The sequence below is a fragment of the Cupressus sempervirens genome, chromosome 7 (genome assembly GCF_028749045.1).
Source record: "Cupressus sempervirens isolate cs-2001-9-10 chromosome 7, ASM2874904v1, whole genome shotgun sequence".
Lineage (NCBI taxonomy): Eukaryota > Viridiplantae > Streptophyta > Pinopsida > Cupressales > Cupressaceae > Cupressus > Cupressus sempervirens.
In genome coordinates this window covers 807,202,860-807,347,038 of record NC_143124.1, presented here as the reverse complement: position 1 = coordinate 807,347,038, position 144,179 = coordinate 807,202,860, and the positions used below count along the sequence as shown (strand labels likewise).

At 33.7% G+C, this 144,179-nt stretch overlaps 1 protein-coding gene and 1 pseudogene across 1 annotated transcript; both read right to left on the bottom strand.

The window, feature by feature from the left end:
• Positions 1 to 25,543: 25,543 nt before the first annotated feature.
• Positions 25,544 to 113,839, bottom strand: LOC149549845 (uncharacterized; annotated as a pseudogene).
• Positions 113,840 to 131,973: 18,134 nt separating this feature from the next.
• LOC149549844 (adenylate-forming reductase 06235-like) lies at positions 131,974 to 133,644 on the bottom strand. The gene has a single exon (XM_089794385.1). The coding sequence runs from the start codon at positions 133,642 to 133,644 to the stop codon at positions 131,974 to 131,976; it is 1,671 nt and encodes a 556-aa protein (XP_089650511.1).
• Between the last annotated feature and the right edge of the window lie 10,535 nt (positions 133,645 to 144,179).

The window sequence follows — 144,179 nt, the reverse complement described above, 5'->3', positions numbered from 1 at the left end:
CTAAATATAATAACGTAATTTATATATATATATATATATATATATAAAATACATATTATATATTATTATATTAATATGTATGTTATTAATATATACAATAACGTAATATTTTCATTAAATGTAATATGTATTATATATTATTATATTAATATGTATAATAATATAATATTTATATAACAACGTAATATTTTTATTAAATATAATATATATTATAAATATTATTATATTAATATGTATGTTATTAATATATTTATATAATAACGTAATATTTTCATTAAATATAATAATGTAATATGTATATGTATATATATATATATATTATTATATTGATATGTATATTATTAATATATATGTATATTATTAATATGTATATTATTAATATATAAGAGTCAAAGGGGGTCATAGGGTGACCTATAACCCTCTTTGACCCATTAAACGATGATATATGTATCTAGGGGTCCTAGGACCCCTAGGGACATATGTCGTCCTTTAATGGGTCAAAGGGGGTCCCTTTGACCCATTAAATGATGACATATGTCCCTAGGACCCCCAGGGACATAGCCAAATCATTCATATCGGTCAAAGGGGGTCATAGGGTGACCTATGACCCCCTTTGACCCATTAAACGATGACATATGTCCCTAGGGGTCCTAGGAACCCTAGGGACATATTCGAATGGGTATTATGGCTCAAAGGGGGTCATAGGGTGACCTATGACCCTCTTTGACCCATTCAACGATGACATATGTCCCTAGGGGTCCTAGGACCCCTAGGGACAGTCGAATCGTTCATATGGGTCAAAGGGGGTCATAGGGTCACCTATGACCCCATTTGACCCATTAAATGACGACATATGTCCCTCGGAGTCCTAGGACCCCTAGGGACATAGTCAAATCATTCATATGAGTCAAAGGGGGTCGTAGGGTGACCTATGACCCCCTTTGACCCATTAAACGACAACATATGTCCCTAAGAACATATTCGAATGGGTAATATGGGTCAAAGGGGGTCATAGGGTGACCTATTTAACCTCTTTGACCCATTAAACGATGACATATGTCCCTAGGGGTCCTAGGACCCCTAGGGACATATTCCAATCATTCATATGGGTTAAAGGGGGTCATAGGGTGACCTATGACCCTCTTTGACCCATTAAACGACGATATATGTCTCTAGGGGTCCTAGGACCCCTAGGGACATATTCGAATGGGTAATATGGGTCAAAGGGGGTCATAGGGTGACCTATGACCCTCTCCGACTCATTAAACGACGACATATTTCTCTAGGGGTCCTTGGACCCCTAGGGACATATTCGAATTGTTCATATGGGTCAAAGGGGGTCATAGGGTGACCTATGAGCCACTTTGATCCATTAAACGACGACATATGTCCCTAGGGGTCCTAGGACCCCTAGGGACATATTCGAATGGGTAATATGGGTCAAATGGGGTCATAGGGTAACCTATGACCCTCTTTGACCCATTAAATGATGACATATGTCCCTAGGGGTCATCAGACCCCTAGGGACATATTCGAATTGTTCATATGGGTCAAAGAGGGTCATAGGGTGACCTATGACCCTCTTTGACCCATTAAATGACGACATATGTCCCTAAGGGTCCTCGGACCGCTAGGGACATATTCGAATCGTTCATATGGGTCAAAGGGGGTCATAGGGTGACCTATGACCATCTTTGACCCATTAAACGACGACATATGTCCCTAAGGGTCCTAGGACCCCTAGGGACATATTCGAATCGTACATATGGGTCAAAGGGGGTCATAGGGTGACCTATGACCCCCTTTGACCCATTAAACGATGACATATGTCTCTAGGGGTCCTAGGACCCCTAGGGACATATTCGAATAGGTATTATGGGTCAAAGGGGGTCATAGGTCACCTTGACCCTTTAAACGATGACATATGTCCCTAAGGGTCCTTGGACCCTAAGAGACATATTCGAATGGGTAATATGGGTCAAAGGGGGTCATAAGGTGACCTATGACCCTCTTTGACCCATTAAACGACTACATATGTCCCTAGGGGTCCTAGGACCCTAGGGACATATTCGAATTATTCATATGGATCAAAGGGGGTCATAGGGTGACCTATGACCCCTTTTGACCCATTAAACGACGACATATGTCCCTAGGGGTAGGGACATATTCGAATGGCTAATATGGGTCAAAGGGGGTCATAGGCCTTTGACCCATTAAATGACGACATATGTCCCTAGGGGTCCTCGGACCCCAAGGGACATATTCGAATGGGTAATATGGGTCAAAGGGGGTCATAGGTCACCCTATGACCCTCTTTGACCCATTAAACGATGACATATGTCCCTAGGGGTCCTTTCCCTAGGGGTCCTAGGACCCTAGGGACATATTCGAATCGTTCATATGGGTCAAAGGGGGTCATAGGTCACCCTTTGACTCATTAAATGACAACATATGTCCCTAGGGGTCCTAGGACCCCTATGGACATTTTGAATCGTTCATATGAGTCAAAGGGGGTCGTAGGGTGACCTATGACCCCCTTTGACCCATTAAACGACGACATATGTCCCTAGGGGTCCTAGGACCTCTAGGGACATATTCGAATGGGTAATATGGGTCAAAGGGGGTCATAGGGTGACCTATGACCCTCTTTGACCCATTAAACGACGATATATGTCTCTAGGGGTCCTAAGACCCCTAGGGACATATTCGAATGGGTAATATGGGTCAAAGGGGGTCATAGGGTGACCTATGACCCTCTGTGACTCATTAAACGATGACATATTTCTCTAGGGGTCCTTGGACCCCTAAGGACATATTCAAATTGTTCATATGGGTCAAAGGGGGTCATAGGGTGACCTATGACCCTCTTTGACCCATTAAACGAAGACATATGTTCCTAGGGGTCCTAGGACCCTAGGGACATATTCGAATGGTTCATATGGGTCAAAGAGGGTCATAGGGTGACCTATGACCCCCTTTGACCCATTAAATGACGACATATGTCCCTAGGGGTCCTAGGACCCCTAGGGACATATTTGAATCGTTCATATGAGTCAAAGGGGGTCATAGGGTGACCTATGACCCCCTTTGACCCATTAAACGATGACATATGTTCCTAGGGGTCTTAGGACCCTAGGGACATATTTGAATGGTTCATATGGGTCAAAGGGGGTCATAGGGCCCTTTGACCCATTAAACGACGACATATGTCCCTAGGGGTCCTAAGACCCCTAGGGACATATTTGAATCGTTCATATGACTCAAAGGGGGTCGTAGGGTGACCTATGACCCCCTTTGACCCATTAAACAACGACATATGTCCCTAGGGGTCCTAGGACCCCTAGGGACATATTCGAATAGGTAATATGGGTCAAATGGGGTCATAGGGTAACCTATGACCCCCTTTGACCCATTAAATGACGACATATGTCCCTCAGAGTCCTAGGACCCCCAGGGACATAGTCAAATCATTCATATGAGTCAAAGGGGGTCATAGGGTGACCTATGACCCCCTTTGACCCATTAAACGATGACATATGTCCCTAAGAACATATTCGAATGGGTAATATGGGTCAAAGGGGGTCATAGGGTGACCTATTTAACCTCTTTGACCCATTAAACGATGACATATGTCCCTAGGGGTCCTAAGACCCCTAGGGACATATTCGAATCGTTCATATGGGTCAAAGGGGGTCATAGGGTGACCTATGACCCTCCTGACCCATTAAACGATGATATATGTCTCTAGGGGTCCTAGGACCCCTAAGGACATATTCGAATGGGTAATATGGGTCAAAGGGGGTCATAGGGTGACCTATGACCCTCTTTGACCCATTAAACAACGACATATGTCCCTAGGGGTCCTAGGACCCCTAGGGACATATTCGAATGGGTAATATGGGTCAAAGGGGGTCATAGGGTGACCTATGACCCTCTTTGACCTATTAAACAAAGACATATGTCCCTAGGGGTCCTAGGACCCTAGGGACATATTTGAATGGTTCATATGGGTCAAAGGGGGTCATAGGGTGACCTATGACCCCCTTTGACCCATTAAACGACGACATATGTCCCTAGGGGTCTTAGGACCCCTAGGGACATATTTGAATCGTTCATATGAGTCAAAGGGGGTCATAGGGTGACCTATGACCCCCTTTGACCCTTTAAACGATGACATATGTCCCTAGGGGTCCTAGGACCCTAGGGACATATTCGAATGGTTCATATGGGTCAAAGGGGGTCATAGGGTGACCTATGACCCCCTTTGACCCATTAAACGACAACATATGTCCCTAGGGGTCCTAGGACCCCTAGGGACATATTTGAATCGTTCATATGAGTCAAAGGGGGTCATAGGGTGACCTATGACCCCCTTTGACCCATTAAACGACGACATATGTCCCTAGGGGTCCTAGGACCCCTAGGGACATATTCGAATGGGTAATATGGGTCAAATGGAGTCATAGGGTAACCTATGACCCTCTTTGACCCATTAAACGACGACATATGTCTCTAGGGGTCCTAGGACCCCTAGGGACATATTCGAATCGTTCATATGGTTCAAAGGGGGTCATAGGGTGACCTATGACCCCCTTTGACCTATTAAACGACGACATGTCTCTAGGGGTCCTAGGACCCCTAGGGACATATTCGAATGGGTATTATGGGTCAAAGGGGGTCATAGGGTGACCTATGACCCTCTTTGACCCATTAAATGACCACATATGTCCCTAGGGGTCCTTGGACCCCAAGGGACATATTCGAATGGGTAATATGAGTCAAAGGGGGTCATAGGGTGACCTATGACCCTCTTTGACCCATTAAATGACGACATATGTCCCTAGGGGTCCTAGGACCCCTAGGAACATATTTGAATCGTTCATATGAGTCAAAGGGGGTCATAGGGTGACTTATGACCCCCTTTGATCCATTAAACGACGACGTATGTCCCTAGGGGTCCTAGGACCCCTAGGGACATAGTCGAGTCGTTCATATGGGTCAAAGGGGGTCATAGGGTGACCTATGACCCCCTTTGACCCGTTAAATGACGACCCTCTTTGTATTATATATTATTATATTAATATGTATAATAATATAATATATATATAACAACGTAATATTTTTATTAAATATAATATATATTATAAATATTATTATATTAATATATATGTTATTAATATATCTATATAATAACATAATATTAGTATATATAACGTAATATTTTAGGATATACTATTTATACTATTTTAGGATAATAATTATAATATAAATAAACACTAAATATTAATATTATTATATGTATAGTAATAATAATAATACTATTATAGCTATAATAATAATATATATTAATACTATATATTGTAGCTTAATATAAATAAACACTATATATTTACACTATTATATCTATATTAATAATATTAATACTATTATAGGTATAATAATAATATTGATACTATAGGTATATTAATACTATTTTATATTAATATTATTGATATTTTATACTAATACTAATATACTATTAACTTAGTTATAAATTAAAGTTGTTTGCCTCCAAATATTTTCATAATATTAATATTATTGTGGCAAAGGAGGGAAACCTTAGCAAGTTTTCCCCCCAAAAGTCCTTTTCCTATATCGGATATCCGATCTATTATCAGATATCCGATTATACTGGCATCAATTTCAAATATTTGACTGTCCCTACAGACCCGACAACATTACTTTTTTACCTCTTTTTTCATGAGATTTGTAAAAAGTCGTGTTTTGGGGCCCAACCAATCGAAAAGAATTCGAAAATATAACCTTAGGTGTTTGAATTTGTCATCTGAATGGGGAGCAGCAGTCGTCGAAAGAATAAACGTAAAAGGAAGATATCCAATGAAGACATTGCAGCATATAGGGAAAAGGACAAAATGAAACACCGAAAAAAAAGACAAGGTATGCTAAATATCAATCAAGTTGACGATGAATTAATAGAAGGTGAAATCATAGAGTCAGATAATGAAAATGTACAGTTGGGGAATGAAAATGTACCTATTGAAAATGATAATGCGGAAATTGAAAATGTAGAGATTGAAAATTTTGAAGAAGAAATGCCACCAAGTCATAATCCAAATTGCATAAGTGACCATGTCGAAGATGACAATGCACAAGAACTTAATGCACAAGAACCTTACATATCTCCTAATTATAATCGACATGAAGGTTCTAAAACACCAAAATGGATAATTGAAATTGATGAAACAATTATGACTAGTTTGGAAGGAAAAAAATCAAAAAGAACCATTCGTTTATGGGCTTCAAGACTATATCAGATGTTTTTCGGCAACAAGACAGTGGTAGAGCAATGTCAGCTTTTCATGCACTTATTAAAGATGCAAAAGATGAGACCTATGCTTTCCAAATTGAAAATTCGTGTCAATAAAAAGTTGGAAAGAAATGCCATTATTGTGAAGAATCTTTTCAGTGCTCTCAATAGCGTTGGGAAAAATAGCAGAGAGAAGGATAATAGAGCTGCTCGAAGGGTTATTACAACCTCTTTGGTAAGTCATCATTTGAGAAAGGGTAGATATATGAGACAAACTTGTATTGATTTGAATCTAAATCGTACTGCTTTGAGAAGAGCACTTAGTCGACGAGAGAAAATTAATGATCCTCTTCAAAATGAAACATGGGCATTTGGTGGGAGACTTCCACGTTTTGATAAGAAGCTATCCGACGATGTGAAGGAAGAAATTATACAATTTTGGCACTCTAACTCACGAGTATCACCCAATGCTAAAGATGTCTTAAAGTTGAGAATTGGCATCAGAGACTGCACGCCACATCCTAAACACTATTTGGAGGTAAGTCAAACTATGTTGTTCAAACAATTTAGAGAGAGTCATCCAAGTGTTCATATATCACAAAGGGCTTTTGAATCTATGAAGCCATTTTATTGTGTGCCACTCAAAATTCGAAATACATGTTGTTGCAAATATCATGTTGAGTTTTCTATGCACCATGAACTATTATGCTCCATCCGTTCTACTTTGCATAGTAAAGAAATGTTGGAGGATTGTGGGGCTAGTGGGCTTCCAAAATCATCAAGAGACTTGTTAGATCAACTCTTATGTCGTAGAGTTGATGGTTGTTCCTTTTATAAAAATGCTTGCTTAAATGAGAAGTGTTCAGAATGTGGTGGCTTATCCAAGTTTGACACATGTTTCCATGAGGGGTGTGAACAAGATCTTGGAAAGACAATAGTGAAAAAAAGGGTCTATGAAATGGTGAAATACACATTGAAGAGTGGGAGTGAGAGCTCTAGATGTGAATTGGTTGGAAAAGATATCAATGTGGCTAATTTTATTTCAAATTTCAAGGAAAATCTTTTTTACAAGTATGCAAGACATAGTCACAGGTCTTAGTGGTTGGATCAACAATTTAGAACATGTAAGGAGACTTTTCCCATTGGCACTATTATATCAGTTGTTGATTTTGCTGAGAACTACACATTGCAACCTCAAAATGAGACACAATCTCAGTATTACAACTCTATTCAGATTGCAATTTTTGTTCACATAACATATAGACATGCCCCTGATAGTGCGGAAGATAATTGATAGATTATTAGAGAGTATCATTTTTATATGAGTGATGATAGATCTCACTCTCATGAGTTTGTGCAACATTGTTTCGAGAATTTTTTTTATTTCTTACGTGAGCATGCAGTTGCTATGGATAGACATATCATTTGGTCAGATAACTGTACAGGTCAATTCAAGAATGCTCGCATGTTTTATTGGTTGTGTAGGATGCATGTAGAGAGAGAGGTGCCTCATATTTGGAGTTTTTTTGAGTCCAGCCATGGAAAAGGGGAACATGATGGAGCAGGGGCATGTGTGAAGAGAGCTCTAGTTAAGGAGCAACTGAAGATTTCAACAACAGAGCTTCTTGATGCTCGTAGCATTGTTGATTGGTGTAGTTTAGCATTATCACAGGGGGGGACTCTTAATTCAGTGGTACGCAGGTTCTTTTGGTTGGTTGAGGAAGGGTCCATAGGTGATAGATCAGATTGTGCTACAGTGACAGACTCATCAAAAATGCATTCATTTCGGAGCTTTAATTCTAGTACATGGACCATTTGGACACGACAAGTAGCTTGTTTTTGTCGTACTTGTTTTCAGTGTGATTGGGATCACTGTGAGTCAAGTGAGTGGGTGGACACATGGGCTCCACATTATCTTACTCCATTGTCTATCATATCCTCTATCAAAAATGATGACATGGAAAGTTCACTTGAGCATAATCATCTATCAGATCTACTTCAGCCAGGACATGTCTTTGCATTGGTTGCACCATAGGGGAATGATGAGAAATCCGATTATTGGTTAGCACGTTGTGTAAGAGGAAAACAAAAACTTGCACAACCGATCACAGATGATGATGGATTCACGTATCCTACTGGTTTAGTGGTTGTTGTTGGAACATGGCTGCAGACATACATGCTTAGAAGGAACGGAATTCCTGCATTCGAAGACTATCAGAAGCAAAAAGTAATTCTCATATATTCGCATCTTATTATAGCAACAAATGTAAAGTTATTGAAGCATCAAGGAAGACAGAAAGTAAAAGAACTTTTTACTATTGCTAATGCTGATCATGAAGCCTTGTTGGAGACCCTAAAACAGAGAGAGGACCCTATTGGAATACTTGACTAGGTATATATACTTCTTATGTTATTTTCTTCATAATGATTTAATGAATTGATGATTATCTTGTTTAATACAATAAGTTACTAATTTTTGTATGATATTGGAATGTAGGTACATCATGAAGAGTTGGAGGGGGGTGGTATTGGGGAGAATTTCTAAAATTTATGATGTATTATGATGTAAAATGTGTAGTTTTTTGTATATTTTTTGTATTTTGGTAGGTTCTTTGTAAGGAATTATAAGAGGAATATATTGAACAAGTTCTTCCAAATCATATTTACATGTGATACAAGGCTATAACGACAATTTTAAGAGCATTTATAACTATATGAAAGATAATTGCATGCGGATATCTAATTACAAATTTGGTTTTTTCCTTATTTGACATAAAGCTGACATTATGATTATTAAAACTATTTTTATCAAACTAATCAAATAAGAAAAATCCATAAAGTACGGATGAACAATTAGAATACTTGATTTCTTCCATTTTACAACCAATCATAGCATTTGAAAGCATAAAGAGTCATAATATTGTATAATGTTTTAAAAGACTTTCATATTGAAAAGTTGTATGAAGCACATTTGGGATAAGCCATAAAATCCATGAAAGAAGATAGCATGTAGGATAAGCAATTAAAGCCAATAAGCAAGATAGCACATGCATACTGACATGATATGAAGTTGGATATGAAGGCTATGAGTGGATGAGTCATTAGAGGTATCAACAATCCCATCATAAATGAGATCTTGGATTTTATGTTTCAACACTATGGAATCTTTAGTTTTATGAAATTTTCTTCCATGGAGATTAATTTAAGAATGCCCCGTGTGTATGTAAAGGTCTTAAGGGAGATTAATTTAAGAATGCAATATTCTCCTCTAACCTTTTCTCAAGTTTAGAATTGATTTCTATCATGTGCTTAGAGAGATGAAGGTAAGAAAGATTATTTGTCTCTTCTAGCTCTTTGTATTGAACATATAGAAAGAGAGATGACAAGTGAACAAATTTAAGTGTAGTCAATAGATCAAGGAAACCATTTAGTGAAAGAAATTCTTAGTATGCATATCATAGACCATGAAGTTAGAAAATACCAATAGCTCTAAGACCAAAGAGCCATTTTAAGTATGTTCAAGCATTAGAGACATAGAAAATCAAAGTCAATTTATGAAACTCCCCTTAGCAAAAAATGCAAACAAATATTTGCATTTGACATTTTGACTTGGTTGAAAAAGTTTGACAATAATTGATAATATTTCAAGCTTGATGTTCAAAAGCAATTTTTTTTCCAAGAAAGATAGTGACACATGGAGTAGTCTTCAAACAATCATCCATCATTTGCAGCCACCCCGTACCGAGGAGTCTCCAAGGTGCTCTAAGTGCATTTGGAGGTCGATCTTTCGAGGGTCATAACTCAGAGCTTGTGAGGGCTATTGATGAACTGTCAAATGCTACAAGATGATGATCTTGAGGCCTAAAATAACCTATCTCATTTTCGAGAGATCACATTCCATTTGGATTCAGCACAGCGATCTCGCTCGATGCCAAAACTCGCAGTGTGCCTCAGTTCATAGGTGTACCACAGCGTAACTTTGAAACCGCTGATCTTGGCATCAAATCGTCAGTGCCATTAGCTCCGGATGGGCGGTTGAACCCTAGTCACACCCTTGTTCTATCCACGAAGACCATCCATCATTTTCGGCCACCTCGTACCGAGGAGTCTCCAAGGTGCTCTAAGTGCATTTTGAGGTCGATCTTTTGAGGGTCATAACTCAGAGCTCGTGAGGGCTATCGATGAACTGTCAAATGCTACAGGACGGTGATCCTGAGGCCTAAAATAACCTATCTCATTTTCGAGAGATCACATTCCGTTTGGATTCAGCACAGCGATCTCGCTTGATGGAAAAACTCGCAGTGTGCCTCAGTTCATAGGTGCACCACAGCGTAACTTTGAAACCGCTGATCTTGGCATCGAATCGTCAGTGCCATTAGCTCCAGATGAGCGGTTGAACCCTAGTTACACTCTTGTTTTGGCCATGAAGACCATCCATCATTTGCGGCCACCCCGTACCAGGAGTCTTCAAGGTGCTGTAAGTGCATTTTGAGGTCGATCCTTTGAGGGTCATAACTCAGAGCTCGTGAGGGCTATCGATGAACTGTCAAATGCTATAGGATGGTGATCCTGAGGTCTAAAATAACCTATCTCATTTTTGAGAGATCACATTCCGTTTGGATTCAGCACAACGATCTCACTCGATGACAAAACTCGCAATGTGCCTCAGTTCATAGGTGCACCACAGCGTAACTTTGAAACCGCTGATCTTGGCATTGAATCGTCAGTCCCATTAGCTCCAGATGAGTGGGTGAACCCTAGTCACACCTTTGTTCTAGCCACGAAGACCATCCATCATTTGCGACCACCCCGTACCGAGGAGTCTTCAAGGTGCTCTAAGTGCATTTTGAGGTCGATCCTTCGAGGGTCATAACTCAGAGCTCATGAGGGCTATCGATGAACCGTTAGAGGAGACAAATTCATAAGGATGGAGTGGCTTAGTTTTTTTGCTAAAATAAGTTAGTGGGAAGGCTTTATTAGAGGGTCTTGGCCAAACTAGTGGGGTGTTTGCCAAAATTTCTTGTTTTATTTCTACTTGGTTTTGTTTTCTTGTTTTGTGCTTGAGTATTGTTATGGGATTGGGGCTTACACTCACCCTTGTGGGAAGGGAAGAGAAGTCTAGGGTGAAGGGCTTAAGTTGGGTTCGAAAAATGTATTGAGAACCTTGGAGTATGGGCTCCATTGTATGCCATAACATTTCATATCTTGCTGGGGGTGATAAGGAAAGTATGGTGTAGAAAGGAAGTTTGAGGAGTTATAGCTGATGGTAGTGGGTTTGGAGGAGGAAATGTAGAGGCCCCGAGAGGGCATTAAATGGTTCATTTATGATAGCCCCGAGAGGGCATGAAATTTGGTGAATTATGATAGCCCTAAGAGGGCATGAAAATTGTTTATTGCAAATATGGTTTGGTATGGCAAGTCTCCATTTTAGAACACACCTTCACCCTATGTTTATGGTTCCATCTGTGAAGCCATTGTGAAATAGTCTTGGGGGGAAATTGTTCAAGTTTGAAATGTAATGTTTATGCATTGAAAGATTGTATGTGTATCCCAGTTTGAGCCTTGTTCCCTAGCACGGGGATGGTCTCTTTGAGGCCTATGGTTGGGTGGAAAGCACCCATGGTCCTTGTTATTTTGTTGTGTTGCATATGCAGATTTGTGTCCAAGGGAGCAATGGAAATGGCTTGGAATGATCATCTTGCAGATTGATGTTGGATGAGAAAACTTGACATTGTGCCCTCATTTGTGAAGGAGGATTCACCAGCTTGTTCATGTTCTCAACGATCATGCTGGACAATGTTCATGCTACTCATTGTCCATATCTTTCAATGTCCATGTTCCTTATGATTTTGAAAAGTCCCTTATGTTGCCCCATTGTGATGGAAGGAGATTGTATCATTGTTACCTAATGTACGTGTAGAAGAAAATATTGATAAGGTTGTATATGCATGTTTCATTTGGAGTTTATATTGTTATGAAAGCATTGGTATGAGTCACAGATTTGCTTTGACATCATTGTTATCATTTGAAAATGTGAAAGAAAGTTTTCTCCTTGTGGTATTGTAAATGACTAGTTGATAATAACAATCCATAGATGTTATGTGATACCATTGATTGTATAAATTTAAAACTTAGTAGATTGCTTACAATCTTGTTGTGCACTCAATAATTTGGTGAGGAAGCAATGTTGATAGATAATGAGGATATAGTAATATACTAATTGTCACATTAATATATATTGTAATGATTAATGAATGTGTGTACATTGGTAATGAGGATAATAAGTAATTCTGATCCCCTTCCCTTACATGCTAGAATCACGACCTAGTCCATATGAAACAACTGACAGACCCTAATAGAATATTAGTATCAGAGGCTTGTTAGGATATGAATTACCTCACTAATTTATGAGTGTTGTATCTTGAACTTGCTCGTTTGACTCGTGACGCTAACTTGAACTAGACTGTCATTCAATCTATTTGAAAACCACCTGTGACTAAAATGTTAACAACTTCACACTATTCACATGAGTCTTGAACTCCTATTCAATGATAACCTTGTTTTACAATATGTAATTTCTTATGCGACTTCATAAGCTTTAAAAAAAAAAAAATTGTTGTGTTTTTACTAGTAAAATTTAGGGCATGACACATGATCCACGATAAATTGAACAATACTAGATACTAAATTAATATGTATATCATTGTGCATGTAAATGATAAAAATATATATCAAAATACATGTATCCATAGACAAAATTTTACACAAATATATATCAAAGATCATGTATCCATAGACAAAGTACTCAAATATATATATATCAAAATACATAGATCCATATATAAAATGTGGTTGATCCTGCCATCAGAATGTGTATAATATCAATGTTTTTATATACAATGTGGCATATGCCATCTCAAAATGTCTCATGATGCATCCTACAAAAACTATACTATCCTAGGGTGTTGGTGGATGATCAAAATGCAGCCTCTTCGCTGCACTAGGTGGATCGGATGCCTCCTACATAAACAAAAAAGGAAAACCCAAAGTTAGACTACTAAATTTATATGATTCTACGTATCTAACATTGAATTACTCAAATGCCCTCAGCAATGCTGGTACCTCTGTGATTGTGGGCTGTATATGTTCAAATACCTTTGTCAGATGAATCTACAATTTAAACTATAACATTATAATTCATAGCATGCTAAATTTATAACATATTTAATCATGAATTCAAACTATAACTTACTATTGTAGGCTCCTCCTCAGGAGTGAGTGGCCGCGTCATCAAATCTACATAACTGTCCTGTCGAACCTCATGTACACTAGGAGGCTCCTATGAGATACAAAATAGTAGTTGTTAATATCACGGAAATTAGTTTTGAATTTATTTATGAAGATAAGTGATGCAAGAGCATCCCATGCTCATTAGGGGAACATTGAAGATCCAAGGCATTACAGAGGTCATGGAACATCTCTTGAAGTCAATTGGGCAATCCTTGCACCAATTATGGCTCATGGAAGCATACAAAGTTATAATGTTGGACTCATATGTGGAAGAAAGTTGTAATTGGGCATGAGATAGGATTTTAGGATTTCATATGGTAGATGTGTCATTTGATAGGTTCATGTAGGTTGTCATGATCATATCTTGTCATTAGACAAGTCAAAACGTTCTAGAATTGAGTTTTGGGGTTTGAACAAGCAGGCCCTGGTTTTTAAGCCATTTTAAGGAGGGTTTTAAAGTTTTGGTGTTTAGGAGTGTGACCAAGACCTATAATCTTGAAAATCCTTAGTGTGTTGGTCCCTTTGTTGAAGCCTTGGTGTGTCTAATTCCTCCTTGTGTGTCCCAGAGTTGAAAGGTACATAAGTGGTGTCCAGAGATTTCTTGGTGAGGAAAGAAAGAGAATCAGTGAGTTGGCCCTTGGGAAGGAAGAAAACTTGTTGTGAAAATGCCTCCTAAAAATCAAATGGCTAGAGAACTTGAAGAATTGAGAGAAGAGTTGGCAAAAGAGAAAAGAGAGAGGAGAGAACTTGAAGCATCTAGAGTGAGGGAAGAAAGACAGATGAGAAGAGAGAGGTTGAAGCTTATTGCAAGGATAGAATCCTTAGAAAAGGAAAGGCAAGAACCTAGAGGAGAAGAGGTTAGAGGAAGAAATCATGGAGAGAACCATGAAGAAGAAGAGGTTGGTAATGCAAGGCAAGAGCATGAGACAACAGATGATCCTGAAGAAAGGAGATTTATGAGAATCATTAAGGCAGTACAAGGTAATGGTGGGAAGAACCATATTGATTTTCCAATATACCAGGGTAAAATGGATAGTGAAGAAGTGCTAGGGTGGATAGAGGCCCTTGAGAACTACTTTGATCTTGAAGACATAGAGGCAGATAAGAAGGTAAAAGTAGCAACAACAAGACTGAGAGGAACATCACTCACTTGGTGGACTAGTGTTCAGAATGAGAGAGAGGAAAGGTGGTGCAGGGCACCTAACCTATGTGGCAGGGGGGAACAAGTATCTCTGTTGCTGGACACCTCACCACTCCATGAAAGCGAGGATTCAAGTAGATTAGGAAGTTGGAATAAAGGTTTGGTCCATATTTTACAAGTTGGTCTATGTTTTGTAATAAAGGCACATGTAAGGCCCACAAGCATTTTGGTGTGGTTATAAACCAAGTGACTCCATGGGACCAAAAGGCCTTAGAATAGGGTATTTAGAGTCTAAACAGTATTAGCAAAAAGTGGTTGTTTGTTTGTTTTATGGTTGGGAATGCCTATATGGTTGTTCCAACGGTCATGTAGACCTTTATATATGTCATATGTGATCTCAGTTGAAAGGGGGAGATCAGAGTGTACGGTGGTTTGGAGAAAAAATAATAAAAACTTCAATTTTCCGAAAATTTACTTAGTTGCATTTAATAAATCCATATGACCAATTTTGAGTCAATGGAATAGTTTAGAAAGTTATGGAATGCATAAAAACTATAGTTTGAAATTTGAATTTCAAATTCAAACGGTCATATTAGTTTTGGAGGGAAAGTAGTAATTTGGTATTTGTTTGATTAAATAAACCTTTGTAACCAACTTGGTCAGTTGGACAGGTGCATATAAGCCTATTTAAGTTGTAATGAACATATGCAAGACATGAATCATTATTGGTATGGAAAAAATCATAGAAATTGTATAGAACAACAATCATACTTTCCTCTGCATCAATTAAAAAATAAAAAATAAATGATACTTATACATACAATGGGGCTCTCTGTGCGAATGAAAATCCCTGATGATCTAGGACGCCGAATCTGTACAGGCTCATCGCCAGTAGCCACACCCTATATACAATAAATAATGTAATTAAATGAGATTAACACAAACATTTTACAAGAATGCATCAATATTTAATCAATTAGAAAACATCTAATTACCTTTCCTTTGTCAATGCATGCTGGCTCACCCCCCGCACTTTGTCCCCTCGGGGCAGGTGGTATCTGCAAGATAAAAGAAAGATTAGCAACCATATATGCTACAATATGAAATAGAAAAAAGAAATGCGAACACAACATAATGTACCATAGATGTCTCAAGGCCAAATGAAATGGCTGAGAGTGTAGCATCATCTATCTGTCTGAGCTCCTCCTCGGTCATCAACTAAACATGAATGAAGATCACATACATGTAAAAGTCAGTATGGCTTAAAAATTAAAATTACTCTATTATAAAAATTAACTTTAAATCGCATATGTCATAACAAAAAAATGTATACACGTACCGACACCGAAGGAGTCCATGCCTCTACATTCCCCTCCTCTCTCGCATCAGGGTCTGTAGCCTCTCCACGTGCGTCTGGTGTATCCTCATCTAATACAAAATGATACTCAAGAAGATCACCTATGGGACCCAGGCAAATATTCTTGCATGTAATGCAAGTGTGAGGCACACAAACGTGTGATGAGCTAGCCGATGATGAACTGGCACCAACATCATCAACACGAGGAGGCAAGACTGACCTAGCCTAAGATATCATTAGGCTACTCAGCCTATGAATGGCTCTGATGGTCTGAGAGCTAGCCTCTGCCATAATATCTAGATGCTGCACTTGAGGAGGGGGGGAGATATCAGGGGGGGGACAAAAGTGCCAAGTTTCTTCCGCTGGGAAGAGGGTCTATCCTGAGGAGCTCCTAGTCCTAAGCCCATGTTGGGCTTCATGCTCCAATAGTTCACTTTAAGTTTCAACACAAATTCTGCATATAATTTTTTAAGAAAATAAAATGGTATGTCTAAATTGCCATGTCGAGGGATATCAAAGACCATCCACCAACGGTCCCAAAAATTTGCACGTATGGCGTCTTTTGTGCACCATTTAATCGATAGTTTGGTTTTTTTTGGGTCAATTGGTATACCCATTTTTGGGTTAGCAAAAAGGCTTGCCAAATCGTCTTTGGTTATGTTGAGGGTCGCGCCCTCATCATAATCCAAACCATCATCAAACATCTGGTGCATTTCATCACGCCAATGAAGAGCAGCATTTTGTTGGTTTGTAAGAGTTTCAATGTTATCCACTATGGCGTTTAACGTGGATAACATAGGAGCCAGTGCAGGTACATTATTGTATGTTCTATGCAAACCTCTCAACTCAGTGAGATTTTCATTTATCAAATCCTCGATTCAAGGAGGGTTTTGAGGAGGTAGAGGATCATTTGGTGGACGGTTTTGTGGGGATACTGGATCGTTTGGTGGTGGGTTGCGAGGAATATTATTCCCTGCCTCAGTGTCATCATTTTGATCAGCCATTCCTATTGAATTGCAAAACGTAATATATATTAAAAAAAAATCTAAATTTTAACCATTTTTGTCAAAAAAACCCTAGATTCAACTAAAACAAACAAAATCTTGTTAAAATCTATTAAATTTAGGTTAAAAATGAGTCAGGGGGGGGGGGGGGGGGGGGGAACATACCTGATATCTGATATCCGATTTGCTATCTGATATCCGATTTATTATCTGATATCCGATCTGACTGGCCCAAATTCACGTGAAAATAAGGGCCGCGGGTCTATGATTTTGTGTTTAATCCATGCACAGGTATCGGATATCCGATATTATAATATATATAATATAACATATATATTACATTTTATATATTTTTATATTATATTTTATATTTATTATATTAATTTACTATATATTATAATATAAAATATTATTATTATACTATATTATTATAGTTTATAATATATTATACTTTTTTATTATATATTATATTATAAGATATTACTTTTTATTATTATATTATATTATATATATATATATTACATTACTATATATTATAATATATGAAATATTATATTATACTATTATAATATACTATGTTATTATAATATTATTATTATAGTATAATATTATACGATTATAATATAATAATAATATTATTATTATATTATAGTATAATAATTATTATAATAATATTATTATTATATTATAGTATAATAATAATTATAATAATATTATTATATTATAGTATAATAATTATTATAATAATACTATTATTATATTATAGTATAATAATAATTATAATAATATTATTATATTATAGTATAATAATTATTATAATAATAATATTAAATAATATATCATACTATTATATGATTTTAATTATTAGTCGGATATTGGATTTAAAATCGGATATCCGATATCAAATCGGATATCCGATATGATATGGGATATCTGATAAGGCTCGGCTTAACCTTCCAGGTTTGGTTCCTGGATAGGTAAAAAAAAGTCAGAGCAGATTTTGAAGCGCTTTTAGGCGTCTTCAAACTCTTTTTTTTTCACATCACCACTTTTTGGCACACCATGATCCTGCACATACCCATAAGTCAGGCCTTGTTAGAGGCATTTAGGCCTCTAACATTCCAAGACAAGAGCCTCATTGAGAGCTCAAAGAACCATTTGTTCTCCTTTCCCTGTTGATCCACTTTGCTATTTGGGTGGTAGCCACTTCTTTCCATTTCCTAGGGGTCTTCTCAAAATTCAAAGTGAGGTAGACACTTGAAGCAATTTTTTTTTTTGTTTATTTGGAATTTTGGGTTTTAACCTTTTTTTTTTTAACCGAAGAGCAAACTCCAATTTTGGAAAAATTTTCATCTGACTAGGAGATCAAAAGAGGGATATTGACAGAAAGTGCATTATCCTTGTCCTTTGGTAGTATTAGATCATAATTGTAGTCCATGAGCTAATTACTCTCCAATGAGACCTTATAAGCTATCACATTAATTTCTACATCAGCAACTTCCAAAATACAATTGTCTATGAAACTTTCAAAGTATTTCTCTGAAAGCCCATGATTATGTTGTTCATGAGTTTATTTTCTTATAATCTTAGCAAGGTCCCATTATGTGGGTTGTGTGTACCATCAATGGGAGCTTGATCTATATTTGTTAGTGATCTTGAATTAGGCCCTTTACTCATGTAGGATATCATGATTGAAATGAGGAATGGGGCACACTTCTATCAATTGAATTTCTAACTGTTCCTATTGCCTGGCCAAATAATCTTAAAATTGTTTCTAAAAAATGGGGAAGGAGAAGCTTTGTATCCAATTCTGCCCTAACTGTGTTAGCAAATGTATCTTACCCAACGACTGATAATGTTATCTCTTCCTGCTCATCTTCAAGGACTTGTGCTTCTTTATGGCCTAAGGCCAAAGCTATAAAGCTTGGTAAAAATGGAGGTCCCTCAAGAGAAGATGTTGTATTGTGATCTAACTCTTCATCACTAAACTAGCTAGTTTCATTTGTATTTAATTGGAGGATTTCCAAATTATAGATAGATGTTATCAGATTATCTTGATGATGAATCAATGTCTGATTCCTCCCATGATCCAAAGTGTGTTACACAACCTCCAAACCCTTGCTTCCCAATTTGGAAATGTGATTTAATTATGTCTCTGTCATTGTTCCCTAGTGAAAGGTGTTGGGGGCATGGTCAACATGTAATGGCTAAGTTGAGAATGTTGTTACCTGAGTCCTGACCACACTAAGGTTGGGAATGAATTCCATTTCAGTTTGGAGTGCCTGAACACCATGGACTAAGACTGAATGAATTTTCACACAATTTATGCTATCCAAACATTTGTTTGGGACCTAAGGAATGATAATATTTTCTTGAGCTTCCTCCATCTGAAATATATTGTTGGTTGAAATGAAATCCACATCAATATCTTGTCCATCTAGAGTAAAAGATATTTTTTTATGACTCATTCCTCTTCTTGATATAATGAGCATTTGCAAGCAATAGAGGAAAAATCTAAACATAATATGTCTAATACATCAAAACCTACCCTACATTATGTAGAAAGGTGGCCTAGCTTGCATTGTTTGTCATTAACCATGTCCGAAGAGTCAATTTGTAAATTTTGCACCAAATCCCCAAACTTTGATCTAAAAGTAATCTTAGAGGGAATTTTCTTTCTGAGGTCTTTCAAGATACAAATTTTGACTAGGATGTTACAATCTTCAAAGCAGTAGTAATCAATCTTCATGAAAATGCCTAGAGAGTTGCCGATAATTTGGGGAATGTCCATATCCCAATACTCTAAAGGAAACAATGGAAAGTAAATCCATATTGGGGAAAATGAAAACACAATTTGGGAATGAATAAAATTTTGGACCCAGGTCAAGGTAACTATTATCACAAAATCTTGCACCCTTGCCCAAAGTCTTACCTAAGGACAACCTCATGAAACATGGAAACAACCTCCAAGCTATGGGACTTGAACTATGAGGTTGAATCTCCAGAGAAGGCCAGCTTCCTCTTCTATTAGGATGCACCTAAACTATTGTTTGAAGAGAAAAAGGAGAAGGAATACATAAAAACAAATTACCTAATCTATTCTAAAGAGGTGATGCACCAAAATAGGATGTCTAGATCAGTCTCTTCCCATACATGCACAATGCTATTATTATGACAGTCTAAAGATATATAGATTCAAACTCTACTTTAACCTATAAACTACACATAGATCAGATAACCATATGATCAACACAAGGAAGATACTTCACTTTTATCATTCATGGGCCAAAAAGATACAAAAAGTGCAGATTAAATATTTTTTTGGTACATCAAAGAGAGGCAAACAAATTTACACAGTACGATGATGGTTGAAAGAGATAAGGAAAGAAGTCATATAACTCAAAGGCAATAGGGAATTTATAGTAGCATGCCAAGGCAATACTAAAGAAATAGAGAAAATTTGATCTAAGAAAGAGTACAATGTTTGCCTTTATAGTGCAATTATAACTTGGATGACTTCCCTCATAAGACAAAACTCAACCACTACAATCAAATCTCTAGAGATAAAATCACTGCAAAAAATTGGAAAGATCTGACTTTTGCATAAATCTATGCATGAAAGGATCACTTCTTCACCAAAAAAATCTCTAAGAGGTCAAGAATGATGATTATTTAATCTTTGAATAAATGAATGGATTGAAAAATGGTGGTGGAGTATTTTTTTTCACTTATCAAGCCTAGGGATCAATGAAAGTGGTTGCAGAGAATCAAAAAGATTGTTCAAGGAACTACTCCCACTACTACTGACATCCAACTTGATCACTATCTTTGGTTAACTGAGATTCAGTCATTAAGTTCTACTATGTGGAACAAACATTTCTCATCATTATGCCAAACTATCAGCATTCAATCTTTATGTCTTGCATTCAATTATCAACGATCACATCCTCACCACCACCTTCCCTAAATAACTATTCCTGCTTGTGAAACTGCAATCTGCTAGTCATCACTGCTTCACCACCTTGAACTATCATTATTTGTCTTACCTTTTCAACCAAGAAAAACAAAGGGAATCACTTGATCACAACTCAAGGCTTAGCCATCTTTTAATCTGCGATGATCATGCACTAGTCATAGATCTAGATGATCTAATGGTATAGGATATAATTTGGATATCAGAACTCTTGCTTTGTCACGTCATCACAACTCAAACCATAGCATGTCAACATGGCCACGCGATTGGGAGAAATCAAAGTAGAGTGCACTTTCATAGCCTTAACCTTAGCCATTGCTCAACCGCTCATGACCATGTGAATCACATGGTCACGACTTAAAATATTAAGGTACAACATGAAATAGAGAGAATGACTTAGTGTTAGATCATTTCATGAGCATCCTAGGTAATCGTTAAAACTTATCATCATTTGAATTTGATTTTTTGGTGGCAGGCAATTTTGGATTAATAGTAACTAACCCCCTTCCAGACACAAACGAGTCCTTATTTTGTATATCTTATCCCTTGATGCTTTGTCCTCAAAAAGCACAATGTAGGAACCCTCCCCACCATCTAATATAAAATAATCAATCACCCCCTCCCAATTCAGACTAAACCATTTTGAAATGGACTCATGATGAGGGGCAAACTTAGAAATCTTACATATTAGGGCTCTTCCCTACAAGTCGTTGAGCTAAAGTTACAACTTGTGTTCTGGGATAATGATCATGTGTTCAACTTTGTTGCTATTAAGAGCCAAGGAAACTTTGGGTGGGCTGGAATCATCATCTGAGAACTTAGGATTAAGGTAGCCAGTAGCTGCAAGGGGTCAAGATTGACTAGAACTGACATTCCCCTTACCTGCACCTAAAGGATTTGGAGAAGATGGCTTAGAAAAACTTGAATGGGGACTTTTGTTTTGAGAAAAATGATGATTATTTTGTTTTATCTTGTCTGATCCAAAAGTCCTGTCTAAACTTTATGCACCTCCAATGTGGTCCAAACCACCGTTCACAATTCTGATTTGAATTAATTATTAAACATGTATATATTTTTTATTTCTGACCAAAACTCATGGGAGCCATATTGTATCCCTTCCTTAGTTCAAAGAAATGGAAGTGGTTTTTCTTGTGGTAAAAATCCTCTTATGCTGCTAGAATGTAATGATCAAGAAATTTGGTTTTGTGTATACAGTATTCAAGCAAAATAAACTGTTAATGTTTACTAGTATTTTCTTGACTTGTAGATCTATACCCTACCTGTATCATTCCAAAGATATGGATTGTAGATCAATACCCCATTTGGATCATTCTAAAGATGTGGGTCATACTTTTAAAGTTTACCTATATTTTCCAAGACATATTTCTTGAACCTAATGACTTGTAACACACATCCAGAGCATGCTAGCTATTAGATTTTATTTTTTATCTCATCTAGGTAGCCTAAAATTGTTAAACCTTATCTTACTTAAATATATCAAAAATAAGGTTTTCCAATAAGAATATTAAAAAATGAAAATTATAAGAACAATTAACTATTACCAAGAAATAAAGACATAAATTCTAAAAACACTTAGATGGTTCTTTGAAGGGAAACCAACATTTTAAAAAATTATATCTTACAAAGATTAAGTAGATAATCGAGAGACGAGCCTATGGATGAGGATTGTTGCAGAGTGCTTCAACCTTGGGCAATGGGCTTCTTTGAGATGATTGAAAGGACTAGCTAGTGGTTTCCCTTGCTTCATGTAGATATGATGTGTGTCTGTCTCTTAGGTTTCCTATAACTCATTTTAAAAGCCGAAATCAGTGGACAAATCAAAGGAATTAGAGGCAAAAATTGTTGATAAGCCAAAGAAATTATACTACAATGTTTCCCCTCACAGAGTAGGTGGAGTCAAAGATCTATTTAGAAAAAACACTATTTTCTTATAATGTCATAGCCACTAATTCTCTACTTCTCTTGTCTACAGTGTAGCTTTTGTAGAGTGGTTATTGAGGATAGATGAGCAAGGAACATATGCGGATTGAAATTCCTCTGTAAGGTTAGGGTTTTAATAATTTATATGGATGTAGATAGTACTATTATTTGATTCTTTTGTACTAATATTTAGTAGTGATCGTAATAGGGCATCACCTACCCATAATCCTCTTGTTTGTTTTAAAGTCCTCATATTTTGTAATAGAAATTGAATGGTCTTAATATCTACTTGCAGAGCCCAAACTCCTATTTATTTTTATTAATTTAGCTTAAAAATCTTTGTAACTTCAAAAACATTGAAATTTTTGTTTTAGAAACAAGGCTTTTTTTACTCAAGATGCCCTATAAAAAAGATTTTTTAGCATATTACTTTCACATTTTTTTTACTTGCTAAAGGCCTCTACACTCGTTGATTTAGGCACAAAGGACCTTCCACAATCTGCTCTTTTCAGCATGTCATTCTAAATGGTATGATTTTTTTCTAGAACACGTTCTCTCTCAGTTTATTCTACTAAGATAGTGAAGAGGAAATCTTGTTTTTGTGTCTTATAGAAAAAATAGAGTTGCAATCTGCTTGGAAAATGAATACTTGGTTTAGATAATAATGCATAGAGTCAGATTTAATGTGATGATGTGTTGATGTCTTCTCTCTTTCCAACTTCTATACCTAGTCCTTGTATAAATTCATTGATAGCATTAGTGTCAAGTGACGTCAAGGAAGAAATAATATAGGCATTATGGACCTAAATTTGATCAATTTGATGCAGTTGTAATTGAGCAAAAGATTATGTTGTTTTAATAGCAATTAACTTCCACTATTCTACCTTGTTCACCATAGCAAAATATTCATGAATTCCCTATGATAATAATGGCCATATGGATAAGACATACCAAAATTTTTCCTTCTCTTAAGATTTCCTTATTTATAATTTTATAATTATGTATGTGTGTATGTGAAAAACTAAAATTAATTTATATCTTACAGGAACCACTATGTAATTTTTATTTATTATAAAAAACACTCTTAGGTTTGACTACCATCACAAGTAGTACTAGCAAAAAGGCATGATATTTACTTTTTCATGAAAATGTGTCATAATAGTTCTGTAATAAAAGTTGAGATATACTAAAATGGAAATTTGAAAGAGAAAATTGTATCTTATATGTCGTCTCTTGGTTTTTATTGGCGCCTTAGAAAAAATTTTTCCCTCCTACAAGAATTTCCTATAAAGTACTTGATAGATTTCTTTTTGACCTCTTTTGCTCTCTTTCTGAAAGCAATGCATTTTGATTGAATAAATGATTCTAAGCAAAGAGGGTTGCAGTCTCAAAAAATGGAAGTGCCCTTTCCTGCCTTGATGGGAGTTAAGAGACTATAGCATCCTCCTTGTGATAAAGTTCAATTTTAGATGTGAACATTTGACTTTTTTCTTTCCCTTTGGATTTATGTAAACTTTTTGGCTTTGTTTGAGGTTTGTATGTGCAACTATTTGCAATGATTTTATGTGTCTCTTCTTGTCAATCATGTCATCTCATTTCACAGCATATCTATACTCAATGCTTTGGGACAATGTACCATAACATTGTAGTTGAAAATAAGATGGAGCCTCCAAGATGATTTAACATCTGATAAGTATCCTATCAAATCATATTGGAGTCATTCTTTGCATACAATGAGCATGGTAATGGAGCATATTGTAGTTTAGTGACATAGCTAGTGTTGTCACCATTCATAGTGAACTAAATAGATATTTTATGTCTACCAAAAGCCAAAAATTTACTATCTACACAATTTATGTCACATGTTTCAATTTGACATCTTGTAGGGTATTATTTCCCTCATTGAAATTTAACAACTGTAACAACTATGCATGTCGTACCTAGGAAATGGTAGAGTTCATTCTACAAAATATGGGATGTAATACACAATACAAGGATTCATAGATTTTATAGGTTGGCCTTAAAGATCACCTTGCAATTTCCAGCCATGAATTGATTATGTGGTCTCATTCTAGTGTCATTTAGGTCACTATTAATCTGCATGCAATAGACATACATACAAGAAATTCATGTCACTTTTGTGTCCATATAGCCCATGCAACTGATAAAGATAAGAAGTGACAATAAAATGATAAGTTATACAAAAATATACATGTTGCTAACATGCATTATTGATTTGACATACATACCATGCAAATCTAAAGTTTTTTTTCAAGAAACATGACTACAAATGCTACCAATTGCTAATAAAAATTAGGCTGAATTTGCATATTAAAAAAATGACATGTTGTTTTAGAGGACTTGATAGATTGTTCATTTTAATGTCATTTGAAGAGTTTTTGGTCAAAAATTGTACTATTTATGTGACTTATGTTTTAAAAAGAGCTACAATATTTTACAATATGCATGGAGTTAGGAAATCTACATCCTATGTCCCTTCTGTTCCTAATGGTAGAGGTTACTTATTTTTTCACCACCAATATAAAATTTTAATATTTTGGAAACAATATATGACATAATTTGGAGAACAGCCTGCATCTATCATCATTCTCAATATTTTATAACCCTTCTCTACCTTCCCTGCATTGCTATAAACTTCTATTAGAGTGTTATAAGTGACAGAATATGGAGTGAGCCCATTATCATTCATACCTCTAAAAAAAATTCTATGTCATCCAAGTCACCTTCTTTTCTTACTATATTTATTAATGCATTGTACATAACAATGTCCAATTATCCTCCCTTCCTTAACATTTCCTGAAGAACTACATGTGACATACCTTTTTCACCCTACTTTCCAAAGCTATCGATGATTATGTAGTATGTAGTTGCATCAACAAAACATGATTTCCTACCCATTTCAAGGAAAAGTCCTAGGCCTCCCCAAAATAGCCTTTCTTAACAAACACTGTTAGCAATGTATTATAAGTAAAGGTTTCAGGCTCACTTGCATTGTGAAACATATTTCTAAATAACCTAAAAGTTGTCTTTACCTTCCTTTATTCTACAAATATAGACATGAAAGTGTTGAACATATCAATATTAAAAGAATCTATCCCTCTACCTTGTACCCTTCTTCCTTTAAATTCCAAAGATCCTGGGTAAGCTTCAAAATCAAAATCTCATTTTGAAGTATCTTTCTCACCAACACCATTTGTATGATCCACTAAGACTTTAGAAGTAATAGAACATCCATTCCTCTTCTATAGATTTTCTTTTATCCTTGTGTCATTGACAAACATTTCTGAAGATGATAGACTAATAGTAAAGTTATTTGCATCTAATATCCCTTGAGAGACCTTGCCTATATTTGTTGGATCCCATATGAAATTTGAGGAATGATTCTCGCTAATACTATCTCCCATATTTTTTTGCAAATATTACTATGTTCCTATGTTACTATGTTCCTTTTTCTTTCATGGAATACCACTAGAAGAATTGTCATTGTTTACAAACATAAATCTTCAGTTAAGACTTATTAGTTACTACATCCATATTAGCACTCCACCTTATGATATTAGGGACAACACTGCTATATCCAATTCACTGCATAAGATGGCATACCTAGTCTTGTCTACCACAATGATGATGTGCAATCAACAGTGATGTTACTATTACCATGTTAGATGACAACCCTCTAGATTCCCTTTCTTCCAATAATTTAAGAGATTCCTCAATTATCCCTATCTTACAAAAATACAAAATAACTATGATATATGTGATTCCATATAAACATTGTCTTTTCATCTTCAAATCATCAAAGAACACATAGACAACTTCTACCTTACCTTTTTTGAATAATCTATCAATCAAGATATTGTAAGAGAAGCAATTTGGTACCATTCCCTGCTACACCATTGTTTGAAAGAGTTTGCATGCATTGTCTATAATTTTGACCTTGAATAGGCCATCAAGAAGAGCATTATACATAATCATATTAGAATTGCAAGTATCATGAACCATTTCACTGAAAAGTTTAAATGCAGCATTGATATTATTCACTTTTCATAGTCCACATATTAGAGTTCCATAACTAATGGCATCAAGGTCATGTCTTGGTCCTTCATCTCTACAATCATGTCCATAGCTTCATTCAATTTTCTTGCCTTACATCAAATAACAATCAAGCAATTGTATATTCATATATCCAAAGCACATCCGTGATTATAATTTTCTTCGAACACTTCTTTAGCCAAACCCACTTTCCCAACTACCCCAAAAGAATGAATGCATATACTATAAGTCTATTTATAAAAAAATGCAGCCATTGTTTTGTGTATTGCAGAATACTTTCTCGAACTCCATCATGCACACACCTTTCTCAAACCTAATACTTGAGCTGATTGAGAGCACTGGTATATGGTTTCATATTGGCTTTCAACATTGTAATAAATATAACAAAGTCTTTACTAACTTGGGATTTGAGTATAAGGACATTTTAGCATGTTTAGGTAGCAAAAATGTAAGTGCTTCTTATAGCTGAAGTGAATCTTAAGCATAGGAAATTATTAATGTACAAACACATCTGCATCTCCCAAATGAGAAAAAATTGTGCATTGGTGCATAGATCTCCATCAAAGGACTTGTGAGTGCAGGAAGGAATGTTGTAAAAGGCCAAAAAAGAGCAATATTGGCCAATTTCTTGAAGGCTTCTTTAGAGTAGCATAGAGAATTTCACAACCAGTGCTATGTGTTGGCCATGCTGAGAGCCTTCTTTGACAGTGTAGGACAACTAGTTACAAGTATATGGTCTCACCATAGTAGCTATGTAAAGGTTGGGAGTAATAACATGGTTCCAATTTGTTTTCCTACACAAATCCCACCAAATAAAAAATTCAATTCATGGCTTGCAAGTTCAATGGTTATAATTTGAAGTCCTCGTGTTACTTGATCAACTTTTATGAATTCTCCTATTTCAAACATTTTAAGATATCCTAGTTTTTTCCTTTTTTAATATAATTTGATGAATCCCCCATTTTCATTTAATGATTTATCAACTTCAAGTTTAATACTATATGATATCATTATGCTTAATGTTTTAGGATGCGTTAGTTTCCTCCAAGTATTACTCGATTGAGTAAAAGTCATCCATGATTTATCTCTTCAGCTTGGGGAACTCTTAAGATTTAAATAAACACATTTCAAGATATTCATACACACTGAAAACTATGTGCCATTGACTATGATTATTGGACTCATTCTATTTTATAATTTCTCCCATTCCTATATCTTGACGCATGATGGAGGTTTTCTCTTCTCCTTCCATGATAAGGTAAAGAAATGTTGAGTTGTTTATAGTGTTTTGAGTTATGGATTCTTATTGTTCATGTCTAATGTGAGCACTTTATGAATCTATTACTGCAACTATGGTTGATTTTCTATTCCTGATGTGGCTAGGTGAGATTTTATTTTATTTTTTTCAAAGAGGGGTAAATGCGTTTGACCTAGAGCTATGAACTAGTGAGGCCACAAATGCGGGACCTCATCCCTATGAGATTTGAACCTTGATGGCAAGGATAACAACTCAACAACTTAACCATCACAACATGCTACTATTGGTGTGGCTAGGTGAGATATTACTAATGAAGGTTTGTTTAAATTATATATATATATATATATATATATATATATATATATATCTATCTATCTTCATCCATCTATTCTCTAATTATGCAGATATATATATTTGTCACTATTGTAGACTCCATATTCTAGTTTAATTGTTTACTTCCTCAATTCTTTGTGGTTTCTATTCAATGGTCAAGGTTTATCCCATTGAGACTTCTTTTGTTGACTCCTTATCCTGCAGGCTTTGATATTGACTAGGTCTTCATATATGTCTCTTCCTTAATCTTAGCAAAGTCATGTGCTCCCCATGGGAATCATGGATTCTTCTATATATTGGAGGATTTTTTTATTATTTTGGACTATACTTATGAATTGTATTGATATTTTGTTTTCGTATTCTTGAACAATTAGTTGGTTGTCATTCTCAATTGCCTACCCATGGCTGTTGCTATTCGAAATATTATTTCTACACTGTCTATCACTCTCCATCTATGGTTATACCTTGTGTCTTATAGATTGGACAAGTATGATGAAATCTCATGCTCAATATTCTTAAATCTTCTTTTCCAACTATATATAGAAAAATGACTCCTAACATGATCCTTTTCATTGGTTGGGTTCTGCTATAATGTTTGCGCTAAGATGACTCTTTTCTTCTGTCCATAATCCTCCCCCTTTGTGTGTTTGTTTATCTTCATTTATACATGGTCTAAAGAGTTGATGCCCCCCCCCCCCCCAAAATATAGTGTCTCATTCACACTCTTTCATAACTTTTAATGAGTTGTAGGAAATTTACAAATGAGTAAATATCATCATCTACATATCGTAGTTGGGCAGCACTTTACATGGGTTTTTCTCTATTTTAAGACACTTGAAGGAAACTATTGGCATCTTATCCATCTGAACATGTACCAATTTTAGTTAGATTTCCCATACAAACCTAGGTGGAGATTATGAGTGATGAAGCTACTAAAAGTGTGCCCATGGTTAGTTCATAATGCTTTTGAAGCTGAGTCCATGTTACTATAGTGATTGACATCTTACCATGTTATTTGGTAGAGAATTACTTTGTTCTAACTATAAAATGGTGCACTTTGTTTAGGAGTATTTTTCTTCTCTCATGTTAGGCATAGTTCTATTAGGGTTTTATCATGTTTTTGACTAAATGAGAAAATTGAGTGAATATTCTTTGTTAATTGATGCATGCATTTCTTTGGTACAGATTTATCAGCTTCTAGCCATCTACTAGTGTGTTGATGTTTTGAATTATTGTAACTTCCAAGTGATATGCCCTAATGGATAAAACACTTGCTATCTTTCAGCTGTTAGGTGGATTTTTTCTCAATATTTGTGAAGTTTTTTTGACTTGAGGTGGAGTCTTTGTTGGACTTTTCAAAAATAAACACACCACTCTTAGGCCTTTTATCCTTTAAGGTTGTGTGGATCTTTGTGGTGTTTAAACCCATAGATGGTCATTCCTTATTTTTACTTCAACACTTGTTGTTCATCCTTTTATTGAGTGCACTTTGAGAAGAGTTCTACCATACTAAAACTATGCCTCATTAGCAATTAAATATTTTTTTGAGTTGGGTAGAGAATCACTAGCTTGTTGTCAACATCTATGTAGAAGTTTAATCTAAACTCTACATCTCTCCTTACTATTTAAATACCTTTTTATCAGTTGTAGAGATAATTTTAATATGAATTCTATATATAGGATTTCATTAATACCATTCAATATTACCCAGTCAATAACTATCTGTGCTTGTTCTTGTTGTTAAATTCTCAATGCTGTAATATGGAATAAGGAGTATTGACCTATATTTTTTGGAACAACCTACAGAATAAGAGGAAAAAAAATATTTAAATACTTAATTGCGAGAGGTTGGTTATGGAGATGAGGGTTATACTTTATGCATGCATTCTGAAGTGCAACATTTATTCATAAAAGATTACTATTGTAGCTGTAAAAGGGGCAGTTATGTCTTTCCTCTAATAGGGAGTTGCATCTTTATGAAAGGACCGATTGTTCTGGCACATGTGTTGTTGGGGTGAGGGGTTGAACAAGATAGAAGTCGTATTTCTTTACATCCACATTATCCCTAAATCTCTAAAATTTCCTTGAAATGTCATGTTTTTGTGGTGCTTCTCTTACAATGTGGATAATATCTACAACAACCCGATTCCCCCCAATATGATAAACTCCCTTCCCCCTGACTTTAGCTTTATTGACCATAGAACTCATGCATTCTCTAAAACTGCCAACAATGGTCTTTGTCTCATAAATGATCAATTTATATAGCTAAGAAAAACTAGCATTTACAACTTGATTTGTTAAAAAAAGTTAAGATCTTTTTTTCAAAAAAAGAAATGGTTGGTATTTTTTTCTCATACAAGGAATTTATACATATTATAGGCTTATTGGAAGGAAATAGAGGACTTACAGTCTTGCAATACTAATAATTTGAAATTTTGATGACTGTTCTTTTCGTAAACTAGTTTAGACATGCACATACTCAAATAGCTTCTTACTTAACATACAAAAGATTTGTTTTCTACTATTTTGGGTGAGTTTACTTTTTTGGTGATACATATTTTCCTATATTTTAACAACTTTTTATGTAATGATCCTAACTAACATCTAAAATTTCCTTTTGTAGCTTGCTATTTGGATATCTACTTAGTGTCTACACAAAATGGTAGACCAAGTATTTATGTTGATTTTTGTACTCCTAATATCATTTTATTTAAATAAAACATCAAGTATGACTTAATATTTAACACAGAGTAATGAATATGATTAAAATATTAAACTAGTTAGTTTTAATTTTATTTAGAGTAATTTACACTATCTATGAAATATCTTTGTGACTGAGAAAACCCTTGAAATTAGAAAACACCTTCAAAAATCTTACCATGCAATGATACTAGGGGTAATAAGTAAGACAAATATATTAATCTTACCCTTGGGATATTGAACCGAGAAAATCATAAGGTTTGCAAGAGAGATTTTTGAAGAGAATTATGTTTCTTAGATGGTGCTTAGGTGTGATTTTATGATGAGATGGTGCTTACCTACATGGTCACATCCTTTTTTGCTACAGAATTTTGTTAAACATCAATACAAATCATTTAAAGATATTATCTCGAGTTAGCTAAAGAAATACACATATTCAAATTATGTTTGTCAAATTTTGATTTTCTCCAATTGCAATCACAAGCTCTTGAAGAATATGTATTGTGCAAGTCAAAAAATTAGCACACTTATTGTTGATAGTACATGGTGGATTCAAGATAATAGGACATCATCATCATCTAAATATCCAGATGAATGAGCACCAAGACCTGCTCCAAGTAGAAATGCATACTTCAATGAAATGATATATTGCACATGCAAAAGGTGTGAAAATAGGAAACTAAACAAGCGACGACTCATTGGTATCCATAGATTGAAATACAAAGTTTACATAGAAGAGGTATATTGTAATTAACATATCTTATAATAAATAATTCATATCCTTATTAGTTAATATTTTAGTATTGATCATTTCAAAAAAAAAAAATTGATGAAAAATCACTTTCGATTCCCAATATTGTTGAAGTACCAGTTAATGATACTAATGATAGTCAATCCCAAGATGAAGAGAAGATACATATATGGATGAAACCACATCACATATATGGATGAATCTATCCAAGACTTCTACACATCTTCTGAAGAAGTTATTAATTCACCCATAGCTCAGCTGGCTAGGATGCCTCATTTTTTAAATGTAGGTACTTCTATACTAGCAACACTTATGTTAAGCCAAATAAACATTGATAGTCATTGATAAAAACAATAGTTATTCTGTGTTAAATGCAGAGCTAAATGATAAAAAAATATTTTCCCAACTTCTATTATGTGAGGATGAAATTTTAAAATTTATATTAATGGAGAGATTTTGTATAGGGGACTCTCAAATATAAAAAAATCTTGAGAAAGAAAATTGCACCTATCATTATGAAATTATTTGTTATATCTATAGCACAAGAGTTGCATAGGTGCACTTGGAGTAGTGCTTATTGCAAAAGATAGTAAAGATTGTGCTGGATGTGGAAATAAAGGCCTATGTTGAAATTTTATCAATTGTTTTTAAGTTTAGTCATAACAATTTAAGTGTAGTTCAAAAAAATTTGTCATTGTAAGTGAATTTAAAGTAGAAATAACTATACAAATTTTTTATAGATTTATATCTTCAAATAAAAAATTGATAGCTAAATTATAAATTTACTACTACATTATCATGCTATTGCTCTTCAAATAAAAAATTAATAATTAGATTGTAATTTAGCTAATAGGCTATTTGTGGGAACTTCCCAGAAATTGAAATTTTAATGAAAAAGTTGTCAGTTGACTGGAAAAGTTGAGTTGGCTAGAAAATTGTAAATCCTTCTCGTTAATTATTTACCAACCAGTTTGTGTCTCACTCCACTTTTAACTCTTGTTTTGATATTTATTAGTTGTCATCTCCACTTTTGACTATTATTTTTCTTTTTCTATTTATTTAAAAAAATAATTACCTGTGATCTCCACATTAGCTCATGTTGTGATCCCTATTTATTTAACTTTTGATTTTTAAAATTGATTTAGATTTTAGTTTTTAAATTATTTTAATTTATTTTTTTTATATTAGTTTATTTTTTCCTTAAATATTATTTTTTAGTTTCTATAATTTATTTAGTCAATAGAATATTTGTTAGAGACATCTATTTTTCTTCTTTTTTTGTATTTCTCTTATTAATTTTTCATAATAGATTTTTTTTTTTAGTTTTTTTAAATATTTGATAAATTGAATGTAAATATATATTATTTATTAATCTATTGAAATATTTTAGTAAATATTATGTTATTTAAATTGACAATTATTAATAATCTAATTTGTTCACATAAGATTATATTTTAAATCTTCTTTTTTAACTATTATTTTTCTTTTCCTATTTATTTAAAAATAATTATTTGTGATCTCCACATTATCATATTTTGATGTCTATTTATTTAACTTTTGATTTTTAAAATTGATTTAGGTTTTAGTTTTTAAATTATTTTAATTTATTTTTTATTAATAAAACAAGTTGAAATAAGTAAGACAAAGAGTTAAATAATGAAATGCATGTTCAAAAATTTAATAATACAAATGTGGAAGGTAAAAACACTTGTAATATTTACAACAACTTAAATTCACATTTGTGGAAAGTTACTTTGGGCTCTTTCCTTATTAAACTTATTAGACATGTCATGATCTACAATTAATTTTGAATCAATGTCAAAGCGTAACTAGCCCATGTACAGTATGCCTTGAGTTTCATATTTTAGCAAGAAATTTAAAGGCACAATATCTAGCATCATTTTTGTTATTTTTTAAAATAAGAGTTGTACATTCAATCCTTTAATAACTAATAAGAGTTCTTGTTTCATTGGCCTATTTAATCTCTCCATAGATGCATCATCCTTATACTCCCAATAGAGATAGAAACAAACACAAATAAGAAAGAAAATTAAGAAAATTATATATTTGTGATTTAATTGTCTTCCTTCTATTTAGCCATGAAATGGAGCATGGGTTATACCACTTGAGAGTATTATGAAATGAAGCATGAGTTATAAAAGATTATTTCATGTGATCTAAGGTTATGAATATTAATACACATCATATGCTCACAAAAATGTGATCATGTTATTAATTAATCACATTAGATCATCTTCTTTGACATATTTTGAGTCCTAAATTTTAATTTTCCTTGGGTTTCCTACCCAAAGCCTTAGATTCACTTTTTAATGATAAAGTATACATTTTTAATAAGTATTAAGAAGTTAATATAATTTAAACCATGTAGTCTATCCATCAAGTCTACATGTCTTCCACTACAAAATTGAAATGTAACTAACAACATCAAGAGCTCTCTCTTAGATTTCTAACTAAGTTTTTTTTTTACAGGATGATTATGTTAAATTTTTTTCATCATTAATTTCTTTTTTTAGTGTACATTAGATCAAACTAAAACTATTAGAACAAGAAGAAGTTGTGGAATAAAACAAGTTATTGTGGGAAAAAAAATTAAAGTTACTACTAGGTAAACAAAGATCTAGGTTAGGCTTGATAGGGCCCTCATCTATGCTGGTTGGGACATTTTTTAGCATACTACCCTAAAGGCTTATCCAAGGACCATTTCGGATCATTCCATGATACTCCTCTCATGGACACAAAAGCTAACCAAACAAAGGCCTTTTAGATATGAAATTATGTGGCACTCACATAATGAGTTCAAAGACTGCACTGCACATTGGTGGACAAACCTAGTGGAAGGTATGGAAATGTTTTGGATAGGCAATATTTTGGATAGCTAGAAAACTAGAGAGAATACGTAAGGAGGTGAAAGAATGGAGAAATTCTTCATTTGGAACTTTAGCCAAAGAAAATAAGGCTACGAAAAAGAAGCTAGAAGCACTCCAAAATAACATTGTGCAAAGTGGTGTGTAGGTTGAGCAACAATAGGAGGAGAGGGAGTGCAAAAACAAATGGAATTCCCTCCAGAGTAGGGAGGAAGTTTTTTGGAAATAAAAATCTAGGGTCCAATGGTTGGAGGCCAAGGGTGGAAAAAATACGACATTCTTTCATAGATCAACCTCAAGAAGAAAAAAGAGAAACACTATAAACATGTTACTAGATGATAATAACAAGGAGGTCATTGAAGTGGAACATTTAGAAGATATTATCAAATCCTATTTCCATGAGATGTATAACAACCCCCCTTACCTAGGTTAACAATAACTTACAGAGTGATATCTTGCAGACCTTTCAACTGGTGATTAATGACTGGATGAATGAGGGGATGATGTGCAAGGTCAAAGAGGAGGAAGTCAAAGTGGTTGTTTTCAGTATGAATCAATACAAAGCCCCTGGTCATGATGGGTTCTCCCCTGCCTTCTTCCAAGAATTCTAGGATATTGTTGAGTATGACGTTATTCATGTTGTTGGTTACTTTATTAGAATGGGGAAGCTACTAAAGGAACTCAACCAAACCTTTATTTTTCTCATCCCCAAGACTAAGGACCTCGGAGGATTGAAGACTTTAGACCCATTAGCCTTTGTAACACTATCTACAAGATCTTGGCTGAACTTGTGGTGAATTGATTCAAGCCCCTCCTGAAAAAATTCATTTTCCCTCATCAGAATGGCTTTGTGCCTAGGAGACAAATTTTGGATGCAGTTATAACTACCCATGAGGTGATTCACTCTATGGAAAAAATCTAAGAATCTAGGTATGGCCCTTAAACTGGATATTTCCAAAGCTTATCATAAGCTCAGGTGTCACTTCTTGTTTTTTATTCTTCCCAAACTTGGTTTTAATGAGAAGGTGATAAGAATTATAAAAAATGTTGTTACTTCTATTACTTTCTTAGTGCTTGTAAATGTTGCCCCAAGCAACTTCTTCTCTTCCTCTCAAGGTCTTCACCAAGGTGACCCCCCATCCCGCTATCTTTTTATTGTTGTGGTAGAAGTCTTGTCTCTTTAACTAACTCTAGCAAAATTAAGGGCATCAAACCTGCCTCATGGTGCCTCCCCCAAGTTATACAATATTTTTTGGATGATACTTTCTTATTCGACATCTCCTCCATCCACAAAGCTAGGGAATGGAAAGATACTCTAAATCTGTATGCACCAGTCTTTGTCCAATGCATAAATTACCAAAAAATTAAAGTTTATTTCTTTAACACCATTGCTAGTTTGAGAGAAAGGGTGACTAGCATCCTTGGTTTCTAGGAGGTAACCCTCCATGACATCTATCTTGGTCTACTACTTACTATAAAGGAAGTCCCTAACCATTTTTGGAATGGACTTATGGAACGCTTTCAATAGAAGTTGGCAAGCTAGAAGGGAAAAATACTGAGCAATGTTGGGAAACTTTAACTACTCTCCATCTCACTACAAGGTATCTCAATTTATTTTCTATCCTTATTCAAAATCTTGGGCAGATTTAGAGACATCCTTGAGAAAATCTAGTGTAATTTTCTATGGTCCAAAACTTAAGAAAAGGGTGGAATGAGTTTGGTCAGTTGGGAGAAAGTTTGTCAACCAAAAGCTCATGGAGGTTTAAATTTAAAAAGAATAGGACACCTAAATAAGGCCCTCTTAACCAAAATTGGCTAGAAGCTGGTGAACTCTTAGGGTAGCTGGAGTAACATCATAATGGAAAAATATCTTGGAGGATTGTCTCCCCACCAATTCCTGTTGCTAGTACATTAGCACTTGTTTTTCTACCTAAATTTTTGACCAATGTAAATATTGGCCTATGGAAGCTTCTTCTTTTTTTTTACTTGATTTGGTCAAAATTTCAACCAAATTAGGGTTTCCCAATTTGGTCAAAATTTCTACCAATTCAAGTTTAATCATATAGGATGGGTAAAACAAAGCAAGTTGGTTTTTAGTTTTGGTGTCACGTTCATTCATGTTTGTTCACTAAGCTGATCTCTGGAACCACCATCTTTCATCCCAACCAATGCAAATTGGCTCCCTACCTAGTTTCTTTCATCATGATCAATAGGGCCTTGAATTTGTATGTAATATGAAGGTAGGGCAAATCAAGGAGCGCAACCAACCCCCCTTTCTATAATTCAAGGTAGGGGCCCAATGGGGTGCATGTTATGCATTGATATAGTGAATCCTATAGTGATGTCATCCAAGTGCACCTGCCCATAATTTTTCCATACTCTCTATAGGTGACCCCTTTACCATTTGTTCATCCCCCTTTTCCTCCATTCACCCGTAGGGGCCCTTGTGACAAATCAAAGGCCACGTTGGGTGGTGCATACTCTTTAAAGAAAATCTAAACATTCTTGAAACAAGGTATGCATTTAATGGTATATTTTCAACATCTTGTATTGCTTTGAGTGATTATATATTGTTATTACCATACATGAAGCAAGCCCAATGCAATAGAGCTATTCTCAACTCTTAAAACTTTCAATAGAAGTCTTTCTTAGAGACACATATATTTATATATACACTCACTTGGTTGAGCCACTCTAGAAACTCACGATCTCACATTTTAGTAGCTTCATACTCAGTTCATAAATCTGAGTCTAGTCATTCTTTTTGCAAAGATGGAATCTGACAAGACCATGTTTTGGTCAATGATGGGTTTCATGTCCCTTCAAACTAGAACTCTACCTGACCTCCTCAGAGATCTTTACAAGCTATTGTAGAGATTCCCAAGTAGAATAGTTTGTTATTGATGTGGAACAATCTGTATAACTTCCAAAAATATTGAAAATCATATAATGCCTTGGACGATTTCAAAATATCTCCCATGTGAAGAAAAGACATCCACATAGAGAAGAAAACTAAAGATATATAGTATGCAAACTATTTGGTTGAGTGCATGATAATGCAAATATTAAAGAACTTACATGCAAAATGTTAATGCATAGAAGAGGATGGCTTACAAAAATTGCTTGATAGAATGCCTAATGATACAAATAAGCAAGATACGCATAAAATGGGCATTCATCAAACATAAGGAGTTTAAGCACTAATATAGTGGCCTGTAAATGTTAATGTATAGAAGAGGATGACATACAAAAATTGTTTAATACAATGACTAATGATGTGAATAAGAAAGATACACATAAAATAGACATTCATCATACATACAAAGTTTAAGCACTAGTATAGTGTCCTAAAAAATTTGAAGCACGAAAGGAGAACTTTGGTTACCGCAAAATGTTTGATAGAATGCCCAGTGATGCAAAAATGCAATGTAATGATTCCATGATATGTTGGCATGATAATTGTTAAATTAAATACAATGATTTCATGATATGCATGATTGGAAAGATGACAAATCTTACTCTCATCTTGATGGACAAAACAAACATAAAATGGTTTCCTACTAGCAACATTGATCGTAATCAATCTAAAAAAATTATAAGTGTGAGAAAGCTTGAAATGAAACATTAGATCACATCATATACACAGAAGTGAATCACTAGACTCTCCCTGTTGGACAAGTAGAAAATACTTCTAAACTTGATAATAAACTTAAAACATGGTACCATTTTTGTAGCTAATATATTTTTTATAGCTTATAGTCTTAACCCTAACATAATAAACTAGGGAATTAAAGTCCCATGAATCTAAGAATGGGATTAGATTCTTAAACACAAGTTGAAAGTTGTCTAAGTGCTAGAATCACTGGCAACTAAAGTTTAAAATATCTACTTGCAGCACATATCACCCTGTGGGTATTATTTATGTTTTAGAAATGGCCAATAATCACTATGACAAGATTGATGATTGTTGAACAATTTCCTTAATAATGAATGCCAAAGGTTACCCAACTCTTTGTCTTTGTAAGGCTAGATCTAAAGTACCTCAAATCCCATTGTAAACTAAACCAATATAAAAATGCACTAGACAAAAGCTGGTAATTTAACATAAAACTAACCTCCATTGTTCGTCTACTAAAGAAGTTACTATCCAGATCCTTAGTGGTCAAATAATATGTCATTAGTTCGTTATCAAGATAATAATTGCACCCTAATCTATATCGATCTAGAGTTGGACCATGTATATCAGTAATTCCACATTTTTTTATATGTACAAGTAAAGGATGGGATTGTGTTGTGTCTAGTTAGACAGAGTCATATTCATAATACAAGATGCAGATTACCTAGATAGACACAATTGTATGGAGATATTTTTTTCCCAAATACAAATGTATCTATATGACATTAATAGCTTAACATATTCTCAAGCCATTATAAAACTTAGTGTCTTAGAAACTTAGCAATTTTGTTGAATGAAAAAATTACTAGCATATTACATACCTTTGCTCCTTATACCTTACTTAAATTATTTTCTTTTGTTTTTTGAAAAAAGGCTCAAGAGCTCTATATTAGTCTATGTAGATTTAATAAAAATTGAGGCAAATCATGAAGAAAACAAGTTGGCAAGCTGTCCTTTAGGCAAAAAAAAGAGTATATCCCTGAAGAGCAATATCAACTTTGATTATAAAAGGAACTAAATCTCTAAGCATCTATCCTAAAATATGTGTAGCCAAGAGATTAATAATATTGAAAATATCAGCATTTTCAACAAATGTCATTAATGTGCATTAATGTAAGTGTTAAAGTGTGTGCTTTCATAAACATTCATGAGAATAGGAAGAGAAAATGAAATTGGACTGAAGATTCATCTTATATTGCAAGAAATTATGATTTTAAATAAATTTATGACAAGTTTAATAAAGGAAAGTGTATTAGACAATGGCCCTTCAAAAATTGAAACTTCATTAATTTTAAATCCTATTGCTTATGTTTCCATTGTAGATGTTTGACAAGTTTTAGCTTCCATTGCAGATGTTTGATAGGTTTCGAGTTGCCATTGCAGATGATTGAAAGGTTTCAAGTTGCCATTGCTAAGTGGTGAAAATCTACAACTTTTCTTATCACATAATGTATTTGGAAAGGTGATGCAAGTAAGAGTAGTACACAAACCCAAGAATAACCACATAGCCTTCCTAAGACTTACTCAAGCTTAGGGTAAATGTGAAATGGTCCACTAATCCCACTCACCAACTTCACACCCTCAACTCACCCTATCTTCCAAGTAGTCTAGAGCATCCACTCAACAACAATCACTCTTAAACCTCTCCTCACCTGCATCCTCCAGGATTTTGAGTCACCATACACCCTTTCAACTCATTCTCTAGCCTTTTTTAAGGTTTCTTTGCCAGCTAACTAGTTCAGGTCTTCTTAATATTCCAAATCCAGAAGTTGTAATAAGAGACCTAAAGGGGGCTCAATCATTATAGCTCTATTTTACCCAAAATACTACTAAACTCCATAAAATTATATACAACCACCAAAACCAATTGTATAATCTCTTAATACATAAAAATCCATTTCTAAATCTCAAATATGGGTTTAAGATCTCAACTTTCAAGCCTTCTCCTAACGAGCCCTAGTTTCTAGGCTTTTAGGCTAGAAGTTGTTGTTTGGCCTTCTAGATCTATAACCATGAACCCCATGACTATTTTCCTTTTGATAATTCATTGGAAACATTGATTCTTCCTTCCCACTAAATCTCCACCTTCCAGAATTCTCACAAAGGTCTCTAAGTCTGTTCTTTAGACTGTCAGCCTGTGACTAGCAGGGAATACAATGACAACAATTTTTGTTTGGTCTCTATACCATTAGAGATCATAAAACCAATCCAATAGGAGGATTCCATGCATCAATTTTCTTCACATTATCAAGCACCAAGAGTTATCCTTGTTAGAGAAGGAAGAAAAACAATTTTTACCTTCAAAACCCTATCACAATCTAGGGTAAACAGCAAGCATGGTAAAACTTTAAAAAACTTTAAAATATCCTCTCTTATTTGACCCACACCATATTTTCCATTAATAAAATGTAAAAGAAACTTTCTAAAATAGTAGCAAATACTTATATTTTTTATCTACCAAAATTAGAAATAAAAATGCTGACAATATATAGGTTGCTGTCAAAAACAACTTTTTATTCATTTTCAGATTTGTACATGGAGTTGTTAATCCTTTAAAAGTGGGAGATGAACATATATTTAAATGATCCCCATGACTTCAAATTAAACTTATAATTGTTGAGCTTCCCTAAAATTGCAAAAGTGTCATGACAACTTTTTTTTGCAATTTAGCAAATTTTTACATTTTTTTCAAAAACATGACATAAGAACATTAATAAGACCATGAAACTATACCATAATATGAATGAATTTTATGCAACATAAAATTGATGATTTTTTGCCAACTCCCATCTTTGACTACTCGTTGACCACACTTTGACTTTGGAAGAAACCTTAGAAAGTATACAATCCAGAAGTCACAAATGCACAAAAAGAAAGTCTAAACTAACTTGTGTCATCTTGGACACTTATTGATCTTCACACCCTTCTCCTTACTGTTTAACTACCTTCATCAAGATCTAGGGCCCCTGCACAACAAGGGTTTCATCAAATTGATAAGTATTTTTTTTTCAAAGTGTGTATTTGGTAGGGGTTTCATAAAATGGATATTATGCCATTTATAATTGGTTGTCTTGTTAATAATTGCACAAAATCCAACTAAGTGTAATGTATGAAGCCTCTGTTGGATACAATTGTGTATTGTGTATTGTCTTTGATGTTACACAAATGTCATATCAGTCATTAGATAGAGTCTACTGAGCTCAGATGATCAACAAAGCAATTTACAGTGTCTATCAAATGTTCCTAAAACATTACTCAGCAAAGTTAATAATTACCGAGCTCACTCGGGCATCAAAGGATTTTTTAAAAGAAAGTTAGTATTAACCGAGCTCCCAAGGTTAACAAAGAAAAGTTAATATTCATCGAGCTCACTCGGGCATCAAAGGATTTTGTAATAGAAAGTTAGTATTAACCGAACTCCCAAGGTTAACAAATAAAAGTTAATATTCATCGAGCTCACTCAGGCATCAAAGGATTTTGTAACAGAAAGTTAGTATTAACCGAGCTTCCAAGGTTAACAAAGAAAGGTTAATATTCACTGAGCTCACTTGGGCATCAAAGGATTTTGTAAAAAAAAGTTAGTGTTAACCGAGCTCCCAAGGTTAACAAAGAAAAGTTAATGTCTACCAAGCTCACTCGGTTATCAAAGGAAATGTGGCAGAGAGTTAGCTTCTACTGAGCTCACAAGATCAGCAAAGGAAGGTCAGTGCTAACTGAGTTCACTCAGTCTCCAAAGGATTTTTGTAGGGTTTGCAATGTTTACCGAGCCTCACTTGGTTAACACTAGAAAACCATTATGGAGCAGTGGTTATCGAGCTGGGTCGGCCAGCGAAGGATTTTATTGTTTTGGTATTAAGTTTAATTGTTTGATGCAGCCGACTGATGTAATGATTTTTTTAGTTGTTGTAACTTATATCTGAGCCGACTTGATAATCTAGAAGGTATATATTTAGATGTTCAAGTTGTGAATTAAAGTGTGAATGAAATATATGGATGAGGATAAGCGAATATTGAGCAAATTCTAATGAAGGATTAGATATCCTGGAGAAGCTGCAAAGTTGTATTCGATCAGTAAGGATCTAGTGAAGCTGAACAGAGATCTGTAATCAGCAAAAGATAAGTTGCATATCATTTAGGTCACCTCATTGTTGCTTTCTAATCATTGTAACAGTGAATCTAGAATCTCTTAATAGAGTTGGTTTAATAGCCATTTTGTAAATCCTCTAACAAGGTGACAGTTCAGTTGAATTGTTCTAAAGACCTCAAACCAGGCCACTCCTAACAGGGTGATTAAATCCTCTAACAAGGTCACACCTAACAATGTGCATTGTAACCTTTAACAGGGTTGGCTCCTAATAGGGCTCACTTCAAAAGAGTGAAAATTGGTGACTAGTTACTTAGTGGTTTTTCTCATATTGGGTTTCCACATTAAATCAGGTGTCTCTTCTATTCATTTATTTAACCTTTGCATGCACATTAATAACAATGAAAGATAGATGATCAGTAATTAGTTAACCTACCAAGCTACAGTATTCCTGCACTATTTATCGAGTATCAGTAGTAAGTAAGTATTATAGACATCTAAGGGATTTTTGGAATTATTTTTGTGGTAACTGATTCGCCCCTCCCCTCTTAGTTACTTTATATATATTTCTAACAATTGGTATCAGAGCTTTTGGTGCTTGTAGGACAAGATTTCAAGAATCTAAGTCAAAGATCAGGATGTCTTATAAGAGGGAAATTCCAAGACTTAACAGGGACAACTTCTCAGCATGGCAAGGGTTGATGAGACTTCATCTAGCTTCTATTGGAGATACAGGACTAAAATACCTTGATGAAAAATATGCAAAACTAGCTGGTACACTATCTGTCAATGATATTGCTGAAAAGAAGACCCATAATGTCATGATGATAGATATAGCATCTGCTCTGAGTTATGAAGAATTTGATGACATCAAGGACTACAAATCTACTTTTGAAATGTGGGAAAAGCTTAAAGAAATCTATGGAGGAGATGATAATGTAAGAAGAGCCAAAGTAGAAAGTCTGAGAGGACAATTTGATCAGATGAGGATGAGATAGGATGAAAACATTGCAAAATATGTTGAAAGAATCAAAGCATGTGTCAGTGCAATCAAAGCATCTGGAGGAGATATCAAGGAGGAGACAGTTATAAGTAAAGTTCTTAGAACTCTACTTCCCATTTATGCAATCAGAGTTTCTACAATTTAAGAAAGAAGATGTGAAGCAAATAATAAGATAAATCTAGAGGCCATAGTTGGAAGATTAACTACATTTGAACTAGACAACTTTGACAACTATGTTCCAGCTTCCAAAAACATTGAATCAGCATTTGAAGCCAAGCTTTCATTCAAGGAAAAAAGTAAAAAGAAAAAGGAATCTCAGTCAGGAAGTGAAGATGAATCAGACCAAAGTTTAGACAGTGATCTTGAGGTGATTGAAGCTCTACTAGCAAGAAAATATTCTAGAGGCAGAGGAAGATATAAAGTTAAAGTTTCTCTAATCTATTTTTCATGTGAAGAAATTGGTCATATTGCTGCTAGGTGCCCAAACAAGCAGAACAAAGATGAGAAAGGTTACAAGTACAATGGCAAGAAAGACTTCAAATCATTCAAAGATAAAGGTAAGAAAACATGTTTTATGGCTAAAAATTCTAATGATTCTAATGATGAAGAAGAAGATGAAATTGTCTACATTGTTGTGAAAGATGAGTCTAATAATGATAAGGAAATGGCACTCATTTCTCATATGAGCAAAAATGATACATGGATCATAGATAGTGGTTGTTCTCATCACATGACTGATGATAAGACTAAGTTTGAATACTTTGAAGACTATGATGGTGGCAGTATAAGATTTGGTAACAATGAACCTTGCTATATAAAAGGAAGAGGAAGAATCTCTCTAACCAAAGAATTTATATGTGAAGATGAATCAGACCAAAGTTCAGACAGTGATCTTGAGGTGATTGAAGCTCTACTAGCAAGAAAATATTCTAGAGGTAGAGGAAGATATAAAGGTAAAGTTTCTCTAATCTATTTTTCATGTGAAGAAATTGGTCATTTTGCTGCTAGGTGCCCAAACAAGCAGAACAAAGATGAGAAAGGTTACAAGTACAATGGCAAGAAAGACTTCAAATCATTCAAAGATAAAGGTAAGAAAACATGTTTTATGGCTAAAAATTCTAATGATTCTAATGATCAAGAAGAAGATGAAATTGTCTACATTGTTGTGAAAGATGAGTCTAATAATGATAAGGAAATGGCACTCATTTCTCATATGAGCAAAAATGATACATGGATCATAGATAGTGGTTTTTCTCATCACATGACTGATGATAAGACTAAGTTTGAATACTTTGAAGACTATGATGGTGGCAGTATAAGATTTGGTAACAATGAACCTTGCTATATAAAAGGAAGAGGAAGAATCTCTCTAACCAAAGAATTTATATGTGATAATGCCTATTGGGTAGAACGACTAAAGAATAATTTTTTAAGTGTAGCATAGCTACTCAATAATGGATTCAAAGTAGAATTCATCCATGGAAAAGAAAGACTGTTGGATGGCAAAGGAAAACTGATTGGATCAGGCACTCAAATAAAAGGTAACTTATTTTATCTTGAACTTGGTGAATGTTCATGTTTTATTGCTCAAGTTGAAGAAAGTTGGTTATGGCATAGAAGATTGTGTCATGTCAATTTTGATAACCTGGTGAAGATAAGAAAATTCAATAAAGTAAGAGGCATTCCTAATATAAACAAATTTGAGGTTGGTCTATGCAAGAATTGTCAGATTGATAAAATGGGAAAGACTAGTTTTAAAAGTAAAAACTATCAATCTGAAGATATATTAGAAATTGTGCATACTGATTTATGTGGACCCATTGGAATTGAAAGCTATACTAGAGAAAAGTTCTTCATTCTTTTTGTTAATGATTACTTAAGAATGATGATTGTCATGTATCTAAGGAACAAATTAGAATTATTCGAGAAATTCAAATGGTATTTGGCAAGAGTAGAAAAGAAAACGGGAAAAAGATTGAAATGCTTGAGGTCTGACAAAGGAGGAGAATTCATTTCACATGAGTTCAATAACTTTTGCATTGAAAGAGGAATCAAAAGACAGGTATTAGCCCCTGGAACTCTTGAACAAAATGGAATAGCTGAAAGGAGGAACAGATCTATCATAGATTGTGCAAGAACCTTAATGATTGAAAAGAACATTGTTATCAAATACTAGAAGGAAGCTATCAGCATTGCATTTCATACCTTGAACCGAGTACAACTTAAAAAGGACTCATTCAAAACTCCCTATGAACTATGGTATGGCTATAAACCTAATGTAAGTTATCTAAAAGTATTTGGAAGTAAATGTTATATTTTGAAAGAATCTAGAAAAGGCAAATTTGATGTAAAAAGTGATGAAGGAATATTTTTGGGATACTTTTGCAAAATTAAAGCATATAGATGTTTGAACCTATCTACTTACAAAGTCATAGAAAGTGCACATGTGAAAGTTGATGAGTTTGCAGAAAGGACTGAAGAAGAAAGCAAAAGGGAATCAGAAGATTATAGAAGGTTTTTTTTCACTGAACCTAATATAGTACCAGTCAATCAGGAATCTTCTACTCCCAAGTCATCAGTAACTGAGTTATAGGAAGTTCAAACCGAGCTACAGCGACCCAAGTTACATTCAGATGCTACTGAGCAAGTGTCTACCGAGTCTGAAAGACCCGAGCCAATATCTACCGAGCCAAAACAACCAAAAACTAAAGTTGAATTACAAAAAAATAACAATGAAATTCTTTTAAGAGGAAAGGAACCTATATTAGCAAAATATGTTAGGAGACATCATTCAGCAAATCAAATCATTGGAGACAAATCTGAAGGAACTATGACAAGAAGTAAGTTGAAAGTACTTGTTTACTTGCTGATTTTAAACCTAGAAATATCAAAGATGCATTGGAAAATGATAGTTGGATTGAGGCTATGAATGAAGAAATAGAGAAAATAGAGAAAAATAAGACATGGACTCTTGTACCCAAGCCTAAAGATAAAAATCTGATTGGAACTAAGTGGGTATTCAGAAACAAGTTGGATGAAGATGGTAAGGTATCAAGAAACAAAGCTAGACTAGTATGCAAAGGATGTTCTTAAGAAGAAGGAATAGACTATGGAGAAACTTTTGCTCCTGTTGTAAGATTGGAAGGAGATAGAACTTTACTAGCATATGCTACTCACAAAGGATTCAAAGTTTATCAGATGGATGTCAAGTCAACATTCCTCAATAGTATACTAGATGAAGAGGTTTACATTGAACAACCTGAAGGTTTTGTTGATCCAGATAAGAAGAACATGGTCTACAAATTATACAAGGCATTGTATGGTCTGAAACAAGCCCCTAGAGCATGGTATGAAAGATTGCATAACTATCTTATTCAGATTGGTTTTCAAAGAACTAATGATAACAATAGCTTGTATATAAAGGAAGGACCAGATAATAAGATTGTCTTGGTAGAAATATTTGTAGATGATACTATTTTCATAGGGAATGATGATCTTTGTGAAGAATTTTCAGAATAAATGAATAAGGAATTTGAAATGTCTATGTTTGGAGAGATTAAATTCTTTGTTGGTCTTCAAATTTAACAAAATAAAAATGGTATCTACATCACTCAAACAAAATACATCAAGGAGATATTGAAAAATTTTGGTATGGAAGATTGTAAACTAATTGGGACTCCTATGTGTACTGGATTAAAACTTACCAAGGAAGATGAATCCAAAGAAGTAGATCAAACATTGTATAGATCTATGATTGGAAAGTTGTAGTATGTGGTTCATACTAGGCCAGATATTGCCCTTGCAGTTGGTATTGTAGCAAGATTTTCAGAAAAACCAAGAGAAAATCACATGATGGCAATCAAAAGAATAATGAGATATTTGAAAGGAATTGAAGATTATGGTTTATGGTACAAATTTGGAGGTAATCTAGATTTGAAAGTGTTTACTGATGCTGATTGGGCAGGAAACCTTGATGATAGAAAAAGTACAAGTGGAGGAGCATTCTTTCTTGGAAAGAGATTGGTTTCTTGGACAAGCAAAAAGCAAAATTGTACATCTCAATCTACAACAAAGGCAGAGTATGTTGTTGCAGCAGTAAACTGTTCTAATATTGTTTGGTTTAAACAGTTGTTAGAAGGCATGAAGGTGGAAATCAAAGAACCCATTATTATGTTCTATGGTAATACAAGTGCAATAAACATATTTAAGAATCCAGTGATGCATTCTAAAACCAAACACATTGCAATAAAATATCATTTTGTTAGAGAATTGGTGCAAGATAAGGAGATAAGATTGGAATATGTTCATACAAAGGAACAAATTGGTGACATATTCACAAAGCCATTACCTAAGGATGCATTCTTGTATCTAAGAGGTAAGTTAGGGGTCACTCCCCTATCTAAAGTTCACTAAAATAAAGTTTTAGTGATGCATCAACACATACCAAGTTGAAGATCTATCAATTGATGCAGCACAATCAAAAAATATTGCATATGAATCTGTACTAAAGGTACATTAAAATTTATTTAAGTTGTGTTGTCTTTGGCATGTGTTGTCAAACAGGGAGAGTTTTACTATCATATCTTTCTGAAATTTTTCTGAAGTTTGCTATGAAATTCCTTCACAGAGGGAGATTACTAAAAGATGAAGAGTTTGCTATCTAATATAAAAGGTTGTTCTAATAGAAAAAGTCTTATTAAACTTATTTTCAAATTTCATTCTACTATGACATGTTGTGTTGCCATCAATGCCAAAGAGGGAGATTGTTGGATATAATTGTTAATTGTGTATTATCTTTGATGTTACACAAATGTCATATTAGTCATAAGATAGAGTCTACCCAGCTCAAATGATCAACAAAGCAATTTACAATGTCTACCAAACCTTCTTAAAACATTACTCAGTAAAGTTAATATTTATCGAGCTCACTCGAGCATCAAAAGATTTTGTAACAGAAAATTAGTATTAACTGAGCTCCCAAGGTTAACAAAGAAAAGTTAATATTCACCCAGCTCACTCAGGCATCAAAGGATTTTGTAACAGAAAGTTACTATTAACCAAGCTCCCAAGGTTAACAAAGAAAAGTTAATATTCACTGAGCTCACTCGGGCATCAAAGGATTTTGTAACAGAAAGTTAGTATTAACTAAGCTCCCAAGGTTAACAAAGAAAATTTAATATTCACCAAGCTCACTCGAGCATCAAAGGATTTTGTAACAAAAAGTTAGTGTTAACCGAGCTCCCAAGGTTAACAAAGAAAATTTAACGTCTACCGAGCTCACTCGATTATCAAAGGAAATGTGGCAGAGAGTTAGCTTCTACTGAGCTCACAAGGTCAGCAAAGGAAGGTTAGTGCTAACCGAGTTCACTCGCTCTCCAAAGGATTTTTGCAAGGTTTGCAAGGTTTACTGAGCCTCACTTGGTTAACACTAGAAGACCATTATGGAGTAGTGGTCACCGAGCTGGGTCGGCCAGTGAAAGATTTTATTGTTTTGGTATTAAGTTTAATTGTTTCATGCAACCGACTGATGTAATGATTTTTTTAGTTCTTGTAACTTATATTTGAGCCGACTTGATAATCTAGAAGGTATATATTTAGATGTTCAAGTTGTGAATTAAAGTGTGAATGAAATATATGGATGAGGATAAGCGAATATTGAGTAAATTCTGATGAAGGATTAGATATCCTAGAGAAGCTACAAAGTTGTATTCGATCAGTAAGGATCTAGTGAAGCAGAACAAATATTTTTAATCAGCAAAAGATAAGTTGCATATCATTCAGGTCACCTCATTGTTGCTTTCTAATCATTGTAACAGTGAATCTAGAATCTCTTAACAGAGTTGGTTTAATAGCCTTTCTGTAAATCCTCTAACAAGGTGACAGTTCAGTTGAATTATTCTAAAGACCTCTAACCAGGCCACTCCTAATAGGGTGATTAAATCCTCTAACAAGGTCACACCTAACAGTGTGCATTGTAACCTTTAACAAGGTTGGCTCCTAACAGGGCTCACTTCAAAAGAGTGAAAATTGGTGACTAGTTACTTGGTGGTTTTTCCCATATTGGGATTTCATGTTAAATCTGGTGTCTCTTGTGTTCATTTGTTTAACCTTTGCATGCACATTAATAACAATGAAATATAGATGATCAATAATTAGTTAATCTACCGAGTTACAGTATTCCTACACTATTTACCAAGTATCAGCAGTAAGTAAGTATTATAGACATCTAAGGAATTTTTGGAATTGTTTTTGTGGTAACTGATTCACCCCTCCCCTCTCAATTACTTCATCTATATTTCCAACAGCCTCTGTCATATCACTATCCACTCACTTCAAAGATATTCAAGTTATGCATTGTTGAATGTACACATTGTTGGATGTTCTTTCATCGATAGTAATATAGTCATGATCAGTTATATATTCTCTATATAGATAGAGAATACATTTTGGTAGTTATATAATGTTCTTTTTTTGGTATTTATTAAAATAATGGTCATGAAAGAGAATCAATTTTGGTAGTTATATTTAATTTTCTTTCATCAGTAGTAATATAAATGCATTCAGTTATTTTATTTTTTTTGGTGCATATCAGGACATGTGGCATATGTTGTCTAGGTGTTGTTAAAGATGAGTTTTTCTAGTTACCTAGAATAGAGTGTTAGCTCTTCCTGACCTTGATGAGAATCATCCACCAGTGCTAGTTTCAAAACATGGATCAACCTTCCATTGTGTCTATATATACTAACCATAGGGACTTAATAGAGATACATCCGTCTTGAGTGGGGTTAACGTTGCACCTACCTCAAACAACTAATTTATTCTAAGGTGATAGACTTAGATTTAATACTCAAGTTTGAAAAGAGCTCATTATGAGGCATTAAATCTTCATTTGTATCTTTATCTGATATCAAACTTATTCATTCCATGATGTTGGGCTTAGATTAAACACTCAATTTTGACAAGAGCTCATCACGAGGCATTAAATCTTCAATTCTATCTTTATCTAACATCTTTCTAAGTGTAGTAAATTCTTTTTCATCTTGATAGTGGACTTTTTCAATCAACTTAGCTTCCTCATGATCATCATGTGGTTTTCAATGTAGCAACTCATAATTATCGAGTCCTTACTGTCATCTTATATGGGTTTGACCTGTTTGTTAAGACAATTGTATAAACTATCATCATAGTCCTAGAAGTTTATATTAAAGTTTTCATTTTCTTAGATTATTGGTCACTTTCCTTGCTTCACTATCACATGTTATCAAGCATGTAACTGTCCTTCAACTAACCTATTGATAAAATATTGTCATTCTCATTAGTAATTACCTAAGCTTGTGAAACCCTTCTCTGCACAAGTTACCAATTTCAAATATCAGAGTCACTACCACTGGCTACACACTCTTTGGCTTGTTAATCCCTTCTTTTCTATTTGATTATCATCCTTTAGAATTGCAGCCAAGCTCTTTTGTAGCAACAAAAAAAATTATTTTCCTAAATATTCCTTTTGAAATTGCTACCCTACAATTGGTTCCTTCAATTATTTTTCATCCTTTAGACTGGCAGATAAGCTCTCTTGTAGCAGCCAAAATATGTATTTAGGAGCCCAGATGGATATGGTTGGTTGGGTGGATAAAACCAAAAACATTCTTATCTTTCTTGAAAGATGATAGGTGTGGGTTCTAGTATTTTCTCTTATTGTATTCTATATCCATCTAGGCTCCTAAAGTTGGTCTACACTATTCTTCCCATCTCTCAGTGTTCCTCCTATCCTGCTTCCATAAGTTCATCCAACTTCCTCATGTTCTCCTCAAGAAATTGTCTTATGCTTCTCAATTCCTCTTACCTCATTTTCTTATCTCTTTTCTCTTCTTGTTTCCTTCTATCTTCTTGCTTTCTTTTCTTCTTCCCATTACTCAAGAAGTCTAGCATTTCCCTCTCTAACCTTGTTAGACCCATCTTCACCTTTCAAGGATCTAATCCCTCGCTTTGGTACCACTATGATGTAGAAGATAATGGGCCCAATAAAAAGTCCTATTAATTTAGGACAAATTCTTTAGAGTCTTAGTTTGATACAACTTCTCACATCATTAGTCTTCATCAAAGACACTATCCCAATTCTTCGATCAATACAAGGATTCTCTCAACTGATCACACACTCTTAAGAACTAATAATGGCCAAAGCCTAATCATTGGCTATGTCTCCCCTCCACTATACTCCACATACTAATCACACTCAATCTCTAATCACACTCATTTTTTGATCACATCTCATTCACTGATTGTATCCTAAACACTTGTTGATTGCCCTCACAACACTTTATGACTCCATTCATTGTCTTCATGACTGTTGATTGCATAGAACTTCCCTTGTACCCTATGAGCACATCTCATCCTCTTCAAAAAAACCTAGGATCATATTGCATTCCCACTGATCCCTCAATTATATCCCACTCTTTTAAAGACTCTTTTCGTACCCAAACTCTACTAGCATAGCAATGCCACTATCCTATTCCATCAGCTACTACAAATAAGACTTAACCCTGAACCAAATCCCTTAATCCCTTGGGACTCTATCCCTTACAACACATTGGAATTTTCCCACTCTTTCCTCAATGCCTACTAACACAGTCAATCTCAAATCCAATCAATAACATTGTTTACATCTTTTATTGTTATTACAGGACAATTACCCATTCCACTAAACTATCATTGAATAGATCATTCCTTGGGAAAACAACCACTCTCAACCACTCAAAGATTAATTAGAGTCCCCAATATTCTTTTCCTAACTCTCATGGGTGATCCCACAATAATGGGTTCCACTTTTTGACCAATTTTGACATTGAAATCAATATTTTTGCAACAAACATCACGTTCAAGTGACTATATCTCCAAAACTATAAATAATTTCAAGATGACATAAACTAGTGATTTTGAGTACTTTGTTCCTACTTTATAACCATATTTTTTAATCTTTAAAAAAAAAAAAAAATTATTTATGTCAATTTTTTTTATCTCCTCCAAAAAGTGGTACATAATAAAATTCAATATTTTAAAAAGTGATAGTCTGTTTGACACACATAAATTTTATTTCTAAAAATGATAATGAAGTAATTCTTTCGATGTTAGATTTGTAACATCAATATCCAGAGGATGCATTTGGTTTGATTTATTTTGGTTGAATATTGTATAGTTTATGAAGTTTTGAAGTGACATGAACTGTAATTCAGGCATACGTTGCGTTTGACACGGATAATTTGAAGTCAATTTATCATAAACCATTTTTTATTTTTTTGAATAGAAAGGTATCTCAATAAGCCAGTTCCTCCATATTTTTCAAAAAAAATTTGACCTAGTTTACTAATTTTCCTGAGGTGTCAAAGTCGATTGATGTTCAATCAATAATGAACCTATAATGAGTTAAACTCATATTTGAAAGTCTTAGTGATTAAATTATGTATTAAAATTATAGTCATTGGAAAGCTTGCTCCAAGCAGCACATTTTGACTTTTTTTATTTTACAATAGGAGATCATTCTCCTGCAATTATGGAAGTCAAAAGAGAAAAAATATATATATCTAAAAAATATGTAAAAAATTTTGTGATTTTGTATGTTCGCGTGAACATGTTTACCATGTCCATGTGAACGTATGTTCGCGTGAACATGCGCCATAAAATTTTGCTGCCACCCAAAAAGTTTGGGCATATGTTTGCCTGAACATATGTAATTCAACGTGTTCATGTGAACACTCAAAAAAAATTTGAAAAAGTTACCATTTGTATAACTATTTGCCATCAACCTGACATACGTGCATTGTTTTTCTTTGCCATGAATTTCATTCACAAAATCAAAAGCATCAATTTGGTAAAAATATTGTACATTTAAATTATTTATTTCTTTCTTTCATTAGTGAAGTTGTTTGATGGATGCATTGAAGTTAAATTAAAAATTAGTAACATATTAATGGTGTTAAAAAATGTATATTCTTATTGTGTTACTAATGGTCTCCTTGCAGCATGTGGCAATCGTGGAATAAAGACATGATCATAACAAACAACTAATACTTGTTTTGCAGGACGTTGTCGAAGACCATTGTGTGTTTGTCAAAACCATGTGTGTGGATTTATTAGATTAAATAACACTTTTTTTGGTGCTTAAAATGAACTTTTTATTTTCTGTCTGGTGTGTCTACAGTGTTTAAATCCCTAAGAGTTGCATTGGATGTATCCTCTCCCCTCGCCATTTGTAGATCTTGGGTGTAAGAGAAATCCATGTAACTTTTATAGGAGGCCTACCTTAGACCAAAAAACTCAATATTGGGTATGCCAAGGGACGACCTTAGAGCGGTAATGGGCCAAAAGCTAGGTCAACATTCTAGCCACTATATAAAACTCGATTATGGTGAAAGTTGTGTTGGCAGTATTGCTGAGTGATAGCTCTCCTCCAGTACCCTTATGGTGCATCAAACCCTAGTTCTTAAGGTTGGGAGACCTTCTGAGGAAGCTTATCACTCACTTGTTGAATGGAATTCCCTTACTAAAAACCATGTTTTAGTGGCCAAAATCCTTTCTATCCACTAGCTCAAGGGGTCACCCATGCCCGTGAAAACATCCTACATTCTCACGGTCCTTAGTAGAGACAACAGTCCCTTGGGAAGTCATGCCCCTTGAGACGCGGATCTTGGTAGCCTCAAGAAGTGAGTGCACTGTAAGGGGGAGCCTATGGTACCACGGTCCTAATTTGTTCACTTTGGATAAGCGCTGTTGAAGCCTAGGTTGTGGTGTGATTGTTCACTTTTAACAATAGCTATTCTTGTCTTAATGTATCTTGCGTGTGTGTAAAACATAATCAAGATAAAAACTAACATTCAAATTTACACCTTGGAAACTTGCAAAACCTTATCAAAACATCAAACATTGTCAAAACCTTGTCAAGATTTCACCTAAGTTCAAAAAACCTTATGTATACCTCTATCATTAGCATAATCATATTCGTAAATGTCATTTTGGACTTACCCTAGTGGTATATCCCCCTCATATTGCATTGTGCAAACCCTAGCATCATTTTCACTATCAAACCCTATCAAATTGTCCATCAACCAACTTGTCTTATTGATCACCTATCCTCATTTTACATTGCCTAAACATCACTATCAACCCTAGGAAACCATCCCTTGCATAGTCCACTTTGTGTACACCTACCTTTATCATCTTTAACAAGTCCAAAACATAACCCTAACTTTCATTTTTCATATCATAATCTTCATCTTGCATACCTTCAAAATGACACCTTGCATTTGCACTTGCATAACATCCCTAGGACATTTTCACTTTGCATATCAAAACCTTATGTCATTTAGCATTTCCTCACATTTCATAACATCTCTAAACACTTAAAAATCTCAAAAACACTCATATCTTGCATACCCACATCTTAATTATCAAGTTTTGACCTCTTTTACCAACTGCAACCCTGTTTTACCAACTGCACACTTCATGGGCGAAGTTGGTAGTTTTAGGAACAGTTGGTAGTTTTAGGGCACACTTGGTAATTAGGTGTTTCATTCTAGATTCAAGAACCCTAATTTTCACTTCCACACCTTGCATTGCATCCCAAGACCTTAGGAAACACTCTAAATTATTCAAAACACTCAAAATTTGCATTTTAGGCACCCTGCAACCCTATTTTACCAACTGCAACCATTTTTTATCAACTGCACACTTCAAGTGCACAGTTGGTAGTCTAGGTATGTACTTGAGAGGCATAAAATTCATTTAAGTTTCCCTCCACTACATCTACATTCTGAGGTATCATGCCAGCACTCACTAGGACACAACCTTTGGAGTTATCAAATGCAATAATGGCACCTATAAGGTCTCATCAAGAATCAACCATCGAAATCATCTAAGGTACATTTGAACACATCAATGTTAATCCCTTGTTTGAAAAGATACCACCAATTCCTAAATATCCCAAAAGGACATTAAGACTTTATTTTAGGACTCACATCATTTGGAGTTACATCATTTGGAGAAGAAAGAAGGACATGAGAGCTACAAACGAAAGAGGGGATTTCTAACCTTATGTTTGCTTCTTTTGCTAGCCGATGCCATTGTGTTTTATGCAGCAATTTATTCTTGAAGAATATTTATTATAATGTTTATTCTTGAAGAATGTTTGTGACTCAGGGATTTTAGTCATATTATAATGAAGAATATTTATGCTTTGTTGTAGATGATTGCATTCTATTGATTTTTGTCAAACAATTTAAAAGTATCAACAACAACAAACAAATCTATACAGTGGTTTTTTTATCGGGTTATTGTGCAAAATTTATCTTGAGGCAAGGGATAAATTATTATTATTTTTTATTTTATAATGGGAAACAAGAAATGAAGGCAAAACAAATATGCAAGAAAAAGATCTAACGAAGCAAAACAAAGAAATATTTAGAAGACTATGGCATGTTATCATCAAATTAAACAAGGTGAAAGAAATGTTGAAGAAGGCTCAACAGAAGTAGAAGTAGTGCGTATGGGAGAGAGGTCAGGAACACTCCCTACGGAATCTCAAACAATGAATGTTGAAGAAGGTTCAAGATCAGTCCCTACAGAGGTTCAAATAACAGAAGCCGGAGAAGGGTCAGAATATTTCCTTGTTGAATCTCAAACAATGGATGTTGGAGAAGGCTCAAGATCGGTCCCTATAGAAATTCTAGTAACAGAAATCAGAGAAGGGTCGAGATTAGGTGCAGGAACTAGTATAGATGAACTCTTAAATATTGTCCAATCTGTAAAGTATGGTATTTCTCATAAGAATTTAGATCATTTACTTAAAATGGATGTAGATAAATTGAGAAAACTTGTAGCTAGTGTTCAACCATTAAGTTTGTCTAAGAGAAGGTCAATGAAGAAGAAGATAAGAGAAATTATGACTCAATTTGATAATAATGAAACACTTGAACAAGCTCAGTTACTTTCACTTTTTCTTACACAAAAAAAGTTGTAAGAGGCATTGAAATTGTTAGGTGTAAACACAACATCAAAGAAGAGAAGATTTTCTAGCATGCAAACTAATTTGATTGAAAATGTTAAACAAGGTTTGAGAAACATAGGAAAACACTCTCGAACTAAAGATAAGTCTCTGGCAAGAAAAGTGATGCTGGTGTCTGTTGTAAGTAAAAATATGTCTCAAAATAGACAAATATCTTCAATTTCATCTGAAATGGGTTTTAGTAGGAAAACAATGACACAATATGTTAAGAGAATATTAATTGGGATGATAGTACTATGGAGGGCAACTGGGAAATCATATGTAGAGCACCTCATTCTGATAGAATTGAAGAGTTATTGAAAATTTTAGTCATATCATTTTGGATTGATAACGCTCGTCCTTCATCAAATAGTAGAGATGTTATCAGGCATAAGATTGCACCTAGTCAATATGAACATTATACAAAACATTGGTTGGACACAACACAGCATGAGTTATATGTGTTATTTTTGTAATGAACATCCTAATGTAAAAGTTGGACAAACATTGTTTGAAAAATTGAAGCCATACTTTGTGAGGTCAAACAAAGTGTTTGAAACTTCTTGTTGTTGTCATCATATTGAGTTTGATCTCCACTATCAGGTATTTCAAAAGTTTATAGAAGATACATATGGTTTTCATGTTGCTCCTCCTAGTAGGAGAAGTGAGTTTATATCATCCATTTTGTGTGACAACATAGATGATCTAACTGGTAAAATAAATTGCATCAAAGGATTATGTGAAACATGTGGTGAATTGGCTCCATTTCCTTTGAAAACTAAAAATATTGATGTAACAAAAATATTGAATTGCAAAAGTTACAAGTATGTCAAGAATGAAACAAAGTTGGGGAAAGAAACAAAAAGGTTGGAATATGTTGAAGAGGAGTTGCCTATTCTAACATTTATGGATAGATTTAAGAAATTGATTCAACCTTATATTTGTCATGCATTTTTTGCAAAGTGGCAAGCACAACAGTTTCAAACTCTGAGAGATAATTTTCCACTTGGAACAATTGTATCAGTTGTTGATTTTGCAGAAAACTATTCATTTGTTCATCAAAAAGCAATTCAATCAGATTATTACTTTAATAAGCTAGTCACTATTATGGTACATGTTTTTTATAGACATGCACAGTTAGATTTGGATGGTGTTTAGAGTACAGTTCAAGCACGAGTAATTATAAAGGAATATCATTTTTATATAAGTGATGATAAAGAACATGGCATTCACTATGTAGAACATTGCTTCAATATGTTCTTTTCTTATTTGAAAGAAATAAACATAAATGTTGATAAACATTATGTTTGGTCTGATGGATGTGCTACGCAGTTTAAATCATCTAGACCATTTTATGCATTGTGTAGATATCATTGCAATGAGAATATAAAACACATATGGAATTTCTTTGAGAGTGGCCATGGAAAAGGTGAACATGATGGTGCTGAAGCTTGCATCAAACGTGCTTTGTGAAATTATCAAATAAATTATCAGGGAGTTCATTTAAATGATGCACATGATGTTGTTGAATGGTGTAAGACTCATTTTGCATTAGATGAGGTCAGGACATCATCAACAATGAGTCGACAGACACCATATAGAGTCTTCTGGGAGATAACAGGTATGGATGTGTACGTCTGTTTAACTTTTATACACAATTAAATTATAAAATTTTATTGTTAAGTTTTATTTTTGAATTCGTTGAAGTTTAAATTTAATTTTTCTATATTTTCAATTTAACAAACTTTCAGGTGTCAATAGAAAAAACATGCATGGTTGCAAGAGGATAGAAAAGACACATTCCTTACATGCAGTCATGAGTACAGATAATTGCAATTGGACATTGAAGACAAGAGAATACTCATGTTTTTGTGACAGTTGCATTGATGAAAACTATGAAGAATGCATCAATCAAACACATGGATATACAGGTGCATGGATTTCGGTACCACTTGATGTTACCAATACATTTGATAAAGAAGATGAAAATTTTGATGATATTCCACTGATTTCTGATGATTATAATCATATCTCTAGATTGGTAAAAGTGGGTGAGTATCATAAAGATTAATCTCAACTTTTTATTTAATTATCGATTTCAACTATCTTATATATATTATACACATGCATTCATGTATACTTGTTATGCAAGAGATGTCTTTGCAGTGATTGTTGAGCTTAGAAATCATGAATGTGTCAGTTATTATTTATTGTGATGTATTGCAGAGAGGAAAAAGTTATATGACCCCGAAGAAAGTGATGGAATGTTGTTCCCCATAGGTAAATTATACATAATTATACATATACATGTACATGCACATATATATTTAAATAAATATATATATCTAGGTAACTTCATATCTATCAAATTTTTAAACACTTAAATTTGTGGTACAGGTTCTGTTGTGATAGAGGGAACATATTTGAAGCAAGAGAAAATAGTCCAACATGGAATACACTTTGTTGATTATCAACCTGACAACAAAGTTTTACAATACAACCACCTGGCCATTGCTACATGGCTTTGTCTGCATCCAGTTAAACTTAAGCGTGTACATCGCAAGTGGAGACTAGACAGTGAAGATCATAAAAAAAATTGCATTTCATAAGTGTACATCATGGTTGATCAAACCTTTGAGATTTATTTTATAATAATCTGAATATCAACTTTGGTGAAATGTGTTTTCAATTGAACTATGGTGAAATTGTGAATATCAACTTTGGTGAAATTATGTTTTTAATCTGAATATCTGAGTTTTAGTTATCATTATTTTATTTTAAAACTATAATATTAATTGTACTATGGATGAATTTAATACTTTAACAACTCGGTATAAATAGGCCAGAAGTTAGTTCGAACTTACACAATTTCATTATCTATGTTACAATTCTTAAATATCAACTTCTTTTCAAACTATTGAATTTCATCTTGAATTAAATGTGTTTAGATTAATTGTACGATCATAAGTTCTTAATTTTTATTAATTTATTAAAAAATTATATAATTTAATAATTTAAATTAATTGTACCATGGATGAATTTAATAATACTCCACTTTAAAAAGTTCCAAGGAAATTCAAGTAGTTGCAAACAATAAATATGGTGATTTTGTATCATTGTAAAACAAAATGCATACTTTCTAAGCCCATGGAGGTCCTCCAAAAGTTATAATTAAAAACCATCTGTTAAAGAAGATTAGAAACATTATTATTACGATAAGCTTCCACGAAAAACCACTTTAGAGTAAGCTCAAAGAAATTCGTTGGACAACTGAAAATTGAACTCTCGTTAAAAAAAAAAGTATTTTCTGATTGTAGACCTTTATAAAATTAATTTGAAAATGAAAAAAATTACTACTCTTAGTTAGGGTATGTAATCCTTTGATTTGACAATTTAAAATCAGTAGAGAACATTCTATTCTGGTTAAAATCCTTTTCCATTTTTCAAGTAGTCTATTAACATTGAGTTATTTACAAAAAAAATGAGCCTACACATTGATCAAGAAAAATTATTAGCTGAGGTTTTTGAGTGCATTATTTCTCTCACTTCCATCACAATGCGAGGAAACTCATAATTTAAAATAGATACAACACAACTTAAATGTATTCCAAATCGATGAAGAGAAACTTCTGCTCCAGCAATACCAGAAAATAGAGAAAGTACTTTGATGCCATTAGGATATAATGCTTTCAAGACATAAATGATATGCAACTGTATCTATTTGGAATGAATTACCCAAACAACACAAGCGATCAATCGGACAAGAAGTTCCATGAGTGTGATCTCTATCAAATTTTAATATAAGCTCTATCTCATGGAGCTCTAGAGGGACGAGGTCACCTGGCCCCACCCATACCAAATTCCACTGTTCACACTTTTGAAGTATATATTTCTGTGCACTATCTTGCAATTGCCCTCGTGCATTCTGAATCATAACTCTCAGTTGATCAATAAGGATAGTGCCACATCGTCTTGAGTCTATGGAATTTTTTTTGTCATCTAATCCCATGAAGGCCAATACTTTTTTATTTGCAGAAGTGCTTCTTGAATAGTCATGGGGTGAAAGATTCTGCTTGAAATTGCTCTTCTATTGGAAGTTTATGCACATACCCTCTTGCTCTTCTGGAAGCTAAAAAGAACATTGAGTCCACCAACTCTGGTTCAACACTATTAAATTTTTTGAATATTGTCTTCCAAATATCCTTCTATGCAAAAGCATCATTCTCATAGTAGAAGAAAGGTGGCCCTTGAATGAACACATTGATTTCCTTTGAACGCTAGCCAATAGGTTTCCCAGGAACTCCAAAACCAATTAGTTCCTTGGGACACAAATTAGGGATTGCATCACATACTTCAAACATTGCTTGCTTGTCTTGCATACCCTCTATGTATTTTTCATACTTCAACACTTTCATTATCTATGTTACAATTTTGAACTTACACAATTTTATTATCTATGTTACAATTCTTAAATATCAACTTTTTTTCAAACTATTGAATTTCATCTTGAATTAAATGTGTTTTTTATTGTACAATCATAAGTTCTTAATTATCAAATTTAGTTCATTAAAAAATTATATAATTTAATTGTACCATGGATGAATTTAATTATTTAAATTCATTTATCAACTTGTTTTCAAACTAGATTGAATTTCATAAGTGAAAATTAAAGTATGTGTTTTTAAAATTGTAAGATTATAAGTTCATAGTTATCATTTAGGTCAGTTTATTAAAAAACTATATATTTTAATGTTACTTTATTACATCTACGGTCATGTAATCTTAAAGTTTAAATTAGTTTAAATTAATATATTTTTTTAATATTATATTTTGTAAAAGTTCTCTAAAATAATGTATTGGCTTACCTAATTAACATATTTTTATCCACATAAAACTAATATTTATCTTTAGCAAGTTAGTAATTGATAATTTAAGAAATATGTATCTTTCTAACTTCTTACTAATTGATAATTGATATACATGTACACACATGTCTCAAGATTATGTTCTATAGCTATAACACAAAAAAATACACATATGTACACATATACACGTCTCAAGAATAAACATCTACAAATCTAATATATCTCTATGTATCTGAAATGCAAACTACAAATCTCGAATAAATATACGTATGTAGCAAAATATAAAAAGTCATATATATGTACATGTGATGGTATCTAACACTGAAATACTCAATAATCAAATAAATAGTGAAAGTACATGCATGTCATCAAGGAACTGAAATACACATGTGTACATGTAAACTGGACCTCCAATATATATGCATCAAAAAATATATAAATCTGATCTACTACTAGAAGGACCCCTCAAGACACATATGAACAGAACGACCCTCTGATCAAGTCTCCTATACATCCTGTCACTGAGGTACATCAACCAAGCCCTGGAAATATATATATACATATATACATACATGTGTTAGAGTTCTATCTTTAAAACATATATATACATACGTGCATCATGTACATATATATTCAAATTAAATACAAATTTGCATATATATATAGATATATATCTAGTTTTCAAAATATTTAAATAACTTTAAACAAACTATTTAAAACTCAAGTACCTAAGCACTACCAAGTGCCTCAATAGAATCATCTCTCTCATGTATATGATGCCTTGAACCAATAGTATGTGTAACCATGTGCTCATCGACATGTGCCTACATGATTTATTACGAGTTAAAAATTAAATTAAATATCTACATATATATCTGAACTAAATTTTTCAATAAATGAACATATTTTTTAATTTCATATATATTTAAAATTAAAAATAAATTATATATGTACCTGGGTCTCCAGAGGTGGAGGATGATCAGCAAACTCCATCATATCATATACTGATGCACCTAAGCCTGAAACTCCATGTCCAATTGCTAGTAAATCTGAGTGAAGTGGACTATGTAACTGGATGGGTACATTTGGTGTAGAATTAGTGCTACCAGGTCCGAATAAAAAGTCCATGTATGATGAAATAGTCAGGGTTGAACTAGTATCAATCTCAGATAGGCCTCGCAACTGCTCACCAAAATCATCAAGGCCCTCAGCTATGATATGGACATCTCCAACTCGTATGCTTGAGTCATTTGTAGAGTGTCGTGAGTCTGGTGCTGAATGTTGTGAGCTACGCACAGGTGTATCATCTGTCACTGGTGTGGCAGCCTGTGTCTTTGGAACTATGTCGAGGCTTTGATGCTGTCTAACAACATCCATCACCGCATGTACTAGAATCCTCTGTGTATCAAAAATATAGCTAATAAAGTGCAACATATCCTCCAAAAAATACAGTGCCATATCCATATGTGTCTGCTATCTTGAAAGACCATGAATATCGTCTGGCAGTGGTAGCCCAGCAGCTCTATATGCATCATTAGAGGAGGCACCTGAAGTGCTACTAGATGCCTATGAAGATGGTCAACCAAGTGGACAAGGACGTCGACTATGAAGATAATGACCAATAGAATCTGATGTGATACTAGCCTCTGTAGATGCAATGTGACCAATAGTGTCAATTGCTTCCCTCTGGGAAGCAATGACGACTCTATCTGCAATAGGTGCATGTGCAGGAATCATAGGAGGCATCCTCGATCCAACAAATTATCTAAGATCTGCAGGTGGCAGACGATCTACACTACGGTACTAGTCATGATCTACAATCTGACCACACCCCTATCCGCAATTATCAGGAATATCCAAGTAGTTGACGTTGAGCCCTATACGAAACTCAGCGTACAACTGTTGTGCAAAATAAAGGGGTATTTAGTTGTTATTAGGATAGCGACCATATGCAGCTAAAAATCATGGATAGATCATGCTAGCAATAATAGGGTCTCTGCATCATGTGACTCTGTAGCCTCTCACCCTACCCTATGTCCCCTCATAAGCTGGAAATAACTCTCTTTGGATGATGTCTTTGGGGGCTACCCTCTTGACATCATCGAATGATGCATCTCCTGAAACCTCAGCCTTAAGCTCCCTAGATATGGAAGCTAATATGGCAGGAGTAAATGAATGGTGACCTCTAAACCTAGCTGTCAAATCCTATAAACTCCTACATATCGTAGTACATATGTCTCTATAAAGACCATCATCAGAGGTCAATATAGAGTGTTGCAGTCTAGCAACCTCATGCTCTGAAAATGCAAATAATGCATCAATATCGATGTGTGGAGGTGGTACATCAGGACCTCCAACAGGAGCGGCAGGTGTAGCCTGACCTGGAACATGAGTTGCACGAGGAGCTGGAACATGAGCTACACGACGAGCCCTACGTTGAGGTACACAAGGAGCCCCATCAAAAGCTGCAGCACGAGCCCCACCATGAGCTGCACGAGGAGCCATATCGGGAACTGCATCAGGTGCTGGAACAGGAATCGCATCAACCTGTGCCGCAGTAGGAGCCGCAGTAGGAACTACATCAGGTGTCGCACCAGAAGCCGCATCAAGCATATCATGTGAAGCCATATCTATAAAAATGTATGAAGAGCTAAATTCCCTATTGTACATAATTTTTTATTTTTAACATTAAAAATTATACACATGTAATTAAACATACATCACACATCATGGACCTAGATAATCTGTAACACATCCAGACCTAGATTAATTTGCATATAAGTATAAGATAACTTTAAAGTTGAGAGTTTGGTTATGGTTAGAGTTAATTTGTTGTTCTAAGATTTTATTATACTTTGGGGGATATTATTAGAGAATTTAATTAAAGGGTACCTAATAAATTATTTATATTACTCTTAAATGATAATGTTTTGAGGTTTAGGTTTCAAGTTGGGTTACATATAGATCATTTAAAACAAGGGTCATACTTCATGTATGTACATGTGTTTGAATGTATGTGCATTTATCTCAAATGTAATTTTTAACAATTTAGGATTAGGGTCAACTTGTTTTAATTTTATGTTAGGCTTCAATTAGGTTTTCAAATAGGGTTTTAGTGTAATTAGGCTCAATTTTAGGGTAAGATTTAAGACCTTATGACACTGTCAGGGTTTACACGAACTTACATAATTTCTAGCATTAAATTTAGGGGTTAGTATTAAAGTCCATGGTTAAGAATTTAGGATAAGGGAACTTAGCATATGAAGTTTATGATTTGGTTCAATATTATGATTTAGGGTATTTATTATCATTTATAATATTGGGTTTAGAAATTAAATTTTAAGATCAAGGATAGGGTTAGGGTTTGGATAATGGTTAGGGTTAGGGTTTGGTTAGGTTAGGGTTAGGGTTTGGATGTACATGTATGTTATATTCATACCTAGATATGCAAATTAATGTACATTCTTATATATGTGTAATTTAGGATCTCCCCTTAAGACATGTCATTGAATTATATAGTTAATTATATACCTATAATTATTAAGACATTAAAAATAATAACATATGTACATTTAACATTTAAACATGAATATTGAAAACATATGTATGTACATCTATATCTACCACATGAACATATTTACATGTACATTTATGAAATAAAATATACATTTTAATCTACATTCTTATGTATAATTTAGGATCTCCCCTTAAGACATGTGTTATTAAATATAGTTAATTATACTTAGTTATAAGATAAGTTAAGATCAATAGTTAACATATACACAAATTATACGTATAAAAATGTGAATTTATTAAAAATATGTAGATGCATCTACTTTTAACCATGAACAAATATACATGTACATCTATGTTCAAAATAAAAAATTATACATTTTAATATATATTTTTATGTACAATTCAGGATCTAGACCCTTAAGATATGTCATTTAATTAAACTTCTAAGATTAAGACATTAAAGTGAATTTGACATATATACATTTAACATTAACATATATATATATATATATATATATATATATATATATTTATTTATTTATTTTTTTTTTTTTTTTTTTTTTTTTTTTTTTTTTTTTTTTTATTTGTTTTCTAAAATTTTGTAATAATTTTCTTCTTTTTTTAAAAATATTTTTTCTAATGTTTTTCTAAATTTTATATTACTATAAAGTTTCTAATATTTTTCTAATTTTTTAAAACTTGTTTTCTAAAATTTATATTATTATAAATTTTCTAACATTTTTCTAATATTTTTTCTAAATTTTTTTTTAAAATTTATATTAAATTATAAATTTTCTAATTTTTTGTAATTTTTTTCTAAATTTATTTTCTAAATTCAATATTAAATTATAAATTTTCTAATATCTTTTCTATTTTTTTTTTTTTTTTTTAAATTTTTTTAAATTTTTTTTAATTTTTTTTAAAAATTTTATATTAAATTATAAATTCTCTAATATTTTTGTAATTTTTTTTTTAATTTGTTTTCTAAATTTTGTAATGTTTTTGCTATATTTTTTATAAATTTTCTAATTATTTTTAATGTTTTTCCTAAATTTTTGAATTTTTTTAAATTTTTTTAAAAATTTTCTAATGTTTTTAACTATTTTTTATAAAAAAAATTTCTAAATTTTATATTAAATTATAAATTTTTTAATGTTTTTGTAATGTTTTTTATTAAAAAAAAAATTAATTTTATATTAAATTATAAATTCTCTAATGTTTTCCTAATGTTTTTTCAAAAAAAATTTTCTAATGTTTTTCCTAAATTTTATATTATATATTTTTTACTATTTTTTCTAATGTTTTCTAATATTTTCTATATAATATTTTTCTATTTTCTAAATTAGTATAAATAAACAATAAAAATATTAAATTAACATTTAGATATGTTTTCAAAACTATTAAAAACGTAAATAACATTCAAATATGTTTTCAAAACTATTAAAAATGTAAATAACATTCAAATATGTTTTAAAAACACACAAAAATTGAATTGAAAACATTAAAATCTACTTTGATAATATAAAAAAATACTTCAATAAAATTGAAAACATTAAATTAATATTATTTTGACATACCCGATAATGAAAATGAGAACGAAAATGAGAGGATGACATTGACGGAAGTTGCTCAAGCCACGCGTTCGTCCGAACGCTCAATCAATAGTACTCGCCGTAAAAATGAGTTTGAAAAAGTTTTTAAAATGCTTTAAAGTGCCGAAAATTGGCACAATACATGTTCGCGCGAACATGTACCTAGCGCATGTTCATGCAAACATACCTTGACATGTTTGCACGAACACGCGTGCAGTATATGTTCGGCGAACATGTCTAAGGTATTCACTTGAACGTATGGAAAATAGAGATGCAAAAATTTGCCAACTTTTTCAAGTTTCTTTGTCCCACTAAAGTGGAACCCATTATTGTGGGTTCACCCTCATAGCACTTTCCAACTCTTTGAATGTATAAAGCCCTTAATCCAATACCTTATCATTGTTCTAGTAACACAGAGACAGTTACACAGTCACTTTCCTTTGACTCAAAGCACGTGCAAACTATTGCATGCCAACTTGCACTTGTGGATGAATAAAATATAGCCCCTCTTCTCTCTTCCTCCAAGGTTTGGGGGTTCCATGATCACTTGCATCCAAGATATCTCATTTTTTCCATCTCAAGTTACCCTAGAAGAAAATTACAATAGTTTTTATTCAAACCCGAATATCTCCTTTAATGAATCTAGGTGTCATGAAAGCCAAGATACTACTGATTCAACACTCTAACATGTCATATAAGTGTTCTTCAAAAAGAAAGCATCTAGACCTAAAATAATGTTGTAAATGACTATAAAAATTGTCAAAAAGATATAGAAACTGTAGGAAACCTTTATGTGATTGATGTTAAGACTTCGTACACTAACTCATGTCCTCTCTCCATGGTCAGGCTTATAAAAATTTATAGACTCATATCATCCTATGTTACCAATAACCAACCTCTCTAACTGCCCTTCAACCACATTTGGTCAGTCTTGCCTATTAGTTTAGTGTTGTCAACTTGACAACTCCAGTTGCTAAACTTGATAACTATCCCTTGACCAACTTTAGGAGCTAAGATGGATATAGTTGGTTGGGTGGGTACAACCAAAAAAATTCGTATCTTTCTTGAAAGATGATAGGTATGGGTTATGGTCTTTTCTCTAATTGTATTCTCTATCATGATCATTATGAGGTTTTTTTGGTTCTCCAATAAACTCATTGGTGTTTACAATCTATTCTTGATCAGAATTTCTCTGAGAATCTACAATTTAATGCTTATATTATTGAAAATCTTGTTTAATGCATACACAAAAATGTTTAGTTCCTTCTAGCATTATAAGAAGAAACTTGAACATGTTTGAATAACAAGATTAGAAATTGAGTCTCCATTGACAATGTTGTTTTTTTCAATGGTCATATGCATTTTTCTTTATCTTTTTGGTAATTTCATTTTTTTGCCTTTTGTTTGTACTTAAAGAAATGATTGTGTTGGTTTTGTTTAGAGTCTAGACAAGACAATGTTGTCTAATAAGCATTGGCAAAATTGTAGTAATATGAGAAGTCTTTGAAAATATATGCTTAAAGAATTGAGGCTCCTATTTTATGGGTAGAAATAGTTCCCCTCCAAACCACACACAACACCTAGATTCTAGTCATTGATTGGCATGACTTGGGCTCTCCACATCTTCAACAAGAGACCATTGTAGCAATCTCCAGAGCTGCACAAAATTGGGGTTTCTTTTAGATCATCAATCATGGAATCCCACACTCTGACTTCTCAAATGCAAGACGTGGGAAAATATTTTTTCAATCTTTCCATGGAGGAAAAGGAATTGTATAGAAATGAACAAGCTAGGAGCCCTATTGGCTATGGAAGCAAATTAAGATACACCCAAGATGCTAAATTGGACTGGGGAGATTATTATTAGAAAGGATTGAAATTGGGTTGATGTTCAAAGTATCCCAGGTGCTCTCACTATTAAAAAAGCTTATATTAATTATTATCATTTGTTAAGTTTGAATAGATTCAAACTTAAGACTTCTTAGATAAGAAGCTCACAACTTTGAACATAACTTATCATTGTTGAAAGTGCAGTTTATAAGCAATTCATAAGATATTGGCTTATGTTGAAGATATTGAATCATACCAATATACAATGGTTATTTTGGTTGAAAAAATAGGTAATAAGCAATGTGATATGTATTGAACCTTATACAGCTCTATAACCTTCAATGATCATTGTTTTCAATTCATAATATTCTCACCAAGATAAGTGTATCAATATTGATCTGTTATGACTTTAATGTTACTAAGATATAATTAGTTGAATGGTTGTATACTTGTTTTTCTCTACACTTTAAAGGATTTGTGTGCTTTTATAAGTATTGGAATGACTTCAATAAATAAGGTAATGCGGAGCCACATCTCACATAGAGACATATCTCTATGTGAGACATGTCATTTATGAACTTATCATTTGTTACCATTAACAACTATTTGATTTCCCTTACTCAATGATATCATTATCACAATCATGATGGATTACATATGTTGCAATACACCACAATATGTTGTTATTAATTATCGATGCACTTGAGCAATAATATGATTATTTTTTATTTTAATATAATCGTTCATGTATATGTATTTAATAATATGACTATTATTAAATACATATACACAATTGATGATTATTAATCATATATATCATAGATATAAATTATGATAAGGTAAAGGATAGAGATCAAATATTCAAGGCCAAAATGTCACTTATACATTTAATTGCATCAGTTAGATTAATCTAACTAAAGCTACAAATCTCTAGCAGATTTAATAATCAACCTCCTTCTTTAATACAATAACTCAATTACCTGCATCCTCTAGGATCTTAAGTCACCATACACCTTAATAAACTCATTCTCTAACCTTCTACAAGGTTTATTGGCCAACTAACAGGTCTAGCCCTTCCCAATATTCCAAATTCAAAAGTTGCACTAGGAGGCCTAAAAAGGGTGCATTCCTAGTAGCCCTATTTTTCCCAAATTTACTCTAAACTTCACAAACTTCCACACAACCACCAAAAATATTTATAGAATTTTTTAGTAGGTGTAAAACCATATCTAAATATCTAATATTGGTTTAAGATCACAAGTTTTTAGCTCTTTTCTACTGACCCCTAGTTCCTAGGCCTTTTAGGCTTAAAAATGTTATTTGGCCTTATAGGCTCATTCCCATGAAACCCATGAAGAAAATTCTTCCACAAACATCATTGGCATGGTATTTCCATTCTTTCCACTAAATATTTTTCCTTCACCAGTCCTAGAACACCTTATGTGTTGTGATTCTTAGCAATCAACACATTAAACTTGTAGTCATAGTCATGAAATTCAGTGTTGCATCTCCATCTAATGAAAACTCCCAATATCCTCACCCTGCATACTATCCCCACCTTCCAGTGTACAACTATCCACTAGGTACCAAGAATTTTGGGTTGCAAGAATGAAAGAAAACAAAAATTTACCTCTAAACCCTCAATCTAGACTTAGGGTAAACAAGTATAACATAAAGGAGGTTGATGGTGTTATTTATGGATGGATAAAAGCTCTTAGTCCAAGAATAAACTTCAGTCCAAAAGATCTATGTTACAAACTAAATCATGTAGAGGGAAAGGGTTGAATTTTAATGGGAGCACCAAACCATCAAAACATATGAATAGAAAGTTTACAATTTTTGGACAAATATGAATAAACTAGGACTTTCATAGAACAATTAAACTCTTGATCACCACAAATTTTTCTTTCAAAACCATATGTGTAGGTATAAACATTAAGTACAACATGTCCAATTTTTTTGTAGATATACACATTAGTTACACCAAATTTTTCTTTCAAAACCAATGTGCAAATATAAATATTAAGTACAACATGTCCAATTTTTTTGTAGATATACACATTAATTATACCAAAAAAAAATTCAAAACCATATGTGCAGATATAAACATTATGTACAACATGTTCAATTTTTTTACAAATATACACATTAGTTACACCAAATTTTTCTTTCAAAACCATATGTGCAGATATAAACATTAAGTAAAACATCTCCAATTTTTTTGCAAATATACACATTAGTTACACCAAATTTTTCTTTCAAAACCATATGTGTAGATATAAACATTAAGTACAACATGTCCAATTTGTAGATATATTTTCTTGTGAAGAAAGATCACGCCTGACAATATGAATCCAGAAAAAAATAATGAGACAATGGCTACATTGTGGTCTCAGTTCCAAAGAAAAGTTGATAAATATAATTGTCTTTGAAAAAAGTGTAAAGGCTTAAAGAATCAAAATGCTAATCACAACAGCTTAGATTCATTGTAGGCAACATGGTCACGTTGAAGGGGGCCATAATTTTTGTCCATTGCTGAATGTGGATTTCCTACTAGAGTAACATGGAGGTGTGAATATCCAAGCTAAGGATAACACTCCCATGGAAGAAGATGATAATGTTCCAGAGGACATGATTGAAGAAAATGGTATTGGAGCAAGTGATGAAGAGGCTCACGATGATGGTACTAGCGCATATGATAATGATGATGAAGATGGTCTTGATATACCTTTACTTGAGAAGGCACACGAGTCCCCATACCAAGGCTCCCAAACAACTCTTCTCTCAGCTATAGTGTTGTTGGTGAACTTGAAGGTTATGAATGGTTTATCCAATGTAGAAATGTCATGTATGCTAAGGTATGCCATTTTTGTCATCTTCAATGTTAGCATACAATTACTATTAAGCATATTAACAATGCATATTCTTTGTTGTAGGTTGATAGGTGAGTCTTTTTTACCATCATCAAACATTCTTTCTCATTCATACCAAGAATTATCTACCATTATAAATCAAATTAGAATGAAGCATCAGACAATACATGCATGTCCCAATGATCGCATTCTATATCATAAATAACATGAATTTGCAATAGAATGCCCTAATTCTCATATTAGTAGATATCAGTCAAATCAAATAACAAAAAAGGTGCCTCACAAGGTTCTTTAGTACATTCTCATTATTCTATGTCTTCAATGATTATTCAGGTGCACTAGCTTGGCACAATTTATGGATTATCATGCACACAATAGAATTTAAGATGACATTATGTGAGTGTTTGTGGATGGTTCTGCATTTAAAGAGATAAAAGAAACATGGTCATACTTTAAAAAAGAACCTCATAATATGAAGCTTTCATTAGTAGCGGATGGTGTCAATCCATTTGGAGATATGAGATCTATTTACTTAGTGTGGCTTATTTTTATTACTAACAATAACATTCTTCCTTGGATATCCATAAAGAGGGAGCACATAATGTTGTCAAATATTGTGCTAGGTATTTTTTCATTTAATATTTATCTAAATTAATTTATAAACAATGCATTAAAATGGTCATAATAATTATCTAATAGTTATGTTCATTCAATTACTAGGTAAGTACCAAGTTAAAGATATGAACGTGTATATTGATCCCCTAATTGATGAGTTGTTGAAGTTATGGAATGGTATCACTATGTATGACATCTCTAGACCAATAGGACATTGACAATTTCAATTCCATGCAATGCTTGTATGGACAATACCTAATGCCCCTAGGCTAACTCATTTTTGTGGTATGTTATATTGTATCACATATTTTTGGTCTATTATAGTGCTTACACATTATTGTTGTATGCTTAAGCTATGCATGATTGTACATGATTTTTAGGTCTTCAAATAAAGAGAAAATTTTTATGTCTAGTTTTTGGTTCGAAGATGAAATCTCATCATTCAAGAATTTTAGCAAAGTATTTGATGAGTTTAGGCACTTTATCCACAATAATCATAAGTATTGAATTACTCAAAAATATCTTTTTAATGGGAAAGAAGAGACATCATCAATGCCACAAAGAATGACACCTCATCTATGAAGTTGGAATACGATCAACAAAATTGTCAAGGTAATGTCCATTTTGTGGTGCAAAGTTGAAAATTTATATTTTGATATTGTCTTATATTTAGTAATGATGTAATTGATGCTCATGAAGGTCATCAAGGCATCAATGACCAACTTTCTAGAAGAATGAAAATCTATCCTACTCAATTTAGTAAGTTACTGTACTATAAGGATCTCCCAATCATGCATTTGTTTGGTGCTATGCATATTAGAAAGAATGTAACAGAGACACTATGAAAAATATTGGATGGAAGGCATGATAGAGAAAAAATTGCCAAAATTTGTACTAACATTCATGAATCCAATCATGCATTGAAAGATTTCATTGAATCAAATAGCAATGGAGATTACATAAATACGAGTGCCCTTCCTTGGTTATTAGCAGAGCAAAAAAGTGATGCATTAAAAGAAGTCATAAAAATAAAAATAAATTCCCACAAGATTTGCTACAAATATAAGCACTCTTGTATCAAAGAAAGGTGATTTTGGGCCAAGGTTGAAAACAAATGATGGGCATACCTTCATCAAGGTAAGTCATGTTCTCTATCTACAATATATTTGTAAAATTAATGTGCTACTTATTGTATTATTTAATAATATATTGAAATGATCATTTTTAAATGGTTGCAATATGTACTACCTTTATCTCTCCCACACCAATTTGACAATAGTATTAAACAAGTTATATATGATCTTGGACAATACATGAAGTTAGAAGTGTTTTTTCTTAGATTTATATAATTTTATCTGAAATTTATTGTATAATTTTATCTGAATCTTGTTTATATATTTATGTGTGTTGAATCTCTTTTAGGTGGTTATCATTTTAAAAAATTGATATAAAAGATATAAAATATTAGAAGAGAAAAATTCCATAGCTTATGTGTGAAATGAAAAAGTGTCTACTTTTAACCTTTTTCAATGCTCAAGAACACTACCTCATACATTAAGTTGAGGAGATTGAATTGTGTGGACTTGTACAAACTAAGTCAATGTGGATGGTTTAGAGGCACTTGTAATTTATGAAGGGCTTGGTTTGACAAAGAGCATGTCCTGAGGTTTCTATGGTAGAGGGATATATGGTATACCAGACCATGGTGTACATTAGTGAATATCTTTCAAAGTTTGTAGCAAATATAAATATAAATCGCATTTAGGATCCCAACTTTATTGACAAATTTGAAGGGGAGTACCCGATGAGGAAAGGTAGATTGAGGAAAGTGAGAGGTAATTATAAGTTGTTTTTTGCAGTTAATTAATTCTTATCCATCATCAATATAAGTTGTTTGTAACTAGTTTGATTTTATTTTTTATAGTTGGTCATAAGTGTGATGTACTACATTTGTATATTGTAAACAATCTTGATTGGATGATGGTATAGATTGAACAATTTCAAGAAAATGGTTGTTCATTAGCATGGGACGATGTTGCATCATTGGTTAAAGAAGGTCATTGTAATAGAGATCCCAATGTTACACTAATGGTACTTGATCTAGTATATGGCTTAAGAGATACAAACGTATGCAGAAGATTACTAATCATGAGTCATAAGTTTAATATCAACTCACAGATCGATGCAAATAATCTTGACATGTTTGAATAATTGCAGGTCAAACACCACAAAGCTATATACTACCATGGTTATAAATTTCACATAAAAAAGTTAGACGAAATGAAGAAAACATGTGATTCTGGGATAAGTGTAGTCTTCATGATCACCAATATTTTGTCTAGAACTGACATACATCCTCAACAATTTAAAAATCAATACTATGACATTTTGGATGATATACTTGAGTGTAACCTTAATTCATTCAAATTAGTTTTATTTGTTGTCATATGGTACAGGCTATAGCTGAATCAAAATGATGCTGATAGGACTGTTATTAAACATGATAGTGGATTTACAATGATTAATGCAAGGTCATTTGAGCCAATTGGAGATGAGCCCTATGTTCTTCCAAGCCAATGCAAGCAAGTATTTTACTTTGGTGTTCCACACAAACTAGGTTGGTCATTTGTTATTAGACATGATCCAAGAGGAAGGCCGGTAAAGTATAATGTGATGGAAGAAGAAGATACTGAAGAATCACAAGATGAAGTAAATGATGATCACAAATGACTATTACCCAATGATAAAGAAGAAGAAGATGATGATTCTGATCATGCTAATGATAATGGTGGTGATGATGATGATGATGATGATAATGATGATGATGATGATGATGACGACGACGATGATCATGATCATGTTGATGAAGACGGTGATGATTATGGTGATGATGGTCATTATGATGATGGTCATGATAATGGTGATGAAGATGATGATGATGGTGATGAAGATGGTGGTGGTGATGACGATGATCAAAGTGACAAGTGCAATGATGGTGATGATGAAAACATGGATGAAGATGATGATCAATGAAATATCTTTCAAGGTATGATCAATGTCTAGTATGATGGGGTCATCATTTTTATTTATAGAAATTTGTTTGATTCCAATGAATGCATCATGTAATTTTTTTCTTCTATGTAATTTGTAGTTTATAAAGCATTATAAGCAAACAACTTTTCATTCATAATAATATGGGTGAATTTGATAAGTGAGATGACCAACTTTTTCTTTCAAAACCATATGTGCAGATATAAACATTAAGTAGAACATGTCAAATATTTTTTTAGATATACACATTAGTTACACCAAATTTTTGGTTAACTTAAAATAAATGATTTACATATGTAGACTATTCAACACCTTTGACCAGGATCTTGCACAGTCACATGGATTGATAGGTATATGTCAATAGACCCTATAGATAAAAAAAAAATTATTTGCATATCTTCTCTTTACTGTCAACATCAACTTTTGTCCTAGTGTGTCTCTCATTTCATGGATTGCAGGTATCACCCAATAGGTATCTGTCTAATCTATCTTCCTCGAGTGAGGAAAATGCAGTAATAGAAGACAAAAGTGAGACATCTAGTAGGTCTAAAATAGGGAGATCAACTAGAGGTCAAAAGACTAGAAGAAAATTCAACAAATGAATGCAATTTTTTCTTGCTGAGGGGGGGATCATGTTCTTATGATAATGAGAGTTAAGGCACTACGGAGGTTCCCTTAAGGTACACACTGTTGGATACAATTGATTAATTGCATGTTGTATTTGATGTTATACAAATGTCATATTAGTTTTAATCAGTGTCGAGCTCACTCAGGCAATAAAGACAGTTTTTGTTGGAAATGATTGAAAAGATCATAAGGAAGATTGTTGGAATGATCATATGGAACTGGTAATGAATGTTCTCAATCATTGTTTTGTCATTGATGTCAAACTTGCTACTTGTAGGAATGATAATTGCTTTAGTGATCCAAATACTATCAATTAGTTGATTAACAAGGAGGAGAAAATCAATAAGATGTAACTAGAACACCTAAAGAAAGGTTGAAGTTATGATGTTGGAATGAAGTAGAAGGATCAGTCAAGCCATTGATGAAATAATGTACTGATGACATACTCTAAGACACAGAGAATGGGCACACTGAAACATATTAAAGATATAAGGTTTTAGCTAAGACATCTGTAAAGCCTAACTAAATTTCATTAGAGAGAAAGAGCCGAGCAAGCTAGTAGGTGCCGAACAAATTCCTAGTTGAAGCCGAGGAAGTTCAACTTCAAGTGCTGAGTGAACTTTAGATACCAAGTGATACAGAGTTTATCAAGTGCTGAGTGAACTTCAGATGCCGAGTGATATAGAGTCTATCAAGTGTCAAGTGAATTTCAAATGACGAGTGATATAGAGTTTATCAGGTGCTAAGTGATACAGTTTTATTTAGGTGCTGAGCTATCTAGGAAATAGATGTTGAGCATCAGAAAACCAATAGTGTCAAGTAATATAGAGATGTCAAGCATCAGTAAACCAATAATGCCAAGTTGCTGCATTATTTTGATAATCAAAGATTTTCCAGATCTAAGCCAACAAGGTTGTTATCTAGAAGTCTGTGAATTAAATGGGAGATAAGAATGATGAGTTGATGGCACAGAACACCATGTAGAACATTTTTGAGGTTACAACTAGAACCTAGACGAAGTCTCTAGATAAGAACAAGATATGACGTAGATACATTTTATCCTAGCTAATCCATATGAAACCCTACAAATTGGAGAGAGAGAATTGAGCGGAAAAGAAAAATTAGATTTCTATTTAAGGAGTCGTAAGTTCATGAAGCGAAGAGAAAGAGAGGTGTGATCAAGCATGAAAGCATAATTGTTGAAGAAGGTGCTAAGGAGAAGAAACCACAGAAATACTATTTGGATAGATGACCACAAGGATGATTGCATTGGGATGATGAGTAAGAAGACTCAAGGAAATGAAGCTTGAGAGGAAGACAAGCTATCAGAGCTGAAATGATTAAAGCCAATCAATAGGACTGAACTGAAGAAGTGATATGAAATCTACAAAGTATGTTGTAAGTTGTATCAGATCAAAAAGCCATTATTGTTACTCTCTAGCAATTTTAATAGATAGTTAAATCCTATGGACTTAGGTTGGATTAATAGCCATGAGGTAAATCCTTTAATAGTGTGACATTCCAAGTGAATGTTCAGAAGTCCTTTAACCAAGCCCATTCCTAACAGTTTGGTGAAATCCTCTAACAAGGTCACATTTAACAGTGTGTTGTAAGCCTTTAATAGGCCAGGCTTTTAACAGGGCATCACTTTAGAAGAGTGAAAATCAAGTAGCATGTTACTGGTGGTTTTCCTCAAATTGGGTTTCCACGTAAATCATTGTGTCATGTGTTGATCTTGCATGTTTTATCTTTGCATGTTGATTTACTGTAACTTGCTAATATGGTTGATTTAAGTTTGGATGAATAAAAAGTGTATGGATTCATTAAAAGTAGTGAAAAAGTGTTATTAGGGCATTTGGACCTTGAATAACTAATTCACACCCCCCCCTCTCAGTTATTTTAAAAGAATTCTAACAATTGGTATCAGAGCTAAACTGTTGATTCAATTTAAAGAGACTATAAGTAGAAAAGATCAAAATACCTAAGAGAGGAGTTCCCAAGCTCAACAAAGACAACTTTTTTGCATGGAAAAGTTTAATGAAGCTACATCTTGGATCCATAGGAGATTATGCCCAAAATTCAATTGTTACTGAACATGTTGATCCAACAGGTACTCTTACTACAAAAGATATGAAAAACAAATAGGAACACAATCAGACAATGTTGGAGATTGCTTCTGCACTTAACTATGTTGAATTTGATGATATCAAAGGATGTGACACTGCATTCAAAATGTGGAAAGCCCTATCAGACATCTATGGAGGAGATCAGAATGTACAAAGAGAAAAAAGATAAAGTCTCAGAGGAAAGTTTGATGATATGAAAATGGAGGAAAATGAGAATGCTGCTCAATATGGTGCAAGAATAAAGGAAGTGGTAAGTGCAATAAGATGATTGAATGGTAAATTGGATGAATATATTGTTAATAGTAAGTTCTTAAGAACCTTGCTCCCTATCTATGCTATTAGAGTATTAGCAATACAAAAGTTAAGATGTGTACCAGGAAACAATCTAAGTTTTGAAGGTATAGTGGGTAGACTCACTGCATTTGAGTTATCTAATTTTGACAACTACAGACCTAAGAATGTTAAATCTACATTCAAGGCCAAGCTATCACTAAAAGATGTTGAATAGATGAAATCAAAGAAAGAAAGAAAGATGAAATATGTATCCAGTGACAGTAGCACTGATGAGGAAGATGTGGAAAAATTGGAAGCACTACTTGCTAGAAGATTTCACAGAGGTAAAGAAAAATTCAAAGGTAAGATACCTATCATTTGTTTCAATTGCAATGAAGTAGGTCATATTGCTACTAGGTGTACACAGAAAAAGGATTACAAGGAAGGAAACAAATTTAGAAGAGAAGATAACAAGAGAGATTACAAAGAAAAAGGTAAGAAGTGTTATATTGTTGAAGAAAAATTTGATGATAATATGATGAAGTTGTTTATGTAGCCATGAAGGACCAATTTGATGAAGAAGAGCCCACAGCATTGGTAACATGTATGAACAAGAATGATAGGTGGATCATAGATAGTGGATGCTCACATCACATGACAGGAGACAAAAGTAAGTTTGTTAACTTTACTCAGTATGATGGAAATAGTGTTAGATTTGGTAATGATGCTCCATGTCAAATCAAAGGAAAAGGTTCTATTAAGCTCATAGAGAAAATTTCATGTGATAATGCATACTATGTTGAAGGATTAAACTACAATTTGTTGAGTGTCTCACAGTTAGGCAATATAGGATGCAAAGTAGAATTTGGAAACAAAACTGCAAAAATCTATGATACTGATGGTAAACTGATAGGAAAAGGAGATCAAACAAGAAGTAATTTTTTTTACCTTAATATGGATGATGTTTCTTGTCTCATTGCAAAATTTGATGATGAATGGTTATGGCATAGAAGGCTATGTCATGTCAACTTTTAAAATTTGGTCAATATCAGTAAAATGAAGAAAGTCAAAGGTTTACCAAAATTGAAGAAGCCTGACAATATCATGTGCAAACAGTGTCAGCTAGGAAAGATGACAAATTCAAGTTTCAAAAGCAAAAACTATACATCTAGAGGAGTACTTGAGTTAGTTCATACTGACTTATGTGGTCCAATAGAAGTACAAAGCTATAAAGGAGATAAGTACATAATGTTGTTTGTTGATGACTATTATGTTCTTAAAGCAAAAATTTGATGCTTTTCAAATGTTTAAGTGGTATGTGGCTAGAGTTGAAAAGGAAATAGGAAAGAGCTTGAAATGCCTAAGATCAGACAGAGGTGGTGAATTCACATCAAATGAATTCAATATATTTTGTAATGATAAAGGAATCAAAAGACAAACGTCAACTCCTAGAACTCCCCCACAGAATGGAATTGCTAAAAGAAGAAATAGATCTGTGATTGACTATGCCAGAACATTAATGATGGAAAAGAATGTTGCTCTAAAATACTGGAGAGAAGCTGTAAGTGTAGTTGTTCATACACTGAACCGAGTACAAGTCAAGAAAGGTACAAATAGAACACCTTTTGAATTATGGTATTGTCACTCACCCAATGTAAAATATTTCAAAGTATTTGGTTGCAAATTCTTTATCCTTAAAGATGCTAGAAATGGAAAATTTGATGCAAAAAGTGATGAAGGCATATTCCTTGGTTATTCCACTAGAAGTAAGGCATACAAGTGTTTGAATACTAACACTAACAAAATTGTGGAAAGTGCAAATGTAAACTTTGATGAACATACATAAGTTCAAGCTGAAGAACCAAAGAGAATGGATGAATATAGAACCTTTGTGTATTCTTATGAAGGAATAACTATTGATGAGGATGATGTCAATCAAGTTGAAACTCAACAACAAGTTTCAGTTTCGGCCGACTCACAACCAGTGAATGTCGAGTTGCATTCAGAAGTCGAGTTGTAGAATGAAGGAATTACACAATCTGATTTTGAAGTCAGTACACATGAAAGAGATGAAGAACAACCTAAAAACTCAGTACATAGTGACCTTGAATTAGAAGGATCAAACATGGAAACAAGGACAGAACCAAGATTATCCAAATATGTAAAAAGACATCACCCCACTGAACAGATAATTGGTGACAAAGATGCAAGACTAATGACAAGGAACAGACTGAGACATGAATTATGTCTAATTAGAAAATCTAAACCTAAGACAATATATGGTGCATTACAAGATGATGACTGGTATAAAGCTATGGAAGAAGAGATTGATCAAATAAAGAACAAAACTTGGAGTTTGGTTCCCAGACCAGTTGACAAGAATGTGATTGGCACCAAGTGGGTATTTAGAAATAAGCTAGATGAGAATGGTGAGATTACCAGAAACAAAGCTAGACTAGTATGCAAGGGTTATACTCAAAAAGAAGGACTAGACTATGGGAAAACATTCGCCCCTGTTGCTAGAATGGAAGGAGTAAGAACTTTACTTGCATATGCTACATATAAAGATTTTAAAGTCTATCAGATGGATGTAAAGTCTTCTTTTTTAAATGGAATACTAGAGGAAGAAGTCTACATTGAACAACCAGAGGAATTTTTTGATGAGAACAATAGGGATATGGTTTGTAAGCTACATAAAGCACTCTATGGTTTGATACCCGCACCTAGAGCATGGTATGAGAGACTTCACAAGTATCTAGTGCAAATAGGATTTGAAAGAACTGGTGATAACAACAACATGTACATCAAAGCAGAAGAAGGTAAGGATATTATTGTATCTGAAATCTTTGTGGATGACATAGTGTTTGGTGGAAAGGAAGTGCTTTGCAAAGGCTTTGTTGACAAAATGAAACATGAATTTGAGATGTCTATGTTTGGAGAAATCAATTTTTTTGTTGGATTGCAAGTACATCAACTTCAAACATGGTATATTTGTGACATAATCAAAGTACATCAAAGAGATTCTTAAAACTTTTGGATTGGAGGAGTCCAAACTAGTCAGCACACCAATGGCAACAGGAAATAAGCTATCCAAAAATGATGAATCAGCTGAAGTCAATCAAACAATGTACAGATCCATGATTGGAAAACTACAATATGTTGTACATAGCAGACTAGACATAGCATTAGCAGTTGGAATAGTGGCTAGATTCTCTGCTAATCCCAAAAAAAATCATCTCATAGAAGTAAAAATAATAATGAGATATCTTAAAGGAACTGATAACTTTGGTCTATACTATAAAAAGAATGGAAAGTTTGAGCTCAATGCATATACAGATGCAGATTGGGGAGGCAACATTGATGACAGAAAAAACACAAGTGGAGGTGCATTATTTTTAGGCAAAAGGCTAGTTACCTGGACTAGCAAGAAACAAACATGCACATCCCAGTCCACTGCAGAATCAGAATATGTGGCAGCAGCAGTCAATTGCACAAACATTGTGTGGCTCACACATCTATTGAAAGGAATGAAAGAAGAGGTAACAAAACCTATGATATTGTATTGTGATAACACAAGTGCTATAAACATATCCAAAAATCTAGTAATGCATGCAAAAACCAAGCACATCGCAATCAAGTATCATTATGTCAGAGAATTGGTAGAAGACAAACAAGTAAAGTTGGAATACATTCACACAAAGGAACAAATTGCAGATATCTTCACCAAATCATTGCCCAAGGATGCTTATGAATATCTTAGAGGCAAGTTGGGGGTAATACCCCTATCTCAAGCAGTTTAAAGCAACAAGGATGCTGCCCTGCATCAACAGGAACAAATCATTGAAATATCAGAAGAATGATGCAGAGGATGACAGCAGGAGCAGAAACTCCAAATCAATCACAAGCATGGTGATAGAGGGAGAAGACATCAAGAAGCCAAAGCTTATATTTTGCATGATAAAGATGCTACATATTTGGCATTTATGACAAAGAGGGAGAAATATGCAGAAACTTGATCAATACAAAGCAAGAGGGAGATATATAAGATCAGTAGTAAGGATGCACCAGCTAAGAAACATAGTAGACAACGTATACAATCTTGGAAATGATTGAAAAGATCATAAGGAAGATTGTTGGAATGATCATATGGAACTAGTAACGAATGTTCTCAATCATTGTTTTGTCATTGATGTCAAACTTGCTACTTGCAGGAATGACAATTGCTTTAGTGATCTAAATACTATCAATTAGTTGATTAACAAGGAGGAGGAAATCAATAAGATGTAACTAGAAGGCCTAGAGAAAGGTTGAAGTTATGATGTTGGAATGAAGTAGAAGGATTAGTCAAGCCATTGATGAAATAATGTACTGATGACATACTCTAAGACACAGAGAATGGGCACACTGAAACATATCAAAAATAAAAGGTTTTAACTAAGACATCTGTAAAGCCTAACTAAATTTCATTAGAGAGAAGGAGTCAAGAAAGCTAGTAGGTGTCGAACAGATTCCTAGTTGAAGCCGAGCAAGTTCAACTTCAAGTGCTGAGTGAACTTCAGATGCCGAGTGATACAGAGTTTATCAAGTGCTTAGTGAACTTCAGATGCCAAGTGATACAGAGTCTATCAAGTGTCAAGTGAATTTCAGATGCCGAGTGATATAGAGTTTATCAGGTGCCGAGTGATACAATTTTATTTAGGTGCTGAGCTATCCAAGAAACAAATGTCAAGCATCAGAAAACCAATAGTGCCGAGTAACACAGAGATGCTGAGCATCAATAAACCAATAATTTTGATTTACTATATTATTTTGATAATCGAAGATTTTCCAAATCTAAGCCGACAAGGTTGTTATCTAGAAGTCTATGAATTAAATGGGAGATAAGAATGATGAGCTGGTGGCACAGAACACCATGTAGAACATTTTTGAGGTTACAACTGGAACCTAGATGAAGTCTCTAGATAAGAACAAGATATGAGGTAGATACATTGTATCCTACCTAATCCATTTGAAACCCTACAAATTGGAGAGGGAGAATTGAGCGGAAAAGAAATATTAAATTTCTATTTAAGGAGTCATAAGGTCATGAAGTGAAGAGAAAGAGAGGTGTGGTCAAGCATGAAAGCATAATTGCTGAAGAAGGTGCTAAGGAGAACAAACCATAGAAATACTATTTGGATAGATGACCACAAGGATGATTGCATTGGGATGATGAGTAAGAAGACTCAAGGAGATGAAGCTTGAGAGGAAGACAAGCTGTCAAAGCTAAAATGATTAAAGCCAATCAATAGAACTGAACTGAAGAAGTGATCTAAAATTTGCAAAGTATGTTGTAAGTTGTATCAGATCAAAAAGCCATTATTGTTACTCTCTAGCAATTGTAACAGATAGTTTAAATCCTATGGACTTAGGTTGGATTAATAGCCATGAGGTAAATCCTTTAACAGGGTGACATTCCAAGTGAATGTTCAGAAGTCCTTTAACCAGGCCCATTCCTAACAGTTTGGTGAAATCCTCTAACAAGGTCACATTTAACAGTGTGTTGTAAGCCTTTAACAAGGCAGGCTTTTAACAGGGCATCACTTTAGAAGAGTGAAAATCAAGTAGCATGTTACTGGTGGTTTTTCCCAAATTGGGTTTCCACGTAAATTATTGTGTCATGTGTTGATCTTGCATGTTTTATCTCTGCATGTTGATTTATTGTAACTTGCTAATATGGTTGATTTAAGTTTAGATGAATGAAAAGTGTATGGATTCATTAAAAGTAGTGAAAAAGTGTTATTAGGGCATTTGGACCTTGAATAACTGATTCACCCCCCCCCCCCCCCCCTCTCAGTTATTCTAAAAGAATTCTAACAAGTTTTATATGTCTACCGAGCATTCTCGTTCTTACCTAGTTCAAAAGGCAGTGTCTATTGAGTTCACTCAGGCATTGAAAGAAAGTTTGCAAAAGATGAGTGTTAACTGAGCTCACTCAGTTAATGAAAGAAAAGTTGGATGGAATCAGTGTTAACTGAGCTCACTCAGTTACCAAAGGATTTGAGCGAGTATGCAGTGTTAACCGAGTTTCAGTTGGTTAACATAAGAAATTATTTCTAAGTTAGTGTCTACCCAGCGGGCTCAACTAACAAAAGATTGTCTTATTTTGGCATATTAAGCTTAATTGATTTATCTATTGGTTCTAGCCAACTGAGAAGATGAATTTAAGTTATTCTAAGTTGTATTTGAGCTAACTTGACAATGTGAATGATATAAGGTCAAGTTGTGAATGTAAAATATGAATGAATGAGTGTGCCGATAAATTGAAGATTTGATAATGAGCAGAGGAAGAGAAGGATAAGAAGAATATCCTTGTGGAGCTGAAAAGATATATTCGATCAAGGGATCAAGTACAAGCTAGAACAGAGATCTGTAATCAGAAATTCAATTGCATTCAAATCAAGTCATCTCATTGTTACTCTCTAACCATTGTAGAAGTGATATAAATCTCTTAACAAAGTTAGCTTAACAACTATTTGTAAATCCTCTAGCAAGGTGGCAATTATATTGAATTGTTTTAAAAAACTCTAACAAGTCCACTGCTAACAGGGTGATTAAATCCTCTAACAAATTCACACCTAATAGTGTGTTTTGTAACCTTTAATAGGGTTGGCTCCTAATAGGGCTCACTTCAAAAGAGTGAAAATAGTAACTAGTTGCAATTGGTGGTTTTTTTCAAATTGGGTTTCCACATTAAATCTTGGTGTCAAATGTGTTTATGCTATTTACTTTTATGTGTTTTCAACTAAGATAAAGTAATGGTAATCACAAATAATATCTAAAGATTTGCATGTTAATTTTTACTGAGCAATCATAGTGTTTACCAAGTTGCAGCATTTTTTTGTTTGTCGAGCATCAACAGTATTCAATTTTCAGAGTTTTTTTTTGTACTAACATCTAAGCAATCTAGAATTTATTTTAGTGGTAATTGATTCACCCCTCCCCTCTCAGTTACTCCTCTTATATTTTCAACAATTGGTATTAGAGCTCTTGGTGCTTATAGAGAAGGTTTCAAGGACCTAAGCTAAAGATCAAGATGTCTTATAGAAGAGAGATTCCCAAGCTAAACAGAGACAATTTTGCAGCACGACAAGGACAAATGAGACTACATCTAGGTAGTATCAGTGATTTAGATTGCAAATATCTTGATGTTGAATACAATACTTCCACTGGAACATTATCAATTGAAGATATTGCTGAAAAGAAGAACCATAACATCATGATGATTGATATTGCTTCTACTCTCAATTATGCTAAATTTAATGAAGTAAAAGATTGCAAAATAGCTCATGAAATGTGGATCAAACTAAAAGATATATATGGAGGAGATGAAAATGTAAGAAGATCTAAGGTTGAAATTCTTAGAGGTCATTTTGATCAGATGAGAATGAGAGAAGATGAGAACATTGCAAAATATGTGGAAAGAATCAAAGCAAGTGTGAGTGCTATCAAGGCATCTAGAGGAGATATTGAAGAGAAAATAGTTGTAAGAAAGGTACTTAGAACTCTTCTTCCTATTTATGCAATTAGAGTGTCTTCTGTTCAAGAGATGAGATGTGATCCAAATTGTAAAATGTCTTTGGATGCTCTAGTTAGAAGATTAACAGCTTTTGAGTTAGATAATTTTGATAACTATGTTCCTAGTTCAAAAGTTATTGAGTCTGCATTTGAAGTTAAACTCTCACTCAAGAAAAAGGGTAAGAAATCAAAATCCAGCCAATCAGGAAGTGAACAAGAAGAATCAAAAGAAATTTCAAACAATGATCTTGAAGTTGTTGAAGCCCTACTTGCAAGAAAGTATTCTAGAACAGAGGAAAGTACAAAGGTAAAGTTCCTCTAATCTATTTTTCTTGTGAAGAAGTTGGTCACATTGCTGCAAGGTGTCCAAATAGAGAAAACAAAGATGAAAAGAAAAGTAATAAGTTGAAAGACAAGAAGGATTTTAAGAACTAAAAGAAGCACAAGGAAAAAGGTAAGAAATCTTGTTTTATGACTAAAGATTCTGATAATAGTGAAGATGAAATGGTATATATTTTTGTAAAGGATGAAGCTGATGATGAAGGAGATAAGATGGCATTTATCTCATGTTAGCAAAAATGATACATGGATTATTGACAATGGTTTTTCACATCATATGACTATAGATAAAAAAAAATTTGAGGATATGAAACCTTATGATGGAGGTAGTGTGAGATTTGGAATCAATGAACCTTGTTGCATAAAATGAAAAAGGTGTATCTCATTGACCAATGAACTTGTATGTAATAATGCTTATTGGATTGAAGGATTAAAGAATAATTGAATGAGTGTGGCACAGTTGAACAACATTGGATTCAAGGTAGAATTCATGAATGGAAAAGCCAAACTAGCAGATGGAAAAAGAAATTTGGTTGGATCTAGCAAGCAAGAAAAAGGTAATCTATTTTATCTTGATCTCAATGAGTGTTCATGTTTTATTGCTCAAGTAGAAGAAAGCTAATTATGGGACAAAAGACTATGTCATGTAAACTTTGATAATCTAGTTAAGATTAGAAAACATAAGAGAGTAAGAGGTCTTCCTAGTTTGAAGAAAATTGACATGGGTCTATGCAAGAATTGTCAAATTGGTAAGATGGGAAAGAGTAGTTTCAAAAGCAAAAACTATTAGTCTAAAGAAGTCTTAAAGATTGTGCATACTGATTTATGTGGTCCTATTGGAATAGAGAGTTATAGTGGAGAAAATGTTTTGATTCTCTTTGTTGATGATTATTCTAGAATGATGATTGTAATGTACTTAAGAGAAAAATCTGAAGCTTTTCAAAAATTCAAGTGGTATCTGGCAAGAGTAGAAAAAGAAACTAGAAAAAAAAATTAAAATGTTTGAGATTAGACAAAGGTGGTGAATTCATCTTCAATGAATTCAATAATTTTTGCATTTAAAGAGCAATCAAAAGACAGGTATCAGCCCCTGGTACACCTTAGCAGAATGGTATAGCTGAAAGAAGGAATAGATTCATCATGCATTGTGCAAGGACATTGATGATTGAAAAGAATGTCGCTATCAAATACTAGAAGGAAGCTATCAGCACTGCAATTCATACCTTGAACAGAGTATAGTTGAAGAAAGACTCAAAACAAACTCCTTATGAACTATGGTATGGCTACAAACCCAATGTAAGTTACTTTAAAGTATTTGGCAGCAAATGTTATATCTTGAAAGAATCTAGAAAAGGCAAATTTGATGTAAAAGGTAATGAAGGCATATTTCTAGGATATTCCTACAGAAGTAAAGAATACAAATATTTGAATCGCTCTACACATAAAATAATAGAAAGTGCACATGTAAGAATTGATGAGTTTGTAGAAAGGAGTAAAGAAGAAAGTAGCAAAGAACTAGAGGATTACAAAAGATTCATTTAATATGAACCTGATACTTTGTCAATCACATCTGAAGGAAATGAGGCTTCACCTCCCGAGTCCCCAAAATCCCCAACAGTTACCAGTTGCATATAGTGCAACCCAAGTCACAGTCTGAAGGACCCAAGTCACATTCAGAGGCTACCAAACTAGTTCATACTGAGTCTGATGGACCTAAGTCATAGATAGTGGGACCTGAGCCTAACATTGAAGTTCATGATGAAATTAGTGAAAGTAATTCATTATCCAAAGTGCTTGTGTTAGCAAGATATGTCAAAAGGCATCATGCACCTGATCAGATCATTGGAGACAAATCTAATGGAACAATGACATGAAGCAAATTGAAAGGTACATGTTTACTTGCTGAATTTGAACCTGAAAATGTTAAAGATGCATTAGATAATGAAATTTTGGTTGAGGCAATGAATGAAGAAATAGAACAAAACTTGGACTCTTGTTCCTAGACCCAAGGATAAAAATGTAATTGGGACAAAATGGGTGTTAGAAATAAGCTGAATGAAGATGGAGAAGTTTCAAGAAATAAAGAAAGATTAGTATGTAAAGGCTATTCTCAAGAAGAGGGTATTGATTATGGTGAAACTTTTACTCATGTTGCAAGATTAGAAGGTGTTAGAATTTTACTAGAATATGCAGCACATAGAGGATTTAAAGTATATCAAATGGATGTTAAATCTGCATTCTTGAATGAAATTCTTGATGAGGAAGTCTACATTGAGCAACTAGAAGGTTTTGTAGATCCTAGCAAGAGAGACATGGTTTATAAACTATACAAAGCATCATACAGTCTAATGAAAGCTCCCATAGCTCGGTATGAAAGACTACATAACTATTTGTTACAAATTGGTTTTCAAAGAACAAATGATAACAATATCTTGTATATTAAAGAAGGACCAGACAGGAAGATTGTGTTGGTAGAAATATTTTTTGATGACACTTTATTCATAGGAAATGATGACTCATGCAAAGCATTCTCAGAAGAAATGAGTAAAGAATTTGAAATGTCTATGTTTGCTAAGATAAAGTTCTTTGTTGGATTGCAAATACAACAGAACAAAGATGGTATCTACATCACTCAATCCAAATATATTAAGATAGAGATGACAGGTATTAAGATAGAGATCAAGGATCTAGTTGTCATATACTATGATAACACCAGTGCAATCAATATATCAAAGAACCCAGTGATGCATTCCAAAACAAAGCACATTGCTATAAAATATTACTTCTTAAGAGAATTGTTGCAAGATAAAGAAGTCAAATTGGAATATGTGAACACAAAGGAACAAATTGCAGACATATTCACCAAGCTATTACCTAAGGATGCATTTTTATATCTAAGAGGTAAGCTAGGGGTGATTCCCCTATCCAAAGCTCACTAAATAAAGTTTACTGATGCATCAACTAGAGCATGTTGAAGATCAATTAGTTGATGCAAAATTGACAAGGGCTCATTGCAAATGAATCAGTACTTGAGGTACATTGATATTAATAGAGTTTCTATCTTTAGCATGTGTTTTCAAAGAGGGAGAAGTTATATTTTCATATCTCATATGAAATATCTCTAAGAGGGAGAAGTTTTACAATAAGAAGGAGAAGTTTGAGAAGTTTTCTAATAGAGAGAGAAATCTAAAGGTAGGAAATGATTCACACTAATAGAAGGAGTTCTCATGGATGAGAATCAGAATGAAACTAAGGATATGTTCCTTAACTTTATTCTTGCTCTAAAAATTTCATTGTGCTATGACATGTTGTGTTTTCATAAATGCCAAAGAGGGAGATTGTTGGATAAAATTGATTAATTATGTGTTGTCTTTGATGTTACAAAAATTTCATATCAATTTTAGTCAGTGCATGTCAAGCTCACTTGAGCAATGAAGAGAGTTTTCTGTGTCTACTAATTGTTTCTATGCTTGCCTAGTTCAGAAGACAGTCTCTACCAAGCTCACTCGGGTGTTGAAGGAAAGTCCGCAAAAGATGAGTGTTAACTAAGCTCACTCGATTAATGAGAGAAAAATTGGATGGAAATAGTGTTAATTGAGCTCGCTTAGTTACCAAAGGATTTGAGTGAGTATGTAGTGTTAACCGAGTTTCAATTGGTTAACACAAGAAATCATTTCTGAGTTAAAGTCTACTGAGCTGGGTCAGCTAACGAAGGATTTTCTTATTTTGACATATTAAGCTTAATTGATTTATCTATTGGTTCTAGCTGACTAAGAAGATGAATTTAAGTTATTCTAAGTTGTATCTGAGCTGACTTGACAATGTGAATGATATAAGTATAAGGTCAAGTTGTGAATGTAAAATATGAATGAATGAGTATGTGAATAAATTGAAGATTTGATAATGAGTAGAGGAAGAGAAGGATAAGTAGAATATCCTTATGGAGATGAAAAGATATATTCAATCAGAAAGGATCAAGTACAAGCTAGAACAAAGATTTTTAATTAGCAATTCAATTGTATTTAAATTAGGTCATCTAATTGTTACTCTCTAACCATTGTAGTAGTGATCTAAATCTCTTATCAAAGTTAGCTTAATAGCTATTTGTAAATCCTCTAGCAAGGTGGCAGTTCTATTGAATTGTCTTAAAAGACCTCTAACAAGGCCACTCCTTATAGGGTGATTAAATACTCTAACAAGGTGACACCTAACAGTGTGTTTTGTAACCTTTAATAGGGTTGGCTCCTAACAAGGCTCACTTCAGAAGAGTGAAAAGACTAACTAGTTGCAATTGGTGGTTTTCCCAAATTGGGTTTCCATGTTAAGTCGTGGTGTCAAATGTGTTCATGCTATTTACTTTTATGTGTTCCAACTAAGATAAAGTAATGGTAATCATAGATAATATCTAAAGATTTGCATGTTAATGTTTACCAAGCAATCATAGTGTTTACCAAGCTGCAACATTTCTTTGTTTGTCGAGCATTAGTAGTATTCAATTTTTCAGAATTTGTTTTTGTACTAACATCTATGGGATCTAGGATTCATTTTAGTTTTAACTGATTCACCCCTCCCCTCTTAGTTACTCCTCTTATATTTCCAACACACACATCTTCAGAAAGAATGGGTACCCAAGAAACTACCTCTAGTTAACACTGATTTTTATGTTAATGAAAGGATATATCACATAGCTCCATCTTCATTACATGGTTTGGGCCTATTTTCCATGGATGACATAAAGGTTTATTACAATAAATTTGTTGAATTGATTGAGTATGTAGGACTTTTTTACAATTAGAACAATTGGATGCAGATTGTGCAATATAAAAAAAGTATGTATAAGTATGCATTGTCACCAAATTATATACAATGTAAAGAAAATGATCAAAGTAAAATGTTTTCCATGTATATTGACGGAAGGCCAAAAGTAACAGGGAATATTGGAAGATTTATAAATAGTTCTCAACCTATGTCAACTAATAAGTTGGCAAATTGTATATTCCAAGCACATGAGGGAAATCATATTTTTGTATGTGTGATAAAATCAATAAGTGCAAGGGAAGAGCTTTTGATATATTACAATTTGAATCGTGTACATACAAAAAAAATTACTATCATGGGACTAGTAAGTATAATGTTTAAACCAATTGCCTCCAATTAATATTGACTCCAATATACAATCTACTTTATTATTAATATATTTTTTTGGTAAGTCTCTTACTTTCATTTTGCTACTAATTGCTAAGAATTACTAATCTTTTTCACAAGGTAACATGGATAGACCACCATGCACAAGTGGGATGCACCATCTCACATACCTTCTTTATCGAAGATAAACCTTGATTATTGTAATTGTTCAAATTATATAGAAACAAATGTCATATTATTATGTTCTTTTCTTTCTGGCTTTGAAGTTATTTTGATGGAATTTTACTAATATTGAATTTTGCAGATATACACATTAGTTACACCAAATTTTTCTTTGAAAATAGTATGTGCAGATATAAACATTAAGTACTACAACATGTCAAATACTTTCATTTCATTGCTGATTGCTAAGAATTACTAATCTTTTTCATAGGGCGACATGGATAGACCACCATGCCACACAGGCAGGGATGCACCATCTCACACCTTCTTTAGCGGAGGCAAACCTTAATTAGTGTAATTGTTCAAATTATATATAAACAAATGTCGTATTATTATGTTATTTTTGTTATGGTTTTGGAGTTATTTTGATGGAATTTTACTGATATTGAATTTTGTAGATATACACATTAGTTACACCAAATTTTTCTTTGAAAACCATATGTGTAGATATAAAAATTAAGTACGACATGCCAAATACTTTCATTTAGCTACTAATTTCTAAGAATTGCTAATTTTTTTCACAGGGTGACATGGGTAGGGCACCACGCACAAGCAGAGATGTACCATCTCACACACCTTTAGTAGAGGTAAACCATAATTATTGTAATTGTTCAAATTATATAGAAACAAATGTCATATTATCATGTACATTTCTTTATGTCTTTGGAGTTATTTTGATGAAATTTTACTGATATTGATGTCACAAATGATAGGAAAAAGCTACAATGATAGTAAATCAAATGTGATCTGAAATACGAGCATCGTTTCTACATGACATCGCCCTTAGTGCTGATCCTATGTTCATGGCCTAGCAACTCAAACAAAGATACAGTGATGAAATTATTAACATTATCATCGAGTGTGACACAAGCGAGGAGAAAGAGGCACTAAAAAAAGAATTAGGCCGTAGGGTCGAATATTTAAAGGTAAGTAGTAATTAATCTAAAGCAATAATAGAAGTTCAATAGATGTTTATTTTTATAGTATCTTATGGATCATGATCTAGAATATTATGTGTTCTTCTACATAAATATGTGACAGCTGTGACACCACATGGTGAGGGTTGTAGCGCGCAACCTTCGTGTAAGTAACACTTTCTTTGTTTGTTTTCATCAACATTATAACACTTAATTTTTATTTTTGGACACTTCTAGCTAGTATCACATTTGATCTTTATCCATTGCAAATGTCATTGTTAATAATATTGTATTATTTAGCTCATGATGAAGTGTGGATGCCTCCTTCGATCGGCGATCTGATATTGCCTTGTGCATTGTCGGCAACAAGGAGCATGCACACATCCTCATCTATTCCCACTACAATTAGTAAAACCTTGTTTTTCTATATTTTATAATGTGCTAATCATGCATTGTTTTTTTTTTGGGTGGATTTTGTACTCATGTACCTATTTTGTGCACTAATTGATAGACCTCCAATTGATAGAGCAACAGAGACCAGTACTACTGAAGCTGATCCATTTCCTAGAGTAGTCTATGTGACTAGTACTAGCTCATTTGCAAGGACATTATTGTTGAACAAGAAAACTATGTTTCCATTAAAATTACGAAAGCTTCCAGATGCTTTAAAAAAATTATTATTTAAAGTGTAATTTTAGTTTACTTATACATAACTCATTTTGGTCTAATAATCCCTTTATGTTTTTGTAGGTAGTAATGTTTTCTTTGATCATCTTTCTGATATGACATTGAGGCTATTTGAACCCGCCATACATAAAAAGTATGTAGTTTTATATCATTGCTACAAAAAATTTATTTTCTTCCATTTATTGTACTATATTAAAGTTATTGATCTAACAATTTAATTTTTTTTAAAGATGGAATGAACAAGGTTCTGAATTAAAAAATTAGTTGATTATATCTTTTGAGGACCTATTTGGAAAAAACATTTTTGGCACTGGCCTACTTTTGAAAAGAGCATCAAGGCATATAAAGACTATGAGGGATCAATATAGAAAGGGTCTAAAGGAGAACCCATAGTATGATTTTCCTCCTATGATTCCACTGATGGAGTGGAATGAAATAATAGAAGATGCAAAGGAGAAAAGGCTACGTGAAAATAGAGGAAATGAACCAGCATAGGACAAAAGAAGGTATGTCATGATAGTATTAAGTACAATGTAATCATGCACTAATTAGTGATCTTTGTAAATATATAATCTAACATGTTTGAAACCATTCATAGACTATAGGACACATTCATGGCTACAAAAGTGAGACTAGAAAAGGTTGCCCAACACAAACTTGGCTCTGGTGGCTATATGAATCTTTAGTCTCGACTTGTAAGTAGCAGCATGGAAATTTCATATAATTTTTTTAATATAATGTTGCAAAAAATTTTGTTTAATGAAACCATGCATGAAAAATTGATGATATTAAGCGAAAAAAACAAGGCATAAAATTCAATGTGTAGCTCACAGATGAAAATAAAAAAGTTGCCTTGAAGGAAGGCTATAAAGTTATGGCTACATGCCTGCACCAAGAATCTAAATGCCTTGCCCAAGAATCTGGTGCACCAAATGAGACACAAGTAAATTGGTCAGATGAAAAGTAAATCAAATTTAATAGTTGAGAAATTTATTTTTTGGTGTTAGTTTTGAACATAAATTGACTGCATAACAATACACATAACATCTCACTGTAGCCTTCATATCCTATCATAGAACCTGATCATGATGAAGGCCATGATGTGCATTATAGTGGTGGAGGTATTAATTTGTTGGAGCAACCTTCATTAATACATCCAAACCAAGGTAACCAATTTATTTTGTATTTTTATATCATGGAAAGACTTGCAAACTTATATCCATATTCTAACTTTATTAAACTAATTTCTCCTCTTTCTCTTTTGGTGCTTAGAATTGGTATTACTATTCAAAGATAGTAGCAGAGAAAGTAGTGTCTGAGTATGCAATGTTTCAAGGTAGCCTTCATTTGATAACATTTTAAGTTTCTTTTAGTTTGAACAATGAGCATATTAACCCATAATTGGATGACAAAATGTTTACTAATGTTCTTCATTGCATTTTCCATTCAACATGTTTGTAAAATAAATGAAAATGAAGATCACATCAAATTTTAGGGGTTTATTCACCTTTTACATGTTTGGAAGAGTATAAAAAGGTCATAATGTGTGTGGATGGTCTAAATTCAGATCCTCGTTGAACTTAAGATGAATCAAAATGCATTCATGTTTCATTGTGTCTACTATGGAAATGAATTAGTGTAGTGGAAAAATATATTATAATCACACAAGAAAGATCCAACATAGAAGTTCAACGAGTTTAATAGTATTTGGTAAAAATATTCATATATTTCTATTCTCTGCAAAATCTTCTATTCTCTGAAAACTATATTAATTCATCATAAGCTAATATGATTTTACACCTTTTTCTTTTACAAAAAAGGCATTTGACAGAAAATATGAATACTTATTTGTTGTAATCATTGGAATGACAATGGTCATGGTGGCTAGAACTAGCATTGTCATTGGTGGAGATCACACAAACGATATGTAGCCCTCTTATTTTGGTTTTTACTTTGCTTATTATTATATTTCACATGTTACCAATGCTTTACCTTTGAGCAGAATTTATACTAAGTAATCTATTTGCATGTTGGATAATGTTGAGCTACTTCTCACACAAAATTTATATTGCTCCCTATTTATTTTATGCTTCATTTAAATGCCAAAATCTATGAAGCTCTCAATTTATTATGAAAAAATAGAGGTGTTTGGCATCTTATTCTCACTCTCCATGTGTAAAGCAAGGTAGCCCAGATGAATTAGAAGCAAGTCGTCAACAATTCAAATAGTAACAATACAATTTCAAATAATAGAAGTCGTCCTCCTATTTCTCTTCACACCATCCTCCGCCAGTGAGCTATATTTTGTTTCAAATCCACCATTCAAAATTAAATACATATTGGATGACTTTTGAATACCATCACATAACAATATATTGCATGAAATATGAACTAGATCACTCATAGCGACTAGAGGGTTGCATGAAATATGAACTAGGCCACTCAGAACTACTCATAAGTTTAAGTTGAGCTTCCAAATTTGAGATCATTCTTATGCCTCCCCATAATTGAGTGAGATCAATCTAAAGTCACATAGAAGTGTTTTGGAGGAGTAAGTAAACAACATAACACAAAGTACAAACCATACCATATAATACTAATGAATTGACCATAAATAAATGACCATTTGTATATGGCATCAAACAAATTATAGAACCATGTGCCATAGGAAAATGCATTGCATCAATCTGACATGACCAACATATGAGCATAACTAATGTTATATAATTTCATCTTCAAAGTTTAGAACATCCAAAATTCAGGATTTCAGAGTCAATCATTCCTTGAATTGTGCACTTATCCAAAATTAGAATATGCTAGAGGATTTTGGAGTTAAACTCAAACTCTAAAGCATTTCTTGCAAATGGGATATGAAGAGAATTTCAACAGCAGTTAAACGTAACAACAGTCATTGCAGGATATGACTTGCCCAATCTTTCAAAATCAAATTTTCTTCATTACACCTACCCAATCTATCAAAATGAATTTCTTGGAAACCTTAGAGAAATATTTCTTCTATTCTTCCCTTAGCTCTTAGCTTTATACTTGGTACCAACCATTACAAGTACAAGCTTGCTTAGGCAAATGCCCCACAATAATCTTCTCATTTTCCCCTACAGTGATAGTAGCACACTCCACCTTCCCTAGGAATTTCTCTATGTGGTTCATCATATTAATTTGATTCATATCTTATTTATGCTTTCAATTTGGATCAAAATTGATGCAGCAGTGGTAAATGGAAGCCTTCAAACAGTGAACAATGGTGAGTTCCAAGGTATCAACTATCCCAAGTTTGGATCCAAGTGCCCAATACTTATCAAAAGTAGGATAAGGACTAATGTAAATGGTTATCACAACCCAAACACCCAAGGCAACCTAATCACTAGGCTATGCCAAGTCCAAGACACCAAACAATTGAGAAGTTACTAAGAGGTCTCTCTAGCCCAATAGGAAATCAAACCCTGTGAAATGGATTATAGGACCAAGGGTGACCTAAAATCACTGTTATGGCCTATTTAGGTCCTATTATTTTATTTCTAATGGTTCTTTCATCCAAAAGCAACCCATAATACTAAGTTGCTTCACAAACTAAGAATTTGGCTTGTAGCCTTTCCAAACTAGTATTTTGAATCTAGATCAATATCACTCCAAAAAATATATGAATTAGATTAAGGATCCTAACACCCTTTTGGAACTTATGGAACATATCCAAGCACTAGGACTTGAAACCCAGATGGAGGTAGTTGATTTATCCAATTTTAGGATAGGGCTAATAGGCATAATTAGGTCTAAATTGCACTACAAGTGCTTCTTCCTCCAAGACAATGCCAAGATAAATGATGGGGTCCTTTGAGGGCATTTACAAGCATTCAAATCTAGAATATAGGGTCTTGATGAATCACCAATCAAGTTTTATCATGACTGTACTAAGTCATTGGTAGGTGCACATATGGACCTATACACCTAGGGCTTTGCAGCAAACACACCTCCCTGTAGAACTCCACCTCCAAACTACATTTTTTGAAATCACATAAACATAGGTTGAATTCCACCAAGGGGCATTAGATTCCCATGGTGGAATTGGGTCAAAATATCAAGCCCTATCAGAAACCTACTGGAAACCCTCAATCCGGGCAAGCAAACAAGAAACTCTGATAACTTCTAATCTAGGATGAGTTAGATCATGAAACCTATTGAATTTGAAATTATATTGGATATAAAAACTTTTGATCTCAAATATTCATGTACATAGGTTTGTACCAGGGCACTGTTCTCAAGAATTGTAGAGAAATGGTTGTTATTTATTGATAAAATTGTCAAATTACATATCCTTAGCCTACAACCCACCTATAAGGTCTTATGTAGGAACTCCAAATGGTTACATAACTTTTTTGAACCAACTAGCCATTTTGGAGTTGTGTTTACAATTTTTGACAACTTTTAAGAAAGTTGCTCGAAAGTTGCATGACAACTTTTAGAGCAACTTTTGCCTAATTTGCAAAATTGAAAAAGTAATGACCAAACTTGGTCCTAGCATTAAGCTAATGATCCAAAATGGATCTAAAACCTTAAAAACATGAAAAATCCTAAGGTTCTATGATTTTTAGGCCTATAGACTATTTTGACCATAGTTAGCCAAGGGCTTATAATTATGCCAACCCTGGAACTAGGCCTTACAACTTGGTCTAGGTGCCTGATTAAGAACTCTAAGCTAATTAGAAAGTTTGGGACTCTTTGATGTATTGTTTATTGAGTTATAGTAGATGCTCCTACACCAAAAATCTATTTCTTTTTGCATTCTTTGTGTGGTCCGCACATTACCAATAGAAAGGAAAATGACAAACTTCCAATTGAGGGACTCAACTAGAGATCATCTCTTCAAACCTTTCCTACCTCTCTCAGGTAGACCATACAAATTTAGTGAAGGTAATTTGGATGGCTTCTTAATATCCTTACAAGGCTTGAAGTATATACATTCTAGCTTATAGCTAAAAACCAAACAACAGCAAAAAATGTTTAGTTTACAAGAACTTGTTTCTTTGCTCGAATTGGGGATCTCTCAACACATAGAAGTCTAGAAATCCTCCCCAAGAAGGATTTGATTCATTAATTTGTGCATTCCCATGGTTTTACTTGTAAGATTAATATTATTCTAATACTAGAGATATTTGGTTTTGTGATATCACACATGCAGGCTTCAATATTTGTCTCCTTTCACTAGCGTGTATTGGACATTTTTTCCTTCATCATCAACCGCAATAGGTCCTTAAATACTCTTGAGAGATACCAAACTTTCTAATGGAGGTTCCTTTCATCTTGAATGCATCATACATATACTTGTGGCAAAACATTTAAATATCCATTAGATGCAAGTCACTAAACAAGACATGAACACATACTAGACAATTAGAAATCATCATGATTTCTAGAATAGCTCCTTTCACTCCTCCAAACATGATATCTGACGTGGTGTGTGAGAGGATAATATACTTTGTTCACCAAACATGTCTATTTTATCCTCTTCATCCTTTAATATGGATTATCTTCTTGCAAAGTGACTTCATAATAGTAAATATTGATGTCTTTAATGATGTGTTCTTTATATCGAACATCTAGAAATGCCACCACAAGTGCTGCTACTGCATAAAACCTATTACTTTGATCTACTTCTTTTATTCTTGCTTCTCCATTCTTAGTTATTGGTTAGATATCTGGGTCAAAGCTTGAACATTCTTACCACTATGCACATGCTTCACATAAAACCAGTCCTAATGAAAACATCCCATACTTGATGTTCATAATTTTCTCATCAGATCTACACACCCTTTGGTTGGACACCTATAATTAACTATATATAATTTGATTGATTGGAATATCTTCTCTTCAAATACTGATTTGTTCCATTATAATCATTTCCACATTTCTATGAAACAAGTGACAATTTTTGGACTTCATCGATTATAGTATCAAAAATAGAATTGGTTTGTTTTTGGCTATCACTGTTGTTTGAAATATTACCATACCATCTAGAGTTTGCATACTCACACATATCCTCAGAGAGATAATTGGCCATGTACTAATAAGGAATTAATTTTTGTAGAAGGCATCTTCATACAAAAGTTCAATAATTTGGGTTGGTAAGGATCAGGCAGTACCACAATTATATTTGCATCTAAATACTTTGAACAGACCTGATGCTTATTAGGTTTTAGTTGATATATTTCTAGAACCATATACATACTTCATCTTTTTATGCTCCATGAGACTAATCCTGACTAATACCTGCCAACAAAACTATCACTATTGTTTAATTGTGTCTTTTACTAGTGAAGGCTCTTCTTATATGGTTGAGTCTCTAAATACACTCATATCTAAATTCATGTCTTCTTGAGACCATCATGTCTTTTATAATTGATATCAGTCTTCAAGATATCCTTTGTGATAGATTAGACCTATTAGATTAAGAGGCACATAATATCTCATAAATTCTACCACGAGAATGCATACTCTCATCTCTATATGGTTGTTTATGTCATTTCAACATATTAATTCTCTGTATATGTCAATGTTGCATGCAAATTTCACATCTGTGTAGTGTTTAAATAGGAATCCATGAACAAGCTCTCATTTGAGTAGTGATCTAAAGATGAGACATTGATCTCCAACATGTCTTCACAAATGGAGACTCTAATTTTGATGAAAATCCAGGCTCCATCAAGTTGGATTTACTAATTCTAGTTTTCAATCCTGAAGTAATTAAACACATTACTTTTCTACCTCTTGTCATTTATTTATTGTGAATATGATTATTAAATGTTTCTAGCACCTACTCACCTTGAATTTCATATAATACATGTTTGAAGGCAGCATTAGATCCTAAGGTCAAGAAAATGGTACGAGGAATTGTTACACCTTCTCCAGCACTACATGTGTGGACTGCACATCCAATTTTTGTGGTAAGACACTAAATTTTGAACTAGATTTGTTTTTAAGAGCATCTACCCTATATTACATTGTTCAAAGATGATTTAAGAAGTATGGAACTCATAACTAAGTACTATGATGTTAGGGGCATCTATCAATATAGGCCAAGGGATCAATACATTAGTCTTGGCACTTATACATAAATAAATTTCTTTAAAAAATAATTAAGAAGTTGCTAACATTAAAAAATAAAAATAAAAGGTTCAAACCAGCTTTAAGACAGAGAAAATTAGAACAAGATTTTAGTATTTTAGTAAATGCAACAAATATAACATCTGCATGTTATGGTCTAATTTTCAATTGAACAATGATTGGACACTTCAAATTGAAAAAGTAGATGCAAAATTTTTCTTTCCTACTAGGTAATTATCTCTCTATAAAATTATTTTGATGAGTGACTCATAGTTTAGGTTTGATAGGGATGGAAAGAGAAGTTTTTTGTCAATGTTGGTATAGATTGTGGCCTCACTATTGTAGGATTCTATTATGCATGTGTCTTATGATTAGAGAATATCTAAGAACTCTACTCTCATGATTTTGGTCAATATTTGTAGATGGGACTAATGATTGTTCCCAAATATTGATATGGGTGGTAAATGACTCCTTGTTGATGTGAGCAACATACAAAGCTTGGTGGAAGATTAATGTAAGATGCATGTTGATAGACAAAGGATTGCTAAGTATATTTGTATTACGGGATAAGAATAAGGTATGGATAATGCAAATATATTTGTGTTGTGTCTAGGACAATGTGAAAATACTAATACATGAGGATTATGATAAAAGGTTGATTGTTGCTAATAATATGTGTGTATATAGGTAGATCATATTTATTGAATGGATGTTGGTTGAAGATCTAATGAATGGACACTGAATGGTAAGGTTGGAGGAAGATTGTTAGAGGTATGACATTGCCTTGATAGATGTTGATTAATTATTGTTTGATTATTGAATCCTAGGAAAAGATGATTAGGAAGTGGATTTATTGTTGATGGAAGATGCCTCTAATGTATTGTCAATGTGATGAAATTAAACTTGGATCAGATAGATCCTAAAAGATTGAAGGGTTTTGGTAAACACTCTGCATCACATGCAATATATGGTATTGATGGCATAGCACATTCTAGTGGGAAAAAAAATCAGAAATACAAAACTTAGTTCTTTAACTATAAGGCATATATAGGATTTCCTTAAGTCTCTAGCCTTCAGAAGCTAGAAAATGATACCCAAAAGTATCATTAAAATTTCATCTTCAACACATTCTATCAAAATTTAACAAAATGGTCTCTAATATATTGTGCATATCCACTCACCTATCAATCTCTCTCAAGAGTTGTTGATTCTCCTAACTTGATTCGTTCATTCATAATTTTGCAGCTTAGTAATTGGCACAACATTGAATATTAAGTAACTGGTAGAAGGTAAGTCATTCAACCTACCAAAGTAGTTGTTCTTACATTAATTAAAGGTAATATGAAATAAACATAAATATAAATATTCAATTCAAATTAAAGATAGGTAAAACAAATCTTGTAGTTCAAAGTTATCAACTTCATAAAAGGATTTGACTTTTGACCTTTTGAAGGCTTAATAGAGTGACCTTAGAAATATGAGAGAGCTTAAAGGATAATTGAATGTGTGTGGCTTGCATGAGAGACTACCTAAATTCTATGTGTATAAAAAATCTTCAAAAAGACAACATGTCTCTTGTTGTATGCATTTATATTCAAAAATAAAATTTTGAGATGGTTGGGCTACTACTAATAGAGGTATGGAACCATCCTTTAGAGCCTGTATCTTCAAAGCTTATTTCATGTTATTGTTTAACTCAAATAGCATATGAGGAGAAACATTTCCACAATCATGTAGTAATTGGGTTTAATATTCTGCAATAAAGAGTTTGATGTATATTTGGTAAGAGATCAGGGGACTGGCTATACTTTATATATAGACATGAAGTGATTTCTACACACTATTTAAGGTGTTAACTTTGTATGTTATATTGGGCACCATGAACTTTTTCTACGATGATCCAAACAACAAGTATGTAACTCTTTCATGGATTCATTTTATGATTAAATCATTGCTTGGCTACTATTTAGTCACATTTAATAATCTGTCTTTTGAGAAATACTGAGTTAGCATGTTGACTAGTAAAATTTCAGTCCATTCTATAAGTTGGAGATAAAGGCAAAAGATGAAGGTTGAGCTAGTTATAGTTTTGCTTCATAGGAGTTTCAATAAAAGATGTGTAACTTATTTGGTGTTCTTAATATATACAATAAAAATTGTGTTTTTAGTATGTTGGTGACATCTTGATATCTTCGTAGTAGATGGTGACATCATAGCCCATGAAGATGGTGGCCACTTTGAGATTGGGATCATTAAATAAAAATACCTAATATGTATATATCTTATATTTCACATTTAATCACACCTTTCCTTCGTTAACTATTATTTAAGATTGCCAATGTATGTTAATCGTTGCCTTATATGCAATGGTTTCTTTCTTTAAGTTAATCGTGGCTCTTGCTTGAATAACTTATTAATGGATTAGCTAACCATAACCAGTCCTTGGGTGATAATTCTCCTTCAATGTAAAAGGCAATTTACATGTTTTGATGATTGTCACTTTCTTCTAATATATAAAGTAGGCTCCCATCATAAGATATGAATAAAAGATTCCTCCACTCCTTACACCCTCTTTGTTCACAAGAGTTGTTATTCAGATGATTAAATTATGATTATAACAAGCCTGAATTAGATTAGTGATAGCCTGATCCCAAATATGTGTCTACTGCTTATGGTTACTTTTTCGCCGATTACTCTTTTGTCTTTGATGCCCTATGACAATTGACAGTCTATCAATATAAATCCTCTAAAAGGGGCAAAGAGACATCCTTTTCTGTGACTGAGACTTTCTTGAAGAGAGGTATCTCTTCAGATATTTAAGTTTTCAAGTAATTGCCCACTAAGAACAAGTTTAATGATAGTTATCTAAATGGCTTATTACAATTCTTAGTAAACAACAACTACCATCCAAAGTGCTTTGTCTTTAACATATCTCCATAACCATTATATTCCATATGTTCCATTTTAAAGACATAAATGCTCTCACGCTCCATTATTAGATATGATGTAACCTACCCCACAATATATTCATGACACAGAAAACATGTGTCAAACTAACATTTGTAGATGTCTTAACCTTTACCATTGAATTGTTATAGAAGAATTAGCAATGATAATGGAGATTCATTCCCATATGGAGATGGCTTAGGAATTGATTAGGCTTCATATGTTGACTTGTCCTTTGATCGCTTTTGGCCATTTCCATTCCGATTTTGGTACTGTCTACCATATTAATCGATCTTTCTACGTTCTGAATGTATTTTATTTGGGATATCATTTAGATATTGTTTGACATATATTATCATTAATATTTTTTGATTACTAATAATTATTGATATTCCTATTTGACATAGAAGGATCACTAGTTTTTAGTGTAGCTTTCAACTGCAACGTGAAACTATTATGATGATATAGAAGCTATCATAGAGTTGTTGGAATGAAAAAGGTTTAAATCATCAAGTTTCTGAACATGGATAGTTGCACTGTGATAGGTGCTCTCTAGAAACCAAAACTTCATTGACATTAGTGGAATAAATGGCATAATGATAGAGATTCAAATCTAGAAAAATCTTGCTCAAGGGTGGCTCAACACTACCTTCATAAGTTTGAAAATGTTCTACAGTCAATCTCATCAAGATACAATGATGACTTTTGAAACTCCCTAGTTTGGCAAAAATGAAGGGAAGATAATGAAAAGACCAAAGCATGATTGGGATTACAAAAGGGTACAATTCCCTTATTGCTTCTGTGGTCTTGTTTTTGGCACAAAACTTCTTCAAGTCTAGCTCAATTCTCTTGGTGGATCTATACCATTTCAACATTCTTGTGGGCTTATTTTTGGACTCTACATGGCTTCTATCATTTTGTTCTTATGGGTCACTACTTCTTTCTATTGGTTCATAAGATCAGGCTCCTCATTTCACTATGTAATTAACTCTTGGAAAGCACCCAAGTGGTGCATATAATGTATATGGGTTTTTGGGCTTATATGTATAAGTTTTGGTTCTTCTTATGTATGATAGGCTCTTTTATGCATAAGCCCTTTATGTATTTGGGTTTAGGGACTTTTGTATAGGACTCAATCATGGGTTTTTAGATGCTTAGCACAAATAAGTACCTTTTTTTTTTTATGGGTAGTAGATAGGTTTTGATGCATATAGTAATTTGTTCTGCACTTTGTATTATGATGGGTATAATGAATAGAGTTTTTCTTTACTGGTTCTTTTCTCCGAGGCCCTTTTTGAACTAGTTCTTTTGTGTTTTTAGTATGTTAGTGACATCTCATTATCTTGGACTGCCTGCAAAAACTTGTGGAAAACACAGGATAGCTAAAAGTCTCGAGGATAAAGAAAAGGGTTGGAGATTGTGTCTAATTATTGTGCACTAGACCAATTAGAGTGTGAGTAGGCTATGAAGTACTTTGAATCTGCCAGTTGGCTACCAATAGTTGATGTTTTCACCTTGAGATTGAAAACTTCAATAATGATTGAAGTCATGTTAATTCTTCATTGTCTAAAAAAATGTGTGGTTTTATGATCCTGATAGTTCTTATCTTGTGAAGTTATGCTCTTTTATAGGTCAAGTATTCTGTAAAATATAAAAGAATGCACTCATGATCGAACAAAATAAAGTTGCTAAAATACATTAGGCAGTTCAAAATTTACCAAAGAAAGATTCGTCTAAATCTCTAGCAATAATTATCAATTAATTTTGTGAAGCATTTTAGATTATTTAATGTCCTCAATTATTCAATAAATGTCCTTGATTCTTCTTACTTTTAACAAGAAAATTGGAAAATGGAAGCTCGTTGCAAAAGAGGATAGATCTAGTAAAAAGAAAGATAAGAAAAACACGGCCAAGGACCTGAACAAGCCAAAGAGGCCTACTAGTGATTTTTTTGTTTTCATGTATGTAAAATTATTACACCTTTGTCAACAAGGTGAGCTCTTATAGCAATCAAGTGAAAGCCTACAACTTATAAGCACAATAGTCCCATGAAGACACCTGTCTTGCAGATACATCAGCCCAATGAAGACACTTGACCTATGGATGTAGTGATCCAATGAGAGTTTAGATTTTGGTGATTGTCACAACAATGATTCCATTTATGTTGAAACCTTGTTTTCATGGAATATTTTCATGCGCATCCTCATGGTGATTGATTCTTTGAAGGGCCTCCCTGAGACTATCAAACTTGATGCCCCTAATGGTTCATGGATTTAGACTCAGCTCTTAACGATTCATTTGTGGTTGGTGATGGTGCTAATAGCTCTAGTCTATCTGACTAGGCTTACACAATAGAAGCTCCCCTACTTGCTTGCACAAACATCCCAAGTGCTAGATGCAAGCTCCACTCTTAGCATCACTTTCCAGATCATCGCAATGACACACTAGAACAACAACTACTATCAAACCACACTCTTGAATATATGTTGATGGAGTGAGAAAGAAAAGCATCTTTAGGGAGTTGCGCATAGCAAACGGGATACTCCTTCATTCTACTCTTATAGATCGGATGTCATTGATTTCATTTGGAATCTAGTATTGCATTCATCCTTTTCAAATTCTTGGAAATGGCTCCCTTGTCACTCATGATAAGCAACATAACTGCTAGATGATGGCTCACCCTTCAAATCACTTTCCAAGCAACCACAATGGCAACCGCTAGCAAACCATTCTGCAAATTGTGCCAATGAAGTTGCACAGAGATGACTTTGGGGAGCCCTTGCATAGAAATTGAGATGCTTCACGGCCCTCCAATAGAAAGGATGCTAATGCCAATATTTGAAATCTAAAAAACAAGTCTTTCTTGAACACTAGCACTGATTCTATTGGAGGGTCACTGGGAGCTTTCATTATCAAATCTCTCATTAGCCATGATAGGTTCATAACAAATTGCTAGAGTTTGAAGAAGCCACCTAATGCTAGACAAGGGCTCACCATTAGAACAACTTCAAAATTGCTAAATAGACACGCTATAGAATGGCAACCGCTACCAAGCCTCTTCTGAAATTGCACTGGTCCATGAAGATGATCTAAGAGAGAGTCCACAGGTAGGCATTCGTTGGGGGATTCACCCACTCAGTTTTTTTTTTTTAAACAACTTAGTTTGGTCAAAATATTGACCAATCCTTTGGTCATGACCATGGCATCATGGTTGTAGGCTAGGCCAAAATTGGTCAAAATTTTGACCAATTCTTGAAAGATTTTGACCAAAAATTGGTGGAAATTTTGACCAATCCTTTGGTCCTTACCATGGAATCTTGGTCATGGGATGGGCCAGAATTGGTGGAAATTTCAAGCAATTCTTGAAAGTTTTCCACCAAGAATTGGTCAAAATTTTGACCAATTCTTGAAAGTTTTCCACCAAAAATTGGTGGAAATTTTGACCAATTCTTGAAAGTTTTCCACCAAGAATTGGTCAAAATTTCAACCAATTCTTGAAAGTTTTTGACCAAAAATTGGTGGAAATTTCGACCAATTCTTGAAAATTTTCTACCAAACATTGGTGGAAATTTTGACTAATTCTTGAAAGTTTTCCACCAAGAATTGGTCAAAATTTTGACCAATTCTTGAAAGTTTTCGACCAATATTTGGTCAAAATTTTGATCAAAAATGACAAATCAGTGTCAGCAGAGACAAACACATTTTTTCAAAATTTTGATCAACCTCCAATTTCGTCAAAATTTTGATGAGAAAAATAGTGATGAACTGCTTGGTCAAAATTTTGACCAAAATTCATCAAAAATTGAGTCTAAATTTACTAGTGCATGGGCACAGGCTCTCCCCTAGGACTCTAAGATCTAGAATAATATTGTTAACACTTGCAGGATCCTAAGAATGGGATAACATTGGATCATGGGGAACAAAAATTCTATTGACTTTTGGGAGGATCAATGGATCCACGATAACCCCCTCATACAAACTAAGTTCCTACCTCTATCTGAGATGTGTACCAGAATATATGGCCCTCAAACTTGACACTTTATCACCCCTAGTAGACAATGGATTACATTCCAGAACCTTGAGCCAAGGGAGTTAAGCCTAGCCTGAGAATTGTAGGACCTCCTACATAACTATAGGATTCCCCTCACTCCAGTTGAGGATTCCTTAGTGTAGAAACTCACACCCTCGGGGGAGTTCACAATCAAGTCTTTTTATCTTTGCGATTTGGCGAGGAGGTGGCGAAGACCTATTGGCAAAAAATTTGGCACTTGTGGATATTACCAAAAATTAACTTCTTTTGGTGGTTGGCTCTGCATGGGTCAATCTTCACTATTGATAACCTCCAACGTAGAGGGCGCCAACTTGCCAACTGCTAAATTTTATGTCTCTAGGATGTTGAATGTATTCCTCACCTGCTCATCCATTTCCCCTTTTCCATGGATGTCTAGAGGGAGGTTCTTGTTTTGTGGGAGGTCCATTGGTATCTAAATAATGAGTTGAAGCAATTCGTTCACTAAGACAGTCCTACTACCCACCCATACCTCAAAAACTTGTGGTTGATCCTCCCACCATATGTCTCCTAGAAAATATGGAAGGAGAGGAACAATATTATTTTTAAGGAACAAGCCACAACTAGCATGGGGGTGGCCCAAAAAATTATTAGGCTCCTAAAAGAATGTAGCAGGATCTAGCGGTGGAAACCCAACCCCCCCCCCACCCCCCAAGTGGAATTGATATGAAATGGGCTTCGGCCTGGAATGTGGCCCCAATGGTGGAAGAGTTTGATAGGTCCAAAACCCTGGCTAGAAAGAAGATGGTGTGGCACCCCCACCACTACCCCCCCCCCCCCCGAATCTTGGACCAAGCTAAATTTTGATGGCTCAGCCATGATGGGCAACACCACAATGGGAGGTATCCTTCCTAACAGCATGGGAAATATGGTGGTCACTTATATGGGTAACTATGGAGGAGGCTCTAATAATGAAGTTGAAGCTCTTGCACTCCTATGGGGGCTAAGAATTGTGAGAGCTCAGGGAGTCACTAAGCTAGCCATAAAGGGGGATTCTATGTTAATCATCAAGGCTATTAAATGTGAGGGAAAATGCAACTAGTTGATCAAAACCATAATCGATGAAATGTGAAGGTTGATGGAAGATTACCATGACATCCATGTGGCACACATATATTGGGAAGGGAATAGTGTAGCAGATGACCTTGCCAAAATTGGCCATGGTGTCACATGGTTAGTGGAATGGGATGACATCAAACTGTTGCCATCATCAACTCATGTTGCGATGGAAAGGGAGCGCACTTTCAATAATGTCATATGAATTATCTAAATAGGTGGAAGGTCTCCAGTTTTGCATGTGGGTGCAAGATTATGACGCTTTGTAAAGGGTTATTTTGGCATGTTTGGATGCTAATAGGCATTTATGTCATATCTACTATGAATATTGATTACTACCGAAAAAGGACGCAGAAGGAGGATTCAATGAGATATAGAGAATGATTTTGTAATGATCAAAAACACAAGTTGTGTAACCCCCACAATAAATACAGCTAGCGACATTCATTTGCGGATGGAAAGGGACTTCCTACATGTGCCAAGTTGGATGGTTTTTTATTTTTCAAGAAACATTGTAGATTTATAATGATTATGCAATGCCTTTTCATGTTCTTTGTTGTAGTGTTGCATTTCATACTTAGTAGCTCCAAATCCTATTGCAAGGCTATCTTGTCTAAAGAATTAGTGGTGGACCTAGGCGACAACATGGGAACTAGTGACCGAATTGAATCAGTGGGTGTGGAGGAGTGTATTAGTAGCAGCAAGGTGGTGATGGTTTACTTGCAAGAGGGAAGCCTTTTACCTTACATGGATGGCATGGTTAAGCACAACAAGGTCATCTCAATGCAATTCTTTCAATCTTGGAAGGATAGAAAGGTTACTATTAATGGCATGAGTTTTGAGATTTCTAAGGAAACCATTGTGAGGGTTGGTGACTTTTCACTAGAAGGGAAGAAATGGAAAAGGTAGGAGAAGGTCAATGAGGTGGCGAGTTTGTAAAAATTCTTCAAGTTCAAGGAAAAATCGAAGAGATTACATAGTGGGTTTGCATAGGATGCCCTTCCAAAGCCATGGGATATCATCTACTACGTGATCATAAGATATATTTGTTAGTGTAGTTTTTTATTTTTCCTATTTTGCTAAGTTTTTCTTACACTTTTAATAATCTCGCTTAGGTTAATAAAGCATGTCTTATTAGGTGAATGGTTGTGAGGTGTCACCTTCTTACATGTGAGCATCCATTAGCTATCTTGGGAAGATACTTTGCTATCTTTAGTCTGATAGATGGTTGCTCCTCATTGGTTGGTGTTGCCACCTCCTCCCTCTTCCTAGCCTATATAAGTATGCTACCTGGCTTGTATTTGCATCTCTGGTTTTTGTATCCTCATTTGCTATTTTGCTTCCAGCATTTGCATTACTCTCTTGGAGACTAACTCTATGATGCTATTTTGATTTTGTATCATTTGCATTCATAGTTTAGATATTTATTCTTTGCACTAGTTTTCTGGGTTATTAATCTTTTCAGATTCTAAAATGGTATCAGAGCTTTGCTATGTGCAAGAGTAGATTTTAGTTTCCTTATTTGAGAGATTCGAGGGAGGCAAATAAACTTTATTGTGTTTTTTGAAAAACGAAGTATGTTCTTCTCTTGCATCTTTGGATGATCCTGAGAAGTAGAAAAATTTTGACAAAAACAGTTTTTCTCTGGGGTTTCAATCTCAAATTTGACAACCAACTTGCATATTTGGAGTTTTCAATCAGTATTGCAGGTTCCAGCATGCCATTGATGGACTTAGGAAGTTGATCCAGCATTTTCATGTCATATTTTGGTTGCTAGGGTCATTTTTTGATTTTTGGAGCCATTTTTTACTATTAAAAGCGTCTAATTTACACTACAAAAGCATCTTCTATACATCAAAAAGAAAAATGTTTTTTGGGTTTTGTTTGTAGCCCCGAAAAACCATCTGGGTATCTTTTAGATTTTTTATGTAAGCTATATATTTTGTAGAATCGAGCATGCAAAGCTACAGCCATACCCCTCTCCATTGGCAGTCGTAGATTTGAATGCAGTTTTCAAATGTCTCGTTCTTGCTCATATGGACTCCGATTTTGATGATTCTTGTTATGAATTTGGCTATTTTTTTGTGCTCTATCCACTAGTGGAGTTGTTTTTTGATTTTCATGCATGAATTCTTCAAAAATTGTAGATTCTCAGCTGTGACTGTGCACAGTTCTCGTTTTGGAAACTTCGAAGGATCATAACTTTCTCATACGACCTCATATCGAGGCGATTCTTTTTTTGAAAGTGCATGATTTTTCGAGTAGATCGCAGTGGTGCTATTTTTTTCCTTGATTATTGTGCCCAAGTTTCACTTTTAGCATATGCTCTTCATGAGGGTTTGTAATGCATTGAAATCAAGACCACTAAGTATTTCTTTCTAGTGTTAGTTGTAAACGCACTAAAATAAAGTGTCAAATCATATTTCTTTGGGGGGGGCATTGTCGTGGCTAGGTTCTCTTCTTTCTAGCATTTCTTCTTTGCATTTCTTCATCATGGATCAAACAAATATGCCCATCCTAACTCCATACAATTACTTTGAGTGGAAATAATGCATATCAATTCACTTAAGGAAAGCTAGATTAAATAGGATAACTATGGGACTTGAAACTGAACCTACTAAAGATGAAGATAAGTCTAAGTGGTTTAACAAATGTGATGAGGCATTTGGAACATTGTGTTTTTCTGTTTCTCCTGACTTGCTATTTCACATTGAGTCTTTGGATACACCAAATAAAGTATGGACAAAGCTAGAAACACTATTTGGCACACAAGATTCAATGAGGGGTCATATGTTAGAAAATGAATTAATTAGTTTGAGTCCAGGCAATTTCAACACAATCCAAGATTTCTTCACCAAATTGAAATCACTAAGGCTATAGTTAAAACAATGTGGAATTGAAATGAAAGATGAACAACTGATTCTTAATATTCTCTCTAAGCTAAGTTCAGAATATTCTGTGTTTGTCTCTACCTTCTATGCTACTAAGGGTGCACTTGGTACTCAATTCACCATGCCATCTTTAGATGATTTTTCTGTCAATCTCACTCGAGAACAGGACAAGCTAATCCAGATGGGCATTCTTAAGTCCTCTAAGTCACATGCCTTGGCTGCCAACCAAGGCACAAAAGAACAACAAGGACAAAGTAGTAACAACAATAGTAAGGACAAGAAACAAAAGAATAGCAAGGAGAAGAAGGATCAGATGTCGGTTTCTTCAAAAGCAACTATTGATACACCATCTTCCAAGGGTGATAAGCCTAAGAAAGAAAAGGTCAAATGTGTCTATTGTAAAAGACCTGGTCATGATGAACATAAATGTTTGCAAAAACAACTTGATCACTTGACATACATTCTTGAGAAGAATAATATCAGTGTTCCTGAGTCTATCAAACAAAGTTCTAATGAAGGGTCTAACAAAGAAAAAGAAAATAACAAGGGGAAAGGAAAGGGCAAGGCTCTTTTTGCAGTTGCTTCCTCACCATCCACTTGGGTTCTTGATTCGGGTACTTCACACCACATGGCTTCATCTAAGGAAGAAATTGCATCCTTGGAGCCATGTACTATGCCTTCTATGTTGATGGGTGATAACACTCTTGTTGAGGTGTGTGGGAGAGGGTCTATTGATGTGGGGGATGGGACATTCCATGACGTTCCTTGTGTACCCTCGCTGTCAACTAATCTCCTATCGGTATACCAGATCACTCACACAAGTTTAGGCAAGCAGGTTGAGTTCACTCCTAATTCAGTGGAGATATGTGAGTTGCACAATGATTCTACAGTTGCAGTTGGGAGAGCAGATCATCAGTCACGACTCTATATGTTTTCTCACTTTGTTCCTGATCCTCCTTTGACTATTTCACTCACTCACTCTTATAATGTGAGCAGATTATGGCATGAGCAGTTTGGCCATCTTAACTTCCACTACTTGCATCAGCTTAACCATCAGAGCATGGTCACAGGGTTGCCTTCTACTTTGACATTGGAGTCACTTGGAATACATGATAGATCTTCTAATGGGTCAGATTCACTTGAGCAGTCTTCTACCTCCACTTTTGATGCAGAGAGTGATTCAGAGGACTCACCTCCTTCCTCTCCTAGTCATCATTCACAGGTTGATGATTCTCCTCTAGATTCTCTATCTTCTGGTCCACTTTGGGCTAGACAGACCTTGCAGTTTGTAGGTGATTGGGTTGGGGATCCACCAGACACCAAGAAAAATCATTCACAATTCCAGGATGCTCTACATATCTTCATTGCTACTACCTCAAATCCACAGTCCTTTCATGAGGCTTCTGGTATTTCTGAGTGGGATACAGCTATGCAGGAAGAGTATAGTTCCTTGATGAGGAACCACACTTGAGATCTTGTCCCTTTTTCTAAGGGAAGAAAAATTGTTTGATGTAAGTGGATCTACCGGACAAAATTTGCAAGCTTTGCTGGGGGTATGGGATGCTTCATCTTTTGGGGGGGCTGCTTCCTCTCACTTGGAGTCCTAATTTTCTTTGGGGAGTCTCTTTTCTCTCTCTTTTGGGGGAATTTTATGTACATGGGTACCTCATCAGGCTTGACTTGCCGGGACCCATTTCTACATCCACCTAGGCTTCGCTTATGGGGGGGTGTTAGTGTAGTTTTTTATTTTTCCTATTTTGCTAGGTTTTTCCTACACTTTTAATTATCTTGCTTAGGTTAATAAAGCATGTCTTATTAGGTGAATGGTTGTGAGGTGTCACCTTCCTACATGTGAGCATCCATTAGCTATCTTGGGAAGATACTTTGCTATCTTTAGTCCGATAGATGGTTGCTCCTCATTGGTTGGTGTTGCCACCTCCTCCCTCTTCCTAGCCTATATAAGCATGCTACCTGGCTTGTATTTGCATCTCTAGTTTTTGTATCCTCTTAATGCTATTTTGCTTCCAGCATTTGCATTACTCTCTTGGAGACTAACTCTATGATGCTATTTTGATTTTGTATCATTTGCATTCATAGTTTAGATATTTATTCTTTGCACTAGTTTTCTGGGTTATTAATCTTTTCAGATTCTAACAATATTACCCTCGAGGACTGTTGCTAGGTACTTTTTAATTACCATTTCCCTACCCTAAATCATTTCAATAATCTAGACCATATCTCCTTCCCGTTTATGTCATTTCATTCGCTAGAGGATAACATTTTTAAGGGAAGGAGGAAACATGAGGAGGAGAAAACCTTCTACCTAATACACTAGGGCCTCATGAATAAATTGTTCATCTAGCATCTTGCCCAGAATCCACCACTCCTAGTTAACCCCCTAGCCTCTATCACCCCCCAGATCTCCTTGGACCCTATCCCTAGCTCTACCCATAAGAAACCCAAGAAAACCAATGCCAGTGAGGTCAAAATTAACCCCAAGGTTAAAATCGGCCTTATTGAGTCCAACTCGGACACTAGAAAGGGTACGCATAGTGTAAGGAGAACCAGTAAGCATCTCTAGTTGGAGAAATTTAAGTCCCCTCTCCCCAAGTATGACTCCAGTTCTAATTCCTCTAATAGTGAGGTTAAACCAGCTAAAAAGAAGAGACTGCACCAGGAGCTTAAACCTACCCCCAGGTCTATCAACCCCTCCCATGTCTCTGACACCCTTAAAGCTACCCCAGCTTGTAGTGGGGGGGAAGACATCACTTCTCCAAGGAAAGAAACCCCCAAGGGTACTGGGAAGAAAGGAAAACACAACCACAATAAGGCATGCATGCAAAGGCTTGAGAATTCCATGACAGACCTAGCAGACAACCAAATTGCTATCTATTGTAGATTTGATACCCTAGTTGAGTTTTCCACCCAAGGTTATGTGCTCCAAGACCACCACTCCCTATTTTTTACAAGCCAGTAAAGAGGAGAAGGACTTGGGAAAGACAACTGCGACAACCCATTCCATCTACGGGTTCCTAGCGGAGGACTGATTAAAGACCATCCTAGACAAACTGATGAAATGGAGGAGGAGGATGCGGTAAAGGAAGCTCCTAAGGAGAAGAAGAATGAAAACCATGGGAAGGAAGAGGGCATCTAGTCTAGGGACTACTATTTTTTTATGCTATTGTTTTGTTATGATCTGATCTTTGAACTTGACACCCCACGAGGTTTTTTGTATTATGTCAATTATTTGGACTAATAGCAATGATCTGTTTAAATTTTGCTAGATCATTTCACAATTTTTTATGCATAGTAGATTAATTGTTTCTATTAACAATTTGTCTATAGAGATATTATGGTTTTTATAGTTTAAAATTGGTATAGGTTAGTTAATTGGGAGGTAACCTCCAATTGAGTTATCAGCCTTTTTGCACTCCAGGGTCAGCCCCCCATCTTTTTGGCTACTATCAATTTCTTCAAAAAAACAAAAAAAACTATATCTAACTAAAAAAGGATATAACTAATTTATAGATAATTGTCAGGACCAAAACATGGACCTGACAAAATAATCAAATGCTTTTTGTTTAAAGACAATGGACCTTTTCTTCTAGTGTATAACTATTTATTCAATTTTTTTTAATAATTTAATTTTTTGGAGAATAGACTCTATTTATCTAAAGTAAAAAGAACAATTATCATTTTTCATCAAGTTTTGATATTTTCATGTTCATGTTCATATTTTCATTTTTTAAGAAGTTTCCACTTCAAAAATTTGTAAATATTGATATATCAATAAAATAAGTTGTAAAACAATTTGGCATAACCTATATATGTTAACTAATTTTTCACATAGTGATTTTTGAGACACTTAAATAAGTTATTATTTAGTGGGAATATTATATTATATTTTTTATATAAGAATAATTGTTCTTAACCCATTAATCTACATGATTTTAAGGAAGAAACATAGTTTGGAAAATAGATTCAAAAAACTATAACTTTTAATCTTGTTCAATCTCCATATTTTGAGGGTAAGCATCTTCAATTTCTTTGACTTTTACACAATTGCATTCTCCTTTGATTGTTTCTTTGATTTTTAAGCTGATAGACTTTATGTGGGAGCTTTGCTCATGAAAATAACTTTTCCTTATAGATTATTTAAGTGCTCTTATAAAAAGAAAGCTCATTTATTATTTTCCTTTCTTTTTTTAAATTAAAAAATAATTCTAAAATTAGAAATGGTAATTGTGGACCTTCTTATTTGGGAGGTTTTGGGTTCAAGTATACTTAAGCATAATAAATAGTAATAATAATATTTTTTATGGATTATAAATAATAATAATAATTAATCACAATACATAATAATAATTAATCTTGGCTTTGACCCTCTTAAAAATTAATTACAATATAATTTATTCATATGAAATTATATTTGAAAATAATTTTACTACCAAACACTAGTACTATGACTTTCTTTTACAAATCTAAAGACTTCATATTCCTCAAAAAGGATTCAAACTTAGTAATTTATGTAACTTTGCTTTATTTGAATAACTTTTTAAACAAACATTGCATCTTCTTTAAATATCTGATTATTTGAAACCTTTAATTTATCCTCAATAAATCTCAAATTTTACTTTGACTTCAATCTCCTTATTTTAAAATTAAATTTCTTTTATTTTCTATCTTCTTCTCTGCAATCTCTTTTGAAGATATTTATACTTAATTAGAAACACTGTTTTTTCTTCAACTAAAATTGTATTTTACAATTGCTCTCTTACTTTTATAAGTTTTTCAAACTTAAATAATATTTTTAAACTTGTTCTAATACTAAATAGAAATAGAGAATTATAACACGGCTAGAGAATTGTATGGATTCAAATACATTACAAGAATTTCTTCATCAAATGATAAAAAATGAGAATAACAAATAATAAATTAAATTGGTAGTGGGAATATGAGTAGAATAGGCATATGTAAATTCTTAAAAAAATGAATTCTCTTTTGGGTTCACCAAATCGGAATTGCGAATAGGAATAAGTATTCCAAATTTGATCCAAAAATAAACATTTGTAATTCCACCTAAATAAATAAAATTGAAATATATATTCCTATTCCAATTTTATTTATTTTAGAAAGCATAGAATCAAGAATCCCAAATTGGACCAAATGCTGGAATTCCTCCATCTTTGCATCCATTCACCACGTCAATGCTCCCGCTCGGATTGCTGGTCACTATCACCACCTCCGCTCCCCATTTTTTCACTGCCTCCACCGTCATCTCCGGCACCTTTGGGCGCCCCGAGAAAGCTGTGTCATGAATTATCATCTTTTCGGGAGGGTAGCTTTTGACCCTCCTCACAATATCGTCTCCAAAGTTTTTCTCAATCGCTTTGGCCACCCAAATCACATAAACCTCCGCTGGAGAAGACTGCAGCATGAACCACAGGAACACGCAGATTCCCGACCCCGTCGCCACCACGACAACCTTGTTGTGCATGTTAATTAGGTAAGGCAGCCCTGCAAATTTAACACTACGAGTATAAATATTCCGGCGGATCAGATACCAAGCTCTTGGTAAAGTCTCCCACCGCACCAGCGAGCATCATGTGTTCATCTTTTCCGTCGGAGATTATTCCGAACGCGTGCCAGTCTGAAAGGCGAGATCTGCTGATGCGTCCGAGAAGCCCGGCTTTGATTCCGCGGGAGAATTTGATGAGACTGGCGTGACCTGAAGGAGCCGATACATGCACCGCAACCTTCCTCACCGACAGCCACGGCAGGACTATGAGAATCGTGATGAGTAAAGTAAACCAGAATTCCTGCTTCTTTGCAACAACTGAACCGCGCAGTCGGTACGATTCTTGGACCAAACATTGAAGTCCATGGGTTTATAAAGCAAATGGCGGACAGGAACAGCGGAATTACGCATTTCGAATGAGACGCCATGACAGCTCGGGGACTTTCCCAACTCATCCATGATTTCCCTAATCACTAATCACTGCGCTACTCAGGTGCGCACAGAAGCGAATAGAGAAAAGGAGGAGGGAAGTGAACTACTGTAAAGTCTTGAAGCTATGAATCTGCCATTTTAATTGTGATATTTATGGATAGAGCTTGTGAACAGTGAATCCGCGGTATGAGGACGGCAGAACAAATTCTGTCAGGTGTTTGCAAGCGTAATTTCATTTTTCTCTTAAAATGACAAATCTGAACCCGTTCAAAGAGCTAATCACTTCTTGAAAGACACAAAGAAATGTTAAGTTTTTGATAAGTCCGCATTTGTCTGCATTCGCTTGTCTTCAGCGTGCAGATAAATTGAAGTCGAGCATAAAGTCAGAAAAAAAAACAGTGCACGGCACAAGATTAGTTAGAATTAATGCGCGTACCTGAATGCGAAATCAATTTTATTTTTTTTAATTCGAAGGCTGAATAGTACAGACATATCACAAGGAAAAATCCGCTTGCTATCCAACTTTGCGAGTTCGACATTTGACCGAAATAATGAACTAATTGTTTTTTAAAAGACATTCTTTGGAATTTTACAATAATTTAATTACAATGTTGTAAACGTCGCTAAATATTTTTTAGTTTTCAAGTCTGTTTTTACTGTAAATTAAGAATCCTATGCCAAATAAACACCGAAACTATTGATAGGAATAAGAATATTTCTGAATCGAGGAGGCTAAAATAATAATAATTAAAAATTTGTTTTTAACTGTGTGATGGTAAAAGAAAAATAGTTTATGTCAATTAGAATAATTTTGAATAAGTGATTGTATTTTCTTACATTAGAATAGTTTAATTAAGTAAAATTGTATCCGCTATAGATAAAACAAAATTAATGATGAATATTTAAAAAATTATAATTGTATAATTTTTTTTAAAACTATTTCATATTTAAATAGAGTAGTTCAATAAACATAAAAATTAATAAAAAGATTTAAAAATTATGGTTGTAATTTAAAAAGTATTTAATATTTAAATATTTAAATATTTCAATTATTTTAATATAAAATAATTAATGAGGAAAAATAATTTTTGTGTGTTTTGTTTGAAAGCATATTTTATGAGTAGTTTTTTCAATATAAAATATTTATCATTAAAATTAATTTTTAATTTATCTATAATGTTCATAGTTGAATGTTATTATTGTATTGATATTTTGTTTAATTTTATTCAAATTATAATATAATTAAATATGATTTAGTTTCATATGTTTATATTGCATCCAAAAATATTGGGGTAGTGCTTCTCCTAAATCCACTCCCATTAGACCCTAAATAATTGAGTCAATTGAAAGTAAAATAATTTTATTGAATTTAGAAATTAAAAATCTTTCATTTATACCTTACAAAAATCAAAAATCAAAAATCAAAAATAAACATAGAAAAACTTAAATTTAATTGGATGAAATCATAAAGATTAATGGATAGTTAAGTAGAAGTTTTTGCAATAATACATTGCCTAGGGCAAATACAATAAGAATAATTTTGAATTGAGACAGGGTAAAATAATAATAAAATTTATTTTTTTTAAATTGTGTGATGGTAAACAAAATTAGTTTATGTCAATTCAAAATAAGAATAATTATAAATTGAAGCAAGGTTAAATAATAATAAAAATTTTATTTTTTATTATTTAATGGTAAAACAAATTAGTTTATGTCAATTCAGAATAAGAATAACTCTAAATTGAGGCATAGTAAAATAATAATAAAATTTTCATTTTTAATTGTGTGATGGTAAAAAAATTAGTTTATGTCAATTGAGAGACATCCTTGGAAGGGAGGCATCTCGAGTGAATGAAAAAACAATAGAAAACCTAGTGATACTAACTCATTGCCAACCTGAATGGAATAATGAATGGGTGTAAAAGAAAGAGGATCTTAAGAAAGCAAAGGATCCTTTAAGATAAGGAGAATTATTTAATATCTATAGAAAATCAATCTAACATTGCTCTAGAAGAGAGCAATTTTCGAAGATATGGATAAGGAGAAATAAGAGTCAATTTTTTTGAAAACTATTAAAGAAATTAAAAATCTCATTTACATGAATTGTGGAAATCTAATAGACCTAATTAAATAAGGTTCAATATTAGGGATCTCTCAAACAAATACAGCTAAGATAGTGCCTACATATAAAAAGGAAAGATAACACAATGATTAAATAAATGTTACAAAATATTTTCATGATATAATGATCAAGGAAAGAAATAACCTTTTCCATAGGCCATGAAGATTAGATCATAGAATGTTAGCATGAATGCTCTTAACATGAAAAGTTTACTTAAAACAAAATTTGAGAAGTCAAATTCTAATAGCTACATTTTATGTAATACCAATTTGGATTCAATATAACAGGAAACATTAAAGAAAAAAGTTAAAACTAGGATGTGGGCTCACATCAATTGGAGTAGTGAGTAGATTAATTACTCTATTGAATTCACAACAATAGTTATTTTAACCAACAAAGCCTAGAAAGTTTGTGAGGTAAATTGCTTCAAAGAAAACTTTAAAATGGTTCTTATTAATAATTTGTATATGAAAAATTCTCATAGAGAGAAAAACCAATTCTAGATAGATCTCACAAATTTCTTTTTACATATTTGATAATCTAATTATTATTGGTGATAACAGCAATGCCATGGTACAAACATATAGTGTAAAGAGGAAAGGGATATCTCATATTTATTTCAAAATTTTTGTGGAGAATAAAATCCTCATTGAATGAAAAATATATTCACCTAAACAAAATAGATATTAGGTTTCAACAAGATCTTAGAGAATCTCAATTAATTTTTCTGGAAATGTGATGTGAAGCATCTATCAAAATTATTCAAGTGCTTCATCTTCTCTTTCTTAAAGTCAAATTATTTTCTAATCTAGTTGCGCATTAAAAGAGACAAAGCCCCAAATTGATGTCCTTTTAAATGAGGAATTATATAGACAAAGATGTCATACTTCTCGATAACTTTGAAAGCTGGGGGAAAATGGAGGAACATGGTCACAAGATTTATAGGGCTATCCCTTGAGCTTAAATAATAATAAGAAAAATTTGAAACAAGGAATGTAAGTTAATTCAAGAAGATAGAACACGAGTTTGCAGACTTGAATGAAAAAATTATCTTTATTGGAATTGCCCACAATAGTCACATAAAGGAAAAGGTAGTGTTACAGAATAAAGTAAAGACTCTTCTTATCGAGGAAATATAATCTAGAAGCAAATCTCTAGAGAGGTCTATCTTAGAGATCCATGATAAAGGAAAAAAGAGTGTTAGAAAATAGTAGTAGAAATTATGGCTAAGGAGAAAATATACTATAGAGGAAAAACTGTAGGGAGGTGGGGTTTAGAGATAAGGACAAAAATTTGATGTACTTTTACATTGAAAAAGAGATTTCATCAAACAAGAAGTGAACTTGTTTTCCAAGGTTCATTGGATAATTTTGAGGGTTCCTATGTCTTATCCTTGTCTCATTTTACCAAAAATATTTTTACACTAGTTTCAAAGAGCTAGAATAATGAGATGAAACAAACATTCATTGAAGAAGTACTTAAAAAGGAAGCACTAAAATACCACCAAACAAAGCTTCAAGGATTTCTAAGTTCCCAAAAAAAAAAATCTACAAGAATTTGAATATTGTGGGATATTAGGTGAGAGAATTTGTTAAAAAATCATTTGCAACAAAGGGAAATTATTAAAAGATATGAGTACTAATTTTAAAACTCCCATTCATAAGAAAGACTAGTTACCATATTTTATTTTTTCCATAACTCTATGTAATACTTTTCATAATATTTTCCTAGAGTTGTTGCTAATAATTTGAAGTCAAACCTTCTAAGTATCATTGATAACAAGAAGAGGGTCTTTCCCCTAGGAGATCCATCATTGACAATATGATCATTATGTATGAAGTAATTATTTCATCCTTTTAAAAATGGTATGAGTATTATGCTAGTAAAATTAGATATCAACAAGGCATAATGTAGAGTGAGTAAAGACTTCTCTAAATTTCCTAGAGTCTCTTAATTTTGAAAAGATTGGTTATCTTAGGTTTTTAGTTTGATGAAAATATTAAGGTTTTTGTCAAATAGGTAGAATAACTAAGAGAGGGAAGGGTGAATTTTTTATTTGCAAACACTTTATAAAAAAATTTCTCTATTGGTAAATTCAAAAATCATATAAAAGATAATGATAGTTATATCTATATTAAACTATGTTCTACCAGTAAGCATGTCAAATAATCATAATAGATGTAAACACAAAAGCAAAAAAATACTTACATAAGGAACGATGCAATGTTCATGGAAAATTAAACTAGGAAAAACCATAGAGAAACTGATTCTCATGAAATGATCATTAGTTAAGGAAATTTTTACGAAGACTCGTTGTCATTTGGATCAATCTCAGTTGAGATAACTACCTTGAGATATGATTGTGGCTAAGTGTCGATAAAAATAGGCTCACTACTATAATATAAGAAATGACATTGAATCCACCACTAAGATCATTGTCACCGATAATATAAAAATAGAAATGATATATCAATGTGTGATTGATGTCATCCACACACATGACCATCAACACAAAGATATTGTCTTAATAGATTCACATCCACATCACATATATAAGCTTTACACAAGCCACACAAATAATTGATATCATTCATCTTCTTATACTACTTGATGTCATCAACCAAGCTTTCCTAAAACAATTTAAAATAGGTTACACCAAAGCATTCTCACAGTGGCAAGGAATGAAACTTGGACCACCTTACTCAATTCAACATGCCTTGTGCATATCAACATATTATTCTATCTCCAAGACTTTTGGTACCAACTACTATGATCAACACATTACATTGTAACTACTAGGACCGCAACATAAATGGACATGCTTCAAATATGATAGAACCCAAACAATTGATCCACCATATGTTGCACACAAGATAGAACCACCACCACCACAAATAAGGATAAATACTAGCACTTACACCAGAAGAAGGTGCAAGGGGTCCGTCTATAGGTCATAGTTATAAAAGCAATATTTAGAGAAATGTAATATTGTGGAAGGGTGGCTTGTACCATTCAAATTAATTATAAAATATCAAAAAATATTGTATTTGCAAACACAATCAAAATAAATATAAGAGAAACTAAGATCATAACTTGACACACATTGAGAAAAAACTAGTAAGAGTTGTTGAGATTGGATGAGGTTCTTTGTTCAATAGAAGTAGGCACAAAGGCAAGCTCATGATCTCTGCTAGTTGAAAATCATGACTACACAACACCTTTAAGTAGCATTAAAAAACTAAAAATATAATCAAACAAAAATTTGAAATAAATTAAAGAATTTGACTCCACAATCCAAAAAGAAATAAAACAAATTATATTAAATCAAATTTATAAAATTACGATAAAACACTAATTTATTTTAGAATAGGCTTAATTATTACATGGCAAAATTAAAATATTATTTGATCTTATGTTAAGGAATATTAAATAGATGAAACTAATAATGTGTAAGCAAATCTAACAATTTAAAATAAAAAAATACAAATGAATATTCTTTACCAATTTTAAATTTGTTAAAAAATATTAGAAATTATTAGTTCAATTATCCTTATGATTTTTTGAAGTGATTGTCATTAAATCTTATAAAATATATAAATTTAGATTTAAGTTTATTGAAAAATTATTGTGATGGTTTAAAATGTTTATAAAATATATTTCTTGATCAGAGAGAAATTAAAGAAGTGCCATTTTTTTATCCACGTTATTTAACACTTTTATATCACACATTCTTATTGTTGATATTATTATTTGTTTCATCGTGAACTTACAATCACTTATAATCTTATTCAAATTTATTATTTCCAACAATAAATTTTACTTATCACAATACATATGAGTTATCAATGAAATAAATAGAACAAAGATAATCATATGCATATAGAAATAAAAAATGTATTCTAAACAAGAGCAAATCTAAACTTCAAATATGGTTTTATAAGGAAAAATAAATTAAAGAATTAAATTGTACTCCAAAAATGTACATATAGTAAACATAATCCCTAAATTATTTGTATTTTCATTTATTCATAATAACCATAATTATCAAAAGAATTCCAAATATTAAGTTAAACTAATAACTCAAAGCAATGACTTTGACTTTACACAAATTATACTTTTTAATTGATAAATGTCTACTTGAAAGCACATTAAGAAAGATCGTATTAGGAATTTCAATTTACCATTTTCTTGTCAGCTCCTTTAACCTAAAGTGGATATCCACAACCTCTTCAGAAGCTCTGATTTTGGCACAAATAGAGAAGATGTTGGCAAAGAGTATAGATTCCTAGCTTAAAATCTTGTATTTACCTTGGATTGAAAGTTAATGAATGGAGTATTTTGGAAGAGGAGAAGAATTTGTTGCCCCTGAGGGAATTTCAATCAGATAAACTTATTCATACAATTATCATCAAATAATACATTATTTTCAAAGGTCAAAAGGTTTTTAATTAGAAAGCTTGGGCTTCAAGGTCTTTATCATTGTGTTGCAAAAGAAAAATCGCAGCCCTCAAAGCATTAGTTTGGGCTTTATAAATACTTCAATTTAGTTTTAGGTACAATGCATTGCAACATGTAGTTTCCAAGTCCAATGTGGTGTAGTACATCTATACAAATCAGCAGTCCTATGATTTGACATGCTTTGTCTACACTACTCCACTTTAATCTTTTGCATGTCCTACATTTTTAAGTGCCCTAATTACTTAGTGACATGGTAAAACTTTATTTTTTGCAAAATATTTGCATTCCCCACAATAGGAATTCATGCAAGGATAGACATAGAAATTGAGGCTACTGATATTGTGTTGGTGAGAAGAAACTAAATGGATGTTATTACCACCATAGATTTATCAAAAAAAAAAAAATCAAAATCAAGCACAATCCTTTCACTAGATTCAAACTTTGTGTTGGTTTCAAGGGCTATCATGCCTACTTCTTCTCTAAACATAGAATGATCTTATCTTTTGTTGAGGCATTATGTGTCATCAAATCAAAACTTAGAACTGAAGAAATAAAAAGAGGATTTCTATTGGATGGAATCTCTTGAAATGATTTCATTATGTCTCATTCAGTCATAATCATGGCTCATATATGACTGCAATGGATCCTTAATGTTTTGAATTCCCTATTGTTTTTTGGCAATATTTTACTTACAGATATAATAGGAAGTATTCTTCATTTTGGTCACTACAGGGAACAATTAAGAGTTCCCACATGTGTTGATTCAAGTGCTCACCTATAGCTCTGTGGTGTATTTCATGATAGGCTTTGACCTAAGTGTAGTTAAATTTATGTGGAAATTATTCTTCCTCTACTTTTTCTTCCTTACCTATATACTTCTTGGAATCACTAGCATAGAAATTACTCCTGGCCATAATATGGTTTTTTTTCATGCCTATTCCATTTTTGTGGATCCTCATCTCAGGCATCATGAATTTTCACACGGTAGATAGTCATTCTTTCTAATTGAATGAAAATTATCGTGTAAAGAAGCGGTAGCAGATTTACTTATAGTGGTAATAATGGAATACCAATACCAAATCAATATGGGTGTTGTGGCTACTTTTTCACATAAAAATGAGAAGTTCAATCATACTAATTATGAAGACAAGATAGTGGAGGGAAGAGTCTAGTCATTTGGGCCTACTCTGTGACATCAGATCCACTCACAGTGGACATTTGCAATAGTTAAATCTGTAAGAGACATTGACCAAGTAGTTGAGATGCATGCAACTGCATCCTAGGGACACTAATCCACACATTCCATCTGCAAGCACAAGTAGTTCTAGTAAAAAACCCTCATCGAATTGATTAGACAGGCATCATATGCAAGTTGTTTGGAAATTGCACACAAAGTCCAAACACGATCCAACAATAAAACCTTGATCTATTTCAAAGCCAAGAAGAAAAATTGCAAACCACCATAAGTGATCTAACTTGGGGTTTGTCTCTAATTACAACCTCCATGGGCATTCTCTCCAAATAGAAGGAGTTCAATCCTTTATCTGAGTCATATACTCTATGCAACAAAGTTAGATAATCCTTGCGTGATCCAATCTGCAAGTCAAGATCTGTATTCTAGCCCCAACACACTATGAACAATTCAACATATATTGTGCACATTCTAGCACTCTCACGATAATTCTTGTGCACATTACAGAAACATCTAGAGATCCCATACAAACACTCCATTGAAATAATGTTGGGGGGAGTAGAGAAATAGCATGCAGGGGAAGTCTGCAATGAATGATGATGTGATATAATAAATGCACATTGAATACAATTTTATCATTCAAAATTTATACATATCACTCCAAACTAAACCATGAATAGGAAATGGTTTATGGTAGCTGTGTGTAAGTGTGAGATAAATTTTGGTTGCAAGCAACCTCATAGGGAAATCCTATCGGCTAATTAAAGTAGATTCTTCAATGAACACCATTACCAATACTCCAAGAATATTAGTAAACATCAACCAATAAACAAATCACAAATAAACCACAATTATGTATTAGATATGTTGACACTAGAATGACAACAAAATGAACAACATCAACTCTACATTCTAATAGTTTTCAGTGACCATCATGGTTTTTTTGAGGTATCAAGGGGATTGTGTCAAGAATACCTTCTATCCACTTTCCTATAAAAAGTCATGAAAAATACTTTATGAAGATATTTTACAAATGTATATTACACTCAAAAGTTGGAAAGCATCTCATTTGCATCAAATTGAGAATATATATTTAATAAATATTATAAAATTGATGGTATTGCAATCATATTGCCCATCAAATCTGTGCATCTTCCAATACAAGATTAAAAAGTAATTCAACAACATCGATCTCTCTCCTAGTCTTCTAACCATGTAATTTTTTAACATGGTTATCATGTTAACTTTTTTTTTAAATGTTATTATGTGTTAGATCAAACTCAAACCATTAGAACAATAAGTTTTAGATTAAGGGTTAAAACAAGTTTTTTCCAGTGGACCCAAAACCCTAAAAGTTGTTACATAAAAATAGTCATTAAAGTACTAGAGAGAAACAGTGATGTATAACAACTAGAACCAACATAGACCCAAGCCTAAACAACTAACACAGTAAACACAACACAAAAAACAAAAAAAACTTCCAAGCAGAAAAATCCTACACAAAAAGCATTATGTTGGTTCCATGACCAGCATCTCCTAGATTTCCTATATTTTTTTGATGGCCACTTGGATGTCCTCCTTGTTTGGCTCCTTACTCTTGGCTTTCATTTTCCTTGTAATAGCTCTAGTTCTTTTAGTCATCCCAGGGGAATCCTTAGTATACTTTAGATCCTCTAAATCAAGAACAAGTAGCTTCTCCAGACTCTAGTCAACATTTCCCAAAAGCTTTTTCACACATTCAAAGGTTGATTCCCAAATCACCTAGCAACTTTTAATCCTCTCATTCATATATTTTTCCAGATTCTCAATTCTTTCAATCAGCATCAAAATGACATTGTCATTTTCAATGGACTCCTTGGATTTCTCTTTCCTTGACCAGTTCTACATTTTTCCCGCAATTTCATCCATCTTAGCATTTAGGTCTCTTAGTTCTAATATCTAGGAGTATAATGGCATTGAAGGACCATTTTTCAATACAAAAAGAGTATAAATAAATAGCCTTTGCTATTTGCAAAATACCCAAGGGAGGTTTGACACTTAAATCCTTGAGGTCATCTTCAAGAAACTTCACATTAACCTCATCCATGTGAACTAGTTGTTTATAGGAAAGTGTCTTGTGTTGACATCCTTAATCTAACTATCAAAATTATCATTCCCATCTTTTTGGAATGAGGTGTTTGGAAAAATGTGCACATTATGATCCATAGTCTTCATAAAATAATCAAGACAAGGAGCCTCTTTATCAAAATCCTCATCATTCTCCTATTCATTAATCTCTTTATTCTCCTTTTCCATATCATTCTAAGGAATGCCATGGTTATCCTTAAAATGGGATGAAACAAGGGAAGGGAAATTACTAGGATGCCTATACATTGTTTCCACCAAGCCACCAGAATACTCACTATCCCCATCTTCCACCTTCTCCATGTTCTTACCTTCCTCCTCACTCTCACCTTTTGACTTTGTTCCCATATCCTTGTAATTGACATTTTGCTTCTTTCTTTTCCTCATTTCATTCTTAACGTCACCCAACTCTACAATCATTCATCTACCCTTACCTTTATTACTAGTAGAGCTCTTAAGGATCTTGTCCTTATTAAAAAACATAGACCTTGGGAGGGTCTCTTTCACATTTTCCACCATATAATCAAAGATTAAAACCCTTAAACCTTGTTGTGAAATAGGTTTATGTGGTGTTGCCGCACTTTTCATCCTCTACTCGAGTAGTAAAAGTGATTTCTTGTGTCTTAGAATTTTCCTTTTTGTGTTTGAGTCTAGGTCTAAGCCCCCTTAGGTGGAAAGAGTCTTCATCAGATTTTTCATTTTCCCTTTCTCCACATTTCATAGCCAAGTGGTTATCCTTTTAAAGGAGGGATTTTGCGGGTAGTTTAGTGCCTAATCTGATGGAGATTCATGTTGCTCATACAAAGATCATTGACAAAGTATATCTTCTTGCGGTCTATCATTTCCTCAATGAAAATAGAAGCTTGCAAAAATTTGGACTTCATCTTCTCCTTGGCGGGTTTTCAACCCATGAAGACGATTTTTCACAAAGACATCCAAATGATGCATATGGGTCAAAGTAAGAAAATAATGAAGTACCCTATGGAAAATTCATGTTCCCTTTATGATTATCTACTTTAGGAAATGTTCAGGTTTCATCACAAATCTCATAAGCATTCCAGGCAAAAAACTCAAAACCAACTTCTCCTCGACGGGTTTTCAACCCATGAAGTCAATTTTTTGAAGAAGGCAATTATGAAGGAAAGGAAACAACAGGTGGGTCCCTAATGAATTTTTGCACTCCTTTTAGATATTTCTAAACCCAAAGAAGACAATAAGTCTAAAGGTGAATTAAAAGGGAAGCCTAGGCGGAGAAATGGAAATTGTCTTCTCCTCGGCGAGTTTTCAACCCATGAAGACAATTTTTCACATTTTAAAGAAAATCAAGTTTGTAAGTGGATTGGACTCACATTTTTTGCGCAAGACATCTCAATATGATAATAGAAATAATCTAACCATTGTAGGAAAGAGTTGTTAAGCAGAATTCAACTCAGTGGATATTGTATCACGGAGTACTCTATTGGTAACTTCCCGAAACTTAAGGAAACTAAAGCTAAAGTAAAGAAGGCTCAAGATAGAGATTATGAGCTCCTAAGAGGTTTTCATATAGACTCACAAACTAGTGAGCAAGGAAAGGGAATCATTGGAGTAACTTTCATGTAGAAAAATTTCTCCAACTTCATAGATAATCTGACAGAGATATCTTCCAGTCATCAGAATAGAGTTTCCAAACTCTTGAAACTTGGTGGATGCATACATGTGGCCATGGAGGAAATGCAAGACCGTTTGAGTGTTGTCAAGGATTTGGCCAGAGAACATTCTAAATGGCTCTTAAGATATACTAATGTACATATTCATAGGCATGAAGAATTAATTCCAATTATTGTTGCTACTAAGGCTTATAGCACAAAATTAGAAAAGGGAAAGAAGGCGAAGTGATCCATATTTTGCCTCTTTCATATTTTGATGTAATCATTTTAATGGACAAACTAGCTCCTTTCCATTTGTCATTTTAGAGGAGATGAACCGATTAAACTTCCTTTGTAATGGTTATCTCAGAATCCTATATGTATTGGAATGAAAGATTAATAAAAGGTCAACTAATTTTTGGTGTGAGATACTTGATGTTGCAGAGCCAATTAAATGGTATTTTATGTCAAATATTTTCTATTCCACTCTATTGAATGTTAATTGTAAGTTTTCTCTTTTTTCTAAATTAAAACAAGGAATGAATAGAGCTCCATTCCCCTATTTTGAGATAGCGAACTGAACATGATAAGTATTGTCATTGTAGGTTCAAGAGGGATCCCTTAGGTGTTTTCCTTCAAGTTAATCTTTCTTTCTCTATAATCATTTTTTTGCTGGATCGGTTTAGTATTAGTTACTATGCACTATTGAATTGTTAAGTTGAATGAGTTCATAAGATGTGTGAGTTCATAAACTTAATTAATCTTCTAAAATCATTTCTTGCCTAAGCCAAAATCCTGTATAGGTTTGGCTCGGTTTACCTCTCCTGTTCTCGGGCTAAGAACATACCCCACTTTAGATTTAAGAAAAAACATAATTCATTGCAAATCTACAATAGGGAGTTGTACCTAATAATTCAGAGGAAAGTTAGTCTTTTCAGAAGCAACTTTCCAACTATTGTAACTAGATATTGTTCATAAATTTGGGCATCTAAGAGTTAAATCAAAAAGAACAATCTATTTACCAACATGTGGCTTCTCTCTATGCTCGTCTTGATAATGAGTTAAAGAACATAGTAGATAGAAAGGAAAGTAAACTCTTTTCTTATAGCTACAATGGTTCAAAAAGACAAAATGATAATTGTGGGCTCTATCATAACGTGCATCCAAGGTAATGTACTACATTACAGCCATAAGGACCTCTTTCATAGGGTTTTGATTGACAAAGTAGCATAAAAACCCCTTTTTTCTTTCACTAAATTCTCATCCTCTTTTTAGGGAAATTTAATAACAGCTTCTTCAAAGATTTCTTTATTATAATAGAAATTCATTCCTTTAGTTTTTAGACCAGTAATAGCCGCCATGATATCAATGTTCAACTTGAGGCTTCTTCCCACCATTTTCAGAGTCCCCATCTCCCAGCCATGGAGAAATTCCTCCATAATTTTAAGCTTGTAGTCCTCCATTTTCTCCATAAATAAAACAAGCTATTGTGGGACAAAATAAAAAAAGTTACCACTAGGTAACCAAAGAAGAATGGCACACAACATAGGAATTAAAATGTATAGAGCACTTAATGAAGATAAGGGTTGGGACTAAGAATTGGCTAAACAAAATAATCTGACACTTTTTTAGATCAAGGTAAAAATAGGTTTTGGAAGGGAACCCAAAACCCCAAACCCCAAACAAAACAATACATAAAGATATTCAAGATTGCACCAAGGTTTTGAAATAATGCATGCACATAGACAACTAGCAAACTACACAACAACTAGCAGATGATCAATAGAAATGAAACAAAAATAATAATTAATAGATAAAACCAAAAAGCAAACCCACCGAGAGCTTTGATAGCTTAAATCCCCATCGTATTCACCTCCTCCATGGTAGTGTTTAGTTGCTTCATAACTTTGGTGGAGGCAATCACTTTTTTATTGAGGCTCACCCTTGTTCTTTTACCAAGTTCATCCTTGACAACCAACTCCTTGTCCTTACTACCCAAATTCACATTTAGCTTAATGCCATCCAAGTCAATCTTGCCAATGACATCCATAAGCTTTTGCAAAGTGGACTTAATCGAGTGATCATTATCCTTTAGGATTTTCCTAAGCTTATATGCATAGTGGTTGAATATTCCATAATCTTATTGCAATTGCCCTCTAGAATCTTCCTTTCTTTACCATCATCCTCAAGTTTCTTCTCAAGACAAGCAACTCTAATCAGACTGAAAAATCTAACATTTTTGGGTCGAAATCCAATGAAAATATTTCTTCTTGCATACAAGTATTTCTTGAAACTTCAAATTAACTAAGTTTTCAAAGCATATACTCTATTTATATATAGTAAAAAAGAATTTTTTTTTCATTAAATTTAGGTATTTTTATGACCATGTTTTATTTTTCAAGAAGCGTCTAGTTTAAATTTTGGAAATAATCTTGTATCAACTTAAAAATCTGTAAAACTATTTGGCATCAACTACATGTGTTGTTAGCTAATTTTTGCCGAAGTGATTTTTGAAACAGTAACATAAGTAAATATTTTAGTGGGACCACACCAAATACTTTTAATATTTGTTTGGTAAGAAAATGATTTTAAACTTGTTAATCTCCATAATTTTAAGGGAAAAGTATTTAGAAAGTAGATTTAGATAACTATAACTCTGTTGTTGTTTCATCTTTGTATTATGAGGGTAAGCATCTTCAATTTCTCCTTTATGTGGCTTTAGAAGACATGCACTCTTGCAATGTCACTTCTTTGATTTTCCTATGACTTTCTCTTACAAATCAAAGACTCCCTAATTGTTGAAGGGGGATTTAAACTTAGTAGCTTATGACAAATCTTTTTCTTTATTTGGATAACCTTTTAAACAAATCTTAATGGTTGCAACTTTTCTTTAATCGTACAATTATTTGGAACCCTAAATTTATCCTTTCTGTAAATCTCAAATTTTGCTTTAAATTCAATCTCCTCCTTTTAAGATTGAGTTTACTTTTATGTTCAATCTTGTTTTCTAGATTATTTTTTAAAGATGACTTAGCTACAATTACTTCTTTTCTTCAACTAAATTTGTATTTTATAATTTTTCTAACTAACTATTCAATCTTTAATGTTCTTTTACTGTTATAAGATCAGTAATCTAAATAAATTTCTTGAATCTACCCTGGATACAAAATGAAAGAAAATAGAAAATAATAACTCAAATAAATTGTTTTATTGATTGAATATATTATAAGAACTTCTTCTTAAAATATAATCAAAAATCAAACAGATGATGAATTTACAATTGCCTTCTTACATAGAAATCTACGTTGAAGATTTCTACAAACTTCTCATGCAAGATTGGCATTTATTGTGTGTACATGTAAAAGAAAGAGTGAACTTAAGAGTCCCAAATTGGCCCAAAAGCTGGAATTCCTGCTTCTTTGCATCCATTCACCACGTCTCTGCTCCCGCTCGGATTGCTCGTCACTATCACCACCTCCGCTCCCCATTTTTTCACTGCCTCCACGGTCATCTCCGGCACGTTTGGACGCCCCGAGAAGGCCGTGTCATGAATTATCAACTTTTCGGGAGGGTAGCTTTTCACCCTCTTCACAATATCGTCACCAAAGTTTTTCTCTATCGCTTTCGCCACCCAAATCACGTAAACCTCCGCTGGAGACGACTGCAGCATGAACGACAGGAACACGCAGATTCCCGATCCCGTCGCCACCACGACAACTTTGTTGTACATGTTTATCAGGTAAGGCAGCCCTGCAAATTTAACACAACGAGTATACAAATATTCCGGCGGATCGGATACCAAGCTCTTGGTAAAGTCTCCCACCGCACCAGCAAGCATCATGTGTTCATCTTTTCCGTCGGAGATTATTCCGAACGCATGCCAGTCTGATAGCGGAGATCTGCTGATGCGCCCGAGAAGCCCGGCTTTTACTCCGCTGGAGAATTTGATCAAACTGGCGTGACCGGATGGAGCCGATACTTGCACTCCAACCTTCCTCACTGACAGCCATGGCAGGACTATGAGAATCGTGATGAGTAAAGTGAACCAGAATTCCTGCTTCTTTGCAACAACTGAACCGCGCAGATTGTAGGATTTGTGAGCGGGGTCGTAAGCTGCAGTGAGTAGGACGAAAACCCAAAGCAAAGCGAGAGCAGTCCACCCGGTAAAACGGTGGAATCCTTCGAAGACGTTGTGATGCAAATGGCGGACAAGAGGGAATGCTGCGAGCGAGCTTATCACCAGAAGCCCCAAAACGGCCCACGCCACACCTCTTATCTCCGGTGAAGTTAACTCGGGATGGCGCAGGGTTTCAACGATGGAATAAGTGAGCCACATGATGGAGGAAACGCCACAGCCGCTGTGGATTCCTCCGACGCACTGAAGGAACGATGTCGTGGCGGTCTTGAGAGAGAGTGGAACCCACGACCTCCCCAGCACCTTCACCGCCAACCAGAACACAAACCTCAGAAAGACCTCGTTCCGGCACAACACCAAGGCCAGGATATTCCCCACTGAAAAGAGAGCAGCTTCTTTCTTAGCGTACGAGAAGTTTCCCGTCGCAGCCAAAATGAGTGCGGTCAAATTGAATGCGAAGGAAAGGAGGAAGAGACGCTTGTAAACAGTAAAGAGTCCCTGGTCCAGCAGTATCACGGACATGCGCGTTTCAGCAGGCTTGGCAGGTTTCTTGGAGGGAACTTTCACAAAAGTGGGCTCTGCCTGTGGAGCAACGTTATCATCTTCTGCAATGTGAGGCAAACTGGGGTGCCTGACTAAATGAAGCTCGGCCAGTTGTTCCTCGTCGTCATCTCCCTCTTCATCATCTTCACCTTCACTGTCGAGATCGCAGAAATGACTGCTGGATCGACGACTCAGTGTCTTTTCAAACTTTGCGGATCCACTGCCGGGAAATATCTTGGACTTAGAACCGCGATTCTTCCAAACATTGAGATCCATGGGTTTATAAAGCAAATGGCGCGCAGGAACGGCGGAATTGCGCATCTCGAATGAGACGCCATGACAGCTCGGGGACTTTCCCAACTCATCCATTGCCCCAGTGAAAGCACAAAAGCAAACAAGGAAGAGAAGAAGGTAAGTAGACTTCTGAAAAGAAAACCAGAAGCCAAGTACTTATTCAAAGACTCTTGAAGCTATGAATCTGCAATTTTAATGGTGATATTTATAAGTAGATGTCGTGAAATGTGAATCCGCGTCAAAGGAGCGGCAGCGAATATTCTGCAGGCCGTTCGCGACCACAATTTCATTTTTTCTTGAATGAACATCAAACCCGACAAACTGATCAACTCTTCAAAGCCACAACGAAATGTTGATCTATGATGACTTCACATTCGTCTGTCATTGCTTGTCTTCTAGTTCTGATTCCGTCATCATGCCGATCAAATAAGTCAAGCATAAAATCACAAAACGGTTCACAGTTGAGTAGGGCGTAAGCTTGACCAGGTTAACGCGTTCCTGCATAAAAAATCAATTATATAGAGTAATACATCCGTTAGCGCCCATGGGAAACACTAGTTAAATTATCAAACAGATATGAAACCAAAGATGTGAAACCAAAGGAGGAGAAACCCAAATATGGGTTCTACTGAGGCCCAATCCATTAATTTATAAGTAAATTCATTTTAAATGTGTTAAATGGGTAGTAGGAGTTGGCTGCAACATTAATGACAGACACTTGAGTTGGACGGTGGAAGATAGCTCGTTGCATATGAAATATGTCTCTCTCTATGATTGTGTTCACATATAGCTGGTATAATTAATCTAATTTGTTCACATTCCTTCATAAATTTATTATCTAATTTTTCAGATATTTCCCTATAATCTAGAAACCATGGGTCTTGGTCTAAAGCTTTGTTAGGTACTCATTTACAATCACTCATCAAATACTCTCATTTATATTGTTTCCCACATCACAATCACTTTGGGTTTTCACAGTTTACCCCTAACCAATGCAATTCTAAAGTAGTTTCAAACTCACCAACAACTCCATTAACATAGACAAGTGGTTATGGCTCACCATAAACCCCAATCACACATGGTTTCAAGATCACCATTAACTTCACACTAAAGTGGTTTTGGATTACCACAAACCAAGGACACATTGTTCACAAACTGTCAAAATGGGGAAACCATCATCACTCTAGGCTTTCTTCCTTTTGTACATGCATCAAATTGATTATTGACTCCATATAAAAAGAAATCCATCTACCGAGATACATGGGTATCCATCCGTTGTATTCACTAGTTCCATAGGAATTATTTCAGATGTACATGCTTCTTTAATACAATAAGCAAAAAACCTTTGGGGTATTGGGCATAGTCGATAATGCACCCCATACATTCACATAGCCCATTACCAAACATTCATGAATTCAATATTCATCATTTGGTTGAGGGATATTACAAGACTGTTTTTGACACTAACACAGGCTTTATAATTAGACAAACTCATTCACAACCAAACCAAAGTACACATCTAAGACAAACCTTATTACAACATGACAACCAACTCACCACCAATCCAAACTATTTTTACTTGATGAAATCACAACTAATTTTTACAACTAATATCTATAATTCAAAATACTTATACATGATCCATTCACAACCTTTAAAAATATGCTACAAACATGACTGACAAGCTTATTTGGAGCTCACCTTTTCCACAACGATTGAACAATGAATTTCATCTCTCCAACAACTTTAACCTCAAATTTGATCTCCAGTTCACTTTGCACTCTTTTTAATCTAAGTATTCTCTCACAAGAATTGTGTATGCACTCTCTGGCACTAATACTTGCACAAAGGTGCTCCACAAACCATTAATTTGAGACTGGCAACTACACAATGCAAATGCTCAAACATTTGATCTCTCTTCATATTTTCTCTTCAAACTATCCATTCTTTACCGATCTCATTTATCCACTTGACATCAACAAAGCCTCAAAAACTTCCCCAACAATTTCTAAAACATCCAAATGCCTAGTACACACTCCAAGCAATGAATGTTGCAGCCAAAGTACCTTCAACACTATTGACGTGTTTGATCCACAATGATATTAGCTTCGACAACCTATAGATTTCTAACAGTAATCTCTATGAGGCAACTTCCTAATAGCACTTCTCTATGTTGTTTAATTCTCCAGCAGTTCACTTAGCAAAATAACATTAATAGTTCCTTATCCAAAGCTCTAATACCAAGTTAAAGATATATAGTACAAAGAGGACAAACTAAAATAGATGAAAAACCCAATTATGGGCTCTTGATATTTGATGACTGAAAAAAAATAGAGATCATATGTGGCACTTCCTACCACCTTCATGGATTTTCTTTCTTCCTCATAACTAATATTGACTCTACTAAAATTCCACATTGAACATTTGTTTCATAGAGGTATCCCTCCATTACATGGGCCTTCTGATAGTTGTGAACAATCAGATTGCATACCTCCAAGCTTTACCAAATCAAATAACTTATTTTTTGACATTTATTCACTTTCAGCAACTTCAACTCATGGTATACTATGGGCAACACACTTTGGTGACACTCAATCTATAATAGATGAACATACAACTCACAATTCACCATACTAGATTTTGTGAACTCTATTAAAATTCAATCTTTCCTATGGCTCTAATACCAGGTTAGAATATCAAACAGAGATGAAACCAACAAGGAGAAACCAAAATATGGGCTCTATTGATCACATGCCCAATCCATTAATTTATAAGAAAATACATATTAAATGTATACAGTAGGAGTTGGCTACAACATTAATGACAAACAATTGAGTTGGACGATGGAAGATAGCTAGTTGCATATGAAACATGTGCTTCTCTATGGTATATGTTGACATATAGTTGGGATAATTAATTTACTTTGTTCACAATGCTTGGGTGGGCATCCTACCTCCTACATTCACATTTTATCAAAATAATTGATTAGAATATAGGACACATTGTCTAATTTTCCTAAGCATTTAAGCATTTATTTACAATGTTATAAAAAGTTGCCAAGTAAATTTTAGTCTTACAATATCAACTAAGAATGTCCCATCAAATTAGCATACTTATTTTTTTTACCAATTTATGTAAAATGTATTCAAAAGTATTAATTTACAAATAATTATTATCTATTGCATCTTAGTGTATAGTAGGTACATTAAAGAGGTTTGGAAGGTGAATTAGGAATTATTATTTTTATTAGTTGAATTTATGCACTAGACGAGTTCAATTGGTGAAACATTTTATTCTATGTCACTTTTCACTTGATTGGAGAAGTCTTTTACTTTATGCCACAATGCTTAATACATTGTTGTGTTTGTCATGAATTATTGTGTACACATTTATGTGTAATTCCTAATTTAAAATATAATCAATAGTAATTTATAATGTTCTAATACTATTTTACTAATAGAGTTAATAATTTTCATTATATAAAAAAAATTAAAAATCATATTATATTAAATATTTTTTATATTAAAAGCAGTCAAAATGGGTGACTGACCCAAAGGGAACATTAACAAAGTGAAAAGATCACTATCAAGAAATTGGCAGCACATTGGCCACAACCACAATCAGCACATTAACCACTCATATTCAATATCAAAAATAATAAACTATGAGATTTCAACATCCTATTATCATAGAATTAGTAGATGATAGTAATAAAATAGTGGAAGTCTAAGCTACCAATATAAAAGTTTAGGGTAAAACAAACAAGCTAAACTAAGAGCAACCATGTTCAAAGTTTTTAAATTTTTCACAAAAGCAACCACGTAGGGTCTACACTTAACCAATATAAAAAGAAACAAAAAATTTAAAGTACAAAATGAGGTTGAACCCTTGTTCTTTCTTCTCCTCCAAGGGGTTTTGTTTTTCTAGAAGCACATATAGCAAATCGTAAACAAGGAACCTGTAAAGTCTATGGACACTATTTGCATCCTCCTCCACTTTATCATCCACCTTCTCCTATTAGAAGAGCTAGAGGTTGGTAGCTGTAGCATGCATAACCTTAATAGAAAATCCCACCATGGTGTTGAACCTAAGGCCCAACTCTATCATTCATTTATTTAGGTTCTCCAGCTCCACCTAGAGATTCTTTAATTCATCTTCAACCTACACAAAAATGGTTTTATCCAAGTTAGGGGTGGGGAGGGGGCATCTAGACTGGGGGTAGGTTGGGGGGTATCTTGGGAGGAGGGGGAACAGGGGGGTGTTCGAGGTTGAATAGGGGTTTCCTCTTTTAGCTTCCTAAGAGGGGAAGTAGCAATCAAGGGGGAATTGTCACTAGTGCCCGAGGCATCCTTGTTGGTACTAAGATCAACTATGCCCATGCTAAAACTAGTCAACAAATGAGACAATCCTTTCTCTTGGGAAGCTTCCTCCATTTTCTGTGGGCTCGTTTCATGTTCCTCATCCTCAATGTAGAGGTACCTCCTAACTTTCTATTTTTTCCTTGCGTTTTTCTTTTTGTATTATATCTAATGTTACATATTGTTATAAGTATGATTACATTATATGTAAGATATTGCTAATTATCAATTATAATAATTATTACATAATAATAATTAATTATAATGATAAGAAGTGTGTTTATTTCATCAATACAAGATGATCAATGTTGAAGTCTTCAAAACTAGTATATCAGTCACCAAAACACTTCAATATTTAAATTTAAATTATTAGTGGTTTAATAAAAAATAAAAAATCAAATCAGTAAAGGCTTAATTTGGTAAAGTTTAAACTAAAGGGTTGTAGAATCAATTATATGACAAAATTCATAGTGTGAAAATGACTCTTTGATAATGAACATTTTCTTATCACGAGTATGATTGATAGTCTCTTTTAAAGATTTAATTTTTTGGCTACCCTACTTTTTCAAAATTTCAACAACTCCTCCATCTATTTAATAACCCCAACTGGTTATAACTTCTTGTCAAACACTTTACAAGCAAGCTTTGATACCACTATAACATCTCTGATGCCACTGTAATGGGCACCCTGGAATGCCCAAGAGCTAACCAATTGCTGAAAATGATTTTAATGTCTTTGCATAGGTTTCAATCCACATAACATGAGCAAGAAGGAATTTATGCAAATTGAAGATTGAACCGCGACTAAAATAATATTAGTTCTCAAAATGATAAAATCAAATACATAACAATGTATTCCAAAGGCCAAACCCCAAGGGAATGATGTCTAGAATGTTACAAGAGAGGATGAATGTCCTCTAATGCCAAGACCAAATCTCTAACTCACACCTCCAAGCTTTTATCAAATGCAATTCACAATCATCTTATGCGAAACAATGAGGCTCCCACCTCTATTTATACTTTCCCTACACCCTTCTAGAAAGAAATAAAATATCAATTAATTGCAAGTACTAGAAGCTTCCCCTTCCAATAATTAATGCACTCTCTAGAAACTCCTCCCTTGCAATACAATAATTAATTGTTCTTCTAGAAAATTAAATTACTAGAGGCTTCCCTCTTTCCAATAATTAATACACACTCTAGAAACTTCTCCTTTGTAATACAATAATTAATTAAATTAATTAAATATAAAGTCACCTTTTAATTTTTAATTTATTTAATGACTTTATAAGAAATTAATTTAATTACTAAAGTGGGGACAGTACAGTCCACCCTCCTTGAGATTGCTTATCCTCAAGCAATTAAGCAACACAATGAACTCCAACCTCCACCTGGATCCCAATTGAAGTAATATGTGATATATTTGTGGACATTAAACCAACTACAAACCAGCATCATTAGGACCAACCACATGTCCTCCAACCTAGCACCAAAAACTTGTGTTGATGATGTAGAAGTTAGAATGTCACCAGAAAGTAATTCCGAAGAAGATCTATGAAAACTCTTCTTTCATGTATCCACCCACATAATATATATTGGATTGGAATCCTAATCATCACCAACATGCATTGAGAAAGATGTAGCTACAAGCAAACCATATGCACTCATGCCAACTATATCAACAATAGGTGTACCCACATCAAAATATATGAACATAGGAACAACACTAACTGCCACAAAAGTAAACTAGACTGAATCTATAGTTGATGAAAACTCATAATCATCAACATGTGTGTCATCATTAGAACACACATCAACAACTGCATGCATACTACTAAACTCCTCATTGGATGGTTCAACTGACACAGAAGTTGTTGTTGATATGACAGTATCCTCGCATTCTCTTAATCCAACTATTTTTCCATCGTCATCCCCTAACAAAGGCTCATATGTGGACTCCTAACTCTACACACATGACCTAATGCCAAATTGTGAATCAATAATAATAGAGCATAAACCCACATCTACTGACTTCGTTGAAACACCCACATTACCAACATCATAGTTGGGTGGCTCTATACATGCCTTAGTCCCATTATTATTGCCCCTACTGTTTTCATTTCCTCCATTTTTGGCATCACTTGGATTAATATTGATGCCTATTTGTCTAGCCATAAGTTGCAACATCATATCCATTCGCTTATTTTGCTCCTGTTGCATACACTGCCCCTCCTCTAATGTACCCAATAACTGTCTGAACATCACATCCTGATCTGGACCGATATACATTTTGTCAAACACTTTTCCTTCTACCTGGCTATCCCAAATTCCCTATAAGACCTCCACAGGATGGCAAGACTTATAGCTCTGATACCACTATAATAACCCCAACTGGTTATAACTTTTTGTCAAACACTTTACAAGCAAGCTCTGATACCATTGCAATGGCTCTGATACCACTGTAATGGGTACCCTGGGAATGCCCAAGAACTAACCAATTACTAAAAATTATTTTAATGTCTTTGCATAGGTTTCAATCCACATAACATGAGCAAGAAGGAATTTATGCAAATTGAAGATTGAACCGCTACTGAAATAATATTGGTTCTCAAAATGATAAAATCAAATACATAGCAATATATTCCAAAGGCCAAACCCCAAGGGAATGATGTCTAGAATGTTACAAGAGAGGATGAACGTCCTCTAATGCCAAGACCAAATCTCTAACTCACACCTCCAAGCTTTTATCAAATGTAATTCGCAATCATCTGATGCTAAACAATGAGGCTCCCACCTTTATTTATACTTTCCCTACACCCTTCTAGAAAGAAATAAAATATTAATTAATTTCAAGTACTAGAAGCTTCCCCTTCCAATAATTAATGTACTCTCTAGAAACTCCGCCCTTGCAATACAATAATTAATTGTGCTTCTAGAAAATTAAATTACTAGAGGCTTCCCCCTTTCCAATAATTAATACACACTCTAGAATCTTCTCCCTTGTAATACAATAATTAATTTAATTAATTAAATATAAAGTCACATTTTAATTTTTAATTTATTTAATGACTTTATAAGAAATTAATTTAATTGCTAAAGTGGGGACATTACAGTTTATGTCATAAGTAAATTTTTACAATTTAACATTTCCCATAATCCAAATAATTTTGAAAGTTCAAAAATATTTCTCCTCATACTCGCTAAGACTTTTATTGATTCTTTATTGCCATTAATCTTCGCTAAGATGATGTGTTAGATCATTATAATCCAAAATAAATAAAGGGTTATCATGCTTAGCCACAAGATACTTATGTTCTCATGGAAAGGGGCATAAAAATGATGATAACAAAATAATTGTTTTACCAATGTGTTCATGAAATTAGTGGCATTCAACGTCAATATCAATGGTTAGCTTCTTAATTTTGTTTACTTTTATTATGTGGTGCATGAAAGTGTGATAAAGAAAAAGTCAGGGAATAAACATTGACTAGGTCAGTATATACCTTTTGCATGGCAAAAAAAATTACTAAATGTTTCACTGAAAAGTTAACACTATGTTTTACTTACAAGGCACCAATAGATATAAGGTTTCCATCATTATAATTTTATAGAAATATACACATTTCTTAGATACCACAAAAAAATAGTATAAAATAGTTAAAATTCTATAAAAGTTACATCAAAATTACAAGGCAAAATTACAATATAGAAAATAGAAATGTAACCATATGTTTCAATTCTTTGATGTTTATATTTATTCCATTGACTAAGATATTTTCTTGTATGAAACCAACTAGCCTATGAGAATAACTTAGCCTAAATTAACAATCTAACTACTATAATTACTTTAATATCAAATATTATCAACAAGTCACTACAATGACTTCATTCTAAAATATGTATTTTCTAAGTATCATATTGATGTTTAACATACTTGATGGTTTATATTTCAGCTGCGCATATTATCCTACTCGATATGTGTGTTTATCTCACACTTACCCTCATGTTATTTCCTATTTCCTATCCCAAAGATGATTTCAAATTTAATAATTAATATGTACATGTTGCATTGAAATATTGTAAAAATAATATCTCATCATAGAGTTTTAGAATGTTTTATAATTTTTGTATGTTGTATCTAGTGCAAAATATTTGATAATTTATTTTCATGAGAGATGAGTTGTTGTATTGTGTTTCATTCATTCTCATTAGAAATGGTATTTTTTATGAACCACTACTCATAAAACATGGATTAATGAGTTTGACTCAAAAATCGTATAGTTGAACTTTTATGTTTTTGTAATAAATATCTGTCACTTATCAATCAACTAGCTTAAGAAATTTTTCAATGAATAATTTATGCAACACAACATGTACAAGAGTTCTACAAATAGAAATTTTAAGTAAAATATTATTGGTCATAAAGAAAACTCGATGGTTAAAGCTTGATGTAACTATAATAATAATAATACTAAAATGAGTGACAACATCATCCTCTTGTACAATGTAACGTAAACTGAAATAGTGTACCAAATCAAACTCGGCATGTTAGTTCTCATCATTTTTCTCCCCATTTTCATCATCACCTTCAATGCCCAAATAATAGAAATGACTCATTGATTTCTTGAACTTTGAGTATGCTTGGCCAAGAAATATATTCGAGTAGGAATGCTTCTTCCAAACATTTATAGTCATCAGCTTATAAAACAAATGATGCACAAGAACTTTAGGGTAATGCATTTCGAATGACAGCTTGGGGACTTTCCCAATCAATTAGGGTCCATTTGGTTCATGGAATTGTAGAATCAAGATTTCTACAAATCTCAATTTAGCCAAATCAAGGTTTTGCAAATCTTCATTTCTATTTTTGGGATTTTACTTGAACTGTTTGTTTCACTTGGAAGATGAGTGGGAAGATACATTTTTATGTGTTTGGTTCCTCAAATTGGAATTCAAATTGAAACACAAAATCATGCAATGGTTTGAACACATAATAATACAATTGTTTGAAAATAGAATTAAAAATCAGATCTGTAACATCTTTTAGATGCAATGATTTAAATGCATAATCTAATCTCTAACATCATTCACATGAAATAGTTTAAATTTAGAATTAGACAGTATATCTCTCTAATAGTTTAAATTACAACACTAAGCACATATGATATCAAAGCAACCTCGTGAAGGGCAATCCTCCCTCTTCTATCTTGAATGACCACCATTTTTCCAATATTTTCTACTATTTCTTCAAATATTTTGAAAGAAATAATTTCAGTTGCACTATCATCAACATCACACATGACAGCCAAATGCAAAATTGTTCTTCCATGATCATCATAGTCACCACCTAGGAGCTTTACTCCCTCACCCAATAAGAGAGATATAATTTCTATGGAACCAACAAGTATAGAGTAGCGTAGGAGTTGTTGCTTATCCACTAATTTGCTAATATAAGCTTTTGGTTCCTTTATCTTTGATAAAAACTTTGTTGTTGACTGATAATCCTTGTAGATGACAAAATATATCTAAAGTTGTGCAATGTCTATTATCGTTTAAAGAAAGTGATTTAGTGACTAGTGGACTTTCTAGTAACACACCTGTAACTTTATCTTTCCCTCCTTCAACTATGTAGTGCAGATTTGTCACCTTATTTCTATCTCGAGCATTCACAGAAGCACCCCAATCAAGAAGTAGTTAACAAATGTGTTTGTTTCCTTTCTCAAAAGCCTCGTGAAGATAAGTCCACCAATATATCATATGACAATGTTGTAGTATAATGCATTCAAATTTTGGTGTTGCAGAAAGACTCCAAAAAATAATCCAATCTAATTTTTTTACACTCCTCGAAAAGTCTAACTAGGTTTTGATTTTCAATTCCTAGTTGATAGTAGGAAGTCTGATAACCTAGATTTGAGGAAAAATTAGAATTCTGATAAATTGTAATTCTATTTTGCCAATTTTGAAACACGCACAAAATTTGTCAAATCCAGATTATAAAAAAGCCAATTGTCATCATCTTCCACAAACCAAACGGACCCTTAGGTATGAAAATAAAGTAGGTAGACTATCATGCATCTACCAATTTTATGATGATATTCATACATTCATCTCATGACCATCATAGAAAATAATCATATTTTCTTAAACTAGAGAAAATCAATTTCAAACATATAATAGCCTAGAATATTTCTTTGTGATGCTTGTCATTTGCTTCTCATTCTATGATCTTGTAGACTTAAAGTAAGTAGGCAT

Bases quoted from the DNA above. Each gene is read 5' to 3' on its own strand.
- LOC149549844 (XM_089794385.1), bottom strand. From the start codon at position 133,644: ATGGATGAGTTGGGAAAGTCCCCGAGCTGTCATGGCGTCTCATTCGAG.